We start from the raw sequence: 144179 nt of genomic DNA, 5'->3' as shown, positions 1-144179 counted from the left end.
TGGGAAGCCACCTTCTTGAGCCGTGAGTTCACTGAACAGCTGGGATTACAAGGAGAAAAGAGCTTTTGAGTCATTGAGGAACTTATTAAGATGCTCACAACTGTTCTCTGGATAAGCCCTGAATTGTCTCTTGGGGAAGAGAGAGGGACACTGGTCTCAGTCCTCCCTTGTTACTTTGTCTGTGTCAAGATAACAGCAAATCCTCAGCTAACACAATACCCTTGATTGCCTATGCAATTGCCTTGATTGGTAGTACACAGGTTGTTCAACAATGACAGAAACAGTCTCGTCTTTACTCCTGTCCTACTCTCAATAATATATTTCTGATTAAAACTCATGAGGCAAAGTAACAAAGCAAATAATCCTGGGCAAATCTCACATCCAGAAAGTTCCAAGCCCTGTTGCTGGAAGCTGACAGGCTTGTTTGTTCATCCTTGGAGCAGATGTAACACATTCAATGAAATTGAGAGTGAGCAATGAAATCCTTACAGGAGACAGAGTGGGGCAGGAATTTCCTGACAGGTGTTGCAGGAGTGGGCTGGGAGGAGGATCATTTAAAAAGCACTGGGAAAGGTAGGTCCATGTTAATTAGCTGTAGCCAACAGGGCAGGGAAGATGATGTGGAGTCTGCACTGTGGGAATGGCTATGTAAGAGTTGGACTTTGGTGCTCAGACGTTGAAGTGATGGTGCAGGAGTTGAGATGAGAGAGCGGAACAAGAGAATTCATTAACGGTGCATTTCATTAACAGTGTGGATGGCAGCCAGGTCAGGGAGATGCTCCTCTGCCATACATGGATAGTCAGGGAAGCCCTGATGATCATCTGTGAGAAGCACATCGAGTTGCAACATCTTACAAGCTGTGTTCAGGAACCAGAGATGGAGATAGAGCTTCAGATCTGGGAGACTGAGGGGTGATAGACAGGAGTTACAGGGAAAAAAATCACACTCTAGGCGAGGGAGAGGGAAAGAGAACAGGAACTCAGTGTGGGGGGGGGGGGCCCTCTGACTCTTCCCCTCAGTAACATTTCAACCATTTTGGATACTGTTAAAGGGGATGGGACAAGCCACAGCGATCAGGTCTCTGACATGGAATCTGGCCTTGTGGCCAGGAAGTGACAGAAGGAGCCAAAGTGAGCTGCAGTGGTAGGCGATTTAATGTTTAGGGTAACAGATAAAAGGTCCCGTGGAAGAGATTGAAAATCCTGGATGGTATGTTGCGTCCGAGGTGCCAGGGTCTGAGATATTTCTGATTAAATTCATGACATTCTCAACAGGGAAGGTGAGCAGCCAGATGTCATGGTTCATGTAGGAGACCAATGACATAGGTAAGCAGGGTGAGGAGATCCTGCAAAGGATATTCAGGGAGTCAGGACCACCAAGGCTGTGATCTCAGGATTGCATCCAGTGCCATGTGCTAGTGAGGTTAGAAATAATATATGGCCAGAGATAGTGCAAGAGGGAGGGCTTCAGTTTTCTGTATCATTGAGCTCTCTTTCAGGGAAGATGGAACTTGTACTGGGGGATACTTTCCATCTGAACTGGGTGAGGGGCTAATAGCTTTGTGGGAAGGTTTGCTCGTGCTGCTCTGGGGTGGTGGGGGGGAGGTGGTTAAGCTAGATTTGTAGGGGTACAAGAAACAAAGGGCCAAAGCAGTTAGTGGAGTGGAGGTGGGAAAAGATTGTGTTGAGACTGCAACTCTTAACCCGTTGTGCATGGTGGAAATAATGTTCTGGATGTGTCTATTTCAATTCAAGGAATACTGTAGGAAAGACAGATGAGCTGAGAGCTTGGATTGGCATGTGGAGCTATGGGATTGTGGCCGTGAATGAAACTTGGTTGCAGGAGGGGCAGGACTGGCAGTCAATGCACAGACATCTGTTGTTTCAGATGCGATAGAATGGGTGAGGAGTGAATGGGGGAGGAGTGGCATTGCTCATCAAGGAACATCTCATGGAGTGCTCAGACAGGATAGGCGAGGGGGCTTGACTACTGAAGTTGGATGGGTGTAGTTGAAGATTGGAAATGGGGTTATATTCCAGAACACCCAATAGACAGTGAGAAATGGAGCAGCAAATCGGCAGAGGGAGGGCAGGCAGCTACAGGAAACAGCTGTGATAGTAAATGCTTTAAACTTGTCTGGGAGTCCCATACTTTTAAAGGGTTGAGCGGGTTAAGAGTTGTCAAATGTGTTCAGGAAGGTTCTCTAACTTCTCAACCAGACAGAGTGTGCAATACTTGATCTCCTCTTCGGGAGCTAGACAATAAGGACACAGACGTATTGGAGGAGCTCAGCAGTGCCCACAGCACCATGTAAGGAAAAGATGTCCAACAACTGTTTCAGACCTGAGGCCTTCTTCAAGGTATGAGCAAGCAGGGGATGATTCAGGGAGTTGACGGAAATGTGTCAAATGATCATAATGCCATTAGTTTCTAGGATGTGCTTGGTTAGTGGAAGTTTTTCAAAGGTGATATTTTGAGAACCGAGACTACATATTGCATCAGAATTAAGAACAAAGTTAAATAGCGTAGGGAACCTTGGTTTTCGAGGAATATTGGGGATCAGGTTAAGAAGGAGAGGGTACAGGCAACAAAAAGGAGTACAAAAATGCAAGAAAAAAAGTAAGAAGTTAGGAGGGATGAAGAAGACATGAAGATGTTTTGGCCAGCAAGGTGAGGGGAAATCCTAAGGGCTTCTACAGGTGTGTTACGAGTCAAAGGACAGTAAAGAACAAAATCCTCCCTCTTGAAGATGATAGTGGTTGGCTATTATGGAGTCAAAAAAGATGGGGGAGATCTTAAATGGGTTTTTGCATCTGTATGCCTTATTTTGAACAATAAATAAATTATACAAAAAAAAAGAAAACCGCAGGGAGAGAGGAGATCAGAGATGTCACCGCGAGGAGTGGGGGTATCAGAGATGTCACCACGGGGAGAGGGGAGAGCGAAGATGTCACCGCTGGGAGAGGGGAGATCGGAGATGTCACTGCTTGGAGAGATATCAGAGATGAAACCATGGGGAGAGGGAAGATCGGAGATATCACCACATGGAGAGATATTGGAGATGTCACTGTGGGGAGAGGGGAGATCAGAGATATCACCACATGGAGAGATATCAGAGATGTCACTGTGGGGAGAGGGGAGATCAGAAATGTCACCGCAAGGAGAGGGGAGAACGGAGATATCACCATGGGGATAGGGGAGACCAGATATGTCACCGCAGGGAGAGGGGAGATCGGAGATGCCACCACAGGGAGAGGGGAGATTGGAGATGCCACCACAGGGAGAGGGGAGATTGGAGATGCCACCACAGGGAGAGGGGAGATCGGAGATGCCACCACAGGGAGAGGGGAGACCAGATATGTCACCACAGGGAGAGGGGAGATCGGAGATGCCACCACAGGGAGAGGGGAGACCAGAGATATCACCACAGGGAGAGGGGAGATCGGAGATGCCACCACAGGGAGAGGGGAGACCAGAGATATCACCATGGGGAGAGGAGAGATTGGAGATGCCACCACAGGGATAGGGGAGACCAGATATGTCACCGCAGGGAGAGGGGAGATCGGAGATGCCACCACAGGGAGAGGGGAGACCAGAGATGTCACCACAGGGAGAGGGGAGACCAGAGATGTCACCATAGGGAGAGGGGAGACCAGAGATGTCACCACAGGGAGAGGGGAGACCAGAGATGTCACCACAGGGAGAGGGGAGACCAGAGATGTCACCACAGGGAGAGGGGAGACCAGAGATATCACCACAGGGAGAGGGGAGACCAGAGATATCACCACAGGGAGAGGGGCGATCGGAGATGCCACCACAGGGAGAGGGGAGACCAGAGATATCACCATGGGGAGAGGAGAGATTGGAGATGCCACCACAGGGATAGGGGAGACCAGATATGTCACCGCAGGGAGAGGGGAGATCGGAGATGCCACCACAGGGAGAGGGGAGACCAGAGATGTCACCACAGGGAGAGGGGAGACCAGAGATATCACCACAGGGAGAGGGGAGATCAGAGATATCACCATGGGGAGAGGAGAGATTGGAAATATCATCGCATATTAGTTATATTTACTATTCATTATTATTTATATTTGTTATATTTAATTAAAATTATAATATTTATATTCCATGAGGGATATGGTCTGGTTGCAGGTCAGTGGGAATATGCAGAATAATAGTTTGGTACAGACTAAAAGGGTCGAAGGGCCTGTTTATTTGCTGTAGTGTTTTATGGTTCTAGGTGTTGTTGATGTAACTATGGGAGGTGGGGAATTTATGGCAGATGTCTCTCGTAAATTGTCTCCTGAGATGGAGACAGGGCCATCAAGGAAGAGGTGAGAGTTGCCAGGGATGAACCAAGTGAGGCAAAAACACACAAGGTTGGTGGAACACTCAGCAGGTCAAGCAGTGTCCTTTATACCATAAAGCTGAAAATATAGGACTGACGTTTCAGGCTGGAGCCCACCCTCAAGGTGTGGAAAAATGCCGGCAGGTGTTGAAATGAAAGAGTTGGGGGGAGGGGTGGTCATAAAGGCAGGGAGGGGACAGCAGCGAGCGGGGAAGGAGGGCTGGCTGGGTGAATAGAGAGGGAAGGGGGTGGAGAGCTGACAGGAGGAAGGAAAGGTGGGGGGGGGGGGGGTGGGGGGCGTAAGGAGAGCAGGTTAGAATAAATAAATAAAGTTGATGTCAATGTCATCTGGTTGGAACGTGATGCCTGCCGACAATTTCCATACCTTGAGATGGGCTCCAGCCTGTTTCTACCTGCTGAGTTTCTCCAGCATTGTGTTTTTACTTCAACCAAGGTGTCTGCAGACCTTTGCGTTTTACTTATTAACTAAGTGATTTGAGTTGAGGGAACAAGTTTGCAACAGAGTGGGGTAAAGTTGTTGAGCTCATTGGGGATGCAGGTCACGACTATATTAGTGTAGTTGTCAATGTAATCAAGGAAAAGTCACCTTAAGAAGGGCCCAGACCCAAAACGTTGGCTACCCAATGAACTCTGCATGAGTTTCTCTGGCATGTTGGTGTATTGTACAGCAAGCTAGTGCTTGCAAACAGACATCAAATCTCAGACACATGCACAATACGAATCCTAGACCCACACTGCACCTTAGGCAGACAGATATTGTCAGATTTTTTGCAAAGCTCCAACAATCCTTGGTATGGTTATGGAACAGATGAAAGCCATTCAGCCCATCCAGTCTGTGCCAGATCCTGGTAGATCAACTCTTTTGTACTTTGGGGTAAGCTCAAACCCAGAAACAAATTCTTGGAGAGATCAACAAGCAAGAAGGATGATCCAAGTCTTCCGACCCATGGTCCTCCCACCAGCAGTGGCACTTAGCTTGTGTCTAGGAATTGACCACCTTCCATCCATCACCTCTCGGGCAAAGAGAAAATTGTGGCCAATGCACTCACCAGGCCAGCTGTTCATGCCCTGGCACAAAACCAGCAAGTTTACGCAAAAACCCACAGCTACAGGACAACGATCAAGAGTCTGCAGCTCCAGGACGTCCCACTGGACACTAATGGCGCAACCTTGCTCTGCAATGTCTCCACCGGTCAACCCCAACCAATTGTCCCTGTCCAATGGAGATGAATGGTTTTTGACACGCTGCGGCTTTCCCATCCCTCCATCCAAACCACGGTATGAATTATATTCTCCCAGTTCGTCTGGCATGGGCTGCACAATCAGGTTGGTGAATGGGCAAAAACCTGTGCGCTCTGCCAAACTGTGAAGGTTCAGCGGCGCACCAAGCCCAACGCACCAACTCGCAGGTCCCAGCATGTCCACCTCGACATAGTGGAGCCCTTGCCAGTCTCCCATGGGTTGCGGTACCTGCTCACGATGGTGGACAGATTTACCAGGTGGTCAGAGGCCATCCCAATCCTGGACATGCACCCAGGCTTTCCTCTCTGCCTGGGTCTCCTGATTTTGAGTCCCAGCACACATAACAACTGATCGGGGGGCCCAATTCATGTCCGTCCTTTGGAACAAACTCTCCAAACTCCTGGACACCTAGCTACACCACACCACATGCCTACAATCTCCAGTCCAACAGATTAGTTGAGCTCTTTCAACCCCACCTTTAGTTGGCAATGATGGCACAGCTAGAGAGGCCAAACTGGGTGGACGAACTGCCATGGGTCCTCCTTGGAATCCGCACAGCAACAAAGGACGACCTGCAAGTCTCCTCAGCGGAGTTGGAGTACGGTGAACTGGTAGCAGACCCAGGCCAACTCCTGCCCTCACTGCCAGGACAGGTCAGCACCCACTGGAAAGACAAACTGAGAGACAAATTGGGATCACTCACACCACCACCACCATCATGACACTGCCAACCCCTCCCCCCCTCAGTTTACCCCACTGGCCTAGACCCTGGAACTATGTGCTCGTGTACAGGGACGGACACAGCCACCCCTCCAGCATCCCTACAAGTACCTCATAGGAATGCCTCCACTTTCATGCTTGACATCGGGGGCAAAGAAGAACTGTTCACCCTGGACTGCCTCAGACCGGAACACTTGGACTTGTCACAGTCGGTGGCAGTGGGTCGGCCACCATAGGAGGAGACCTAACCCGCGAAGCGCAGTGAGACCACTGTGCCATTTCTGGGAGAGGAGGGGGTTGTGTGGCTGCGCACGTATTTGTAGCGGCGAGCAGGCTCCACTTGTTACGTATGGTCAGTGGAGCAGCCGCGGCAAAGATGGTGTCATGGGTCCTTCTCTCTGGTACAGACCAGAAGTACACGTACACGCTTATGTTAGCGTGTTGAGACTTCTGGGGTGTAAATAATGGGCACCAGAGGGCCTTAAAGGCTGGAGCCCGAAATTCGAATTAAACTAGCTGTGCTAATGAGCTTACAGCCTGCTGGCTCAGTTCCCCTCACTGTGCTCGCGCACACACCACCACAATATGGTTGGATGCGAGAGCAACAATGAGGGGGAGGGGGATGGCAGGGCTGCATGGGTGAACGAACATGGTATGAACATCCACTACTGCTTTCCACTAAACCTGCTCGTCTTTTCTTTCCCCTTCCCCTTTCCTGCCTTTCCAGTTTTCCAACACCCAGCCATCTCTCCTCCCCCTCATTACTGCTGTCTCCTCTCTCCATCTATCATCTCCTGACTTGGACACCCCCCCATCTCTTTTGGTCGGACGCCTGCCGGCATTCCCCCACACCTTGATGAAGGGGTCAAGCCCGAAATGTCAGTTCTGTATCTTTGCCTTTGCTACATTAAGGACACTGCTTGACCTGCTGAGCTCTTCCAGCATTTTGTATTTTTTTCCCAACCACAGATGTCCGGTTAACCGGTCTACAATTTTATTTCTGCTGCTTCCCTCCATTCTTGAATATTAGAGTGAATTTCCAGTCCTCCGGGATCATACCAGAATCTATTGATTCCTGAAAGGTCATTAAAGGCGTTTTCCACTACTACTTTGTTCAGGACCTGAATGCAATCCATCTGGTCTGGGAGACTTATCCACCCTTAGACCAATTATCTCTCTGAGCACCTTCTCCCTTCAAATAGTAACTGCACCCACTTCTCTTCCCTGATACCCTTTGACATCTGGCACATGGCTAGTGTTTTCCATACTGAAGACTGATGCAAGATATTCATTTGGTTCCTCTGATGTCTCCTTGTCTCCCGTTATTATTTCTACGGCATCATTTTCTAGTGGTTCTATATCTACTCCCTCCTCTACATACTTGAAGAAGCTTTTTGTAGCCTCTTTGAAATTATTTGCTAGCTTACTTTTATACACCTACTTTTCCCCTCTGTGTAAGTTACCTTCTGTAAGTTTTTAAAATCTTCCCAGTCCTCTATTTACCTCCTAATTTTTGCTTCTTTACTGTGACATTTTTCGATTTGAATATTTCCTCTGTTTTGGAATGTATTTATCCTGCACTTTCCCCATTTCTGGCGGAAACTCCATCCACTGCTGCTCTGCCGTCTTCCCACCTGGTACCTCCTTCCAATCTACTTTGACCAGTTCCCTCCTCATGCCACTGTAATTCCTTTTACTCCATTGGCAAGCACAGAGAAGCATTCTAAACCGGCCTCTATATTCTTCATGGTCTCTTTTCTTCTCTCTCCATCCAATACTCAATCCATTCTTGTCCATCTCCTCCAATGCCAGATGTTGGTTTCTGTTCCTCTCCTTTAACTTTTCCAGCTGCTTTTACTGAACCTCCTTGTACTGCTAAATGGCTCCACTTTGAGCAGAAGCCTCCTGCCAAATGCCTAGAAAGAGAACCACACAACATCAACCTGAAACTTTAACTGTCTCTCTTGTTTGGATGATGTCTGACTTCCAGATCTGCATAGATCAGTTTTCCAGCTTCTTCTTTGGAGACTTTCCTGCTTGTGTTAAAATTCCACCAGCACCTTATGTTGACTGCAGCCAAGATCCTACTCACTGGCAAATCAGGTATGAAGGGCTGAATGGCCTATTGTTTATATTTCTGATCTTCTGGCCTTCCCTTCCTTTCTAATATTAGAAAGTAAATATCATACCATTTGTCCCTTCCCCTATCACCTCTCACATCTGTTCTCCTCTTCCCCTCCTACCCTCCTTAGACTGTACCTCTCCCCTCCCCTTCCCCTCCCCTCACGAGACCTGTTGTCCCCTTCCTAGACTGTATCCCTCCCTTCGCGTGACCTGTCCCATTCCTAGCCTGTACCGCTCCCCTCCCCTTCCCCTCCCTTTGCGTGACCTGTTGTCCCCTTGCTAGCTTGTACCCCTCCCCTCGTGTGAACTGTTGTCGCCTTCCTTGACTGTACCCCTCCCCTCTCCCTCCCCTTGCATGACCTGTTGTTCTCTTCCTAGCCTGTACCACTCCCCTCCCATTCCCCTTCCCTCGCGTGACCTGTTGTCCCCTTCCTAGCCTGTACCCCTTCCCCTCCCTTCGCGTGACCTGTTGTCCCCTTCCTAGCCTGTACCTCTCCCCTACCCTTCACCTCCCCTCATGTGACCTGTTGTCCCCTCCCTTCCCCTCGCGTGACCTGTTGTCCCCTTCCCCTCCCCTCGCGTGACCTGTTGTCCTATTCCTAGCCTGTACCCCTTCCCTCCCCTTCCCCTCCCCTCGCGTAACCTGTTGTCCCTTTCCCAGCCTGTACCGCTCCCCTCCCCTTCCCCTCTCCTCGCGTGACCTGTTGTCCCCTGCCTAGCCTGTACCCCTCCCCTCGCATGACATGTTGACCCCTTCCTAGCCTGTACCCCTCCCCTTCCCTTCCCCTCGTGTGACCTGTTGTCCCCTTCCTAGCCTGTACCCCTCCCCTCCCCTCCCCTCGCGTGACCTGTTGTCCCTTTCCTAGCCTGTACCGCTCCCCTCCCCTTCCCCTCCCCTCGTGTGGCCTGTTGTCCCCTTCCTAGCCTGTACCCCTCCCCTCGCATGACCTGCTGTCCTCTTCCTAACTTGTACCCCTCCCCTTCCCCTCCCCTCGCGTGACCTGTTGTCCCCTTCCTAGTCTGTACCCCTACCCCTCGCTGGACCTGTTGAGATCCTCCAGCATGCCTGTGTACTGCATTAAACCCCTGCTCGTGCAGACTCCTTGTTTACCTTTCGATTGCCTTGCTAACATTGGGTTGTTGTCCTCTTGGAATGTTTCTAGAACATGCAGGTGATTTCATTCATGTCACCTGTCTCAGATTTGTGTGTGAACCTTAATGGAAGATTTTGATTGACATCATTGTGGCTGAATACGATCCAGCTTTTATCACACACAGAAGTTCAGTGATTTCTTGGGGCTGGGAAAGCCCGATTAGCTGATTCAGCCCAGCCCATGAGATCAGTTATGTCCTTAAGCAGACAAGTGTGCATGTGCATGCACGCTCATACACATATACACACTCATCCACAGAGGCATGAAAAATGAGTACTCTTTCATTTTCATCTGATTTTATTAAAAGATATTCTTTTTATTAAAGTTCAACCATGTTCTCCTGAATATTTTTAGGGTACATCATTTTGCAAATAATTGTTTCAATGTGGAAGGCAAACTGCCTATAATTACTTATCCCATTTGTTAACTCACTTAAACTACAGAGTAGTTTTGCATCTTTGAATTAAACTCCCATTTAATCTTTGCTGGTCATTTATAATATGGATTATATAAAGCACAGTAACTGTCAAATTTCCAGGACTGTTGATTTTTACTCAAAGTTTGGATTTGATCATAATCTTTCATCTTTTAACCAAAGGCAGTAAAAGGAATTGACAGCCAACAATGGCCAAGTGCTCCAGTCACTATCTTTTTTATTTTTTTTTTTTAATTTTTTATTTTTCACACCATAAACCACATTAACCATGATACATACTTTTTCCTTTTCAAATATATACGGTGCCATTTTCTCCCCCCCACTCATTATCTGAAGAGGTCCTCTCGCTGTAAAAGACTCACAATGCAGATGGATTGTCTCAGTAAAGAAGTCGCTACACAGCATTCATTAAAGAACTTCACTGATGAGACATTTCAAAGCAACTCGGTTATATTTTTTAAATTTAAAAATGTAGGCATACAGCACATTAACAAACCCTTCCAGCCCATGAGTCCACGCCACCCAAATACCCTGATTAACCTACAACCCGTATATGTTTTGAAGAGTGGGAGGAAAGTGGAGCACCCGGAGGAAACTCATGCAGACACCGCAGACCGCATCGGATTTGAACGTAAGTCACCAGCGTTGTAATACCATGGCGCTAACCATTATGCTAATGGATCTGTCCAAAATATCCCGCTAGCAGTGGTGGGATATTGCTCATTTTGTTGAAGGTGTTGTTCCATAGTGGGGGATTGGGGCAAGTGTTCCAAGTCTCTCCTAGAGTTTAGTTAAGTAGTTAAGCATAAATTCATCAGGAACTGTGAACGGGGCACAGTAAACCAGTTCGGCCGATGATACAGTCAGGTTTTCCTTTGGTGCTGTATGGATGCCAAGCAGGGGAGTTTATCCACCCAGTCTGGCCCTCAGAAGCATGCAATCAAGACTGACTTCAAGGGGGACTGCAGGTGGTAAGCAGTCGTTCAGTGGAACAGGGTTCCAAGGAGTTGTGCCAGTGCAGACGACAAAGCTGAGGTGAACTGTGCACCCCTGTCCAAAGAGACATGGGCTGGGAGCCCGAACCATGCCACCTGGAGCTCTGGTCATGTCTCCATGGCCATGTCAGTGATTGGGACAGCTTCCAGGCACCTCGTCAACCTGTATCTTGCAGGTATTTTGCAGAGGGCCGACGAAATCCACGTGGACATGTTCAAACCTCCTATGTGTCGGCTGGAAGGGTTGAAGTGGGGCCTTCACATGCCACTGGATTTTGGAGGTTTGACTGTGCATAGATGTCCTAGTCTAGTGCCCCACCTGCTCGTGTAGGCTGTGCCACATGAACCTATCTGCAATCAGCCAGATGGTCACCCAGATGGAAGGCTGGGTAAGGCGTCGAACACTTGGTGCCTCCAATCGGTCAGGACAATGGGCCGAAGCTGCCCAGTGGACACCTCACAAAGGAGCTTGTTACCTTCGGGCTCAATAGGTACATCTTCGAGGCGGAGTCCTGAGACTGCAGTTCATTACAATGGCATCTCGCTGTCCAGTCATTGCACCTCACCTAATGCTGCATAATCCAGCCTTGAATTTGCTTGTGCGTTCTTGGCTTGTTCAAAAGCCGCCTCCTCTATCCAGGTGACCTCTTTGACCTTGCTGGACATCAAGCCAAAAGGGGCTGCGTGATCTGGGCTGCATTCTGCAGTCAGGAACTGGTGGTAAAAGGTAACCATCCCAACAAATTCCTGCAGGCCTTTAACAGTCCTGGGCCTGGTGAATGGACAGATGGCTTCAACTTTTGCCAGCAGAGGAACAGCTCTGTGGCAGTGTCCTAAGAAGTCGATGGCGGGTAGGCCAAACTGGCACTTGGCCGGGTTGATAGACAGGCTGTAGCCGCTTAGGCAGTGGCGGCAGAGCTGGCATAGATGTGCTAGATGTCATCCAGGTAGATGAACAGAAAGTCCAGATCTTGCCCTACTGCATCCATCAGACGCTGAAAGTTCTGCATCGTGTTTTTCAGCCTGAACGGCATCCTGAGGAAATTGAGCAGGTCAAAGGGGTAGAGGGGGTCATCTTTGGTACATCATCCGGGTGGACTAGGATCTGATGATACCCTTGGACCAGGTCAATCTTCTAAAAGATGTGCGCCCCGTACAGGTTGGCCGTAAAGTCCTGGATATGTGGCATGGCGTTTAGCCTCCTTTAGTCACTGCATAGTCTCCACTCTCTCCCCCAATGATCTGGGCAGCAAATGGACTGGGGAGGCCCACAGGTTGTCAAAACACTGCACAATCCCCATCACCTCCACTTTCTTGCATTTCTCTTTCGCATGGCAGAGTTTGTTGGGCCCGGGCATGAAAGGGAAGTCCCAATGTGGGGACGTGGTGCACCATGCCGTGCTTGGGGTCTGTTGAGGAAAACTGTGGCAGTAACCTAGCCTCACTGAGGGAGAAAGCCTGGAACGTCTTCGCATTGACCGATCATTGACCCTTCAGATCCACAAGCAGGGATTGTACGCAGAGGAAGGCCACACCCAGTGATGGCTGTGATCCTGTGACCAGCATAAATGTCCACGTAAAGCAGCTGGAACCGAACTGCAAGGGGATGGTTCTTGTGCCATACGTGTGGATGCTGCTGCTGTTGGTTCTCTTCTTCTAGTTCGGGTATCATGGCTTGAGGGGTGTAAGACATTGATTTCTGCTTCCATATCCACCAGGAATCTACACTCGGAGTGTTTGTCCCAAACGAAGAGCAGGCCATCAGCAGTGGCTGGTCCTGGCGTTTCTCTGGAATGAGCATGGTGGTTGGCAGTGGGAGGCCTCTGGACACCACCTTTGATGATAAAAACACCAAGACTCAGAGTGGTGTCATCCCATGGTTGTGGTGTTATGCGCTTCGCTGCTGGGGTGTGGGACGGCTGGCTTTCGGCCGTGATGCAGCACTAATTTTGATGGTTCCGTCATTTTCTTTGAGGTGCCACAATACGTCCACGTGGGCAGCCACCCTGCGCGGGTGAAGTCTTCATCTGCTATCAGGAGGCGGATGTCTTCTGGCATTTTCTCCAAGAAGATCTGTTCAAAAAGGAAGCACGGCTTTTGGCCGTCTGCCAGTGCTGGCATGTCACTCGTCTGGGCTAATGCCAAAGGGTTGCCCAGGCCATCCATATGCAGTAACCATGCAGCCAGTTCACAGCAGGAGAACCCAAATGTACAGATAGACAAGGCCTTGAGTGCCTCGTGTCTGTCTGTTGCAGAAAGTCGATTAACAGGCCCACTGTCTCCTGGTCAAGGGTGCCCTTCGCGTAGTAATTTCTGGTGGCATCCGAGACAATTTGCCTGACCTGGAATTGGGCCTCTGCTTGCTTGAACCAGACTAGGAGTTGTGTGGTCCAGAAGGTTGGCAGTTTAAGGGAAAATGCATTCTGCAGAGCCCAATCGTTCATGCAGGCTCCAAATTCCAGTTGGCCTTCGGGGTCACCAATGGGGTCGGGCTGATCGCAGCAAGTGAAAGCAACTCACTGAGTTGAGCAGGGTCCAGTTGGACTGTTTACTGGTTGAATATGCACGCGGTTAAGAACCTGCTCCCAGCAATCTCCATGCTTTGCGGGGCAGAAGTGACATCGGCTTCTGGTCTGAGGTCTGTCACGCACTCAGAACCCACCTGGTTGCTGTTGGCTGCGGTCTCGCCCGTGACTGCTGGATCCGTTTCGCTTGTTGCGTGGACGAGCCGCCAAAGATGCTTCAGTTATATCCCTGTAGGTTTTAACATAGAGAGTTGAAAACAATTACTCCCAGGCACAGGATTGAAGTCGCACCTTTCAGTGTTGAGGGAGCCACTGCCGTGGGGATTTCAGATACAGATTGCCATTTTACAATTGCAGTTCACATTGTGCAAATTACTTATTAGAATTGGTAATTCTGCTTTGTTGACAAAAAGACCAGAAATTGAGAGAAAAGAGATTTCGAGGCTTCATTCCTTCCCAAACTGGGACATATCTAGCCAGGATTCACCCTAGAGTTAGTTCAGGTACTGCAGGTTTCCACCTGAGAGCAACTTGAATCTGGATTCATGACTGGCTCATTAAGACATCTCTCATTCAGTTTGGAACCCTAGATTATATGGTGTCTACAACAAAATGTGCATGGAGGTCATGTCCAGTGAAGGCTGAGATCCAGCAAGGGGCAGAGTGCAGCAAGGGCTAGTGTCCAGTGAGTGCAGATGTCTTGCTGGGGCCAACAAGGGTGAGCATCTGGTGAGGGCCAGCATCCAGTGAGGCCTGGTATCCAGCAAGGGCTGATGTCTAGTGTGCTGGTCCCTAGTGAGGGGCAATGTCCAGCAAGGTCCATCATACATCAAGGGCTGGTGCCAGTGACAGCTGATGTCCAGTGTGGGCTGGTGTCACCAAGGTCTAGCATCCAGTGGGACCCAGTGTTTAGTGATGGCTGATGTCTGTTGAGAGTCAGTGTCCAGCAACAGCTGATAATGATGTCCAGTGAGGACAGACATCCGGTAAGGGCCGATGTCCAGTGAGGGCCAGTATCCAGCGATGGCTGATGTCCAATGAGGGGCAGCATCCAGTGAGGGTTAAGGCCCAGTGAGTGCTGGCATCAGGTGAGGGCCAGTGTCCAGTGATAGCTGTGGTAGGACACCCTAATCAGAGTGATGCACATTTGCCAGGAGTGGGTGTTACCACTGGAGCCATCAATCAATTGAATGGATCACGAGACTGTTTTGTGCCTTGAAGTCAAGCTTGTTTACATTTCTATAAATAGCAAGAGAGTTTGGGTGTGGTTTGGTGAAACTGTGTCTGTGGTTAATTCTCTGAGTAAACTCAAAATGGGTGTTGGATTCCTTAGCTACGAGCCCAAACATTTTGGGCAGTTACAACATATTTTGGTGATGAGGCTGAAGCAAAATGTCAGTAACAATGGAACAGCTCAAGGCTGTCCTCAAACCACAGCAAGAGAGCTTGGAACTGATTAAAGCAAAGCTAATGGACCAGCTGGCAGCAAAAATGTCCGTTGGAGCTTCAATCAAGGTTAAAACAAATTCTGCATATGTATTAATGAGCTCTATCACTGAGTTTAATTATGGCTCAGAGTCATGCACTTTTGGAACTTGGTACAAAAAGTATGAAGACTTGTTTTCAGTCAACGTTTCCAAGTTCAGTGAAGCGTGGAAGATTAGGCTGTTGTTCTGGAAATTCGGTACTCAAGAACGCGAGCGCGACACAAACTTCATTCTGCCAAAACGACCCCGGGAGCTCATTTTTAGGGAAACACGATGTAATGGCAGAAATATTCAGTGAGCAAACATCACTGTTCAACATTCGGTATCAATGTTTCAAAATGACCAAGAGAGATAGCGGAGATTTTGTGACATATGCGGGGATGGTAAATCAACAGTGCGAGTGTTTTAAACTCCCTATGCTGACTGAAGACTAGTTCAAGTGTCTAGTCTTTGTAATCACACCAAGAGGCCGACCTCGGAACACGGTTACTAGTGAAGATTGAGGAGCCAGATATGACTCTTCAAACACAACCACAAAATGGTGGAAGCAGAAACATCCATCTTCAAGCGGTTGTGTCCAGTCAAGTCAGCAGATCCCACTGAACAAAACAAAAGTGTGACCCTCCCAGAAAAACCACCCAGCGCCTGTTGGAACTGCAATGAGTGGCACTACACTCGTGACTGCCCGTGCAGTCATCAACGCTGCAGTAAATGCAAGCGCCTGGGGCATAAAGCAGGATACTGTAGAGTTGGAAGACAGAAAACACCTGATAAGTTCACTTCACCCTCAAAAGTGAAACCTATCACAACGACGTTCAAGGTGGCTAACGCCAAATGCAGGAAATATGTGAAAGTGCACTTTAACGGCATCCTAAAGAGATTTCAAATTGAGACAGGGTCTGACGTTACCCTAATATCAAAGAAAATGTAGAAACTGATTGGTTAGCCAGAGGTGACTCCAACCAAAAGCACGGCACAAAACACTTCCGGGGGGGGGGGGGATCCTGGAGTTGTTAGGTTCAGTTGACTGTTCCATCAGCTTAAACAGAAGTAAATGGAACGTGTTATCAAGAAAAGTTCTTTGCTTCACAATCCAATCTCACTGGTTGCAGGCAATTCTTGTACTGTGCACATTAATAAAGTTCACCAGGCTTTGGTGCTTTAAAGGTAAATGGTTACCACTCAGAAAGGTTCTTGTTGGTTTTCAGAGAAAGAGTTTTTCTTGTTCCAGGACATTCACAACTTATTCCTTTTTAATCGGCCACTCCAGTGTCTTGCTGATGAAACTTGCCCCATTCAAGGTTCTCCAGATGATAACCTCTTTCTTTCAGGTCACCACAGATTTCCTTTTGGTTTCTCCTATTCAAAGGGAAACACCAGACGTTCAGTCCTCTCCTTTGACTAGGCCGAATTCCAAAGCATGCCAGCTTGTCCCTCTGGAACCGAAGTCTGTGTCTCACCTCATACTTCTCAGCATTAAACTCCATCTTTCAACCCACTCTTCTAACTGTCCTATATCCCAGAGCAAGCTTTGAAAACCTTCCTCACTGTCCACACCACCACCAATCCTAATATCATATGGATATTTCCTAACCCAATTTACCACCCTATCATCCAGGTCATTAATATATATGACAAACAACAATGGATCCAGTTTGCGTCTGCCACTGGCCTCCAATCTTCTCCCACAGTCTGAAATGGTTCGGCACCTATTGCATCTTTTGAAGCGTCTATGGATATTTTCATCTTTCTTGTTGCATCAAAGATCATCAAAAGTACTGCTTCTGCAGTTAAAATGGTCTTCAGTCGTCCCCATTCTTCCTCATGGTTGGTGGTCCACTTGAATTCACATTTGTCCTATAACAACTTCCTTAGGCGCATTGTTTTAGAAGACAGGTTTAGTATGAATTTCGCAATGAAATTGATCATTCCCAGTACTCTCTACATGCCATTTTTTGTCACTGGATATGGGCACCTCTAAAATTGCTTTCACCTTGCTCCTGTCTGGCTCCACACCTGCCTCTGACAGTTTATCTCTGAGAAAAGTGATTTCTTTCACAGCAAACTGACATTTTTCTCTGTTTAACTTTAATCCCTACTTCTCGATGTGTTATAGCACTTTGATGAGCCTCTCATTAAGTTGTTCCTGTGTGGATCTCCAAAGCATCATGTCATCCATGCACATACGTACCCCATTTATGTCTTCTATGATGTGCTTTATGATTCTGTGGAATACTTCTGGAGCTGAGGAAATTCCAAAAGGCATCCTCTGACAGAAGTATCGGCCAAACGGTGTATTAAATGTACAAGATTTTATGCTATCAGCATGCAGTTTTATTTGCCAGAAACCCTGGGATGCATCCAATTTAGTGAAAAACTTTGTACCGGCCATCTCACTTGCAATTTCATCTTTGGTTGGAATCTGATAAATTTCCCTCTTTATACTGGTATTCAAGTCTTTTGGGTCCATGCACATGTGTAGGTAACCATTCTTCTTTTTGATACACACCACTGAATTCACCCATTAAAAGGGCTCCTCCACTTCCTTTATAACCCCTCATTCGGTCAAGTTCCTGCTTGAGCTTTTCTTTTGGGGCATGAACTACTTGCCTTGGGGTGTGTCCTCTTTAACTGTACCTTAAAGGTGAATGGTAGAACTCCAAAGAACTTGAAGATGTTGGGGAATTGATCCAGTATTTCCTCTACGCTGTTCTGTGCATGGTGTGATACACTCTCTTGACTAGGTTTAAGTTTTCACATGCTTTGTCACTCAGCAGTGATTCATGTCCACCTGGGACTACTGTGAATCTGAGGTGGTGCTGTTTATCTTTAACTTTCACCTTGAGTTTACATGTACCTTTCGTGTCAATGCTCTGTCCTTCGAGCTGTACGGGATTTGCATGGATGTATGACTTTATCTTCATTGCCCTGATGTTGCGCTCACAGATCAAATTGACCTTTGCCCGTGTCTAACCTGAAAGGAATATTTGTGTCATTTTTATGCAATGACAAGTCCATTTATCCTGCTCAACAATGTTCACCTCCTGAATCACCATGCCCACGAAAAGTGTATCACTGAGAGCAGATTCTTTGAAAGAGTATAAAGTATCTTCTATAGTGTGTACACTTACTTCTGTTTAGTTATCCTTTGGAAAAACATTGCTTTGCATCGTGACTTTGCCCTTCGTACTTGTTACACACTTTCCCATAAGCTGGGCTTTTCTTTGGTGCATGTTTAGTGCCGTATCGTTTACAATTGAAGTCTCCCAATTTTTTTGCTGTGTGTGTGTGTGTGTGTGTGTGTGTGTGTGTGTGTGTGTGTGTGTGTGTGTGTGTGTGTGTGTGTGTAGACACTGTGGCTGTAACTATGCCTTCTTTTTCACTGGCACTGAACTATAACCAAACTTTTTTGAGTGCTGCAGAGCTAATTCATTGGCTTGGCATATCTTCACAGCTCCAGGTAAGGTAAGCACTGTCTCTTCCAGAAAATTTTCTCTCATTTTGCATAATATCATCACAGATCATTGAACCTTGCAGTGATCCAAAATTACATGTTTTTGCTTTTAATTTTAAGTCCATTAAAAAATTATCGAGGCTCTCTCCCTGCAGCTGCATGCATGAGCAATACATGTATCTCTTGAAGGTTTCATTTTCCTTTGGTGAACAGTGTTCATCAAACATCTCGATAACCTCGTTGAATTTGCTCTGCCCAAAAACAAATGTGTTGAAAACCTTTGGAGCTTGAGGTCTCACCATGGTAGATAGCAGTGCAATCTTCCATGTATCCAGTTGGCTATCGATTCCAATCATTTGCAGATAAAGCTTTAACCTTTGTGTAAACAGTCTCCACTCGTGGTCAATATTTCCAGTCTATTTTACAGCATTAGGAATCTTTAAACTCTCCATATTTTCACTGCTGATTTTGATTATTACTCATAATGCACACCGTGGGGTTTTTTTTCTTTCACTCCTGTGCGCAGCAGAACTTGCCTATTTTTTCCACTCCTGGTACCATGTGATGTTTCTTTTATTACAATAAAGAAACTTGGGTTCTTTTTAAAACACCTAGATTTATTAACTAAGCAACCAGCATTAAAAACAGAAGGTACATTTGCAGACCTCATGGGAAGGTATTCATCTTAAATCTACCGCATTTCCTAGATGAAACATTCCCCAGATGCTATACACTCCGACTCCTCCTGCTGGTAGCACTCTATCACTAAACTGCCATTTTTCCATACCGTGATGAAAGGCTCAAGGCTGAAACGTTGGTTCGGTATCTTTATCTTTGCTGTATAAAGGACACTGTTTGACCTGCTGAGTTTCTCCATCATGTTTTTACTTTAACCACTGTCTGCAGACTTTCGTGTTTTACTTCAGAGGATGGATATGCTGTTGAGAGTGGCTCAGCACCTAACACACCTCCCCTCATGGTATTTCCTTTACATTCAAGCCACAAGACAGGAAGGAACACTTCCCATTTGTCTGGAATCTAATGTGGGATAATGTGAGGTGATTGACTTTGGAAGGAGGAACTGTCATTTGTCCAACTGTTCCAACACTCTGTCCTGGTCCGACCATGTTGTAGAAAGCCTACCAATCCACCTATCTTATTAGAAGCCTGAGGAAATTTGCCATGTCCCAAATGCCCCTTTCTATTTTTTATCGAAGCACCATGGGACGTGTCCTGTCAGGTGTATCGCAGCTTGGAACGGAATCTGCTCTGCCCAAGTCCACAAGAAATAGCAGAGAATTGTGAATGTAGCTCAGGACATCACACAAGCAAAACCTTCCCTCCATCAACCCCAACTACACTTACTGATGCCTCGGGAAAGCAGCCAACATATTGAAAGGCACATCCCTCCACTTCTCCCCACTCCCTTCAAGTGAAAGACATATGTTTGAAATAACACCCTGCCAGATTCAAGGACAATTTCTTCTCTGCTGTTATCAATCTCCGGAATAGATCTTGAATGGACTTTTGAATTGGTAAAATGTTTTCTCTCTTCCTGGTCCTTCCTCTCAGACCCACAACACATTGTATCATCTTCTCCACCTGCTGTCCTGTTCCATTTCTCACCCTCTCCCCTTGTCATGGTTCAACTTTACCTTTTCCTCTCTCTCTGTAACACCATACTCTGCACCTTTTGTTTTGTACAGAGCAACTTAACTGGACAGCACAAAGCTTTTTCCTGTTGCTCAGTGCACGTTACATTAAATAATTCAATTCAATTCAGTTCAATTCCGCGATAGCTTTCTTGAGCAGCATGTTAAGGAACCCACAAGAGAAAATGCTCTCCTGGATCTAGTGTTGTGCCATGAGATAGGTAGAGTAAATGATGTAATAGTCAAAGACCATCTGGGAAATAGCGATCATAGTATGATTGAATTTCTCATTCAAATGGAAGGGGAAATAGTTAGATCTAAAACTAATATATTATGCTTAAACAGGGGTGACTACCATAGGATGAGGGAGGAATTGGGCAGAGTGGACTGGGAGCACAAGCTAATTGATGAAACATGTTGAGGAACAGTGGAAGATTTTCAAAGAAATATTTTGTAATGCTCAACAAAAATATATTCCGGTCAGGAAAAAGGGCAGCAAGAGAGGGAAAAATCAACCGTGGTTAACAAAGGAGAGTATAAAATTGAAGGTGCAGGTGTACAAAGCTGCAAAGAGCAGTGGGAAACTGGAAGATTGGGAAAACTTTAAGAGACAACAAGGGGTTACAAAGCGGGTAATAAGAAATGGGAAAAAGGATTATGAAAGAAAATTGGCACGAAATATAAAAACAGAAAGCAAAAAAATTTATAAATATATAAAACAGAAGAGGGTGGCCAGAGTTAACATAGGACCCTTGGAGGATGAGAAAGGAAAACTGGTAGTAAAAAAATGAGGAAATGGCCGAGGCATTAAACAAATATTTTGTGTCAGTCTTCACGGTGGAAGACACGTCCAGCATGCCCAGGTGCGGAGTTAAGGATGCGAATGTTGGGGAGGGCCTTGATAAAATAGTTGTTACAAAGGAAGTAGTGATGGAGAAACTAATGGGACTAAAGCCAGACAAATCACCTGGTCCTGATGATATGCATCCAAGGATTCTGAAGGAAATGGCAGAAGTTATAGTTGATGCATTGGTGGTCATATACCAAAATTCCATGGATTCTGGGCAGGTCCCGGCAGACTGGAAGACAGCAAATGTCACGCCACTTTTTAAGAAGGGATGTAGGCAGAAGACTGGAAATTATCAGCCAATTAGCTTGACGTCTGTAGTTGGAAAAATGCTTGAAGCCATCATTAAAGATGAAATAGTAAATCTTTTGGAACGTAAGGGTTCAATCAGGCAGACGCAGCATGGTTTTAGAAAGGGAAGATCTTGTTTGACAAATTTGTTAGGATTCTTTGAGGATATAATGGGTGCGGCGGATAGAGGGGAACAGGTTGATGTTGTATATTTGGATTTCCAGAAAGCGTTTGATAAGGTGCCGCACAAGAGACTTATCAGTAAGTTATAGGAAAGTGGAGTCCGGGGAAGTATATTGGCCTTGATTGAAAACTGGTTGTCTGACAGGAAGCAGAGAGTCGGGATAAGTGGGAGTTTTTCAGGTTGGCAGAGAGTGGTAAGTGGGGTGCCGCAGGGGTCAGTGTTAGGCCCACAACTGTTCATCATTTACATTGATGACTTGGAGGAGGGGACAAAATGTGGTGTAGCCAAGTTTGCGAATGGCACCAAATTGTGTGGAAGAGCAAATTGTAATGAGGATGTGGAGAGTCTGCAGAGGGATATAGTTAAGCTGGATGAGTGGGCAAAGGTCTGGCAGATGGAGTACAATGTTAATAAGTGTGAGGTTATCCACTTTGGCAAGAAAAATAAAAGAGCTGAATATTATTTAAAGGGTGAAAAACTACAGCATGCTGTAGTGCAGAGGGACTTGGGAGTGCTTGTGCATGAATCGCAAAAAGTTAGGTTGCAGGTGCAGCAGGTTATTAAGAAGGCCTTCATCGCTAGAGGAATTGAATTCAGGAGTAGGGAGGTAATGTTGCAACTGTATAAGGTACTGGTGAGACTGCACCTGGAGTACTGTGTCCAGTTCTGTCACCATATTTGAGGAAGGAGACGGTCCAGAGGAGGTTTACTAGGTTGATCCCTGGGATGAAGGGGTTGACTTATGATGAAAGATTAAATCGTCTAGGATTGTATTCGCTCGAGTTCAGAAGAATGAGAGGAGATCTTATAGAAACATATAGGATTATGAAGGGTATGGATAGGATAGATGTAGGAAGGTTTTTTGAGCTGGCCAGGGAAACTAAAATGAGAGGACACAGTCTCAAGATTCGGGGGAGTAGATTTAGGACAGAGATGAGGAAAAATAGTTTTTCCCAGAGAGTAGTGAATGTTTGGAATTCTCTAACCAGGGAAGTGGTTGAGGCTGCCTCATTAAACATATTTAAAATTTGGTTAGATAAATTTTTACATGATAGAGGAATTAGGGGATATGGGGAGAAGGCAGGTAGGTGGAGTTAGGTCATAAATTAGATCAGCCATGATCGTATTGAATGGCGGAGCAGGCTCGATGGGTCATTTTTGGCCTACTCCTGTTCCTACTTCCTATGTTCCTATGTTCCTATGTTCCAATTCAGACACTAACCAGTGCTCCAAAAAGTAAGCCGTGGGGGGAGGGAGCAAGGCAGGGATTTTAGAGTAGTGACAAGTATGTCGGGGGACGGAGGGGAAGGGACACATATGACTGATGGGTAGGGGTCCTGGTCGATAGAAGTTGTGGTTAGATGGGTATTGAAGTATACAGTAAGGAGCAGCACATGAATCGAATGGTGTAGGTAATGGGAGTTGGTGAAGAACTTTCAATTTTTAAAAGAATCTAAATTAGACATGCAACACGGTAACAGGGCATTTCCGCCACGAGTCCATGCCACCCAATTCACACCCAATTAATCTACACCCGAGGTACGTTTTGAACTGGAAGGAAACTGGAGCCCCCAGGGAAAACCCACGCAGACACAGAGAGAACGTACAAACTCCTTATAGACAACGCAGGATTCAAACCCCGGTCCCGATTGCTGAAGCTGTAAAGGCGTTGTGTTAACTGCTACACCAACCGTGGCCCCCCATTGTGAAGATAACAACTCCTATCAACCTTGACGCCAGATGCTGTTTACAAAAGAAAAATAAATCTGCACAAACTTATTAGAGTTCTTTGAGAATGTCAGAACAGAAAGGTATAATTAACTTGGATCTTCAAAAGATATTCTGCAGAAAAACCATATAAAATATCATTGCAGGAAGTACCTGTTTAAGCCAACAAAGAGTTTAATAGGACAGATAAAGGAATAACATTTCTTCTGGTTTAGATTTGTGGATCATTGGGATCTCTTCTGGGGAAGGTGTGACCTGCACAAAAAGGACGGGCTGCATCTGAACTGGAGGGGGACCAATATCCTAGTGGGCAGGTTTGCTAGAGCTGATGGGGAGGATTTAAATAAGTTTGGCAGGGGAGTGGGAACCAGAATCTGACAGCAGAGATTAGGGCAAAAGGTGGAAAGGATGATGCAATATCTTTTGAGTTTGTGAGGAAGGACTGGCAGGGGAGGAAGGGGTCTATTTCAATGTCTATTTCAATGCAAGGACCATTAGGAATAAAGGAGATGAACTTAGAGCATGGATCAGTATGTGGAACTACGATGTTGAGGCTGTTACAGAGACTTGGCTAATGGAAGGACAGAATTGGCTGATGCAGGTACCGGAGTTTAGAGATTTTAAAAGGGATGGGATGGGAGTTTAAAAAGGTGGGGGAGGGGTACCATTACTGGTCAAGGATAGTATCACAGCTGCAAAAAAAGGGAGGACGCTGTGGGGGGAATGTCTACTGAGTCAGTGTGGGTGGAAGTCAGAAATAGGAAGGGAGCTATCACTCTGTTGGGAGTGGTCTATAGGCACTGAAGAACAGAGATGATGGAAGATTTTGGAATAGTTCAGGAATTGCTAGGCTTTTGTTACAGGAAACTTTAACTTCCCAAAAATTGACTGGCGCTTCCTGACTGCAAGAGGGCGATAGATATGGCAGAATTTGTCAGATATGTCAAAGAAGGATTTCTGATGCAGTATGTAGACCGGTCAACAAGAGGAGAGGCTGTACCAGATCTAGTACTGGGTAATGAACCTGGTCAGGTGATACATCTCTCGGTGGGGAAACATTTCAGTGAAATCAACCACGTTTTAACATCGCGATGGAAAAGGATAAAAGCGGACAACGTGGAAAAGTGTTTAATTACAATGGGTCAAGGTGGGAACTAGGGAGAACCAAACAGGCCATTCAGCCCTTCTAGTCTGTGCCAGCAATTATTCTGCTAGTCCCACTGACCTGCTCCCATTCTATAACCTTCCAGACCTCTCCCATCCATGTATCCATCCAATTTATTCCTAAAATTTAATAACAAGCCTGCATTTACCACATCAGCTGGCAGCTCGTTCCACACTCCCAACACCCTCTGAGTGAGGAACTTAAACCTCTCGTATTTATCTCCCCCAATCTAAGTGGAAAAAGCCTCCTCACATCCACTCTGTCTATACCTCTCATAATCTTATAAACCTCTGTTGAATCTCCCCTCATTCTTCTATGTTCCAAGGAATAAAGTCCTAACCTGTTTAATCTTTCCCTGTCATTCAACTCCTGAAAATCCAGCAACGTCCTTGTAAATTTTCTCTCCACTCTTTCAATTTTATTGATATCCTTCCTGTAGTTTGGCACCCAGAACTGCACACTATATTCCAAATTTGGCCTTAAACGACTTCAACGTAACATCCCAACTCCTAGACTCATTTCTTTCATTTATAAAGGCTAAGATGCCAAAAGTTTTCTTTACAGCCCTGTCCATCTGTGACACCACCTTCAGGGTACAATATACTTGTATCCCCAGATCTCTCTGCTCCTCCGCACTCCTCAGTGCCCGACCATTTACTGTGTATGTCCTACCTTGGTTTTCCCTTCCAGAATGCATCACTTCACATTTGTCTGCATTAAATTCCATCTGCAAAAAAATTGTTAACAGATTTTCTTGGGAAAAAGCAGAGAAGTAATATGGAGGATCTTTAGTGACCACTTGTGTGAGTTTCTGGATGGTTTGTCCCACTGAGACAAGGAAAAGATGGTAGGAAAAGGGAACTACGGTTGACAAAACAGGAGAGGCAGTGTTCTGTGTGGAGGAAGTGAGGCTTCCCTGCCTGTCGGGAATGTATTTATTGTGGGTCCTCCCCATCTGAAGCTTATTCAGAAGTCGCGTCACCCATCAGTCAAGGTTGGACTCCAGCCACTAATTAATGCACACCTTGCCGTTGGCTAGTTTAAATCAGCTAGGGTCATCATGATTAACACTGTATTTAGCACCAGCGAAGAGTACATTCATTCTCTCTGCCTCGTGGTCCAAGCCCCAGACACCACTCCACACCAGGTCACTACTGTGGATGGGTGAGGTGTGCACTACACTGAAGCTGAGCTGTGGTATTGCGATAGTAGAGCCACAGCCCCCGTTGATCAGGGAACTGGGAGCACGTGTAAGAGTCCTTGTTTATAGTGTGTGAGTGGGGTCGAATATAGGTTTACCGTTGTCAGAGTCCGACTGATGTCTGAAGTGAATGCCTGTATCATCATCTACGTAAATTAGTAATTGTGTACCGTTTAATGTTCTCCCGTTTGTTTCCTGTGTGTTAATAAAAGTCACATGTAATTGTAATGCTTGCATCCAGACTTGTCTCTCTGTGAACCCATTGAACCTGATACTCTTCTCAACACAACAATTGGTGGTGCAAGCAGGGTTCAAAGAACTTCAGCTGGACACCCGTGGACTCTTAACCACAGTGGAAGATCATGTTAACAATGTGGGAAATTATTTTAATAAATGTGTATGTGGGTGTCCTGTCGGGTGTATGTGTGACCGTCTACCTCCTTACCAATGGGGGCAGCAGGAGACAACCCACATAAGGAAGGGATTCTGGGGTCAGATTATAAAATCCCCAGATGGACTGATGACTGTCAGACCATCAACCCATTTGGCAGCATGCGTGCAGATTGGGTCAACCCCACGGAAAGGAGATAGGGCACCACATGGTCTCTCACCTGGAGTTGTTGGAGAGGCCTTTGGTTACTGATATCCCTCCTTAGGCGCCAGAGGGGTATCACGTCCGAGTTAAGTGATCAGGGCACCCAGAAAGATAAGGAGATAGAATCCCTGCAGCATGAGTGTTGTGAACTCTGAGGCAGGGTGGAGGCAGCTGCTAAGCAGATTGAAACATACCAGCTGCCAGCAGCTCATTGGTCTGACTCGCAGTTTAACCCAGGGAAAGGCTGAACCATTGTTCAGCAGGGGGAGGGGATCGACACATGTGGAAGATGGGTATGTATGGATGGATGGTGATAACCATGAGGAAACTGAATCCTACTGTACACTTCCCGCTTCCTACATCCTTGAGCCTTTGCAAGATTAACAGGTCTGCACAAGGGTACCCCATCGACTCTCTAAAACAGGAGGTAGCTGAAAACAGGGGGACCTCAAGTGGGCACATAGGAAGTCACAGTGAGATAATGGAGTCCCGGTACTTCTCTGCTAAGGGACTAACCGGGCTAGGGGACTGATACCACCAGTGGTCATGATGCTGCTTCAGGTGGGAGACAAGGGGGCTCCCAATTGCCTTCTCTCTCATCAGGAAGCAAGTGCCCTAGGCAACCCGTCTGACCAGCAGATGATTGTCAACACCTTGCAGGGACCGCCAGAATGGGTCAGTGATGGCACCACCCTATGGGAACGGGTGGTAACTGCCATCCGGGCATGGTTCCTGCCCTCCTTGAATGGGGCCTACACAACTGGTCGCAGTGGTACACCATCAATACGGGGACACTGATCATGGGTACCTACGACCTTGGGCATCCAAGAACCAGGGAAGTGACAGGTGCCTTGGTGGGGTATTTAGTCACTGCCACACATCCTGACCATAGAGGAGTGGTTTTGCCCCTCATGGGTCTAGCAACCGGGATGGTAGTCCAGGAAGCCATTACCCTCCTGAAGGGATCAGAGTACATGGAGCAGAGAGCTCCTGCTCACATTTTCAGGGCTGAGGCGAAGTTCTGTGATGTCATGCTGTGTGCTCTCTGGACAGAGCATTGCGGCGAGGGAGTCCTGCAGAGGTGGAGCTGAACCAGCCTCCCCTCTGGTGGTCCCTCACCAGAGGTGGCCCCTGACTAATCTATCTTTTAAGCTCTCCCAAACCCATCTCCCAGAGAAGATCACCCTTCAAGCTGTTCCTCTTCTTGATGTGGGACTCTATGAATGTCTCATCCAAACAGTTTGCTGCAATCTTATTGCTGCTCCCAGCCATCAGCTCGTTTTACCTACAGGAGCTCTTGTCAATGAGTACGAAGAATTTCCTCAGCATGACATGTTTCCTCAACAGCGGTTGCCATGGAAACCTAAACCTCAGCATTGGACATTTGATTGTGCCTTTTGTGATATATTATGGGCGCAGACTTTGGTCTTCTCTCTTTTTCAATCACCCTGAGCTGCAGTAACGATGTCTTATAAGTTAGCGTCAGGGAATTGAAATTACAAAGTTACAGTTTATAAGTTGCGTGTCATTGATGAAACAATAGTAAGAAATGTACATATTCTGATTCACTTGACAATGACAGCGTTCCTCCAGCCTGCCAATTAACTGAAAAGTGCTTCATGGGGTGGGGGCTATCGGTTCAGGGATCCAACTCAGGCGAGTTAAAGGAATGCAAGCAGGAAAGGCATCCTGTTCCCATCGGGTGGTGCCATAGTCGACCCCTTCTGGCGGTGCCCACAAGGCGTTGGCAATCATCTGTTGGTCAGACAGGTCGTCCAGAGCTCTTGCGTCCCAATGAGAGAGAAGGGAATTGGGAGCCCCCTTGTCTCCCACCTGAAGCAGCAGCATTGCTAAATGTTAGCCAGAAACATTGGACGCTCCTAGTAGACCCTGCATGCGCAGCTGCCAGCCTGCCCCACTGCATCACCAAGGGAAAGCACGGCAACAGGCATCTGAGCGCTGTGCGTAGGAAGTGCCCAAGCGTGAGGCCAAGCCAAGAGTCGGCTCTGACACCTGATGGATGACCCTGCACTGCCTTCTCACAGACGTTAGTGGGAAGGGTGCTCACATATGCCAGTCAAGCCGGAGAAACGAGACCTATATGTCAGGGACAAAACAAGTTCCTTTTCCTAACCTCCCTTCTCATACAGGGGAGAAAAAAAAATGTAAAAATGTTTTAAAATAAAGAAAAAATACAGTAAATATAAAAATTACGCTTGGTCATACGTCCACCAGTAATAACGACTGCATGTGTACAATGTTGACCATTACATAATATCCCGCCATAGTGTATGTAACAGCATCTCTTATTTCTAGGATAAAAGAATGTTATTGGGAGAGTCCAAGGCAGTGGGATAAGTGTGGGGACTGATACTGGGCAGTAAGGAGAATGCGGGGCAGTTGGATCAGTGTGGGGACCAATAGTGGGCTTTAAGGAGAATGCGGGTTAGTATCAGTGTGGGGTCTGATAGTCGGCTGTTGGGAGCATGTGGGGCCGTGGGATCAGGGAGGGGACTGATAGTGGGATGTTGCAAGAACCTTATCAGTGTGGGGAAAGATAGTAGCTGTTGTGAGAGTGTGGGGCAGTGGGATCAGCGTGAGGACCGATAGTGGGCTGTTGGATGAGCGTGGGGCAGTGTGATCAGTGTGAGGATTGATAGTCGGAGAACGTGCGGCTGTGGGATCAGGGTGGGGACTGATAATGGGGTGTTGGGAAAATGTTGAGCAGTGGGATCAGTGTGGGGAAAGATAGTAGGCTGTTGTGAGAGTGTGGGGGAGTGGAATCAATGTGTGGACTGATATTGCATTAGGGAGAATGTGGGTCAGTGGGATCAGTGTGGGGACTGATAGTGTGCTGCTGGGAGAGTGTGGGGCAGTGGGATCAGAGCGGGGACTGATAGTGGGCTGTATGAAGAAAGTGGGACAGTGGGTTCAGTGTGGGGACCGATAGTAGGCTGTTGGGAGAGCGTGGGGCAGTGGAATCAATGTGCGTACTGATATTGCACTGAGGAGAATGCGGGGCAGTGGGATCAATGTGGGGTCTGATAATGGTCTGTAAGGAGAGTGTGGGGCAGTGGGATCAGGGCATGGACTAATAGTGGGCTGTAAGGAGAATACGGGGCAGATATATCAGTGTGGGGATTGATAGTGGGAAGTTGGGAGAGCGTTGGGCACTGGGATCTGTGTGAGGATTGATATTGGGATGTTGGGAGAATACAAGGCAGTGAGATCAGTGTGGGGACTGACAGTGGCCTGTTGTGTGTGTGTGGGGCAGTGGGTTCAGTTTAGGAATCGTTAGTGGGCTGTTAGGAGAACATGGGGCAGTGGGATCAGTGTGGCTACTGATAGTTTGCTTTTGGGAGACGGTGGGACAGTGGGATCAGCGTGACGACCAATAGTGGGCTGTTGGGAGAACGTGGGGCTGTGGGATCAGTGTGGGGACTGATAGTGGGCTGTATGAAGAAAGTGGGACAGTGGGTTCAGTGTGGGGACCGATAGTAGGCTGTTGGGAGAGCGTGGGGCAGTGGAATCAATGTGCGTACTGATATTGCACTGAGGAGAATGCGGGGCAGTGGGATCAATGTAGGGTCTGATAATGGTCTGTAAGGAGAGTGTGGGGCAGTGGGATCAGGGCATGGACTGACAGTGGGCTGCAAGGAGAATGCGGGGCAGATATATCAGTGTGGGGATTGATAGAGGGAGGTTGGGAGAATACAAGGCAGTGAGATCAGTGTGGAGACTAACAATGGCCTGTTGTGTGTGTGTGGGGCAGTGGGATCAGTTTAGGAATCGTTAGTGGGCTGTTAGGAGAACATGGGGCAGTGGGATCAGTGTGGCTACTGATAGTTTGCTTTTGGGAGAGCGTGGGGCAGTGGAATGCATGTGGGTACTGATATTGTGTTGAGGAGAATGTGGGGCAGTGGGATCAGTGTGGGTACAGATAGTTGGCTTTTTGGAGAACGTGGGGCAGTGGGATCAGCGTGAGGACCGATAGTGGGCTGTTGGATGAGTGTGGGGCAGTGGTATCAGTGTGGGGACTGATTGTGGGCTGGAAGGAGAGCGTGGGGCAGTGGGATCAGTGTGGGGACAATAGTGGGCTGTGAGGAGAATGCAGGGCAGTGAGATCAGTGAGGGGACTGACACAGGGCTGTTGGTTGAATGTGGGGCAGTGGGATCAGTGTGGGGATTGAGAGTGTGCTGTTGGGGGAGCGTGGGGAAGTGGGATCAGTATGGGGACTGATAGTGGGCTTTTAGAAGTATGTGGGGCAGTGGGATCAGTGCAGGGAATGATGTGGGCTGTAAAAGAAGGCGGGTCAGTAGGATCAGTGTGGAGACTGATAGTGGATTGTTGGTAGAGTCTGGGGCAGTGGGAACAGTGTGGGATCCATTAGTGGGCTGTTGGGAGAACGTGCGGCAGGGGGATCAGTGTGAGGATTGATATTGGGTTGTTGGGAGAATACAAGGCAGTGAGATCAGTGTGGGGACTGACGGCCTGTTGTGTGTGTGTGGGGCAGTGGGTTCAGTGTGGGGAGCGTTAGAGGGCTGTTGGGAGAATGTGGGACAGTGGGATCAGCATGAGGACTGATAGTGGGATCTTAGATCAGTGTGGGGCATGGGATCAGTATTGGGTCCAATAGTGAGCTTTAAGTAGAATGCAGGGTAATTTTATCAGTGTGGTGTCTGATAGCGGGCTGTTGGGATTGTGTTGGGCAGTGGGATCAGAACGGGGACTGATAGTGGGCTGTTGTCAGTGTGTGGGGCAGTGCGATCAGGGTGTGGACTGATAGTGTGCTGTTGGGAGACCGTGGGGTAATGCAATCAATGTGGGTACTGATATTGCGTAGAGGAGAATGTGGGGCAGTGGGATCAGTGTGGTAACTGATAACGGGCAGTAAGGTAAGTGTGGGGCAATGGAATCAGGGCAGGGTCTGATAGTGGGCTGTTAGGAGAATGAGCGACAGTGAGATCAGTGTGTGGACTGAGAGTTTGTTGTAAAGAGAATGCAGGGCAGTGAAATTAGTGTGGGGACGGTTATTGCGTTGAGGAGAATGCGGGGCAGTGGGATCAGAACGGGGACTGATTGTGGGGTATAAGGAGAATGCGTGGCAGTGGGATCAGTGTTGAGACTGATAGTGGGTTGTAGGGAGAGCGTGTGTCAGTGAGAATATTGTGGGAATAGATAGTGGACTGTTGGGAGAGCATGGGGCACTGGGATCTGTGAGGAGACCGTTAGTGGGCTGTTGGGACAGTGGGATCAGTATGGGAACTGATAGTCAGCTGTAAGGAAAATGCGGGAAAGTGGGTTCAGTGTGGGGATTGAGTGTGTGCAGTTGAGGGAGCGTGGGGAGTGGGATCAGTGTGGGGATTGATAGTGGGCAGTGCAGAAAATGCAGGGCAGTGGAATCAGTATGGGGACTAATAGTGGGCTGTTAATAGTATGTGGGGCAGTGGGATCAATGTGGGGACTGATATTGCATTAAGAAGAATGTTGGGCAGTGGGATCAGTGTGGGGACCATTAGTGGGCTGTTGGGAGAATGTGCGGCAGTGGGATCAGTGTGGGTACTGATAGTTGGCTTTTGGGCTAGTGTGGCATGTGGGATTAGTGCAGTGAATGATGTGGGCTGTAAGAAGAAGGAGGGGCAGTGGGATCAAAGTGGGGACTGATAGGTGGCTATTGGGAACTTGTGGGGCAATAGGATAAGTTTGGAGACTGATAGTGGGCTGTGATAGAGCATGGGGCAGTGTGATCAGTGTGTGCACTGATATGGGCTGTAAGACGAATGTGTGGCAGTGCGAACAATGTGGGTCTGGTATTGGGCTGTTGGGAGATTAAGGGCAGTGGGATCAATGTGCGGACTGATAGTGGGCTTTATGGAGATTGCGGTGCAGTGGGATCAGTGTGGGGACTGACACGGGGTGTTGGGTGAATGTGGGGCCATGGGATCAGAGTGGGGACTGATAGTTGGCTATTGGGGAATTGCGGGGTAATAGGATCAGAGTGGAGAATGATAGTGGGCTGTTGGTAGAGCATGGGGCAGTGGGATCAATGTGGTGCCCATTAGTGGGCTGTTGGAAGAATGTGGGGCAGTGGGATCAGTGTGGGTACTGATAGTTGGCTTTTGGGAGAGCGTGGGGCATTGTGATCAGCGTGAGGACCGATAGTGGGCTGTTGGATGAGCGTGGGGCAGCGGGATCAGCGTGGGTCCAATAGTGGGCTTTAAGTAGAATCCAGTGTAATTATATCAGTGTGGTGTCAGATAGTGTGCTGTTGGGATAGGATTGGGCAATGGGATCTGAGCGGGGACTGATAGTGGGCTGTTGTCAGAGTGTGGGGCAGTTGGATCAGGCTGGGGACTGATATTGGGCTGTAAGGAGAATGCGAGGCAGTGGGATCAGTGTGGGCACTGATATGGATTGTAAGGGGAATGTGGGGCAGTGGGATCAGTGTTGGGACCAATAGTGCACTTTAAGGAGAACGTGGGGTAGTTATATCTGTGTGGCGTCTGATAGTGGGCTGTTGTCAGAGTGTGGGACAGTGGGATCAGGGTGGGTTGTTGGGAGTTTGTGGGGTAGTGGGATCTGTGTGGGGACCAATAGTGGCTTTCAGGAGAATCCGAGGTAATTCTATCAGTGTGGGATAGAATATTGTGGGAGCAGATAGTGAACTGTTGGGAGAGCAATGGGCAGTGGGATCAGTGTGGGGTCCAATAGTGGGGTTTAGTGAGAATGCAGGGTAATTATATCAGTGTGGGGAAGTGGGATCAGTGTGGGGACTGATAGGGGGCAGATAAGAAAATGCAGGGCAGTCGAATCAGTGTGGGGACTAATAGTGGGCTATTAGAAGTATGTGGGGCAGTGGGATCAGTGTGGGGAATAATGTGGGCTGTAAGAATAAGGTGGGGCAGTGGGATCAGTGTGGGGACTGATAGTGTGCTTTTGGGAGAATGTGGGGTTGTGGGATCAGTGTGGGGACCAATAGTGGGCTTTAAGGCGAATACGGGGTAGTTATATCAGTGAGAGGAATGACAGAGGGCTGTTGGGTGAATGTGGAGAAGTGGAATCAGTGTGGGAATTGAGAGTATGCTGCTGGGGGAGTGTGGGGCAGTGGGATCAGCATGGTGACCAATAGAGGGCTTTAAGTAGAATGCAGGGTAATTATATCAGAGTGGTGTCTGATAGTGTGCTGTTGGGAGAGCGTGGGTCAGTAGGATCAGTATGAGGACTGATATTGCGTGAAGGAGAATGTGGGACAGTGGGATCAGTGTGGGGTCTGATAATGGGCTGAAAGAAGAGTGTGGGGCAGTGGGATCAGGTCAGGGACTGATAATGGGCTGTAAGGAGAATGTGAGACAGTGAGATCAGTGTATGGACTGAGAGTGCACTGTAAGGAGAATGCAGGGCAGTGAAATTAGTGGGGGGACGGATAGTGGGCAGTCGGGAGAATGCGGGGAAATGGGATCAGTGTGGAGACAGATAGTTGACTGTAAGTTGAATGCAGGGCAATGGGATCATTGCGGGGACTGATAGTGTGCTGCTGGGAGAGCATGGGGCAGTGGGATCAGTGTGTGGACCAATAGTTGGCTTTAAGGAGAATGCAGGGTAATTATATCAGTGTGGGGTCTGATAGTGGGCTTTGGGATAGTGTTGGACAGTGGGATCAGAGCGGGGACTGATAGTGGACTGTATGAAGAATGCGGGACAGTGGGTTCAGTGTGGGGACCGATAGTAGGCTGTTGGGAGAGCGTGGGGCAGTGGAATCAATGTGCGTACTGATATTGCACTGAGGAGAATGCGGGGGAGTGGGATCAATGTGGTGTCTGATAATGGTCTGTAAGGAGAATGTGGGGCAGAATATCAGTGTGGGGATTGATAGTGGGAGGTTGGGAGAGTGTGGGGCACTGGGATCAGTGTGTGGACTGATATTGGGCTGTTGGGAGAATACAAGGCAGTGAGATCAGTGTGGAGACTAACAGTGGCCTGTTGTGTGTGTGTGTGTGGGGCAGTGGGATTAGTTTGGGGATTGTTAGTGGGCTGTTAGGAGAACATGGGGCAGTGGGATCAGTGTGGCTACTGATAGTTTGCTTTTGGGAGACGGTGGGACAGTGGGATCAGAGTGACGACCAATAGTGGGCTGTTGGGAGAACTTGGGGCTGTGGGATCAGCTTGAGGACTGATAGTGGGCTGTTGGAACAGTGTGGGGCAGTGGAATCAGTGTGGGTACAGATAGTTGACTTTTGGGAGAACGTGGGGCAGTGGGATCAGCGTGAGGACCGATGGTGGGCTGTTGGATGAGCGTGGGGCAGTGGTATCAATGTGGGGATTGATTGTGGGCTGGAAGGAGAACGTGGGGCATTGGGATCAGTGTGGGATCAATAGTGGGCTGTGAGGAGAATGCGGGGCAGTGAGATCAGTGAGGGGACTAACACAGGGCTGTTGGTTGAATGTGGGGCAGTGGTATCTGTGTGGGGATTGAGAGTGTGCTGTTGGGGGAGCGTGGGGAAGTGGGATCAGTGTTGGGACTGATAGTGGGCTTTTAGAAGTATGTGGGGCAGTGGGATCAGTGCAGGGAATGATGTGGCCTGTAAAAGAAGGCGGGTCAGTGGGATCAGTGTGGAGACTGATAGTGGGTTGTTGGTAGAGTCTGGGGTAGTGGGAACAGTGTGGGGTCCATTAGTGTGCTGTTGGGAGAAGGTGGGGCAGTGGGATCAGTGTGAGGATTGATATTGGGCTGTTGGGGGAATACAAGGCAGTGTGGGGATTGAGAGTGTGCTGTTGCGGAAGCGCGGGGAAGTGGGATCTGTGTGGGGACTGATATGTGATATTGAAAAACCTCACAAAGTTTAGCGTATACAGAGCCGTTGTCATACCCACACTCCTGTTCGGCTCCGAATCATGGGTCCTTTACCGGCATCACCTACGGCTCCTAGAACGCTTCCACCAGCATTGTCTCCGCTCCATCCTCAACATTTATTGGAGTGACTTCATCTCCGACATCGAAGAACTCGAGATGGCAGAGGCCGACAGCATCGAATTCACGCTGCTGAAGATCCAACTGCGCTGGGTAGGTCACGTCTCCAGAATGGAGTACCATCGCCTTCCCAAGATCGTGTTATATGGCGAGCTCTCCACTGGCCACCGAGACAGAGGTGCACCAAAGAAGAGGTACAAGGACTGCCTAAAGAAAGCTCTTGGTGCCTGCCACATTGACCATCGCCAGTGGGCTGATATCACCTCAAACCGTGCATCTTGGCACCTCACAGTTCGGCGGGCAGAAACCTCCTTTGAAGAAGACTGCAGAGCCCACGTCACTGTCAAAAGACAAAGGAGGAAAAACCCAACACCCAACCCCAACCAACCAATTTTCCCTTGCAACCGCTGCAACCGTGTCTGCTTGTCCCGCATCGGACTTGTCAGCCACAAACGAGCCTGCAGCTGACGTGGACATTACCCCTCCATAAATCTTCATCCGCGAAGCCAAGCCAAAGAAAGAAAGAGAAGTATGTGGGACAGTGGGATCAGTGCGGGGAATGATGTGGGGTGTAAGAAGAAGGCGGGGAATGATAGTAGGCTGTTGTGAGAGCGTAGGGCAGTGGAATCAATGTGGGGACTGATAGTGTGCTGTTGGGAGTGCGTGGGTCAGTGGGATCAGTATGAGGACTGTTATTGCGTGAAGGAGAATGTGGGGCAGTGGGACCAATAGTGGGCTTTAAGGAGAATGCAGAGTAATTATATCAGTGTGGGGTCTTATAGTGGGCTGTTGGGCAGTGGGATCAGAGCGGGGACTGATAGTGCTCTGTTGTCAGAGTGTGGGGCAGTGGGATCAGGGTGGGGACCTATAGTGGGCTTTAAGGCAAATGTGGGGTAGTTATATCAGTGAAAGGACCACAAAGGGCTGTTGGGTGAATGTGGGGTAGTGGGATCTGTGTGGGGATTGAGAGTGCACTGTTGCACGGGGGAGTAGGATCAGTGTAGGAGCTGATAGTGGACAGTTAAAAAAATGCGGGGCAGTTGAATCAGTATGGGTCAAATAGTGGGCTTTTAGAAGTATGTGGAACAGTGGGATCATTGCGGGGAATGATGTGGGGTGTAAGAAGAAGGCGGGGCAGTGGGATCAGTGTGGAGACTGATAGTGGGTTGTTAGAAGAATATGGGGCAGTGGGATCAGTGCGGGGAATGATAGTAGGCTGTTGTGAGAGCGTGGGGCAGTGGAATCAATGTGGGGACTGATATTTCGTGAAGGAGAATGTGGGGCAGTGGGATCAGTGTGGGGACCATTAGTGGGCTGATGGGACAGTGTGGGTAGTGGGATCAGTGTGGGGACTGATGGTGGGCTGTAAGAAGAATGTGGGGCAGTGGGATCAGTGTGGGCAGTGATATGGTCTGTAAGGGAATTGTGGGGCAGTGGGATCGGTTGGGGACTGATAGTGGGCTGTTGGAAGAGCGTGGGGCAGTGGGATCAGTTTGGGGTCTGATAATGGGCTGTTTGGAGAGCGTGTGGCAGTGGGATTGGTGTGGGTACTGATAGTTGTGTTTTGGAATAGCATCGGGCATTGGGATCAGTGCGGGGAATGAGCGTGAGCTGTTGGGGGAGCGTTGGGAAGTTGGATCAGTGTGGGGATTGATAGTTGGCTGTTGGTAGAGTGTAGGGCTGTGGGATCAGGGTGTCGACTGTTAGTGGGCTGTATGAAGAATGCGGGACAGTGGGTTCAGTTTGGGAACTGATAGTATGCTGTTGGGAGAGAGTTGGGCAGTGGGATCAGTTTGGGGTCTGATAATGGGCTGTTGGGAGAGCGTGTGGCAGTGGGATCAGTGTGGGGACCAATAGGCTTTAAGGTGAATTTATATCGTAATTTATAGCGCAGTTATATCAGTGAGGGGAGTGACATAGGGCTGTTGGGTGAATGTGGGGCAATGGGTTCAGTGTGGGGATTCACTGTGCGCTGTTGGGCCAGCGTGGGGAAGTGGCATCAGTGTGGGGACTAATAGTGGGCAGTTAATAAAATGCGAGGCAGTCGAATCAGTGTGTGGATTAATAGTGAACTGTTAGAAGTATGTGGGGCCTTAGGATCAGTGTGGGTACTGTTAGTTGGCTGTTGGTAGAGGGTGGGGCAGTGGGATCTGTGTGGGGACTGATAGTGGCGTAAGTCCGTGGGGCAGTGGGATCAGTGTGGGGACTCATAGTTGGCTCTTGTCAAAGCGTGAGGCAGTGGGATCAGCATGAGGACCGATAGTGGGATCTTGGATGAGCGTGGGGCAATCGGATCTGCATGGGGACCAATAGCAGACTTTAGTAGAATGCAGGGTAATTATATCAGTGTGGGGACTGATAGTCAGCTGTTGGAAGAATGCGGGGCAGTGACATCAGTGTGGGGACTGATTGTGGCCTCTTGTAAGTGCGTGGGGCAGTGGGATTAGTGTGGGTACTGATAGTAGGATGTTGTGAGAGCGTGGGGCAGTGGAATCAATGAGGGGACTGATATTGCGTGAACAGAATGTGGGGCAGTGGAATCAGTGTGGGATTGATGGTGGACTGTAAGGAGAATGTGGGGCAGTGAGATCAGTGTGGGGACAGATAGTTGTCTGTGAAGGGAATATGGGGCAGTGGGATCAGTGTGGGGACTGACACAGGGCTGTTGGGTGAATGTGGGTATGTGGGATAAGTGTGGGGACAGATAGTGGGCTGTAATAATTATGTGGGGCAATGGGATCAATGCGGGGAATCATGTGGGCTCTAAGAAGAAGGCAGGGCAGTGGGATCAGTGTGGGGACTGATCGTGAGCTGTTGGGAGAACCTGGGGTAGTGGGATCAGTGTGGGGACTAATAGTTGGCTGCTGGGAGAGCGTGGGGAAGTGGGATCAGTGTGGGGACCAATAGTGGGCTTTAAGGAGAATGCGGGGTAGTTATATCAGAGAGGGGACTGACACAGGGCTGTTAGGTGAATGTGGGGCAGTGGGATCAGTGTCGGGATTGAGAGTGCGCAGTTGAGTGAGCGTGGGGAAGTGGGGTCAGTGTGGGGATTGATAGTGGGCTGTTGGGAGAATGTGGGGCAATGAGATCATTGTGGGGACTGATAGTGGGATCTTGAATGAGCGTGGGGCATTGGGATCAGCATGGGGACCAATAGTGGGCTTTAAGTAGAATTCAAGGTTATTATATCAGTGTGGTGCCTTATATTAGGCTGTTTGGATAGTGTTGGGCAGTGGGATCAATGTGGGGACTGATAGTGGGCTATTGTTAGAGTGTGGGGCAGTGGGATCAGGGTGGTGACTGATAGTGGGCTGTATGAAGAATGCAGGACAGTGGGTTCAGTGTGGGGACTTATAGTGTGCTGTTGGGAGAGCGTTGGGCAGTGGGATCAGTGTGGCGATCAATAGTGGGCTTTAAGGTGAATGCAGGGTAGTTATATCAGTGAGGGGACTGGCACAGGGCTGTTGGGTGAATGTAGGGTAGTGGGATCATTGTGGGGATTGAGAGTGCGCTGTTGGGTAAGGGTGGGGAAGTGGGATCAGTGTGGCGACTGATAGTGGGCAGTTAAATAAATGCGGGGCAGTCGAATCAGTGTGGGGTCTAATATTGGAGTTTTTGAAGTATGTGGGGCAGTGGAATCAGTGTGGGGAATGATGTGGGCGCTAAGAAGAAGGCGGGGCTGTGGGATCAGAGTGGGGTCTGATAGTTGGCAATTGGGAAATTGCGGGGCAATAGGATCATTGTGGAGACTGATGGTGGGCTGTTGGTAGAGCGTTGGGCAGTGTGATCACTGTGTGCACTGATGTGGGGTGTAAGACATATGTGGGGCTGTGTGAAGAATGTGGGGACTGATATTGGGCTGTTGGGAGAGTGAGGGCAGTGGGATCAATGTGGGGACTGATAGTGGCTTTTAAGGAGAATGCGGTGCCGTGGGATCAGTGTGGGATTGATAGTGGACTGTAAGGAGAATGCGGGACACTGAGATCAGTGTGGGGACAGATAGTTGTCTGTAAAGGGAATATGGGGCAGTGGGATCAGTGTGGGGTCTGACACAGGGCTCTTGGGTGAATGTGGGCATGTGGGTTAAGTGTGGGGACTGATAGTGGGCTGTAATAATTATGTGGGGAAGTGGGATCAATGCGAGGAATCATGTGGGCTCTAAGAAGAAGGCAGGACAGTGGGATTTGTGTGGGAACTGATGGTGAGCAGTTGGGAGAACCTGGGGTAGTGGTATTAGTGTGGGGACTGATAGTTGGCTGCTGGGAGAGTGTGGGGAAGTGGGATCAGTGTGGGGACCAATAGAGGGCTTTAAGGAGAATGCGGGTTAGTTATATCAGTGAGGGGACTGGCACAGTGCTGGTGGGTGAATGTGGGGCAGTGGGATCAGTGTCGGGATTGAGAGTGCGCTGTTGAGTGAGCGTGGGGAAGTGGGGTCAGTGTGGGGACCGATAGTGGGCAGTTAAAAAAAATGCGGGGCAGTTGAATCAGTGTGGGAACTCATAGTGGTGTGTTAGAAGTATGTGGGGCAGTGGGATCAGTGCGGGGAATGATGTAGGCTGTAAGATGAAGGCGGAGCAGTGAGATCAGTGTAGGGACTGATAGTTGGCTGTTGGTAGAGCGTGGGGCAGTGGCATCAGTGTGGGGACTGCTAGTGGGCTGTTGGGAGAATGTGGGGCAGTGAGATCAGTGTGGGGACTGATAGTGGCCTGTTGTGAGTGCGTGGGGCAGTGGCATCAGTGTTGGGACCATTAGTGTTCTTTTGGGAGAGCGTGGGGCAGTGGGATCTATGTGGGGTCCAATAGTGGGGTATAGGAAGAACGCAGGGTAATTATATCAGTGAGGGGACTGACACAGGGCTGTTGGGATAGCGTGGAGGTGGGATCAGTGTGGGGACTGATAATGTGCAGATAAGAAAATTCGGAGCAGTCAAATCAGTGTGGGGACTAGTAGTGTGCTATCAGAAGTATGTGGGGCAGTGGGATCAGTGTGGGGAATTAAGTGAGCTGTAAGAATAAGGCGGGACAATGGGTTCAGTGTGGGGCCTGATAGTTGGCTTTAAGGCGAATGTGGAGTAGTTTTATCAGTGAGGGGACTGACACAGGGCTGTTTGGTGAATATGGGGCAATGGAATCAGTGTGGGGATAGAGAGTGCGCTGATGGGGGAGCGTGGGGCAGTGGGATCAGCAAGAGGACCAATAGAGGGCTTTAAGTAGAATGCAGGGTAATTATATCAGTGTGGGGCAGTGGGATCAGTGTGGGGACTGATATTGGACTGTTGTGAGAGGATGGGGCACTGGGATCAGGGCGGGGATTGATGGTGGGCTGTTAGGAGAATGAGGGACAGTGAAATTAGTGTGGGGACTGATAATGGGCTGCAGGAAGAATGCGAGGCAGTGGAATCAGTATGGGTCTGATAGTGGGCTGTCAAGAGAATGTGGGGTAATTGTATTAGTGTGGAGTCTGATAGTGGGCTGTTGGGATAGTGTTGGGCAGTGGGATCAGAGTGGGGACTGATAGTGGGTTGTAGAGAGAGTGTGGGTCAGTGAGATAATTGTTTGGACAGATAGTGGGTTGTATGGAAAATGTAGGACAGTGGGATCAGTGTGGCAACTGATGTGGGCTGGAAAAAGAAAGCAGGGCAGATATATCAGTGTGGGTTTGATAGTGGGCTGTTGGGAGAGTGTGGGGCACTGGGAGCAGTGTGGGGACATAATGGACTGTTGGGAGGGCATGGGGCGCTGGGATCTGAGTGAGGACTGATAGTGGGCTGTTGGGAGAATGCAGGGCAGTGAGATCAGTGTGTGGACTTATAGTGGCCTGTTGTGAGAGTGTGGGGCAGTGGGATTGTGTGGGGACCATTAGTGGGCTGTTGGGAGTGTGTGGGACAGTGGGATCAGCATGGGAACTGATAGTAGTTTGTAAGGAGAATGCGGGGCAGTGGGTTCAGTGTGGGCACTGATGTGGGCTGTAAGAAGAATGTGGGGCAGTGGGATCAGTGTGGGGACAAATATTGCATTGAGGAGAATGTGGGGCAGTGGGATCAGGGCTTGGACTGATAGTGGACTGTAAGGAGAATGCGGGGCAGATATATCAGTGTGGGGATTGATAGTGGGAGGTTGGGTGAGTGTGGGGCACTGGGATCAGTGTGGGGACTGATAGTTGACTTTTGGGAGAGCGTGGGGCAGTGGGATCAGCGTGGGGAATGAAAGTGTGCTGTATGTAGAATGAGGGGCTGTTGGATCAGTATGGGAACCAATAGAGGGCTTAAGGAGAATGCGGGGTAGTTATATCAGTGTGGGGTCTGATAGTGAGCTGTTGGGAACGTGTGGGGCAGTGGGATCAGGGTGGGGAATGATAGTGCAATGTTGAGAGAAAGTTGAGCAGTGGGATCAGTGTGGGGACTGATTTTAGGCTGTTGTGAGATCGTGAGGCATTGGAATCAATGTGGGTCTGATAGTTGCCTGTAAGGTGAATGCAGGGCAGTGGGATCAGTGGGACTGATAGTGTGCTGTTTGGAGAACGTGGGGCAGTGGGATCAGTGTGGGAACTGATATTGCATTGAGGAGAATGCGGGGCAGTGCGACCAATGTGGGGACTGATAATGGGCTGCAAGAAGAATGCAGGTCAGTGGGATCAGTGTGGGGACTGATAGTGGGCTGTAAGAAGAATGCTGGGCAGTGGGATCAGTGTGGGGACTGATAATGGGCTGTTAGGAGAGTATGGGGTAGTGGGATCAGTGTGGGGACTGATAGTGGGCTCAAAGAAGAATGTGGGTCAGTGGGATCGGTGTCGGGACTGATAATGGGCTGTTGGGAGAGCCTGGCGCAGAGAGATCGGTATGGGGATTGATAGTGGGCAGTAAGGAAAATGCGGGGCAGTGATTCAGTTTGGGGACTGATGTGTGATGTAAGAATAATGAAAGGATGTTGGATCAGTGTAGGGGCTGATAGTGTGCAGTTGGGAGAGCGTGGGACAGTGGGATCAGCGTGGGGACTAATAGAGGGCTGTAAGGAGAATGCAGGTCAACGGGATCAGTGTGGGGACATAGTGGGCTAGAAGGAGAGTGTGGGGAGTGGGCTGGAAGGAGAGCGTGGGGCAGTGGGATCAGTGTGGGGACTGATAGTGGGCTGTAAGGAGAATGCGGGGCAGTGAGATCAGTTAGGGGACTGATAGTGGGCTGTAAGGAGAATGTGAAGCAATGAGATCAGTGAGGGGACTGATAGTAGGCTGTAAGGAGAATGTGGGGTAGTGGGTTTGGTGTGGGCACTGACAGGGCTGTTGGGTGAATGTGGGGCAGTGGGATCAGTGTGGTGACTGATATTGCGCAGTTAGGAAAATGCGCGGCAGTCGGAACAGTGTGCGGACTGATATTGGGCTGTAAGAAGTATGTAGGGCAGTTGGATAGTGCGGGGAATGATGTGGGCTGTAAGAAGAAGGCAGGGCAGTGGGATCAGTGTGGGGACTGATCTGGGCTGTGAGGAATGTGGGTCAGTGGGATCATTGTGTGGACTGCAAGTGGGCTGTTGGGAGTGCGTGGGGCATTATGATCAGTGTGAGGACAGATATTGGGTTGTTAGGTCAGCACTGGGCAGTGTGATCAGTGTGGGGCCTGTCAAAGTCGCTGCATTCCCCATCACCTGCGCCAGAGACTGTGTGGCATCGAAGGGCATCACATTTGATGGAACCAGAGGAATTGCATCAATATGAGCCAATCCCATCCTTTCAACTCATGAAGCAAATCTTGAACCATGTAGCCTCTTGATCTTTATCGTCCATCCCATCCTTCTCCCAATTTCTGCCTTGGACACACAGGTTACATGATCTTCAGCCAGAGTAGGCTGTCAGGAATTTGCGGGCTAGTGGGATTAGTGTGGGGACTGATAATGTGGGGACAACCTCCATGCTAACAGAACTTGCATCCATTTTGAGATCCGACCGGTCGGTCTGAATGGAACTTGGACACATGTCAGGGATGGTTGTATATTAATCCTTTTAATTTGTATCATCTCTTATTGGAACCTCAAATTTTTGTTCTTTTATGTCCCTTTCCTGTTTTTAGAGTCATAATATCTACATAGATTCATTGATTTGTCATCATAATGGTTACAGAGTGATGTGGCTTCCAAGGGACAGAATGTCATGTGTGGTCACTTGTTCTCAGCATCAGAAACTTATTCTGAAGTCACATCACCTGTCCGGCCACATATTAGTGCACACCTTGCCTTTGGCTAATTTAAATCACTTAGGGTCATCAATGATTTGCACTGTATTTCGCACCAGCACAGAACACCTTCACTCTCTCTGCCTCGTGGGCCAAATCCTGGACACCACCCCACGCCAGATCACTACTGTGGATGTTTCTGGAAGGGCCATGGGTAAGGTGTGCACAACACTGAATCTGAGCCATAGTACTGTGATAGATCAATACTTGCAGTAGTGCCACACCCCCATTGAATAGGGAACCAGGAGTGTGTGTAAGAGTCCCTGTTTATAGTGTGTGAGCAGGGTTGAATATAGGTTTACTATTGTCAGAGTCCAACTGATGTCTGAGGTGAATGTCTGTATCGTCATTTACGTGAATTAGTAATTGTTTGTTTCCCGAGTGTTAATAAAAGTTATGTGTGATTGTAATACTTGTGTCTAGACTTGTCTCTCTGTGAACCCACCAAACCTGATCCTTTTCCCAACACAACAGGCAGCTAGTTAAAAAGTTAGGAAGCATGAGAATTGTATGGAAGTAGGAAGGAACTCAAGAAGTTACTTGGAAGAACTGGAAGTGGGCATGAGAAGGTCTTGACAAGTAGGATTAAGGAAAATCCAAAGGCGTTCTATGCGTATGTGAGGAACAAAAGGATAATGAGAATGAGATAGGTCATGGATGTGGATGAGGTTAGGGAGGCCTTACTTCCTTCAGTATTCACCAGAGATTCCAAATCTGAAGTTATTGTCATGAACAAGTCACAAAATTTGTTGCTTTGTGGCAGCATCACAGAGCAAACATTCATATTAACCACATTACAGAAATAAATATTGTGCACGAAAAGTCAAAATCAGACAGGATCTTTGGTTCACTGATCATTCAGTAATCTGCTGGCATTGGGGAAGAAGCTGTCCTTGTGCCGCTGAGTGCTCGTCTTTAGGCTCCTGTACCTTTTTCCCAATGGTAGCAGAGTGAAGAGGGCATGGCCTGGGTGGTGGGGGTGTTTGAGGATAGAAGCCACTTTTTTAAGACACCGTCTCTTACCAAGGTCCTTGATGGAGTGGTCAGATTCCCAAGATGTTGCAGAATGAGTTAACAACCCTCTGGAGTTTTTTATTGTCCTGAGCATTGGCGCCTTCATACCAGACAGTGATGCAACCAGCCAGAATGTTCTTCACAGTACATCTGTAGAAGTTTTTGTGATTTTCAGTGACAAACTAAATCCCCTTAAACATCTCACAAAGTATAGCTGCTGGCGAGCCTTCTTCATGCTTGCATCAACATGGAGGCTTCAGGACAGATCCTTGAAGATGTTGACACCCAGGAATTTGAAGTCCTTGTCCATCTACACTAATGAACCCTCAATAAGGACTAGGTCGTGTTCCCCTGACTTCCTCCTGAAGTCCACAATCATCTCCTTGGTTTTGGTGACGTTGAGCACAAGGTTGTTGTTGTCGTTACACCACTCAAGGAGCTGATCTATCTCCCTCCTGTACACTTCCTCATTGGTGTTTGCGATTCTGCTGACAACTGTGGTGTCATCAGCAAATTTGAAGACGGCACTGGAATTGTGCCTGAACACACAGTCACAGTGAGTGGAGCAGTGGGCTAAGCACACATCCTTGAGGTGCGTCTGTGTTGATTGTCAGTCTGGAGGTGACTTTTTTTCCGATTCGTACTGACTATGAAAAGGACCTTTGTCGAGGTAAGGTCAGAACAGAACAGGCTTATGTGCTGGACCATAAGAAAGAGGAAGGGCTGGATATTCTTAAAAACATTAGGATTGATAAGTCCCCGGGACCTGATGAGATATACCACAGGTTGCTATGGGAAGGGAGAGAAGATATTGCTGTGGCAATGGTGACGATCACAGGGGAGGTGCTGGAGAATTGGAGAATGGTAAATGTGGTCCTCTTGTTTAAAAAAGGTAACAGGGAGAATCCTGGGAATTATAGATGAGTGAGTCTTACATCAATGGTGGGAAAACTATTGGAGAGGATTCTTAAGGACAGGAATTTTGAGATTTTAGAGAAATACAGTCTTCTCAGGGATAGTCAGCATGGCTTTGTGAGGGAAAGGCTGTGCCTTTTCAGACACTGAGCCTAATTCAGTTTCTTGAGGATGAAACAAAATAAATTGAGGAATGTAGGGTGGTAGATGTGGAGCATATGGATAGTAAGGTCCCCCATATGAGACACATTGAGGAAGTCATTAAGCATGGGATCCATGGCTGTGTGGATAAAAAATTGGTCTACCTGTAGAAAGCAGAGAGCAGTTCTGGACAGTAAGTTTTCTGCCTAGAGGACAGTGACTAGTGGAGAGCTGTAGGGATCTGTTCTGGGAGACATGTTCTTCGTGATTTTTATAAATGACCTGAACAAAGATGTAGAGGGATGTGTCAGTAAGTCTGTAGATGATACGAGGGCTTGAGGAATTGTGCATAGCGCCAACAGGATATAGACCAGATGCAGAGTTGGGCAGAAAGTGCCAAATAGAGCTCAATCTTGATAAGTGTGAGGTGATGCATTTTGGGAGGTCAAACTTGAAGGTGAGTACATGGTTAATCATAGGATAATTAAGTGTGGAAGAACAGTGGGACATTGGGGTCCAAATCCATAGATCTCTCAAGGTTGCTGTGCAGGTTGATAAGATGGTCAAGAAGGCCTATGGTATGCTGGGCTTCATTAATCAAGGGATTGAGTTCAGGAGTCACGAGGTAATGTTACAGCTCTTTTAATCTCTGGTGAGACCACACTTAGAATATTGTGTTCAGTTTTGGTCACCTCATTACAGGAAGGATGTGGAAGGTAATGGAGAGTTGCAAAGGAGATTTACCGGGATGTTGCCTGGATCTGAAAGTATGTCCACTATTATCAGAGGTTTGGATCTGGACCTTGGGTGGCCAATGTTTTGGGACAGGAGTCTATGCAGCCGCAAAGGCTGCAGGAGCCCTGGAGGTGAAGCCATGGATGCTCACTGTCTCTGAAGGGACCTTCTTTTGCTTTTCTATATCCTATTGTTAGGACCAATGCTGAAAGGTGTCTCTTTGCTTGGCTTATGGCAGACAAAAGTTGAAATATATCATGTATATTACATTTTTAATCTACTATTATATGACAATAAAAGGAACCTTTGAACCAATCTTGGGTCCAAGGTGAATGAGGAATTAATATCATGAAATACATGGGCCCAGCAATCGTCTAGAATTCCGTAGATTCCAGAATGATTCCTGCAGATTGGAAGGAAACATGTGACCCAACTATTTAATGTTTTTATTTAGACATACACAGACCCTTTCAGTCCACAAGCCCATGCCGCCCAATTGACCTACAACCCTGGTACATTTCAAAGTTTGGGAAGAAACTGGAGCTCCCAGCGGAAACAGGGAGAATGTACAAACACCTTAAAGACACCGTGGGATTTGAACCCTGGTCCTGATCACTGGCGCTGTAACAGCATTGCACTAACTGCTACACCAACTGTGCTGTCTTTAGGAAAGGAGGAAGAATGAAATCACTGCTTCATTAGCCTGACATTTATTATGTGGAAAAATTCTAGAATCTAAAGAGACGAGGCAATGACAGAACAGCTTGTTGTGGATTTTAGGAGGGGCCTGGCAGCTGAACGCATTGATGGTATGGAGATGGAGATGGAGACAGATAGTACCTTCAAGTTCCTTGGAGTCCACATATCATAGGACGTCTTCTGGAGCCACCACATCGAGGCACTCATGAAGATGGCAAATCACCTTCTGCAGGTGTTCAGTGACAACTTCCTGACTGCTTGCATCACTGCTCAATGTGGTCATTCGAGGGCCAAGGAAGAAGGGAAGAAACATAGCCAGGTTAATCACAGGCTCTGACCTCCCATCCATTGAAGACATCCTCAAGCAGGCAGTCCACATCAGCCCCATGCCCCATCACCCCCCAGTCACAACCTCTTCTCAAGCAGAAGGTTCAGAAGCCTGAAGACCAGTGCCTCTTGGTTTAAGAACAGTTCCTTTATAATAGCAATCAGGGGTTCTTGAACCTCTCCTGACTACCCCCAATCATAAACTACTCCAGCTCCACAAAAAGACATTTCTTCACTGTTTGAAAGCCACTTTGTTTAGCACTAACTGTCATGGTGAATAATTATTAACTATTTTTTATATTTATCATCTCTTTCTGTAATGGGTTAGTTTTATATTTGTTTTTAACCAAAGTACTTGTTTGGCTGTGTCAGTAAGAAGTTCAGTGCATATGTAGATTGAACTTCTGGTTAGGACAATAAACTCATTATGATAGGATGGAGCATATCACTGAAAGGGAAATCAAATTTAACACATCAAACAAGCTCTGAGGAAATGATGTGGAGGATAAAGCCAGAACTAGTGGTTGTACTAAAAAGAGATTTTTCAGAAGACTTATGATAAGATCACATGTCAGAGGTTGGTCAACAAGATTAGAGTACATGGAATCGGGAGTACTGACATGGATTAAGAATTGATGAATGGATAAAATCAAAGAGTGGGACTATTCAAATCTTCCATAAGCACTTAAACTGTGGCTGTGTTTGGCTCCCACCATTCACAATGCAGCAATGATTTGGCTGAATGAACCAAACATCATGTTTCCAAGATCATTAATGATACTTCTTGCGATGTAGAAAGGCCTGTGACTAGTAGTGTGACTCAGGGATCGGTGCTGAGACGATAATGTGGTAAATTGGATCAACAAGTTTGCTGATCACACAAAAAAAGATGTTCTGAACAGTGATGGTTTTCAAAGCTTCCAGAGTGATCTGAACCCACTGGAAGAATGGAACAGAAAATGGCAGATTGAATTTAATACCGACAAGTGTGAGGTGTTGCATTTTGGAAGGACAAATCAAGGTAGGACATACACAGTAAATGGTAAGGCACTGAGGAGGGTGGAGGAACAAAGGGATCAAGGAATAAAGATACATTATTCTCTGAAAGAGGAGTCACAGATAGGCAGAGTTGTGAAGAAAGCTTTTGGCATCTTGGTCTTCATAAATCAAAATATTGAGTGCAGGAGTTGGGATGTTATGGTGAGGTTGTATAAGATATTGGTAAGGCCAAATTTGGAGTAGTGTGGGTGGTTCTGATCACCAAATTACAGGAAGGCTATCAGTAAGATTGAAAGAGTGCAGAGAAGATTTACTATGTAGCAGCTGTTACTGCTGGAGAGATTACACTCAAAGAAAAGGCACACACTACAGGAGTGAATTCAACATTGGCTTATTGTGCTCGCAGCTCTGCTTCTAAAGGGCTCAGAAGTCCATCTCTTATGTCATCATGCCACTTAACTGGTGTCATTATGATTGATTTTTTTAGTGCTACCTGGGGAGCAGCCAATCAGTGAGCCCCTCTCATCCCCGAGTGTGGCTGTTTCCCTAGTTCTACCCAATTGGCTCCCGCTGGCCAACTTATCAGAGTGGGGTGCTGCAGCCATGTGCTGAGTTGAGCACTGACTTTGAAGCGCATAGCTCGTCTTTGCCGGCTGTGTAAGACGCAGACTCCCGGTGTCGGGTTGTCACTTCGGGCGTGGCGCGATCGGTGGCCCGCTACAACTAGGATGTTGCTGGGTCTTCAGGATTTGAGTCACAAACAGGTTAGGACTTTATTCCTTGGAGCATAGAAGAATGAGAGGAGATTTGATAGAGGTTATGAGTGGTATAGACAAAGTTAATGTGAGTAGGCTGTTTCCACTTTGATAAATACAAGAGGACATGAATTTAAGATGAAAGGGGAAAGGTTTAAGGGGAACTTCTTCATCCAGAGTGGTGGGGTATGCGAAACAAGCTGCTATTTGATGTGTCAGAAAGAAGGCTCACTCTTAATTTTTAAGAATAAATTGGATAGATACATGGAGGGGAGAGGTCTGGAGGGTTATGGAGTGGGTGCAGGTGAGTGGGACTAGTGGAATGATGTTTTGGCACAGACTAGAAGGGCTGAAGGGCCTGATTTCCATGCCATAGTTCTATGGTTCAATGGTTCTATGATATGCCGAAGCTGAGGAGAGGATGAAAATATGATACTTGGAAATTAATATGAAAATATGCACCTTGTTACACAAAACAAAAGCAGGCCAATTTTTAAATGGTTACAGATTGAGAAAAGCTGACTCAAAATGAATAAGTTGCCCTGGCACAGGAGTGCCAACAGTTAGGATAGCAGATGGATATTGTTATTTTATGTTGAAAATTTGAATACAGGCATAAAGAAGTCTTTCTGTAATTATAAAGGGAACCCTGATGTGATTTCGTATGGCCTATGAATATAGTTTTTGTCTCCAAAAGGATATGTTTATCATTGAGGAAAATTTAATGGACTGCTTCTTGAGATTCTAGAATAACAAATAAATTGAGAAGGCCCAGCCATGTTCTTTCAATGAGTATTCTCACATAGCTCAATGGGCTGAACACGGGAAAGAAAGAGCCCCTAAAAATAGGTATTTCCAGCTCAAAATAAGCCATTGGTCATTTTGGACTGAGTTGAGGAGAAATGTCTCCACTTGGATGTTTGGGAATTTTCCCCTAGAAGACTGAGCACCATGAACAAGAACATTCAAAGCAGAACTGGCTGAATTTCTGGATATTAAGGGGATCAAGGGATATTGGGAAAGGGAATTAAATTGGCCCTGATGGATGGTAGACCAGGTTTGAAGGGCTTGATAACCCACTCCGGCTCCTTAATATGGTTCTCAACAGAAAAAAAAAATGCCAGGAAGTCTCAAAATATTCATAGAAGATCCCTTGTCACACTTTCGTAATTGAACTGAAGTGTTGAAACAATCTAACAAACTCATCCAAGCTATCCCATACACCACACGCTTGCATCAAGGGCGAATGCCCCATGCACTGCTGTCCTGCTTCATGCACTCCCCATCTTATCAATACGTGAATTAACAATGGAATCTGCTCCTTGCTTCTGTCCAGCTGGTAATGAAGGAATATGTACTTTTCTCGTCTCACCTATTTTGTGAAAATGAATCTATTTGTAGAATATTTGGGAGCAAGCCTTGGCGAGGAATGGTTTATGTGAACCTATTCAGCAGTGGTGTGACAGTCCACAGTTCCACTTTATGGTGCGTGAAACATGCTGGCCAGATGTAATACAACACGAATGGTGACATTGACTCCGCCGGGTGCACGAAGCATTAAAACGGTGATGCGCTGTTTGCATCAGAAATAAAGGCAACAGATGACAGGCTGCAATTTCACCAGAGGTTCATTCATGATATCCGCCCGCTCTCTGGCATCTGCGCTCGTCCACAGTGGATGTGGCGGTGCAACTGAGCGATCTGGGACTTTCCCTGGGAACACCTTTCAGCCCCCGTTGCTGCCCGCATTTTGCACAGTCCGGGGGGCGATCACGGTTCCCGCGGCCATTCTTCTCTGGTCGTCGGCATGAAGTGGTTTCTTGCCTCATGCCGACCCTTTCCAGCATTTTCTGTGACTGCTTCCGATTTCCAGCATCCGCAGGATTTCGCTTTTGCGCGGCTCTTCTCTTCCAGTCAGCCCGTGTGCTAAAGGGCGGGGAGCGCTGACGGGCATCTGCAAATCGCCCCGGCCTCTCTCCGCCGATTGATGCATCTCAGCTGCACTCTGATTGGTGGGTGATTCCCCCCCCCCTTACAGTGGAATCTCTATTGTCGGGGACCGATTGTGATTGGTCAACCGGCCCGTCCGCTCGTCTCTGATTGGGCGTCGCTGCTCCATGGGCAGATCCGACTGTCCGCCGGCTACTCCGGGGCCCTTTAAATACCCCTCAACTGGCGACAAGACGCAAGTGTGAGCCGCGAGTTATATCGAGGGGAGGGAGACGGAATCTATCGAATGATTAGCGGTTGCGCGTGAGCGAAGTAGGGGGGGGGGCGAGAAAGCACCATCACACGGGGCAGACTAAAGGCAAGAAGAGAACAGGGTCCTCCCACACAAAGAAGAAAGTCAATGATACCCTTGGAAGCTGCAGCAGATTCCATCCTTGCCTTGCATCTGGGCTGCCCTGTCAGCAGACATCCCTCCAGGAAGGTGAGGCACCTCGCAACTTCGCCGTTGTAGATTAAAATGGTGTCAAAGTATAATCGTACAGGAATAGATCATATCAACAATGAGAAAGCATGTTTATATGTTAAGCTAATTTGCTCATGGAACAACAATGGTGCAAGGGTTCTCAACACATTAAAGTTAGCGATATTAAAATGCAAGCTCTGTAGATCATTGTATTTTACTCCCTATTGCAGTATATGTGTTTTTTACCTGCATATACAGTAAGGTCGCTGCAGCGTTGCTATGCATTATGTTTACCCATACCCACGCACACAAGTATTTGGGTTGGCTGATCTGCGAGGACAGGACGCACATATGACAGCGCATTGGGCTAGAATGCGAAATCCGAGGGTCCAAGCTCTCTGCAGGGCTGCTTCACTGGGGCGGAATGAAGACGGTGTCTGTTTCCCTCGTCGTGTCCCTGCGCCGCGCCGCCCCGACTGCTTCTTCTCGCAACGGTTCGCCTAAAGCAATTTTTGGGGGGTAAAGTTTCATTTTAAAAAACCCACTTCAACCTTGCTACGTTTTGGAGATTGTAAGCAAAGGAAACCAGGTTTTGCTTTTGCATTTGATCATGAAACGAACTTCGTCAATAAAGAGAAATTAATGATCTGGACCGATTCAAAGACCTTGTCATGGCTCTTGCAGGCAAAAAGATGCCGGGGGCTTAATTGTGGTATTAATAATAATCTACTTGGATGGAGAGGGTCGTGATGTGATTTGGATTTTAAAAAAGCCGGTGCCCAGAGATGCTAATGGAGATAGTTGACTTGGTGTGTGTTGACATGCTCGACTGGTGGAGCTTGTTTTAGCCATAGCCCAGTGCACACCTGATCGATGTGGAAGAGGACGGGACTGGTGCGCATCCTTCTCGGAACCGTGCCGGACACCGCTGCCTTGCCCAGTGAAACCCTGCTTCATTGACTGCGTCTCCTTCCCAAGTGTTTATTGTCGGACCCTGGATGTTGAACAAGCTGCATGTTAATAAACGATCGCCAATGACACGGTATTTTCCCGAATCCTTTTATGTTGAATATTTCGGTGAAGAGATCATTTATTTTAACGCAGAATTCTTATGTTCCGAATGCACCGCCAGAAACACTGCGGAAGAAAATCCAACAGTGACTTTTAAAAGTGAGGGGGCAAATGATTTCAATTCGAAGAACATGGAGCGAACTGGTTGGATTTTCAGAGAGCCAGCGCAGTGCAAGGGCCAAATGATCTCCTCTCGCGTTCTGCCCCTCATATATTGATTTTGCAGCCAAAATGCCGTGGACTAATGTATTTTACATACTCTAAGAGTTCCCCGTTTGCTTCATATTGCTCTTCACAATGAGGATATGGAAGGAATGATCTGTGGACAGTCCCTGGAATAGGGCCAACTCGCCCCGTTTGTGAGCCGCGCGATTGCCATCCCCGACAGCAGTTAGGAGTAACGTTGACGGTTGCATGGAAGGCGAGGCTGTGTTTAACAACAAGCACGGAGTCTGACAGTCGGGGCCGGCCACAACAGCAGGATGAGCGAGGAAAGCCGGCGACGCGAGGGAAGCAGGTGCCTGACGCGGAAGGAGGGACGAGGATTGATGCGAATTGCAGGCGAGGGAACGCGCACCAGGATCGTGCTGGGGTGGGGGGTGTAGACATGACCCTGGTTCACTCTTCCCATATCGGGGTCAAGGAGCTTGATATTCGCTGCCTTCGAGCTGGTCAAACGTTTTCAGCGAAGGATTCCAAAAGCAGCGCCCGCCGTCGGGTGAGTGAAGGTGGGAGCACCGTTTGCGTGGTCACCTGCTCCTCCTGATGCCTTGTGAACCAACATTCCCGAAAGGGACGGGGCAGCGTTGGGGTCTGCGGCCGAATCCACAGCTAGAAGGGGGTCGCGACTGCCGTCTGGACCCACTGTCACTCCAGCCTCTCGTCCACAGCTGGAAGGGAGGTCGTGGCTGCCGTCTGGCCCCGCTGTCTCTCCAGCCTCTCGTCTACAGAAGGAAGGGGCATCGCGGCTGCCATCTGACCCCGCTCTCTCCCTCGTCTGCAGTTGGAATGGATGTCGTGGCTGCCGTCTGGCCCCGCTGTCTCGCCAGCCTCTCGTCTACAGCTGGAAGGGGCATCGCGACTGCCGTCTGGTCCCGCTGTCTCTCATCTACAGTTGGAATGGATGTCGAGGCTGCTGTCTGGCCCCGCTGTCTCTCGTCCACAGCGAGAAGGGGCGTCGCGATTGCCATCTAGCCCCGCTGTCTCTCTCTCCAGCATCTCATCTACAAAAGGACGGGACGTCGCGACTGCCGTCTGGGCCCGCTGTCTCTCCAGCCTCTCGTTCACAGCTGAAGGGGCGTCATGGCTGCCTACTGTATCGCCAGCCTCTCGTCCACAGCTGGAAGGGACGTCCGACTGCTGTCTGGCCCCGCTGTTTCTCGTCCACAGCTGCTGGAAGGGGGTCACGACTGCCGTCTGGCCCCGCTGTCTCTCGTCCACAACTGGAAGGGGAGGTCGCGACTGCCGTCTGGCCCCGCTGTCTCTAATTCACAGCTTGAAGGGGCGTCGCGATTGCCGTCTGCCCCCGTTGTGTCTCGACTACTCGTCTACAGCTGGAAGGGGCCTCACGACTGCCGTCTGGCCCCGCTGTCTCTCCAGCCTCTCGCCGTTCGCTGCGCATTTCAACATCTTCCTGCAGTCCTTGTTTTTTGGTTTTCGGGCTCGTCGCAGGCACCGAAACCCGGTCTCTGGGATCTTATGCATGTGATGTGAATCTGGGGCTGCTGAATGAGTCAGGCTGAATCCGTGAAGCGAAGTGGATCAACTTGCGGGGAGGGAAGGGAAGATTGGTGATGTTTCGCTTCTCTGCAGCCCACCTCCGCAGTCCTGAAAAGCTTCAGGGAGTCTGGAACGGGGGCCCCTGCCCTCTCAGGGGGCAGCACAGCACATTTAGTAGAAGTCTTGTTTTCTCACCTGTTTATGAGTTGGCAGGATAGAAGTAGGAAAGAAACCAGAGCTTCTGCAGGGAAGGGGACCATAAAGCCTGAGCAGATCCCTAAGGGGGTCATGGCTGGTTTAAATTGTGTGGGCTCCAAGGCTTGAACATATTGTCCGGAAGGCAGAGACTCCACTGCAGCCTGAAGGCGACCCGGCTGGAATCTTTCACTGAAATGTTAAAACAAAGAGCTGGCATAATTCTCATTTACCATCCCATTCATGTATCCATCTACCTGTTCCTTAAATTGCTGCAATAGTACCTTCCTCAACTATCTCCTCCGGCACCTTGTTATACACCCACCACCCTCTGTCTGGAGAGGAAACCTGAAAGAACCTGACCTCTCCAAATGCCATCTCTCCAAGTTAATTGAAATATGTGTAGATGATCGAGTTGATTCTTTACCCATCCCATCCTTGGCAGGCTGGTCCTTGGGTGATCTTTTGTTCTATTCAATAGCTGCCTTGCAAAATTCAATCCAAATGGCCCTGAGAGATTAACTGGAGCTTCTAGATGCTACAGTTACTGGAGTCTATGGTCAGACGGCAAACTGCTGGAGAAACTCAGCGGGCCAGGCAGCATCTATGGAGGGAAAGAGGAGGCTTCCTGCTCTGTCCTGCGGCAGGGTTTTGACTTGAAGCATCACTCTGTATTTCCATCCGTGAATGCTGTTGTTTGTTCTTGAATATTAATTTCATGTCCCCACAGATTCCAGTCATAACTCCTTCAATCTGCATTTTTTTCCTTTAACAAAGGTGGTTTATTCAGTGATCCCCCCAGAAGTCTGGAAGGCTGGCGGCAAAACTCTGCATGCCAAACTGCATGAGTTTTTCAAGCTTTGTTGGGACCAAGGTAAACTGCCTCAGGATCTTCGTGATGCCACCATCATCACCCTGTACAAAAACAAAGGCGAGAAATCAGACTGCTCAAACTACAGGGGAATCACGTTGCTCTCCATTGCAGGCAAAATCTTCGCTAGGATTCTACTAAATAGAATAATACCTAGTGTCGCTGAGAATATTCTCCCAGAATCACAGTGCGGCTTTCGCGCAAACAGAGGAACCACTGACATGGTCTTTGCCCTCAGACAGCTCCAAGAAAAGTGCAGAGAACAAAACAAAGGACTCTACATCACCTTTGTTGACCTCACCAAAGCCTTCGACACCGTGAGCAGGAAAGGGCTTTGGCAAATACTAGAGCGCATCGGATGTCCCCCAAAGTTCCTCAACATGATTATCCAACTGCACGAAAACCAACAAGGTCGGGTCAGATACAGCAATGAGCTCTCTGAACCCTTCTCCATTAACAATGGCGTGAAGCAAGGCTGTGTTCTCGCACCAACCCTCTTTTCAATCTTCTTCAGCATGATGCTGAACCAAGCCATGAAAGACCCCAACAATGAAGACGCTGTTTACATCCGGTACCGCACGGATGGCAGTCTCTTCAATCTGAGGCGCCTGCAAGCTCACACCAAGACAAGAGAAACTTGTCCGTGAACTACTCTTTGCAGATGATGCCGCTTTAGTTGCCCATTCAGAGCCAGCTCTTCAGCGCTTGACGTCCTGCTTTGCGGAAACTGCCAAAATGTTTGGCGTGGAAGTCAGCCTGAAGAAAACTGAGGTCCTCCATCAGCCAGCTCCCCACCATGACTACCAGCCCCCCCACATCTCCATCGGGCACACAAAACTCAAAACGGTCAACCAGTTTACCTATCTCGGCTGCACCATTTCATCAGATGCAAGGATCGACAATGAGATAGACAACAGACTCGCCAAGGCAAATAGCGCCTTTGGAAGACTACACAAAAGAGTCTGGAAAAACAACCAACTGAAAAACCTCACAAAGATAAGCGTATACAGAGCCGTTGTCATACCCACACTCCTGTTCGGCTCCGAATCATGGGTCCTCTACCGGCACCACCTACGGCTCCTAGAACGCTTCCACCAGCGTTGTCTCCGCTCCATCCTCAACATCCATTGGAGCGCTCACACCCCTAACGTCGAGGTACTCGAGATGGCAGAGGTCGACAGCATCGAGTCCACGCTGCTGAAGATCCAGCTGCGCTGGATGGGTCACGTCTCCAGAATGGAGGACCATCGCCTTCCCAAGATCGTATTATATGGCGAGCTCTCCACTGGCCACCGTGACAGAGGTGCACCAAAGAAAAGGTACAAGGACTGCCTAAAGAAATCTCTTGGTGCCTGCCACATTGACCACCGCCAGTGGGCTGATAACGCCTCAAACCGTGCATCTTGGCGCCTCACAGTTTGGCGGGCAGCAGCCTCTTTTGAAGAAGACCGCAGAGCCCACCTCACTGACAAAAGGCAAAGGAGGAAAAACCCAACACCCAACCCCAACCAACCAATTTTCCCTTGCAACCGCTGCAGTCGTGTCTGCCTGTCCCGCATCGGACTGGTCAGCCACAAACGAGCCTGCAGCTGACGTGAACTTTTTACCCCCTCCATAAATCTTCGTCCGCGAAGCCAAGCCAAAGAAGAAAAAAAAAAACAAGAAATCACATTAATACAATATTATAATACTTCAGTTACATACAGTTTCAAATTATAATATGACCATCACCATCCAGAGCCCACTCAAACCTGTGTTGCATCCACTGGTCCCAGAAATACCCCATTGCACCCATGGATACTACATGGTCCTTTTACAGGGACACCTGGGCATGGTTGTAAACATGGACTGTCAGCCTGGGGTCGAACTCTTGACTGCCCACTGCCTGGACCTATGAATAGCTAATTTGGCCAGCTCCCTGTCCAAAGATCAGGATTGTGGAATTGAAATGTAGTCAGAACTTAAAGAGCAACATCCTCAGATATTCAAATAAAGGCTGCAACCTCTCACACTCTGTATATACATGGTACACCACGTCTTCCAGACTACAGAAATTACAAGCCATAAAGCAACTTTAAATCTATTGCACAGTACAACTTAGTGCAACACTTTTCACTCCAGGTCTCCAATGTAACAGGGGAAGATCAATCTGTGCATTGATATACGTTGGCACCCAGACTGCCAGTGTGATACTACTGCATATAGAGATGATTATACTGCCCATCTATATCTGCCTAGTGATCTATGATAATGTCCGCAGGTGTACTATCTGACACAAGCAGAGTTATCCATTCATTATCCTTGTGTGTGTGATGAATGGAATTTGAAGATGGTATGTCTCTGAACAAACAGTATTTCAGTTTCTGTCAGTTAAAAGTAGCCCTTGGCTATTTTGGCTTTCCCTTGGAGGGTATAAGGCCACACATGAATGAAGATTCTTTCACTTACTCCTGGTCAAATTACACTGTGAAGATTGGTGTCATCCATGGCACTCTCATCTTTCAGAGCTCCATGAATCCAAATTGCTCTCCATAGGCTTGACTAATACTTCAGTGCATTTTTAGAGAAGACTAAACCTTGGGAAACACTGTCTTAAATATAGACTCCTTCAGGTACCATTAAGAAAAAAGGGTCCTGGCCTGAAACATTGGACATTTCTCTCCCCAAACACCAGCTGACCTCAATCTTGCTCTCAAAATTCCAGCATCCGGAATTTTTGCCTTTCTCTTGGTTATTGAGACATACCATTTGAAATGTACTAGGGGTAGTAGATCAATTGAGCAGCACAGGCTCGTGCCCAATTTAAATTTCTTTCTTTCTTTGGCTTGGCTTCGCGGACGAAGGTTTATGGAGGGGGTAAAAGTCCACGTCAGCTGCAGGCTCGTTTGTGGCTGACAAGTCCGATGCGGGACAGGCAGACACAGTTGCAGCGGCTGCAGGGGAAAATTGGTTGGTTGGGGTTGGGTGTTGGGTTTTTCCTCCTTTGCCTTTTGTCAGTGAGGTGGGCTCTGCGGTCTTCTTCAAAGGAGGTTGCTGCCCGCCAAACTGTGAGGCGCCAAGATGCACGGTTTGAGGCGATATCAGCCCACTGGCGGTGGTCAATGTGGCAGGCACCAAGTGATTTCTTTAGGCAGTCCTTGTACCTTTTCTTTGGTGCACCTCTGTCACGGTGGCCAGTGGAGAGCTCGCCATATAACACGATCTTGGGAAGGCGATGGTCCTCCATTCTGGAGACGTGACCCATCCAGCGCAGCTGGATCTTCAGCAGCGTGGACTCGATGCTGTCGACCTCTGCCATCTCGAGTACTTCGACGTTAGGGATGAAAGCGCTCCAATGGATGTTGAGGATGGAGCGGAGACAATGCTGGTGGAAGCGTTCTAGGAGCCGTAGGTGATGCCGGTAGAGGACCCATGATTCGGAGCCGAACAGGAGTGTGGGTATGACAATGGCTCTGTATACGCTTATCTTTGTGAGGTTTTTCAGTTGGTTGTTTTTCCAGACTCTTTTGTGTAGTCTTCCAAAGGCACTATTTGCCTTGGCGAGTCTGTTGTCTATTTCATTGTCGATCCTTGCATCTGATGAAATGGTGCAGCCGAGATAGGTAAACTGGTTGACCGTTTTGAGTTTTGTGTGCCCGATGGAGATGTGGGGTGGCTGGTAGTCATGGTGGGGAGCTGAATGGCTTATAAATGATTTTATCTTCAGTTGTGTCTTCAATGTTGTATCAGAACTTGAACTTGTTATGATAGTTTCTCACCTTTCCTGTAGGGCGAAGGATCTGAGAGCAGTGCCAGTGCAGATATCATTGTCCTTCTGCGGCCATGAATTCTTCACTGATGTCCCGAGGAACAAGTGATGTCCTGGAGGAGCTCCAGTTACTCACAGCTCAGAACCTGGAGAGGCTGGAGGTGAATAAGTACTACGAGGTGATCAGAGAGCTGGGAAAGGGCACCTATGGCAAGGTGGACCTGGTTATTCACAAAGTCAGAGGTATGCAGGTACTCCTTCTTTCCTGTAAACGGAAGCTTGTTGCTGAACTGAGTTCTACCAGCAGTTTTTGGCTTCAGGTTCCAGGTTTATGTGTTTTCCATCACTGTGGTGCATGTCCCAGCAGGTTTGATCAACTATTATATCTGCCCATGAGTCCATCGCAGGGATTCCTGACCAACCTGTCTCCCTCCAAACACAGTGATATCTGTCCACTCTCTCTTCTGCACCAATCTCTGATCACAGTGATGTCTGTGGAATATCTGTTGGTGAAGCAGAGTGAGACTTATGTAGATCCTTTCTTGTTTTTTTTTGAAGTTCAAGATTCAGGATTCAAAATATAATAAAAACAGAGCAATGTTAAATGGAATTTGCTTTTGCCTGGTGTAAGGCAAACAGATTTGTCACCGGCATAAATTGCCTGAAGTGCCTCTCACAGTCAGAGAAAGAGAGGCAAAAGACAGTCTCCCCAAGTCAGCGAGAGTCTGCGGATTCACCTCCAGCATTCCCGCAGCTTCTACAACACACAGAATCCAACACGAGCTCCAGATCCAAACCTCTGACACAGACAGGAACCCTTCGGCACCCTTGCGTGTCCCAGTTCCGATACCTGGTATGCCTTCTGCCAGCAGTCTGCAGCCTGTGGCTTGCGTGCATTCCTCTCCTGGAGCTGCCAACAGCCCGTGGCCTGGGTTCCTCAGCCGCAGAGCCCCTCGCTGGTCCGCTGCTGTGGTCACTGCCCTGTGGATTGTCTCTTCTGTTTCTCCTTCTCTTTTTTTAAAAAAAAATTTTATTTTTCACACTATAAACCACATTGATCAAGATACATACATTTTCCTTTTCAAATATATAGTGTCGTTTTCTCCCCCCCCCTCCCTCTTCCCATCCCACCCTCCCTACCTCCCCTCCCATTCATTTAAAGTTCAGAATCTAAGATACATTAAACCCGTCAAACAATGTTGTCACTCAATAAAAATAAACAAGAAGTTCCACTGAGTCAATTCTTTTCATTTCCTTCTCCTTCTGTCATTTTAGGTGGTAGATGTCCCGGGTAGGTTTTCTCTATTGCGTTTCATGTATGGCTCCTATATTTGTTCAAATATTGTAATATTATTTCTTAAATTATATGTTATTTTTTCTAGTGGAATACATTTATTCATTTCTATATACCATTGTTGTATTCTCAAGTTATCTTCTAATTTCCAGGCTGACATAATACATTTTTTTGCTACAGCTAGGGCTATCCTAACAAATCTTTTTTGTGCACCATACAAATCAAGTCCAAATTCTTTGTTTTTTTATGTTACTTAGGAGGAAGATCTCTGGGTTTTTTTGTTATATTGCTTTTCGTGACTAATATCTGGTTTAGATCTTCCCAAAATTTTTTCACTTTCTCACATGTCCAAATTGCATGAATTGTTGTTCCCATTTCATTTTTACAGCGAAAACATCTGTCAGATACTGTTGGGTCCCATTTATTTAACTTTTGAGGTGTAATGTATAGCCTGTGTATCCAGTTATATTGTATCATACGTAACCTTGTGTTTATTGTATTTCTCATAGTTCCAGAGCATAACTTCTCCCATGCTTCCTTCTTTATCTTTATGTTTAAATCTTGTTCCCATTTTTGTTTAGTTTTACCAATTGCTTCCTCATTCTCCTTTTCTTGTAGTTTAATATACATGTTTGTTATAAATTTTTTGATTATTATTGTGTCTGTAATCACATATTCAAAATGACTTCCCTCTGGTAACCTCAGACTGCTTCCCAATTTGTCCTTCAAGTAGGATTTCAGTTGGTAGTATGCCAACACTGTATTTTGAGTTAGATGCAAGGATCGACAATGAGATAGACAACAGACTCGCCAAGGCAAATAGCGCCTTTGGAAGACTACACAAAAGAGTCTGGAAAAACAACCAACTGAAAAACCTCACAAAGATAAGCGTATACAGAGCCGTTGTCATACCCACACTCCTGTTCGGCTCCGAATCATGGGTCCTCTACCGGCACCACCTACGGCTCCTAGAACGCTTCCACCAGCGTTGTCTCCGCTCCATCCTCAACATCCATTGGAGCGCTCACACCCCTAACGTCGAGGTACTCGAGATGGCAGAGGTCGACAGCATCGAGTCCACGCTGCTGAAGATCCAGCTGCGCTGGATGGGTCACGTCTCCAGAATGGAGGACCATCGCCTTCCCAAGATCGTATTATATGGCGAGCTCTCCACTGGCCACCGTGACAGAGGTGCACCAAAGAAAAGGTACAAGGACTGCCTAAAGAAATCTCTTGGTGCCTGCCACATTGACCACCGCCAGTGGGCTGATAACGCCTCAAACCGTGCATCTTGGCGCCTCACAGTTTGGCGGGCAGCAGCCTCCTTTGAAGAAGACCGCAGAGCCCACCTCACTGACAAAATGCAAAGGAGGAAAAACCCAACACCCAACCCCAACCAACCAATTTTCCCTTGCAACCGCTGCAATCGTGTCTGCCTGTCCCGCATCGGACTGGTCAGCCACAAACGAGCCTGCAGCTGACGTGGACTTTTTACCCCCTCCATAAATCTTCGTCCGCGAAGCCAAGCCAAAGGAAAGGAATTTTGAGTTATATTATATTTATCCTTCATTTTTTCAAAGGATAGTAATTTATTTCCTGAAAAGCAATTTTCTATTCTTTTGAGCCTTTTTTTCTCCCATTCTCTAAAGGAAAGGTTATCTATTGTAAAAGGGATTAGCTGATTTTGCGTCAGTATTAGTTTTGGTAATTGGTAATTTGTTTTATTCCTTTCTACATGAATCTTCTTCCAAACATTGAGCAGATGATGTAATACTGGAGAATTCCTACGTTGTACCAATTTTTCATCCCATTTATATAATATATGTTCAGGTATCTTCTCCCCTATTTTATCTAGTTCTAATCTAGTCCAATCTGGCTTTTCCCTTGTTTGATAAAAATCTGATAGGTATCTTAATTGTGCAGCTCTATAATAATTTTTAAAGTTTGGCAGTTGTAAGCCTCCTTGTTTATACCATTCTGTTAATTTATCTAGTGCTATCCTCAGTTTCCCCCCTTTCCATAAAAATTTCCTTATTATTTTCTTTAACTCCTTGAAGAATTTCTCTGTCAAGTGTATTGGCAATGCCTGAAGTATTGGGAAAATGTTCATTTTAATACAGTTTATCCTTCCTATTAGTGTTAGTGGTAAGTCTTTCCAATGTTCTAAGTCGTCCTGTAATTTTTTCATTAGTGGATAATAATTGAGTTTATATAGATGGCCGAGGTTTTTATTTATTTGTATACCTAGGTATCGTATTGCATGCATTTGCCATCTGAATGGTGATTCTTTCTTAAATTTTGAGAAATCCGCATTATTCATTGGCATTGCTTCACTTTTATTTGCATTAATCTTGTAACCCGACACTTCTCCATATTCCTTCAATTTCTTATGTAATTCTTTTATTGATATTTCTGGTTCTGTTAAGTATACTATAACGTCATCTGCAAATAAACTGATTTTATATTCCTTGTCTTTTATTTTTATCCCTTTTATTTTATTTTCTGTTCTTATCAATTCTGCTAGTGGTTCTTTAGCTAATGCGAACAATAAGGGTGATAGTGGGCATCCCTGCCTTGTTGATCTGCTTAAGTTAAATTGCTTTGACATATATCCATTCACTGTCACTTTCACCAATGGCCCCTTATATAATGCTTTAATCCAATTAATATACTTCTCTGGTAAACTGAATTTTTGTAATACTTTAAATAAATAATTCCATTCTACTCTGTCAAAGGCTTTCTCTGCGTCTAAAGCAACTGCTACTGTTGGAGCTTTATTCCCTTCTACTGCATGAATTAAGTTAATAAATTTACAAATATTGTCTGTTGTTCGTCTTTTTTTAATAAATCCAGTTTGGTCTAGATTTACTATTTTTGGTACATAGTCGGCTAATCTGTTTGCTAATAGTTTAGCTATTATCTTATAATCTGTGTTAAGTAAAGATATTGGCCTATATGACGCTGGTGCGAGTGGATCTTTCCCTGTCTTTGGTATTACTGTAATTATTGTTGTTTTGCATGAATCTGGTAAGCTTTGTGCTTTATCAATCTGGTTGATTACTTCCAGGAGGGGAGGAATTAATAAATCTTTAAATGTTTTATAGAATTCTATTGGGAATCCATCCTCTCCTGGTCTTTTATTATTTGGTAGTTTTTTTATTATCTCTTGTATTTCTACTATTTCAAATGGTTCTGTTAATTTATTTTGTTCCTCTATTTGTAATTTTGGTAGTTCAATTTTAGTTAAAAATTCATCTATTTTGTCTTCTTTCCCTTCGTTTTCAGTTTGATATAATTGTTCATAGAATTCTCTGAAGTTTTCATTAATCTCCGTTGGATTATATGTGATTTGTTTGTCTTTTTTCCTTGATGCCAATACCATTCTCTTAGTTTGTTCTGTCTTAAGCTGCCATGCTAGAATTTTGTGCATTTTTCCCCTAGTTCATAATATTTCTGTTTTGTCTTCATTATGTTCTTCTCCACCTTATATGTTTGTAGTGTTTCATATTTTATTTTTTTATCTGCCAATTCTCTTCTTTTAGTTGTGTCTTCCTTCATTGCTAATTCTTTTTCTATATTTACTATTTCCCTTTCCAACTGCTCTGTTTCCTGATTGTAGACCTTCTTCATCTTAGTTACATAACTTATTATTTGCCCTCTGATGAACGCTTTCATTGCGTCCCATAGTATAAACTTATCTTTCACTGATTCTGTACATTTTAATTTGTCTTTCAATGAATTCTCTAAAATCCTGCCTTTTAAGTAGCATGGAGTTTAATCTCCATCTATACATTCTTGGAGGGATGTCCTCTAACTCTATTGTCAATATCAGGGGTGAGTGGTCCGATAATATTCTAGCTTTATATTCTGTTTTTCTTACTCTGTCTTGCATACGAGCTGATAACAGGAATAGGTCTATTCTTGAGTATGTTTTATGTCTACCCGAATAATATGAATATTCCTTTTCCTTTGGGTGTTGTTTCCTCCATATATCCAAAAGTTGCATTTCTTGCATCGATTTAATTATAAATTTGGTTACTTTGTTCTTTCTGTTAATTTATTTTTTTCCCAGTTTTATCCATGTTTGAATCCAAATTAAGGTTGAAATCCCCTCCTATTAGTACGTTCCCTTGCGTGTCTGCTATCTTCAAAAAAATATCTTGCATAAATTTTTGATCTTCTTCGTTAGGTGAATATACATTGAGTAGATTCCAAAACTCTGAATATATCTGACATTTTATCATTACATATCTCCCTGCTGGATCTATTATTTCCTCTTCTATTTTAATTGGTACATTTTTACTGATTAATATAGCTACTCCTCTAGCTTTTGAATTATATGACGCTGCTGTTACATGTCCTACCCAATCGCTCTTTAATTTCTTGTGCTCCATTTCAGTTAAATGTGTTTCTTGCACGAATGCTATATCAATTTTTTCTTTTTTCAGTAAATTTAGCAGTTTCTTCCTTTTGATTTGGTTATGTATTCCGTTAATATTTAAAGTCATATAGTTCAACGTAGCCATTTCATACTTTGTTTATCTTTCCTTTCCGTTTCCTCATCATCACCTTTCCTTCTTATCCATTTCTGCTTTCTTGTTTTGGACACTTTATAAGACAACATTTCTAAAACATCAAACATTTCCCTTATTCTCTTATCTAAAATTTCTTTAACCCCACTATCCCCTCCCCTTCCTGAGTTGCCCTTTATCCCTTATCAGGCAACCACATCTTCCCTCTCCATTTGGATTTGCGAATTCACTCGCAAGCGTCAACTGATTTCGCAGTGACCGTAACTCCACCCAGCCCCCCCCAGAAAAGATTTCAATTTTCATATATAACAAAGGTCACTCTCTTAATTCCCTCCTTACTTCCTCTCTTCCCTTTCTTTTCCTTATTAATTCTTATCTATACTCTATATATTTTCCTTTAAATACGGATACACTCATGTACACACATATATACATACACACACGCACACACATATATATATACCCATATACACACATACATATAGTTCGTGGTCATTTTTACTCTCGTTACATGTCTTCATTTCTCTGCCTGTTTTGTAGTTGTTCTGAAAATTTTCGTGCTTCCTCCGGATCCGAGAATAGTCTGTTTTGCTGCCCTGGAATAACTATTTTAAGTACCACTGGGTACTTTAGCATAAATTTATATCCTTTTTTCCATAGGATCGCTTTTGCTGTATTAAACTCCTTTCTCTTCTTCAGGAGTTCAAAACTTATGTCTGGATAGAAAAAAAATTTTTGACATTTGTATTCCAGTGGCTTTTTGTCTTCTCTTATTTTCTTCATTGCTTTCTCCAATATATTTTCTGTTGTTGTATATCTTAAGAATTTTACTAAAATGGATCTTTATTTTTGTTGTGGCTGTGGTTTCGGGGCTAATGTTCTATGTGCCCTTTCTATTTCCATTTCTTCCTGTAATTCTGGTCTTCCTAGGACCCTGGGGATCCAATCTTTTATAAATTCTCTCATATTCTTGCCTTCTTCATCTTCCTTAAGGCCCACTATCTTTATATTATTTCTTCTATTATCATTTTCCATTATATCTATCTTCTGAGCTAACAGCTCTTGTGTCTCTTTAACTTTTTTATTAGATTCTTCTAATTTCTTTTTTAAGTCCTCTACTTCCATTTCTACGGCTGTTTCTCGTTCTTCCACCTTGTCCACTCTTTTTCCTATATCTGACATGACCATCTCTAATCTATTCATTTTTTCTTCTGCACTTTTAATTCTTCTTTTTATTTCACTAAATTCTTGTAATTGCCATTCTTTTATTGATTCCATATATTCTTTAAAAAAAAATATATCCATTGTCTTGCCTTTCCCTTCTTCTTCCATTTCTCTATGTTCTTCTTCTTCTTCTTCCTCTGGGTTGGTCATCTGTTGTTTCCTTGTTTTCTTTTTACTCTCTTCTTTCTTGTTCTCCTTGTTTTCTATGTTCTCTTCTTGTTGTGTTGTAGCTGTCATTCTCAGCTGTGGAGATCGACTCCTCAGCTGGTCCCCCCTCCCGTCAGTGTTTTTTTTTCATGCGTGGTTGCGCACTTTTACTTGGCTCCGCGAGCCATTTTTGTAGTCCCGAGCTCGGGACTTCAACTGGCCTTAGGGAGCGGGCTTCTCTCTCCGCGGCGGGCCTCCTCGGACAGGTAAGGCCTTCACCTTCTTCTTCCGACGTTCTTTCTTCTTCTCTTCTTCTCTTCTTCCCGTTGCTTTCAACTTTTCTTTCTTTGCTGCCATTTTCTTCCCACCTTTACTTTCACTTTGTTTTAATTTTTATGTTTGTGCCTTTGTGTTTTGTGTGTTTTTTTAAAACTTTTCCGGAGAGGGCTGGAGTTCCATGACTGGCCACTATTCCATCACGTGACTCCTCCAACCTTTCTTGTTCTTTAATGCAGAATTGAAATATGGTGGCTCTTGAAGGAGCTTAAAGCCATTTATAGCAGAGGAAGCAGCCACAACCTTATAGAATGGTGGAGCAGGCTTGGCAGGCCAGATGGCCGACTCCTGCTCCTGTTCCAAGGGTTATTATCTTGGTAACCCAGCTACAAATATATGCAGTAAATTCCCACTAACAGGGTTGAGATAAACAGCAGATAATCTCTGTTAGAAATACTCAAATAAATTCTTCATTGTAAAGATTTGGGATATTGCTGCATTTACCTGCATAAAAGAAAATCCTCAGCTTGATGGTAAGCCCTGTAAAGCTCCTCGATACCAGTCCCTTTAAAAATTTTCCAGCAACTTTTGTTTTTGTGCTTGAGCTGTTTATTTTGAGGGGAGTTTATGCTGTCCTGCTCTTGGGTGCATTTACCTTCAGCTGGGATAACATCGGGTTCATCCCTCGCCGTCATGGCACAAATCTGTTGAAGATGTAGCCGCTGACATGTTTCCCACAGCTGACAGTTCCAGGGACCACACCTTGGGTGGAGAATGTGCCCAGCAGTTCTGAGCTCTTCACCAGGAATGTAACTGACAATGAGTTTTAATTCTGTGGGCCAGCCCAATTTACCTGTGCACTGTGCCACTTGTGTGCACATGGTGAGTGTTGTGAAATTGGAAGCTGGCTGCCTGTGACATTTAAAGCAGGCAAGAAACAGTCACAGGAAATAATCTGAGCCCGATTTGAAAAACACTGTGTGGCAGTTAGCATAATGCTGTTACCCTGATCGGGATCAGGGTTTGAATTCCATGCTGTTTGTAAAGAGTTCATGCATTCTTTCAGTGTCTGCGTGGGTTTTCCTCGGGGGCTCCAGTTTCTACCCACTGTTCAAAATGTATCAAGGGTTGTAGGTCAATTGGATGTAATTGGGTGGCATGGGCTCGTGGGCCGAAAGGGCCTGTTATCTTGCTGTGTGTTTAAATAAGTAAATTAGATTTTAACCTAAGTGGGAGGAAACCAAACCACTGAGGGAAACCCACACAGACACAGGAGGAACGTACAAACTCCTTACAGACAGCACGGGAGTCGAACCCCGGTCCTGATCGCTGGCGCTGTTACAGTTTTGCGCAAACTGTGCTGCCCCAAGATGAAAGAAAACTAATATAGCCTCTTATTTCACACTCATCCTCAAAGCAGTGGATGAAGTTCTTTTTGGACACTGTTCTTTAAGAAATTCAGCTGTAAAGCCTGCTGCCACATCCAGCAATTTGAATGGACCGGTGAGTTGAAGGAAGTATTAACCAATGCAGTGGGAAAGAACTGGGCCATGGGATGTTTTAGAGCCATAGAGTTACTAAATATATCACGGAAAAAGGTTCTTTGGCCTAACCCGTCCATGTGGACCAAGTTGCTGGCCTGAGCTGGTTGTGATTAGTAAGGGATTGCTAAATGGGGTATGAAAATCAAAAGAAAAAGTGTGTGAACCACTGCTTTAAACTTTTTCTATTCATGAACATATCTGAATGTTACAATTGTTCCCACCACTACCTCTTCCTCTGGCAGCTCGTTCCATGTATCTACCACCTCTGTGTGATAAAGATGCCTCTTGGGTACCTTGTAACTCTCTTCTCCCACCCCCACCTCCCCCACCAACCGACTTCTCATTTCAAATGTGTGCCTCCTTGTTTTAGACTCCCTACCCTGGAGAAAAAGCTCTGTGACTATTTCCATTATTAGTACCCCTTCCCATCATTCATGCCCCAGATGTATAACACCTTGAGATAATGACAGTGCTTCCTCCGGAATGCTGACTAGAACTTTGTGTTCTCTACATGTTCTAGGTGAGGGGTAAACAAGCTACTAGTTGTGTGAACATAAAGACTTATGTTCACTCTCGGGTGAACATAAAGACTTTTGCTCAGAGCAGAGGAAATCGGTGGGCAGAGGGCATAGGTTTAAGGTGAGGGGAAGATTGAACAAGTACCTAGGGTGACATGGTTAGTGTAGTGGTTAGCACAACACAACACCAGTGATCCAGACCGGACCGAGGTTTGAATCCCGAGCTGTCTGTAAGGAGTTTGTACTGTGACAAAATATAGATGTGTTTTTTGGGAGATAAATTGGGGCTTTTTTTTAAGTGTAGGTCACATACAAACACTTTAAAACAGATCTTATTTAAAATACTGGAGCTCTGCTCATGCTAGACATGTCGGCCCCAGAGCCTTTGCAAAAGCTTTGGAGAGTGCCCAAGTCTAATGGATTGTTGTTTACAAAAGGCAACAGATGAAAGAACTTGTCGGAGCCACCTTCTGTATGTAGTGGAACTTGCTGTTCTAGGAGGGTCATGTGGTTTTGCAAGCAGAGAGAGTCAAGAGAGAGAGAGAGAGATCAGTTCTGCAGTTTTAAACTGCAGCAACTGGGACTGGAACAGAACAAGCTGGCAACCTAGTGGAAAAACCCATTTGGAAGGTGGGTTGTGAGTGCTTGAAGTCTGGTCAAAGCCCTTGCGGTTCATGCAAGAGGAGAGGACTGGCTGTCTAATGTTTCACTTGAAATAAGAGAAACAAAAGGGAATTCTGTGGTGACCTGAAAAAAAGAGGTGATCATTTGGAGAACCCTGAGGGGGCAAGATTCTTTGGCAAGACACTGAAGTGACTGATTAAAAAAGGAATCAGTTGTGGATGTCCAGCGTACAACTAATCTCTCTCTGGAAACCGACAAGAACCTTCCTGATGAACTTTATAAATGTTAAATTCTGTGCACAGTATAAGAATTGCCTGCAACCAGTGAACTTGGAGGAATGAGAAGTGAGATTGGACTGTTAAAAGCAATTTTTGTTTAAGTAACCATTTGTCTTGGTGAATATCTATTGCTGCTGGGTTTTGGGGTCCTCTGGGCTCGTAACAGTATGTTCTTCCTATGTTTGTGTGGGTTTTCTCCAGGGGCTCCCACTATTTCAAACGTACCAGGGCTTTAGGTTAATAGGTGTGTAAGTTGAATGGCATGGAGTGAGGGCTGAAATGGCCTGTTACTGTGCTGTAGGTCTAAATTTCAAATTAAAAAAAACCCTGAGGGATACCTGAGTGTAGGAGGTGATTGAGGCAGGTACTATTGCCATGTTTAGAGGTGCATAGCAGGTGGGACATTTTAGTTGGGATAGGAAAGTTGGACTAAAGTCACCACACTGTGACTCTATGACTCGATTATTATTGCTAATACCTTTGAAGGCAGCCCCCTGGGATTGATAATTCATGGCTTTCTCTCTTCGATTTTTGAGTTCCATGGTTTCCGTGGTGAATTGGATCAGCAGGTTTGCTGATGACACAAAGATAGGAGGCGTCGTGGACAGTGAGGAAGATTTTCAAAGTTCCTGAGGGATCTGGACCAGTTTGGAAATTGGGCTAGTAAATGGCTGATGGAATTTAATGCAGTCAAGTGTGAGGTGTTGCACTTTGGAAGAATGAATCAGGGTAGGACATACAGAGTAAATGGTAGGATGTTGAGCAGTGCAGAGGAGCAGAGAGATCTGGGAATACATATACACATTATTCTCTGAAGATGGTGTCACCTGTGGACAGGGTTGTAAAGAAAGATTTTGGCATCTTAGTCTTTATAAATCAAAGTATTGAGTATAGAAGCTGCAATGTTATGTTGAAGTTATTCAAGTCATTGGTGAGGCCACACTTAGAACATTGTGTGCAGTTCTGGTCACCCAGCAACAGGAAAGATATCAATAAGATTGAAAGAGTGCAGAGAAGATTTACTAAGATGTGGCTGGGTCTTCAGGAGTTGAGTTATCAGGAAAGATTAAACAGGTTAGGTTGATACTCCTTGGAATGAAGAAGAATGAGGAGAGACTTGATAGAGGTTTATAAGATTATGAGGGGTATAGACGGAGTAGATGTGAGCAGGATGTTTCCACTTAGATTGGAGGAGATAAATACAAGAGGTTGTATCTTTAGGTTGAAAGGGGAGAGGGATAAGGGGAACATTAGGGGAAAGTTTCTCACTCACAGAGGGTAAGAGTGTGGAATGAGCTGCCATCTGATGTAGTGAATGCAAATTCAATCTTGAGTTTTAAAAATAAATTGGATAAATCCATGCATAGGAGGGATCTGGAGGGTTATGGAATGAGAGTAGGTCAGTGGGAATAGCTAGTTTCATATGTCAGCACAGACCAGAAGGGTTGAATGGCCTGTTTTTCTGTGCAGTAACGTTCTGTAGTTCTATTTATCTTCAAGGAAAGATAAAACATAAATTAATCTGAGACTCCTTAAACCCATACAACATTATTATTAATTTGACAGATTTAATACTTGCTGATAATCATTTTCTCTTGAGATTTCACAGCAGTACTGTACCAGCATTGAAGATGTCGATTCACTTGATGGTGTTTGAGTACCAGCTTTCCCTGGACCCACCTTGACTTTCATTAGAAACATCACATATGGACTCAAGCTATTGTTGGGATCCCATCAAAATATTCTAAGCAGAAGTGAATGGATTTCTCTGCCAGCACTGAGGCATGGTCTAGCAACTTTGTTATTGAGGAGAGGCATGGTTAGTGATTGGGACCAGGGTTCAAATCCCGTGCTGTCTGAAAGGAGTTTACACGTTCTCCCCGTGTCTGTGTGGGATTTCCTGGGGGCTCCAGTTTACTCTCACCCTTCAAAATGTCACGGGGGGTGTAGGTTAATTGGATGTAATTGGATCATGGGCCAAAAGGGCCTGTTACCTTGCTGTATGTCTAAATTTACATTTAAATGCCTTCACTGTTCCACTCTTCTTCTGCTTGAGTGTTGAACACCTGACATAATGACCTGGGTTGCAGTAGATTGGCCCAACATACATACGGGTTTTATGCACTAGTTGCCTGTATGGCTGTCCCTCAGCATTACGTTCATGTGATAACACATTAACGGAGAGGCTTCAGCTGGCCAGGCAAGGGTCATGGAGAAAATGATCAGTTGGCATTTTGTCTCAGGACCCTTTACCAATGTATGCAGGCAGACTATGGATTTTCATCCATTTTCAATCCATTGTAATCGGCAGCCTTGCCTGTTGCTTCTCACTGTTGCAAGTTGCTCCAATGTTTCTAGAATCTGGCAGGAGGACCATCTCAATTTCATTGGACTTCATGGTCATGTCATGTTACCTCTCCTATTTATATTGTGGCCTCTGTGGGTCATGGTCGACCATCACTGGTTTGTTGAGCACCATCCACTGTGGCTATTGAGATGGATCCTGGAGTTGCTGCATTATAAATCGAAGCTGGAGTGGCCTCTCCAGGGCACGCCAGGGCAGAGTCGATAGGGAGATCTGTCTGTCTGTTGCCCATGCAGTGGGACCCCTCTCTCATGCTTTCTTTTAAGTGCTTTATTTAAATTTTTTGGCCAAACATGCAGTCAATTACAAAATTAAAAATCACACATGTTGGTTGTGCCCCAACACCCCTCTCCCCCCTCCCCCACCCAAGAAAAAAGCACAAAGAAAAGAGTAGATATAAGAAAAATCAAGAAAAAGAAAAGAAGGAAAAGAAAGCAGAAGGGATTGTTGAAAAGAGCTGCAAGCTCCACGAATGTTCATTTAATTTTCTTTGGAGAAAATCAACACAGGTCTCAAGGGTTAGGCAGAATGCAACTAAAGATTTACATCTGAAAATTGTAAATATCTCCCTCACCTCATTGCTGCCACCAAGGAGTCCTTATCACCTGTTCCTTGGTGGCCAGGAGTTTGTGGGGTTCAGAATGATGGAGATTTCCATTCCTGGGCTTTGAAGAGAGCAATACCAATATCACCATGTGGGAGGGCTGAGTATCAGCAGCGAATAGGGATGGACCCCAAAGAATAAAATAACCCATTGGGACTTCTCTGATTGGGGACCCAATCCGGCATCCCACTGGGGTCTGAAACAAAACTAGAAACTGCTGGAAACATTCAGCAGTTCAGGCCGCATCTGTGTCATGAGAAACAAATGAGCATTTCAGGTAGGACATGTTCATCTGGCAGTGTTTCTGACCTGAGGCCTTAACTTTGTTCTCTTTCCACTTGTTCCTTGCTGTAACTGAGTTTGTTCCAGCATCTGATTTTCGTTGTACTGGGGATAACCCCAGAGGTTGCTCCAAGGACAAGAGGTCTCACAATGCTCACAACAGGAGGGTTACTTCCTTGGAGTACGGTGTCACCCATGCCCGTGACATGGAAATCACGTGCTCAAAGGTGATGCAGCCTGAAGGGCCTAGTCAGACTTCTGAGATGCTATGAGATGGCACAGAAGTAATCCATTTTCACACGAAATCCTGCTGGGGGGTGTGATTGAATTCCTGAGAAGATGCCTCCCATCTCCAACTACCCCAGCCAGTTAAGCAGGCTCCCATTCCAGCTTCATTGTTCCATCCTCTAATTTTGTTAATTATCGTTGAGAATGAGGAAATAAATATTTTTGAATTTTCTGTGACATTTTTTTTCTTCTGAGAAGAAGACCCAAGGGTTAAACATTTGACTGCTGGAGATTTGGGTTAAGAAATTAAATTGAAAAGCAGCAATGAAAACCACTGTGTGCATAAAGTTTTTGATAGGCACATGGATGTTTCTACATCCATGAGGCAGGGAGTGGATAGATAGTTGTGGAGTGGGTTTTCCATGTGGCCTGAAGGGTCTTTACTTCACTGTAATGTTGCATGATCCCTGTCCCCTTACTCTCCATACCCATATTAAATTCATTATTCCTGCTCTCACACAGCAGGCTTTGAAATGTATCTGCGCCTGGGCCCACCCAAGGCATTAGGACTTGTATACTTGAAAGATTGTTTCCTCCAGAGAGCTGTTTTTGACTCCCTCAAACCACAGTTCAACTTTATGCTTGTCCAATCGTCTGTGCTCAATGCCTGCTCTAGGTTTGGGGACTGCCCACCACCAAACAGACCTCCAGATCGGCAAGGTTCATTCTGACATTACTGTATCTGCATCAATTTTTCAATATGTGGTGCACTGTTAGCCAGAATCAGACACACACAAAGATAAAGACTGTACAACAGGCTTTAATCCACAAAGACTTCCACAGAGCCAGGCTGGCTGTGGCTGCAGCAACTCTGAGTGAGACCTCGGGAGGCCGGCACAAGCTTATATCCCAGAAGGTGATTGACACCCGACCAGGTGGGGTTTAATCCATTCAGGCCGACTGATTGACAGCTGGCCAGGTGTTGTCCTGTCCCCTTACACTCTTGCAGGTGCAGAGGTTACCCCCTACAGTAGGCTGGTGGTGTACCACCACACAATATCCTTCTTATCATTATAATGTCTACATCCCCCCCCCCCCCCAGTCCCTCTACTGCCTCCTCTATTTGGTCCAGCTCCATCTCAGATCTGTGTGTACCTGTTGTTCTGGTCTCTTCTATGCCCCAGTTCCACTACTGGCAAAGGATCCAGCCATGCAGAAGCTAAACTCTGGAATTACATTTCATCTCTGTTCTTCGTAAAACTAATCTTTTGCTCACTGTCTGCTCTGGTTTGAACAAACTCCTTCTTGTACTTAGAGGCCCTGTATAAATGAATGCTGTTGCTTTTAGGAATACCAATGCTAAGCCAACGGACTTATGGTTAACAGGTAATGAACGATTAAATGATGCACCAATCTCCATTGATCCTGAAACAATGAGCATTTGAACGATGCGGGGAAGAAATGGCCGATGTTTACATGACAAGGGTTCAGGCCTTTTATTTTCGATGGATGCTCTGTGACCTTCTGAACTTCTCCAGCATGTTTGCATCCTGCACTATGTTTACATCTGATATCTCAATTGAACATCAGATGCCTAGGCTTGGATCCTTTGTGGCAATGGGCAGTTAAATGAACTTAAAAAATTCAAAACAGGCATACCCGGAGGACTAGTGGTCCCAGAAAAGCTCATCAGCAAGGAGGACATTCACAGAAAGGCGGCTGTCTTTCGGATGAAGGCCTCATTTGGGTCAATCTCACTGAATTGCAATCTGGCTCGACAAATCCTGCCTGCCCACAAAACAATGTTGAGCTGCCACATGGAGCCAGAAAACATTCTCTGAGGGTGGTGGGAGGCCTTTGTCCAGTCTCGCACGCTAAGTACAGAATGAGGCTGCTGGGAAAGCCTCATTACATTCCTCAAGCATTTAGTTTGCTTTAAGGATTATGCGAGAGCTGCAGATTTGCTCTGAATAAGACCAGTTCCTGATTCCAGTTTGTGTGGTCGGAGTGGGCATGCCGTCTGTTCCAAGTAATGAACAGTGCCTTTCCTGTCGGAGAATGAACAATGAATTTCATTTTTCACACTGCAATACAGTTTTGTCTTTGTATTGTGGGAATGTTTGACAGCCCCACTGTATTGTAACAATAAAATATATCTCCATTGTCCTGGGGGAATGTGTTACCCCCTCATTATATTGGGAGTCATGAAGTATCCCTCCATTGTCTTGGGACAATGCATTACACCCCATTGCAATAACACTGTCTCCATTGAACACACAAGGACACAGCGTTGGCTGCTCAGCCATTCAGTGTGGTCATGGCTTCATGGCCCATCACCTTCCCTACCATTCAGTGTGGTCATGGCTTCAGCCCCTCCTCTCTGCCAGATGCTATGGCCCTCAATTCCTTGCACATTCAAATATTTATCTATCTCCACCCTAAACATATCCAGCATTCCGGCCTCCTCCACCTTCAGGGGCACAAAATTCCAGGAATTCACGAACCAGTGAGAGAAGCTTTAAATGATCGCTGCCTTCTCTTGTAATTGTGTCCTCTTGTTTCTGACACTCCCGTTAGTGGAAATGTCTCATCATCCATCCGGTTAAGTCCCCTTAGAGCTGTGATTCTTAGAATAAAATCATCCTAAACTCCAAGGAACACAAGCCCCACTTGATAGGTCAATCCCCTTGTTCCAGAAATTACCCAATGAATCTCCTTGGGACCCCTTCCACTGCTACAAGATCTTTTTTGCTGGAAAGGGGATGACAATTATGGACAGTATTCCAGAAGGCCCAATTGTGAAAGTCCAACCAGTTTGTTTTAAAGGCAACATGCCATTTGGCTTTTTTAACTCCTTGTTGAACCTACATTCTAGCGTTTTGTGATTTTGTGAGCACCTGGAATATTCAGAACTACACTCATTTGCAAACTCTCTCCATTTAGATAATGGTCCACGTTTGATCTCTTTTTACCTAAGTATGTGTCCTCACATTTCCCTACATTAAATGCCATTTGTCAGATGTTTCCCCAATCACTCTATCCATGTCTCTTTGCAGAATCACATGTCTCCATCACAAATATACTCCTTCATACATTTTTCATATAGTTGGCAAACGATAACTTTCATTCCCTCCGAGTATTCTGTTTTCTGATGTCCATGTGATCTGGTGGGGATAGATTCCATTGCCCCAATACAACAGAGAGTAATACATTTCCCCAATACAATGAAGATATACTGTATTACATTGCCCCATTATAATGGGATGTATTGATGGGCCATTACTGCATATTATAACCCAATTGAGGGTGAAGACCCAATCTCTTTGCTAGTCCATGAGTTACATGCCTCCAGCCTGGAAAAACTCACTTATTCCAACACCTGCATGGCACGGATAGCGTAGTTGTTCACAGATTACAGCACCAGCGATTGGGTTGTAATTGTTAATGTAGGGATCATGTAATGGCTCACACAGTGCTTCTACAGCACCAGCGATCAGGTTGTAATGGTTTATGTAGGGATCATGTAGTGATTCACACAGTATTTATACAGCCCCAGTGACCGGGTTGTAATGGTTCACATAGGGATCATATAATGGTTCGCACAGTGCTTCTACCGCCCTAGCGATCGGGTTGTAAAGTTTTGCATAGCGATTACGTAGTGGTTCTCACAGTGCTTCTACAGCACCAGCAATCTGGTTGTAGTGGTTCGCATAGGGATAGCGTAGTAGTTCACACAGCACTACTACAGCACCAGCGATCAGGTTGTAATAGTTTGCATAGGGATCATGTAATGGTTTGCACAGTGCTCTTACAGCCCTAGCGATTGGGTTGAATGGTTCATGTAGGGATCACGTGTGGTTTGTGCAGCACTATTACAGCCCCAGCGATCAGGTTGTAATCGTTCATGTAGGGATCATGTGGTGGTTCAAACAGTGCTTCTACTGCACCAGTGATCGGATTGTAATGGTTCATGTAGGGATCATGTTGTGGTTCGCACAGTGCTATTACAGCACCAGCAATCTGGTTGTAGTGGTTCACATAGGGATAGCATAGTAGTTTGCACAGCGCTATTATAGCACCAGCGATCAGGTTGTAATGGTTTGCATAGGGATCATGTAATGGTTTGCATAGTGCTGTTACAGCCCTAGTGATTGGGTTGAATGGTTCACATAGGGATCACGTGTGGTTTATGCATCACTATTACAGCCCCAGCGATCAAGTTGTAATCGTTCATGTAGGGATCATGTGGTGGTTCACACAGTGCTATTACAGTACCAACAATCAGGTTGTAATGGTTCACATAGGGGTCATGTAGCGGTTTGTGCAGAACTATTACAGCCCCAGCGATCGGGTTGTAATGGTTCACGTAGGGATCATGTAGCAGTTCGTGCAGTACTATTACAGCCCCAGCGATCGGGTTGTAATCGTTCACATAGGGATCACGTAGCGGTTTGTGCAGCACTATTATAGCTCCAGCAATCAGGTTGTAATGGTGCACGTAGGGACCACGTAGCGGTTCGTGCAGCACTATTACAGCCCCAGTGATCAGGTTGTAATGGTTCACGTAGGGATCACGTAGCAATTCCTGCAGCACTATTACAGCCCCAGTGATCGGATTTGAATCCAGCCCTGTCTGTAAAGAGTTTTCCCATGAATTTCTCCGGATGCTCCAGTTTCCTGCCACTCTTCAAATATTCCAGGGTTACAGGTTTATTGGGGTAATTGAGCATCATGGGGCTGTGGGCCAGAAGGTCGTGTTACTGTGTTGCATGTAGAAACATGGAACCACAGATCATTACAGCACAGAAAACAGGCCCTTTGGCCCTTCCCACTGACCTGCACCAGTCCTTAGCCCTCCATACCCATCCCAACCATGTACCAGTCCAATTTTTAAAATTTTCATTTAAGCGCACCTTCACCTCTTCAGTTGGCAGCTCGCTCCACACTCCCTCCACTCTCTGTGTGAAGAAGTTCCCCCTTATGTCCCCACTAAAATTTTTCCCTTTCATCCTTAACCAATGTCCTCTGGTTTGTATCTCACTGACCCTCAGTGGAAAATGCCCATCTACATTCACTCTGTCTAATCCCCCTCATAATTTTAAATACCTCGATCAAATCTCCCCTCCTTCTTCTACGCTCCATGGAATAAAGTCCAAACATGTTTGATCTTCCCCTGTAATTTAGTTCCTGAAGTCCTGGTAACATCCCAGTAAATCTTCTCTGCACTCTTTCTTTTTTTTGGAAGACTTTATTTAAAATTCTATAACATGAATACAATAGAGAATTACATTTAAAGAAAAATAGAAAAAAAAATTAAAAAAGGTATGATTACAATATTACATCAGAAAACTACACAAAATAACCCCCCCCCCATTAATTGTAACACAATATTAATAGTCTAACTTAAAATTAGTCCAACCCTCCCCCCCCCCAAAATAAAGAGTGAAGAGTTAATAAAATTGACAATATTATATATGGAAAAAAATACCCACTTACAAAAAAAAAGAGATAAAACTTAACCTAAAAAAAATTCTAACAACAAAAAAAAATGTCAATACTAAAATATCACGCTTAAACATATATTTAAATCAAACTTAAATGCATATAATTAGCAAACGGAGTCCACTTTAACTTATAAAAAGACATCTTATCCTGAATTGAAAAAGATATCCTTTCCATAGTCAAACAAAATTTCATTTCCAAATACCACTTATCTAAAGTTAGTATATTTCTATCTTTCCAAGTAAGTGCTATACATTTCTTAGCCACAACTAAAGCTAAATAGATAAATGAAATCTGATAATCCTCTAAACCTAAATCAATTAATGATTGCATGTTCCCTAATAAAAATATATCGGGATCTAATACAAGATGGATATTATATAAACTGTTAAAAACAGATTGAATACCTTTCCAAAACTGTTGCAATCGATCACAAAACCAAACAGTATGCAAAAAAGTATTGGCCGTCTGATCACATCAAAAACAAGAATCCAACTTACTAAGATCAAATTTTTTAAATTTTTCCGGCGTTAAATATAGCTGATGAATAAAATTATAATTAATCATCGCTAGTCTAGCATTAATTAATTTCCGAATACTATTCTGACAAATTTCCATCCAAGCTTCTTCAGCTATTTTATGTCCTAAATCTTTTTCCCATTTCAACTTATCTTTATCCCAGTTTTTTTTACTATCAATTTCTTGTAAAATACAATACAAATCAGATATATATCCCTTTTTTGGTATTGAAAGTATATATTCTTCAAAACTAGATTCAGGCAATAAAATCATATGTCAACCACATAACTGTTTTACAAAAGATCTTAATTTATAATATACAAATATAGAATTTGCACTAATACCATATTTCTTTTGTAATTCGTCAAAGGAACAAAAACAACCCTCAGAAAAACAATCAGATAAATTTTTTATTCCCTTCTTTTCCCATTGTTTCAAAGTGGCATTGGAGACCGTAAAAGGAACAAGTTGATTATTATACAATGGCAATCTTCCAGAATATATATTTTTAAGTCCCAATTTTTTAAGTTTACTTGTCCATAAATTCAATAAATGTTTCAATATTGGCACATCATAAGTTCGTAATAAATTTTTATTCCATCGAAACAAAAACTCATGAGGAAATTTTTCTAAAATAACCGCCATTTCTATCTTTACCCAACTAGGTGGGTCATCCATATTCATTAATGCACTAAGAAATTTGAATTGAGCTGCTTCATAATAATTCTGAAAATTCGGTAATCTTAAATTGAAAATCCTACATCAATTTTCTCATTGCTACTCTCGGAAATTTTCCCTTCCATAAGAATTCTCTAATCGCTTTATATAAGTCCTTAAAAAAACTTTTTTTAAAAAAAATAAGGAATTGATTGGAACAAATATTGTATTCTAGGAAAAATATTCATTTTTATATTATTAATCCTCCCTAGTAAACCCAAAGGTAGATCCCTCCACCTAATCAAATCTAATTTAATCCTTTTTATTAAAGGAAAATAATTAATTGAATATAATTCTTGAAATTCCATATTAACATTAATTCCTAAATATTTAATTTGTGTAGTCCACTTCAAATTTCTAATATTTTTATATACTGAATAATCACCTTTACAAATTGGTAAAATTTCACTTTTAGCCCAATTTACTTTGTAACCAGATAATTGGCCATAAATTTCTAAACATTCTCGAATTGCAGGTAAAGAAATATCCGGATCCACCAAATATAATAAAACATCATCAGCAAAAAAATTAATCTTGTATTTCTCATTCAGAACTCTCATACCTTTAACATTTTCATTTTGACGTATTAATTGTGCTAAAGGTTCAATAACTATAGCAAATAAAGCAGGTGACAATGGACATCCTTGTCTAGTAGATCTTGTCAAACTAAAAGATTCTGAAATTTGGCCATTAACAGCAATTCTAGCCTTCGGGCTATTATATAAAGCCTTTATCAACCCAATAAATGAAGAACCAAAACAAAATTTCTCAAGTACTTTGAACAGAAACTTCCATTCCACTCTGTCAAAAGCCTTTTCTGCATTCAATGAAACCACTATTGGATAATTCAACTGAAATTTAGATTTATTTATCAAGGTTATTAACCGTAAAATATTATCTGACGCATACCTGTTTTTTATAAATCCTGTTTGATCACCATTTATAATTTTAGGCAGATATTGAGCTAATCTATTAGCCATAATTTTATCTACAATTTTATAATCTACATTTAACAATGAAATTGGCCTATAAGAAGAAACCTGTAAAGGGTCTTTATCTTTTTTTGGTATAACCATAATTATTGCGTTAGAACAAGACTCAGGTAATTAAAAAGTATCGTAAGTTTGTTGTAATACATCCTTATAAATAGAAGATACATCAGCATAAAAAACTTTATAAAACTCTATAGAAAACCCATCTTCACCAGGTGCCTTTCCGTTCGGCATGTCTCTTATTGCCCTTTCTATTTCATCTTCTGTAAAAGGTTTATCTAACTCTTGTCTGTCTTCTTGATTCAATTGTGGCAAGTTAATATTTTCGAAGAAAGAATCTATTGCGTCTCCAGTTACATCTTTACATTCTGAAGTATACAATTGTTTATAGAAATTACAAAATTCCTCATTAATCTCCTTTTGATTAAAAGTAATACCTGATTTCTTTCTAATCGCTGGTATAATCCTTGATAATTGTTCCTTTTTTAATTGCCATGACAAAACTTTATGAGCTTTCTCACCCCATTCATAAAACTTATGCTTAGTTCGATTCATTAAACATTCAAACCAATATGTTTGTAATTCATTATATTTAAATTTTAAATTAGTTAACTGATTCTTTTGCGTTTCAGTAGCATGTTTTTGAAATTCATTTTCAGTAGCAGTTATCTTTTCCTCTAAGTCTTCAATCTCTTTAATTCTCTCCTTCTTTACTTTAGAGGCATAACTGATAATTCGGCCTCGCAAAAAAAGCTTTCATTGCATCCCATAAAACAAAATGACTAGAAACAGAATTTTTAATACCAATAAAAATTTCAATTTGCTATTTTAAAAAACTAATAAATTCTGGTTTTTGCAATAGTATAGTATTAAATCTCCATCTTGAAGCTTTCTGAACATCTTGTGAACTCAAATATTCTAATAATAATAGTGAATGATCCGAAACCAATCTAGCCTTATACTCCACAGATGTAACCCTATCCTGCAAATGTGCTGATATTAAAAAATAATCAATTCTAGATAAAGAATTATGTCGCGAGGAATAAAAAGAAAAATCTTTCTCTGTAGGATTAACTCTTCGCCAAATATCAATTAAATTCAAATCTGCTATCATATTAGTTACTTGAACTGCCATCTTAGACTTCTTAATTACTCTTGGATACTTGTCCAATAAAGGCTCCAACACCACATTCAAATCTCCCCCAATCATCACATTAGAGTTCGATTGTCCAAGTAATAAAGACATATCCACAACAAAAGCTGCATCCTCAACATTAGGAGCATAAACATCAAGCAAAGTCCATGCCTCATTAAAGATTGTACAATTTAATTTTAATAATCTTCCACCATTTTTCTCTTCGTTCTGTAACTGGAATGGTAGATTCTTATGTACCAAAATTGCTACACCTTTTCCTTAGAATTAAACGAAGAATAAAAAACTTGCCCAACCCATTCACGTTTGAGTTTCAAATGTTCCTTATCTGTTAAATGAGTTTCCTTTAAAAAAGCAACATCAACTTTTAATTTTTTTAAATAAGCAAGTACTTTCTTACGCTTAATATGATCATTTAAACCCTGAACATTAAGAGAAGCAAACTTCAATTTAGACATTTCTTACACTCAATAAAACACAACAACAAAAAACAAACAAAAAAAAGGAAAAAAAGAAAAAAAAAGAAACCCCCCCAAAAAAAAGAAAAGAAGAAAGAAAAAAACCCTTAATTCCCCTTTTAAATTACAACCAAAAAATAAAAAAAAAGTTTTATATAAAAAATTTTTAAAATTATTTAAAAATGATAATAAAAAAAAGCTTCACTCCCTAACCCAAAAATTAAAAAGAAAAAAAAAAACAGGTCGGTGGTCACAATTACCTCCTCCTGTTTAAACCGCCTAATGTGGTAACTCCCCCAAAATATTGGGTGTGAGATAACTCACACACAGCTGATGACTTCTGGAAATTGGTGCCCACCCAGTTCCTTCTCCCAACTCCCATCACTATTTGAAATCTTCTCAACAAAAAATAATTTTTTATTTTAATCAACTTTGCCATTGCGACCACCGTTTCTTCCATTTCTTCCAGAAATCAGATTCCCTTCTTGCAGCTCTGCCCTCTTTGGAGACCGTGGAGGACTACGTCGTTCCTGGAATTGCGTAATTGATAAAGACTGAGCAAAATCCATAGCTTCTTTAGGATTATCAAAGAACTTTGGTTGATATCCATCCTGAAAAATCTTCAGTACCGCAGGGTATCTAAATGTTGCCTTATATCCTTTTTTCCACAATAATTCTTTCACAGAATTAAATTCATGTCATTGAAACATAATTTCCTGTCTCAAATCCGGATAGAAAAAAACATGATTACTCTGAACCATCAAAGGAGATCTGTTTTGCTGTGCATTTCTAATAGCCATACGTAAAATAGTCTCTCTATCACAGTAATTTAAACAGCGAACCAGAACACGTCTTGGATTCTGTCCTGAAAAAGGTCTCCTTCTCAAGCTCTATGAACCCGTTCCAATATTAAACCTTCAGGAAACTTATCTTGTCCCAACACTTGTGGAATCCATTCAGTGAAAAATTTTCTTGGATCTGGCCCTTCTATGCCTTCTGGCAAGCCGACAATTTTCACATTATTCCGTCTGGATTGGTTCTCCAAATAATCAACCTTTTTTGCTAAATTTTTATTCTGAATCTGTAGCATTTCAATTGTTTTATTCACATCTTGCAATTGATCTTGTACATCAGATAATCCTTGATCACACATCTCAAGTCTTTAAATAGTTTCGACTTTATAAGTTCCATAATCAGCCATCTGTTGAGTATTGACATCCACCAATGCATTAATCTTAGAAGTAAGATTATTCATAGAATCACCTAAATGCATCATTGAAGAAAATATCTTATGTTCAAGACTCTTGAAAAGTATATCAACATAAGTAGATCCAGACATGGTGGGATCCTGCTGTTCTTGTGGAATCAGAGGACCTTCTATCCCTTCTTTTAATTTAGTAGCTTTTCTTGCAGTTTGACTCCATGTAAGAGCCCCTGCCACAGACCCCCCAGAAGTATCAGGAGGCTGATGATCAGGGTTATCTTTGATCCAAACCTCCTTTAAAAGCTTCGTTACGTCAGTATCTGGAAGAGCTGTTGTAACTGGTGGTGTAGCAGTCAAATGTCTACTCTTTAACTCTCCAACTGGTGGCGCCCCAGCTAATTCAGCAGTCAAAGTCTCAGTAACAGCACTCACAGTAGACGTTGTTTGAAATACTGGCACCCGGCCAGCCCTTTGTTCTAAAGGCTGCTGAGAATGACCTTCAGAAAGACTCACAGATACAGAGCGGAGTTCCAATGCCAAATTCTTCGCTTCTTTTCCTGGATCCATTTCACACTGAGTTGTGACTTTTTGTAAACAAGCAGGCTCAGATAATTTCGGAAAATATAATTTTTTAACAATCTGTTGATGTTTCCTTTTACTTTTTTTTAACAAATGTACCATTAGGTATTAATTCAACACCTCATACTATTTATAAACTTTTTTAAGAGTTTTAACGGGCACTTAAAGACAAAACAATAAGTTAGAGTCAGGAGAGGACTGGAAGCCACGTCTGTTCCTTACGCCATCTTGCCATGCTCCCCTCTCTCTGCACTCTTTCTATCTTATTAATACCTTTCCTATAGTTCGGAGACTGTACGCAATACTCTAAATTTGGCCTCACCAATGACTTATACAACTTTACCACAACATTCCAACTCCTGTACTCAATAATTAGATTTATTAAGGCCAATGTGCCAAAATCTCTCTTTACCATATAACCATATAACCATATACAGCACAGAACAGGCCAGTTTGGCCCTACTAGTCCATGCCGGAACAAATCCCCAACTTCTAGTGCCACTGACCAGCACCTGGTCCATACCCCTCCAATCCTCTCCCCTCCATGTAATTATCCAGTCTTTCCTTAAATGTAAATAACGTCCTTGCTTCAACCACCTCTGCTGGAAGCTTATTCCACATCCCAACCACCCTTTGCATGAAAGAATTTCCCCTCATGTTCCCCTTATAATTTTCCCCCCGCAATCTCAAACCATGGCCTCTGGTTTGAATATCCCCCACTCTTAATTGAAAAAGCCTATCCACGTTGACTCTCTCTGTCCCTTTTAAAATCTTGAACACCTCCATCAAAACCCCCCTCAATCTTCTACGCTCCAGAGAAAAAAGCCCCAGGCTGCTCAACCTTTCTCTGCAACTCAAACCCTGACATTCTGTCAACATTCTCCTGAACCTTCTCTGGACTCTCTCTATTTTGTTTATATCCTTCCTATAATTTGGTGACCAAAACTGTACACAGTACTCCAAACTTGGCCTCACCAATGTTTTGTACAATTTCATCATAACATCCCAACTCTTGAATTCAAGTGCAACTGAGGACAAAAATGGAAGGTTAAGACAAATGAATGTGTGGCTGAGGGGCTGGTGTAAAAGACAGGATTTTGGCTCCTTGGACCATTGGGATCTCTTTTGGGGAAGACATGACCTTTACAAGAAGGATGGGTTACACCTAAACCCAAAAGGGGTCAATATATTGGCAGCTAGGTTTGGTACAGCCGTTGGATGCGGTTTAAACTAATTTAGCAGGGGGATGGGAACCTGTATGATAGGGCAAAGGACAGGAAAGATAAAATAGGAAAAGTTAGGTTAGGCAGTGAAAGTAAAAAATCAGAAAAAGCAAATCTGAAGGCTTTATATCTGTGATAGTACAGATCTATCACCAATGTACATAGTGTATATAGTTACTGTATCTAGACTGTGCTTACAGCGATTGGCTGAGAGCTAAGCCACACCTATTGTTTGGGCCTTAAAGGGTTGTGTCCCTAGCCAGGTCCGATCATTCCGGACTGGTCGGCCACCTGTGAAGAGCTCCGGTCTTGTTGGATCAACAAGTCTTTGGTTCTTTCGACGAGCTCTACAATTTTATTAGCAAAAAGAATTTTTTTTGAAAGGGATGGAGCGTTTAACTCGGCCAGAAAAACTTGATATCGACCCACAGTCAGCTACAGCCTTCAAAGCCTTTAACTTCTGGCTGCTGAACTTTGAAAACTTCCTGAGATTCATTCAGGTAGAGGAGGATAACCAGCGTCTAACAGCATTGCTGTCTATGGTGTCCTTGAGAGTCTACGAGAACATCCAGGATGAGACCACTTACACCGCAGCTATAAAGGTACTGAAAGGACTGTATGATCAACCGGTGAACAGAGTTCATGCCCGGCTCGTGCTTGCGTCGAGGAAGCAACAGCCCGGTGAGTCCAGCAGGGCATATTTACAAGTATTAAAGGCATTGGGCAAGGACTGTAACTGTGTGGACAAAACTGCTGCCGAGATCACAAATGATCTCGTCCGGGATGCCTATGTGGCTGGGCTCAGATCGAATGAAGTGAGGCTGCGCTTGCTCGAACAAGGGGTAGAAAAACTAGAGGACGTGGCCCGGATTGCAATCACAATGGAGGACGCAGCCTTAAAGTCCACCGAGCTCTCTAGGGACTGGACCCCTCGTTCTGATGTGAGTAGAGTGCCCTTCTACCCTACCCTTGACGGCCTGTCGGCTGCTGCTACCCTGCCCCCTGCGAACCCAAAATGTTATTTCTGCGGGAGGGACAAGCACAGCAGATCCCAGTGCCCAGCAAGAAAAGCCAGGTGCCAGAAGTGCCTTAAAAACGGCCACTTTGCTGTAGTCTGTAGGTCTAAAATGGCCGCCAGCAAGCACAGTGCCTCGTGTGAAGCCCAATCGCCACTATCCCATTCAAACTCTTCTTCCCCAGAGCTCTGGTCCAATGAGAGCGAGGGCTCCCTTGCACGGCAACGCCTGACGTCACGGAGACGCCGAACCCGGAAGGGGCAACCCACCCTCGCAACCATGGTGATGGCCCGCCTCTCGCCCCCGTGCGGAACACTCGACGCTACCACCGCTGCTACCGCCGCCACAGCCACCCCCGGGGCCGACGCTACCGCCGCCGCTGCTGCCGCCGCCACGGACACCCCCGGGGCCGACGCTACCGCCGCCGCTGCTGCCGCCGCCACGGACACCCCCGGGGCCGACGCTACCGCCGCTGCTGCCGCCGCCACGGACACCCCCGGGGCCGACGCTACCGCCGCTGCTGCCGCCGCCACGGACATCCCCGGGGCCGACGCTACCGCCGCTGCTGCCGCCGCCACGGACACCCCCGGGGCCGACGCTACCGCCGCCGCAGCCACCCCCGCGGCCAACCAGGTGCTCACCCTAGCGTCCATCGCTGACGACCGCCAGGGCCTAACCGCCAATCGCGAGCAACTACAAACCCCACTACTTACCATTCACCCGCCACAACAGCACTTCCGGGAGGTTCTCCAACCTGCTCCTCGAGCGTTGACTACGTCATCCCGTTGCGTGACGTCATCCCGCTGCGTGACGTCATCGCGCAAAACTCCCCTGTCAACTGCTTCAATAACATTAAACCAGCAATGCTCTCATCCCCTCACCAGAGCAATGGAACTGATTAAAGTGCATGGACACTACACCAATTGCTTATTTGACTCTGGGTCAACTGAGAGTTTTATCCAGCCAGATCTGGCCCTCCGTTGGGGACTTGACATTATCCCCACTACCTAGAGGATCTCATTAGCGACGAGGTCGCACTCGACTTGGATAAAGGGGTATTGCATCGCCACGCTGGAAGTACAGGGCGTGACGGTCACCCACTTTAAATTATTCGTCCTTCCCCAATTGTGCGCCCCAGTGTTGCTGGGATTAGACTTCCAGTGTCAGTTCCAAACGGTGTCCCTACACTTTGGGGGACCCCACGCCCCCCTCTCGGTCTGCCATCGCCCCACTCCCGAAGCATCCGAGCAACCCGCCCCCGTGCCCCGGGGCCAATCCTGCAGCCTTTCCACACTCCGGATTGCCCCGCCAGCACTCTTCGCAAACCTCACCCCTGGCTGGAAGCCTGTGGCCACCAAAAGTCGGCAATATAGTTACGAAAAAAGGCAATTCATTAGGAGTGAGGTGCGTAGATTGCTGGATGAGGGCATCATCGAACCCAGTTCAAGCCCCTGGAGAGCCCAGGTGGTGGTTGTCAAGAATGGGGAAAAACTACGGATGGTGGTCGACTATAGCCAGACCATTAACCGCTTCACACTCCTGGATGCGTACCCCCTGCCACGCATCACGGATGTGGTGAACCAGATCGCCCAGTACCGCATTTTCTCCACTATTGACCTACGTTCGGCCTACCACCAGCTCCCGATCCGCTGCGAGGACCGACCATTCACGGCCTTTGAAGCGAATGGGCGGCTATATCAATTTCTCAGGGTACCATTCAGGGTCACGAATGGTGTCGCGGTCTTCCAGCGGGAAATGGACAGGATGGTGGACCAGAACGGGACCGCTACCTTCCCGTATCTGGACAATATCACCATCTGCGGCCACGACGTGCAGGACCACGACGCCAACTTAGACAAATTTCTTCAAACTGCCCGTCAGCTAAACCTGACTTACAATTTGGACAAGTGTGTGTTCTGGACTACACGACTCGCTATTCTAGGTTGTGTGGTGGAGAACGGGATAGTCATGCCAGATCCTGACCGCATGCGTCCCTTAATGGACTTACCCCCCCCACATACCCAGAAAGCTCTCAAACGCTGCCTTGGCCTTTTCTCGTATTACGCCCAATGGGTTCCAAACTACGCCGACAAGGCACGTCCTCTTATCAAGACCACCTCTTTTCCCCTCTTGACCGAAGCCACAGCGGCTTTCGATCGAATCAAATCTGACATCGCTGCTGCGACGCTGCACGCGATCGATGAGTCTGTCCCGTTTCAAGTCGAGAGCGATGCATCCGACTTCGCCCTGGCAGCCACCTTGAACCAGGCCGGTCGGCCTGTAGCCTTCTTCTCCAGAACCCTCCAGGGTCCGGAGAGTAGACACTCCTCGATCGAGAAGGAGGCCCAGGCCATAGTTGAAGCGGTGCGTCGTTGGAGACATTACCTCGCTGGGAGGCGCTTTACACTGTTGACTGATCAACGCGCGGTCTCCTTCATGTTCAGCAACACCCAGCGTGGTAAGATAAAAAACGACAAAATTGCCAGATGGAGAATCGAACTCTCCACCTTTAACTATGACATCCTGTACCGGCCTGGTAAGCTCAACGACCCGCCTGACGCGCTCTCCAGGGGGACGTGCGCCAGCATACAGATGGACAGACTACGGAAACTCCATGAGGCGCTCTGTCATCCAGGGGTCACTACGTTTGCTCACTTTGTCAAGGCGCGCAACTTACCCTACACAGTCGAGGAGATCCGCTCCATGACCTGATCCTGTTCGGTGTGCGCCGAATGTAAGCCCCACTACTTCCGTCCGGATAACTCCCACGTTATCAAAGCCACCCGCCCTTTCGAGCGTCTTAGCGTAGACTTTAAGGGACCCCTACCGTCGACCAACCGTAATACCTACATCCTTACGGCCATCGACGAGTACTCCCGCTTCCCATTCGCTGTGGCCTGCCCAGACACCACTGCCACCTCAGTGATACAGGCCCTTCACAGTATTTTCACCATCTTCGGGTACCCCAATTCCATCCACAGTGATAGGGGGTCCTCATTCATGAGTGCAGAGCTGCAACAGTACCTCCTGGAGTGTGGTATTGCTTCAAGCAGGATCACGAGCTATAACCCACGCGGTAATGGCTTGGTCGAGAGGGAGAATGCCACCATATGGAGAGCGGTTACACTGGCTCTCCGGTCTAAAGGTCTCCCCACCTCTCACTGGCAGGAGGTTCTCACTAGTGCCTTACACTCCATCCGCTCCCTCCTATGTACTGCAACAAATGCCACCCCCCACGAAAGGATGTTCCTTTTCCCGAGGAAATCCGAATCGGGAACCACTGTACCGGCATGGCTCACCGTCCCTGGCCCCGTCCTTTTGCGACGCCACGTCCGGCACTCAAAGAACGACCACTCCACGCGAACCCACATTACGCATACGTGGAGTTCCCAGACGGGCGGGAGGACACTGTTTCGGTGCGGGACCTAGCTCAGGACGCGGTAGACCCAGCAAACCCCCCAACTCCTTATGCTCCAGGCCCCGTGCCGGAACAGAAGGACCAACAGCACCCCAATGACCCGGGCCACCCTGCCGACAAAACGACTGGGGAATTGAGCGACGGAGCAGTCGCACCCGACGAGCCCGCTGGCGACACCACTCCAGCGACCCCAATCCCGGCACCACGGCGGTCACGCCGGATGGTCAGACCCCCTGACCGCTACAGTCCTTGACCTACCCCTTCCTTTTCATTCTCTCCCTCGTTTTTGTTTTTTTTCCCAGGGTCAATTCTCCAAGAAGGGGTGAATGTGATAGTACAGATCTATCACCAATGTACATAGTGTATATAGTTACTGTATCTAGACTGTGCTTACAGCGATTGGCTGAGAGCTAAGCCACACCTATTGTGTCCCTAGCCAGGTCGGATCAATCCGGACTGGTCGGCCACCTGTGAAGAGCTCCGGTCTTTTGCTAATAAAAGCCTTGGTTTGGATCAACAAGTCTTTGGTTCTTTCGACGAGTTCTACAATATCTTAATGCAAGAAGCATTCGGAACAAGGTAGATGAATTGGCTGTGGAAATTGAGACAAGCAAATACGATTTGATTGGGATTACAGAAACATGACTGCAAGGTGGGCAAGCCTGGGAACTTAACATCCCAGGGTATACAATATTTATGAGGGATCGGCAAGAAAGAAAAGGGGGTGGGGTAGCTTTGATGGTGAGAGAAGGGATTGACAGGAAGGATATTAACTCGGAAGATGCGAAATCTATATGGATAGAACTGAGGAATAGCAAGGGGTGGAAAACGTTAGTGGGGGTGGTATATAAGCCTCCAAATAGTAATGTAGAGGTGAGGGAAGACATAAAAAGAGAAATTAGAAAAGCGTGCAATAAAGGAACAGCTGTCATCATGGGAGACTTTAATTTACATATAGATTGGACTAGCCAAATTAGTAAAAATACTGAGGAGGAGGAATTCCTTGAATATTTACGGGACAGTTATCTAGACCAATATGTCGGGGAACCAACTCGGGAGCAGGCCATTTTAGACTGGGTATTATGTAATGAAAAGAGGCTAATCAGCAATCTTGTTGTACGAGGCCCTTTGGGTAGGAGCGATTACAATATGATCGAATTCTCACTCGACATGGAGAGTGAAGAAATTAAAACCGAGACTAAGGTCCTGAATTTAAATAAAGGGAATTATGATAGTATGAGATGGGAGTTGAGTAAGCTTGATTAGGTGGTGTTTATGGGGGGGGGGTTTACAGTGGATAGACAATGGAAGAATTGCAGAAATCATTTATACCGGTTTGGCATAAAAATAAACCAAAAAAGGTGACTCAACCGTGGATAACAAGGGAAATTAGAGACAGCATTAAGTCTAAAGGGAGAGCATATCAATTGGCCAAAAAAAGTACCAAATCCAGACTGGGAACAGTTCAAGATGCAGCAAAGGAGGACGAAGGGATTAATCAAGAGGGCAAAAATAAATTACGAAAGTAAGCTTGCGGCAAATATAAAAACCGACTGCAAAAGCTTTTATAGATATGTCAAGAGGAAAAGATTGGTGAAATCCAGAGTAGGTCCCTTGCAGTCAGAATCAGGGGAATATATAATGGGGAATAAGGAAATGGCAGACCAATTAAGTTCTTACTTTAGTTCTCTTTTCACAAGAGAGGATACAAATAACCTCCCAAGGATGTTGGGAAACATAGAGACTAATGCAAGGGAGGAGCTGAAAGAAATCAGTATCTCTAAGGACATGGTCTTGGGGAAGTTGAAGGGATTGAAGGCCGATAAATCCCAAGGGCCTGATAATCTACATCCTAGGGTACTTAAAGAAGTGGACATTCAGATAGCAGATGCTTTAAGAATTATTTTCCAGAACTCGATAGACTCAGGATCAATACCCATAGATTGGAGGGTAGCTAATGTTACCCCACTATTTAAAAAGGGGGGGTAGAGAAAAAGTGGGGAATTATAGGCCAGTGAGCCTTACATCAGTAGTGGGAAAAATGATGGAATCCATTATTAAGGATGTAATAGCGGAGCATATGACTAGCAGAGAAGGGATCAGACAGAGTCAACATGGATTCATAAAAGGTAAATCATGCTTGACAAATCTATTGGAATTCTTTGAGACGGTGACAGGTAAAATAGATGGGGGAGAGCCAGAGGATGTGGTGTACCTGGATTTTGAAAAGGCCTTCGACAAAGTCCCACATAAACGACTGGCTTCCAAAATCAAGGCTCATGGGATTGATGTGGATTGAGAACTGGCTGGCAGATAGAAAACAGAGAGTTGGGATAAATGGCTCATTTTCTGAGAGGCAGGCGGTGACCAGTGGGGTGCCATAGGGATCTGTACTGGGACCCCAGCTGTTCACAATTTACATTAATGATCTAGATGAGGGGATTGGATGTAATATCTCCAAATTTGCAGATGACACTAAGCTAGGAGGGGTTGTGTGCACTGAAGAGGGGGTCAGGAAGCTCCAGTGTGATTTGGATAAATTGGGGAACTGGGCAGATACATGGCAAATGCACTACAATGTGGAAAATGTGAGGTTATCCACTTTGGTAATACAAACCGGAGGGCAGATTACTATTTGAATGGCAGTAGATTGGGAGATGGGGAAGTGCAGAGAGACCTAGGGGTTCTTGTGCACCAGTCACTGAAGGCAAGTATGCAGGTACAGCAGCCGGTTAAAAAGGCAAATAGTATGTTGGCCTTCATATCAAGAGGGTTTGAGTATAGGAATAAGGATACCTTACTGCAGCTGTACAGGGCCTTGGTGAGACCACACCTGGAGTATGGTGTGCAGTTTTGGTCACCTTATCTGAGGAAGGATGTTCTTGCAATGGAGGGAGTGCAAAGGCGATTCACCAGGCTGATACCTGGAATGGCAGGAATAACATGAGGAAAGATTGCGCAATTTGGTATTGTACTTGCTGGAGTTTAGAAGATTGAGAGGGGATCTAAAATTCTGGCAGGACTGGACAGAATGGATGCGGAAGGGATGTTTCCAATGGTGGGGGAGTCCAGAACCCGGTGCTATGGTTCGAGGATAATGAACAAATGATTTAGAACCGAGATGAGGAGGAATTTCTTTACCTAGAGGGTGGTGAATCTGTGGAATTCATTGCCACAGAGAGCAGTAGAGGCAGATTCACTGAATATATTTAAGAGGGAATTAGATATATTTCTTCAGTATAAGGGAATTAGGGGTTACGGAGAGAAGGTGGGGATGGGGTACTGAACTTTAAGATCAGCCATGATCTCATTGAATGGTGGAGCAGGCTCGAAGGGCCGAATGACCTATTCCTGCTCCTATCTTCTATGTTTCTTCTATGTTTAATCCTCCGATTTATAAAGGCCAACATTCCAAATGCCTTCTTCACCACTCTATCTACCCGAGTATCAACTTTGAGGGTACTATTTACCATAACTCCTAAATCCCTTTGTTGCTTTGCACTCCTCAATTGTCTACTATTCAATGTATATGACCTATTTAGATTTGCCTTTCCAAAATGCAACACTTCACACATATCCGTATTAAATTCCATCAGCCATTTCTCAGCCCACGCCTCTAGCTTTCCTATATCTCTTTTTAAGCTACGGTAATCTTCCTCACTGTCCACAATACCACCAATTTTTGTATCATCTGCAAACTTACTTATCCAATTCACTACCCCTTCTTCCAGATCATTAATATATATAACAAACAATAGTGGACCCAGGACTGATCCCTAAGGAATTCCACTAGTCACCGGCCTCAAATTTAACAAACAATTTTCTACCAGTACTCTCTGACACCTCCCGTCCAATCATTGCTGAATCCACTTCTCTACCTTCTTATTTATACCTAATGCCTCCAACTTTTTTCCTAACCTCCTGTGGGGAACTTTGTCAAAAGCTTTACTAAAGTCTAAATAGACAACATCCACAGCCTTCCCTTCATCAATCTTTTTTGTAACCCCTCGAAAAACTCTATAAGGTTTGTTAAGCATGATCTACCCCTGACCAAACCATGCTGACCACTACCTATCAATCCCATTTCTTCCAAATATTTGTAAATGCCATCCCTCAGAACACTTTCCATCAACTTACCCACCATAAACGTCAGACTCACAGGTCTATCATTGCCAGGATTACATTTGGATCCTTTCTTAAACAGCGGAACAACATGAGCCACCCTCCAATCCTCTGGCACTACCCTCATGACCAGTGACATCCTAAATATCTCTGTTAATGGCCCCACTATCTGTACACTAGTCTCCCTGAGTGTCCTTGGGAATACATTGTCTGGACCCAGAGATTTGTCCATCTTTATCTTTTTTTAACACTGTCATCACTGCCTCCTCGGTTATCCTTATATGATTCATGACCTCCCCACTATTTTTCTTTACTTCAACTGGTACAATATTTTTTTCCCTAGTGAGTACCAAGGAAAAGAAATCATTTAAAATTTCCCCCATCTCCTCTGACTTTTCACATAGCCTACCCTCCCTATCTACAAGGGGTCCAATTCTATCCCTCACTAATCTTTTACTTTTAATGTACCTATAGAAACCCTTTGGATTTATTCTTACTCTGCCTGCCAAAGCCTCTTTGTGCCTCTCTTTGGCCTTTCTAATCTCTTTCAAGATTTTTCTCTACACTCCTTGTAGTCCTCTTTCAATTTCTCAGCACCCTGCTGTTTATACCTCTTGTACACCTCCCTCTTTCTCCTAACCAAATTTCTAATATTCCTCGAAAACCAGCGCTCCCTATGACTTCCAGCCTTTCCTTTGATCCTCACTGGAACATATCTACTCTGTACTCTCAAAATTTCTTCTTTGAATATTCTCCATTTTTCATTTACATCCTTTCCTGAAAAAATCATGTCCCACTCAATACTCCCCAAATCCATTCTTATTCCTTCGAAATTTGCTTTTCTCCAATCCAGAACCTCAACTTTAGGCCCTTCTTTGCTCTTCCTTAAAATTAATAGAGTTGTGATCACTAGATCACAATTTGTTCTCCAATGGCCCCACTATCAGACACCTGACCTATCTCGTTTCCGAACAGGAGATCCAGTATTACACCATCCCGAGTTGGTTCCTCTACGTATTAATTAAGAAAACTATCTTGCACACATTTGACAAACTCTAGCCAACCAGCCCTCTTACTGTATGGATATCCCAATCAATGTGAGGTAAGTTAAAATCTCCTATGATCACTACCTTATGTTTATTACACATATATGCTATCTCCTTACAAATTTGTTCTTCCAATTTTCTTGGCCCATTTGGTGGTCTATAATACACTCCTATTAGTGCCCTCATGCCTCCTCCACCCCTCAGTTCCAGCCAAACAGCCTCACTGTATGATCCCTCCAAACCATCCTGCCACCTCACGGCAGTAATGTCCTCCTTAACGAGCAGAGCAACTCCTTCCCCTTTTTTTTTTACCCCCTGTTCTATCACATCTAAATATTCTGGAATATTTAGTTGCCAGTCCTGACCCTCCTGTAATCAGGTCTCACTAATTGCCACAACATCATGATTCCAAGTGCCAATCCATGCTCTAAGCTCATCTACCTTGGTCACTATGCTTCTTGTATTAAAGTACATGCATTTCAGAGAATGACCCTCACATATATTCCCTATTCTACCTTTTACCTTAACTTCCATCCTTCCTTTGTTATCTTTATCATTCTTAACTAGGTGGCCATTCACCCTAGACACTGCTCGCAAACTCTGCTCCCCACCACCTGCCAAACTAGTTTAAACCCTCCCCCACAGCTCTAGCAAATCTGCTTGCCAGGATATTGGTCCCCCTCCAGCTCAAGTGGAGTCCGTCCCTTTTGTACAGGTCCGACTTTCCCCAGAAGAGCCTTGCACCAGCTCTAGTCACATATTCATTCTCCACATCCTCCTATTACTACCATCTCTAGCGCGTGGCACCGGCAGCAATCCAGAGATTACTACCTTAGAGGTCCTGTTTTTTAACTTCCTGTCTAATTCTATGTATTCCTGTTTCAGGACCTCATCCCCACTTCTAACTAAGTCATTGGTCCCCTCATGGACCACGACTTCTGGCTGCTCACCTTCCCCTTGCAGAATTCTGTGAACTCGATCAGAGACATCCCTGACCCTAGCACCAGGAAGGCAACAGAGCAACCTGGATCCCCGATCTCGTCCAACAAACCTCCTATCTGTCCCTCTGACAAGTGAGTTCCCAACCACAATTACCCTGTTCTTATCCCTCCTTCCCTTCTGAGCCTCAGGGGCAGCCCCTGTGCCAGAGACCTGACCCCCACGACTCGTCCCTGATAGGCTGTTCTCCCCAGCAGTATCCAATGCCGAATACATGTTGCTGAGGGGCACTTTCACAGGGGTACTCTGCACTGGCACTCTCCCTCCTTTCCTTACAGTCACCCAATTCCCTGACTCCTGCCTTCTAGGGGGTGACTGTCTCCCTGTAACTCCTCTCTATCACTCGGTCTGCTTCCCTTATGATCCTCAGTTTATCCAATTACAACTCAAGCTCCCTAACACGGTCGCTCATGAGTTGCAATTGGAAGCACCTTTTGCAGGTGTAGTCGTCAGGAACAGCTGTGTTGTTCTACCTACAATGCCACTTTCAAGGAATTATGTATCCCAGATCCCTCTGTTCTATTGCACCCCTCAGTGCCCTACCATTTACCATGAATGTCCTTTTTTTGTTTGACCTTCTAAAACACACCTTGCATTTGGCTGCAACAAATCCATCTACCATTTTTAAGCCCATTTTTCCAGTTGATCCAGATCCCTTTGCAAGCTTTGAAATCCTTCCTCACTGTCCACAACGTCTCCAATCTTGGTGTCATATGCAACCTTGCTGATCCAATTTACCACATTATCATCCAGATAATTGATATATATGATATACAACAATGGTCCCAGCACCGAACCCTGAGGCACACCCCTAGTCACAGGCCTCCAGTCTGATTTCTTCCATATGACTAATGTCAAATCCAGTTTACTATCTCACAATGAATACCGAGTATCTGAACCTTCTTGACTAACCTCCCTAGTTTGACCTTAACAAAGGCCTCGTCCATGCAGACAACGTCCACAGCCTTTCCTTCATCAACTTTCTTGATAACCTCCTCAAAAAAAAACTTTAATATTGATTATATACGACTACCATATACAAAGCCACATTGTCTATTCTTAATGAGTCCTTGGCTATCCAAATAATTGTATATATTAAGACTCTTAGAACATCTTCCAATAACTTACCTACTACTGATGCCAGACTCACTGGCCTATAATTTTCAGGTTACTTTTGGAGTCTTTTTTAAACAACAGAACAACATGAGCTACCCTCCAATCCTCGGCACCTCACCCATGGGGAAGGATATTATTTATTTCTGCAATGACCCCTGCCATTTCTACACTAGCCTCCTTCAAGGTCCGAGGGAATATCTTATCAGGCCCTGGGAATTTATCCACCCTTATTTGCTTTAAGACAGCAATCACCACCTCCTTTTATGTCCATAATCTCACTGCTTGTTTTCCTTACTTCCCACAACTCTGTGCAAATTTCTGAGTAAATACTGATGCAAAAAAAAACATTTAAGACCTGTCTCATTTCTTTTGACTCCATATATAGCTGACCACTCTGATCTTCAAGAGGACCAATTTTGTCCCTTACTATCCTTTTGCTCAATATACCTGTAGAAACCCTTAGGATTTTTATTCACATTGTCTGCCAAGTCTTCTTTTAGCCTTATTTCTTCTGGTTTTCCATCATCTTTTATACCTTATTTGCTCCATGTTGCCTTTACCTGTTATACACCTCCCCTTCTGAACTAGTTCCACAATATCCCTCAATAACCAACGTTCCCAATGCCTGCTCACTTTGCCTTTAATCCTGACAGGAAACATACAAACACTGTACTTTCAAAATTTCACCTTTGAAGATCTTCCACTTCCCTCGGCCTTCCTTGTCTGAAAACAATCCATGCATTCTAGATCCTTTCTCATTTACTCAAAGTTGGCCTTTCTCCAATTTAGAATCTCAACCCGAGGCCCAGGCCCATCCTTAGGACTGAGATGAGGAAGAATTTTTTCACTCAGAAGGTGGTGAATTTATGGAATTCTCTGCCACAGGAAGTGATTGAGGCCGGTTCCATAGCTATATTTGAGAGTTGGATTTAGTACTTGTGACTCGGGGGATCAGGGGGTATGGAGAGAGAGCTGGAACATGGTACTGAGTAGATGATCAGCCATGATCAAAATGGCTTGAAGGGCCAAATGGCCTTCTCTTACACCTATTTTCTATATACATATTAAAATATAATCAATATAAATTGAAATGTAAATATTCTGAGTATAACAGCCACTTATTAATTAAAAAATTATAATTATCATGTGAAACATATGTAATTTTTTCCATTATTAAACAATATTTCATCTCATTATGCCATCTATTAATATCAATCATAACATTTTCTATGTTTCTATGTTTCTCCATAATTAACTTGAAACTAATGAGATTATGATCACTAGACCCAAAATGTTCCCACTTCTGTCACCTGTCCTGTCTCATTCCCTAATAGGAGATCATTCTCTTTGATTGGAACCTCTATCCTGAGATCATACTAACTAGGAGGTCCTGTTCTTCAACTTAATGCCTAACTTGCTGAACTCTCCTTGCAGGACCTCCTCACCCATGTCATTGGTCCCTACATGGACCACATCATCCAGCTATGCTCCCTCCCTCCTGTGAAAACCGTAAATTCAATCTAAGATATCTCGGACCCACAAACCACCTGGGATACTCGATCTCTTCCACAGAACCTCTTATATGTTCCCATAACTGTGGAGTCTCCCATCATTACACCTCACCTTTTCTCCTCCCTTCTTAGCCAGAGGACCAGATTCTATACCAGTGACATCACCGTGGCTTGTTCCTGGTGGGTCGCATTCACCAACAGGATTCAAAATGGTCTACTTGTTATTGAGGGTAACGGTTACATAGGTGCCCAACACTACCTGCCTGTTCCCTTTCCCTCTTCTGACTGTCACCCATTTACCCTCCTCCTGCCTCTTAGGTGTGAGAGTTGTCACTGTAACTCCTATCCATCACCCCCTCAGCCTCCTGAATGATTGGGAGTTCATTCAACCCCAGCTCCAATTCCTTAACTCGGCTTGTCAGGAGCTGAAGTTGGATGCACTTCTTGCAGATGACGTCATCAGGGATACTGCAGGCTTGCCTGATGACTCAAGTTCTGCAAGAGGAGAATTCCCCTGCCTTGGCTGCCATTCCCACTAAGAATGAACTTGGGAAAAATATAAGGTAACCCCTTATCTGTGCCCTCCTGAATCCTTTTTGTTCCTGGTTAGGCTTTACCTCATTTAAGCTCCTGCACCACTACCTTGGCCTCTTCTCACCAAAGCCTCTTCTCACCAAAGCCTTAATTCCCCACTCGAACTCTGGCCACTCCCACAATGGCTGCTCTGCTTCTACCACTCACCTATTTAGAGACTCGCATTCTCAAGCTCCAACTCCCATTCACACCTATTTAAAGCAACTGACTCCCACATTCTCTCAATCCAAGTCCTGTTTACATAAAAAATAAAAAATAATTCATTAAAACCATATTTTTTAAATTTTTCAGGTGTCAAATATAATTAATGCAAAAAATTATAATTAATCATTGCATAACGTGCATTGATCGATCTAGTTACACTATCATAACAGATATCTAACCAATCCTCTTCAGAAAAAGTAAAACCAATATCCACTTTATTTAATTTTAGATCTATCCCAACCCTTTTTATCCATATCCTCCTGTAATATTTGATACATAAATGAAATATAACCCTTCTCTGGTACCTTCATAAGAAAAGTCTCAAATTTAGTCATTTCAGGTAAAATCATATCTCTACCAAACATACATTTTACCAAAGATTGAATTTGATAATAAAGAAATAAAGAGTTCTTATCAATACCAAAATCTTCTCTCATCTGATTAAAAGATAAAAACACCCTCTTTAAAACAATCTCGCAAATTTTTCACATCTATAAATTTCCAATGCAATAAACTTTGATTATTATACAACGGAGTCAAAGCCAATAATTTACCCCTAGAGCCTATCATTTTATTTTTCTTTATCCATAACTTCATTAAATGTTTTAGTATAGGCACATTATATTGTTGTAACAAATTTATATTCCATCTAAACAAAAATTGATGTATTTCAAATTCAGAAATACTTGCCATGTCAATTTTAGCCCAACTAGTAGGCTGTACCAAATCCATCAATGAACTAATAAATTTAAGTTGGGCTGCCTCATAATAATTTTGAAAATGTGGTAAATGTAATCCCCCTAACTCATATTTCCAAGTTAATTTATTCAAAGCTACTCTCGAAAATTTACCCCTCCATAAAAACTCCCTAACCATTTTATTCAAATCTCGAAAAAAAATGTTATCAAGTAAATACGGAATAGATTGAAACAAATATTGTATATGTATATGCGGAAAGATATTCATCTTAATTGTATTTATCCTTCCCATTAAATTAATAGGTAAATCTTTCCATTTAATCAAATCAGGTTTGTGTTTTAGATGTGGTGATACGGTTGGAACTTTTTTTCATGCTGTTTGGAAGAAAATTCAATAATTTTTAGAATATCTGTATAAGATTAAAATAGTTTTAGATCCAACAGTATTTTTATTTGATAGTTTGCAACCTCTGAAAAGCTTGGGATTAGATAAGTTTCAGCTTGCTTTTGTATATTTAGCTTTATCTGTAGCAAAAAAATATATTGCTGGTACGTGGAAAGATACAATTATGATTGATATTAATAGATGGCATAATGAGATGAAATATTGTTTAATAATGGAAAAATTACATATGTTTCACATGATAATTATAATTTTTTAATTAATAAGTGGCTGTTATACTCAGAATATTTACATTTCAATTTATATTGATTATATTTTAATATGTATATTTAACTTTTTTTAATATTCTTTCTTTTTTCTTTTTTTATGGCTCTCCTTAGGAGAGTTGGCTGAAGGGGGGGGGGGAAATCTTTTTTTTTTCTTTCTTTTCTCTTTTTTTATATATATATAAAAGAATGTTCATGTTTAATTGCTGTATATGTCATATATCATTTGTTTTTTGAATGAATAAATAAAGTTTTAAAAAATCCAAAAAATAAAACCTTGCCTTCTCAGATGGACAGTTTTCAATCCAAGCTAACATACTTCTTCTAATACCAAGGCTCATAATTTATGCATCATCCCCTTGTCAAATGCCTTTTGGAATCTAAATACATTATATCTGCATGTTCCCCTCTACCACACGGAACATAGAATTTAGAAATCTACCACATAGTGCAGAAGTAAAACAGAAAGGTCTGCAGACGCCGTGGTTGAAGTAAAAACAAAATGCTGGAGAAACTCAGCAGGGCAAACAATGCAGCAAAGATAAGGATACAGATTCGACGTTTCGGGCATGAGCCGTTCATCAATTGGCGCTTCAGACCATTCTTCTTTGGCTTGGCTTCGCGGACGAAGATTTATGGAGGGGGTAAATGTCCACGTCAGCTGCAGGCTCGTTTGTGGCTGACAAGTCCGATGCGGGACAGGCAGACACGGTTGCAGCGGCTGCAGGGGAAAATTGGTTGGTTGGGGTTGGGTGTTGGGTTTTTCCTTCTTTGTCTTTTGTCAGTGAGTTGTGCTGATCTCACAACTCATCCTAACAGCTGCTCAAATTTGCCCATCAGCATAGCCCTCCATTTTTCTCCGTTCCATGTACCTATCTAATCGTCTCTTGCCTCTGCCTCCACCACTGTTGCCAGCAACACATTCCATGCCCCCACCACTCTCTGTGTGGAAAAACTTTCCTCTTGCATCCACCCTGTACTTACTCCAAAGCACTTTAAAGAAATCCCCATTCATGTTAGCTATTTCAGCCTTGGAAACAAGCTTCACACCTCCAAATCCTCAAAAAATTCAGTCAAATTTATCAAACATGATTTGCCTTTCAATACATAGAGCAATATTGATTAGATTTGATCATATTCGGCTTTCCTAAATCATTCGTTATTTCCTGTTTAGTTATCGACTCAAACAATAAAAGGATAATCTTCTGTCTTCCTTTCTGTTCGAACATGGGTGTCACATTGCCTGTGTTCTAGTCTCCTGGTGCCCTTGCTGACATCAGTGAGTTTTGAAAAAATTGAACTATCTGAAGGGCTCAAGCCCCAAACATTGATTCTGTATCCTTCTCTTTGTTACACTGTCTGACCTGCTGAGTTTCTCCAGCAATGCATTTTGGTTCACATTCTTAAAACTATTGGATGCAGGTCATCAGATATTATTCAAAGGCATTGCAATATAGTCAAAAGACCATAAGACACAGGAGCAGAAATAGGCTACTCAGCCTATCGAGTCTGCCCCACCATTTAATCATAGACCTATCCATTTCCCCACTCAGCCCCACTGCCGGCCTTCTCCCCATAGTCTTTGATGCCCTGGTTAATCAAAAATCAATCAATTTCTGCCTTCAATACACCCAATGACCTGGCCTCCACAACTGCCTGTGGCAACAAATTCCACAGATTTACCACCCTCCCTGAAGAAATTCTCTACATCTCCGTTCTAATTGGACCCTCTTCAATTCTGAAGTTGTGCCCTCTTGTCCTCGACTCTCCCACAATGGAAAACAAGATTTCTACATCTATTCTTTCACACCTTTCAACATTCAGCACCCTAACCTAACCCCCCCCCCATTCACCTAAATTCCAATGAGTACAGGCCGAGAGCTATGAAAAGCTCCTCATATGGTAACCCTTTCATTCCCAGAATAATTCTTGTGAACCTCCTCTGAATCCTCTCCAACATCAGGACATCTTTTTATTTAAATTAAATTAGACATACAGTACTGCAACAGGAAAATTTGGCCCTACAAGTCTATGCTACCTAAATTACACCCCATTAACCTACACCCCAGTTAGCTTTTGAACGGTGGAAGGAAACTGGAGCCCCCAAAGAAAAGCAATGCAGACGTGGGGAGGAAGTACAAACTCCGTAAAGACAGCATGGGATTCGAACTGGTCCCGAACGCTGGTGCTGTAAAGGTGCTGTGCTAACCACCATGCCAACCTTTCTTAAAAGAGGAGCCCAAAACTGCTCACAAAACTCAATGAGGACTCGTCAGTGCCTTTTATAAACCCTCAGCATCACATTCCTGCTCCTACATTCTATTCCACTTGAAATGGATGCCAGTATTGCAATTATCTTCTTCACCACCGACTTAACCTGCAAGTTTACCTTCAGGCTATCCTGCACAAGGTCCCTTTGCAACTGGGGATTTTCAGTTTTATACCCACATAAAATAATCGGCCCATTTATTTTTTCCACCAAAGCGCATAACCATACACATTCCAACATTACATTTAATTTGACACTTTCTCTGCCCATTCTCTTAATCTGTCTGAGTGCTTCTGCAGCCTCCCTGTTGCCTCCAAATTACCCGCTCCTCCACCTACCTTCGTATTATCTGCAAACTTGGCCACAAACCCATTTGTTCCATAATATACACATAAGAAGTGGCCCCAACACTGACCCCTGTGGACACCACCAGCAATGGCAGCCAATCAGAATATGATCTTTATTTCCCAACTCTCTTCTTCCCACCAATCAGCCAAAGCTCTACCCACGATAGTATGTTTCCTATTATATGACGAGCTCGTGTTAAGTGGTCTCATGTGTGGCAATTTGTCAAAGGCCTTCTCAAAATGCAAATACACATTTACTGCATCTCCCATATCCAGCCTGCTTCTCACTTCCTCAAAGAATTCCAACAGGTTTCTCAAGCAGCATTTTCCCTTCAGGACACCATGCTGGGTTTTGTCTATCCTGTCATGTGGCTCCAAGTACTCTGCAACCTCGTCCTTGACAATCATCTCCAACATCTTTTCAACCACTGATGTCAGGCTAACTGGTCTATAATTTCCTTTCTGCTGCCTCCTGCCTTCTTGGAGGATGAGGTACCATTTGTGATTTTTTCATCTTTTATGATCAGGCCAGAATCTGAAAGCTCATCACCAAAGCCTCCACAATCTCTTTCAGAACCCGAGGGTACAATCCATCTGGTCTGAGAGACTTATCCACTCTTAGAGCATTCCACATCCACCTTCTCCCATGAAATAGTAACTGCACTTACTTCCCTTCCCTGATACCTTTAAACATATTGCACTCTGCAAGTGTCTTCCACGATAAAGTCTTGAAAAACACTCATTTATTTCCTTTGTTAGAATCAGAATCAGAATTTATTGTCATCAACATGTCATGAAACGTGGCAGCACCAGAGATACAAACTTGCTATAAATTATATATTTAAAAAATAAATAAATTAGTACAATAGAAGGGAAAGTGAGGTGGTGTCTGGGTTTAATTGTCCATCCAGAAATCTGAGGGCGGGGGTGGGGGGGGGGGGAAGAATCTGTTTTTGTACCATTTGGTGCTTGTCTTCAGGCTCCTGTACCTTCTTCCTGACGGAAGCAGTGAGAAGAGGGCACGGCCTGGGAGATGGGGGTCCTTGAGGATAGAGGCTGCTTTGTTGTGACACTGCCTCTTGTCGAGGTCCTTGATGGAATGAAGGCTGGTGCCTGTGATAGCTGAGTTCACAATTCATTGTACAGTAGTTTTTTTCCTGACCTGTGCCTGGCTACCTCCAGACCAGACAGTGATGCCACCAGTCAGAATGCTCTCCACTGTACACCCATAGACATTTGCAAGAGTCTTTGCTTACTTACTCAATCTTCTTGTCTCCCATTATTAATTCTCCATTGTCATTTTCTCGTGGTCCTATCTCTACTCTCACCTCTCTTTTACTCTTTACATACCTGAAAAAGCTTTTTGTATCCTGTGATACTATTTTCTAGCCTATTTTCATACTTCATCTTTTCCCTTGTGAGTTTTTAGATACCTCTGCAAGTTTTTTAAAACTTCTCAATCCTCTACCTTCCCACTAATTTTTGCTCCCTTGAATGCTCTCTTTTTGTCCTTCTACGTTGGCTTTGATTTCCCTTGTCAGCCATATTTGTGACATTTTTCCGTGAGAATATTTCCTCTTTTTTCGATCTGTATTTAACCTACACCTTCTCCATTTCTTGTAGGAACTCCACTCGTCGCTACTCTGCCGTCTTCCCTACCAGTGCCCCCTTCCAATCTACTTTGGCCAGTTCCCCTCTCATGCCCCTGTAATTCCTTTACTCCACTGAAACACTGATACACCTGACTTTCAGTTCTTCTTGTTAAATCCCAATTGATCACTGCCCCCTAATGGTTCCATTACCCCAAGCTCTTTGATCACCTCTGGTACATTACACTACATGCAACTCATGGGCTCATCAACAAGCTGCTCTAAAATGCCATCTCGTTGGCTTTCTACAAATTCTCTCTCTTGAGATCCAGTCCCAACCTGGTTTGCCCAATTTACTTGGATGTTAAAATCCCCCATGACCTGCTCTTCTGAAATGTCTTTTCTATCCTGCTGCTGTAATTTGTTGGCTGCATCCAGGCTACTGTTTGGAGGTCTGTATATAACTGCCAACAGAGTCACTACTTAACCCGCAATGTTTACCTGCCTGTCCTTTCCATAAACTGTGCATCCTTGGACATTCAGCTCCCAATGACATCCATCCTTTAGCCACAACTCCGTGATGGCCGCAACGTCATACCAGCCAACCTGTAGCTTTACTACAAGGTTTATCCACTTTATTTCTATGCTGTGTGCATTTAAATACAAAACCTTTAGCCCTGAATTTGTTTTTTTTTTGACTCTGTGTCCGTGTTGCATCCCAGGGCCTGCAATTTTGCCTGAACTCCCTGAGGACATTGACAAGAGGCAGTGTCTTAAAAAAGCAGCCTCTATCCTCAAAGACTCCCACCACCCAGGCCATGCCCTCTTCACTATGGTACCATTGGGAAAAAGGTACAGGAGCCCAAAGATGAGCACTCAGTGGCACGAGGGCAGCTTCTTCCCCGCTGCCATCATACCACATAAACCCCCTACCAGCTGTCCCTACTTGGGCACCAGCTGCCTCTTCACTTTGGTTCCCACCCTGCTGTGAATCTTGGTTAAACACCACCCCCTCCTCCCCCAAAAGCATTGGCAAACCTCCCTGCCAGAATATTGGTTCCCCTCCAGTTCAGGTGCAACATGTCCCACTTGTAAAGATCACCCCTTCCCAGAAAAGGTTCAATGATCCAAAACCTTGCTATGCTACCCACCTCACCATCTCATCTGCCACTTATTTGCACAATCTTCCTGTCAGTATCAGAATTTTTTGCCATGAAATTCGTTGTTTTGCGGCAGCATCACAGAGCAAACATTCATATAAACCACCTTACAACAATAAATTTTAAAAAATAATAATAGTGCATAAAAAGTGAGGCAGTGTCTGAGGTTCATTGATTTTTCAGGATGGCAGCAGGGAAGAAGCTGTCCTCGTGCCACTGAGTGCTGATCTTTGGGCTCCTGTACCTTTTTCCCGATGGTACCATAGTGAAGACCAAAGAAGAGGTACAAGGACTGCCTAAAGAAATCTCTTGGTGCCTGCCACATTGACCACCGCCAGTGGGCTGATCTCGCCTCAAACCGTGCATCTTGGTGCCTCGCAGTTCGGCGGGCAGCAACCTCCTTTGAAGAAGACCGCAGAGCCCACCTCACTGACAAAAGACAAAGGAGGAAAAACCCAACACCCAACCCCAACCAACCAATTTTCCCCTGCAACCGCTGCAACCGTGTCTGCCTGTCCCACATCAGACTTGTCAGCCACAAACTGACGTGGACATTTACCCCTCCATAAATCTTCGTCCGCGAAGCCAAGCCAAAGAAAGAAAGAAAAAACCATAGTGAAGAGGGCATGGCCTGGGTGGTGGGAGTCTTTGAGGATAGAGGCTGCTTTCTTAAGACACCACCTCTTGTCAATGTCCTCAATGGAGTGAAGTCTGGCACCTGTGATGTCGTAGGCTGAGTTAACAACCCCCTGGAGTTTACTCTTGTCCTGAAAATGAGTGCCTCCCTACCCAGGCAGCGATGCAACCAGTCAGAATGCTCTCCATGGTACACCTGTGGAAGTTTACGAGAGTCTTGGGTGAAAAAAACAAAGGATCTCGAACCTCCCTTACCACGCGGCACCGGGAAGAATCTAGAGATTATCACTTACTTCCTAAACTTTGCAGAACCTCTACCTGACACCTGCTGGTATGTACCATGACCTCTGGCTGCTCGGAGACACCCTGGATCTGAGCACCCAGGAGGCAGCTCATTATCCTGGAGTTTCTTTTGTGGCTGTAGAATCTCCTGTCTGTTCCCTGATTATCAAGCCCCCTGTGACTATCACTCTATCTGACTTCAGCTAATCCTTCTGAAGCCCTATTTTATTGGAACAGTGAACTTAGAACAGTGCAACACAGTACAGGGCTGACTGTACACCCGCAACATTCTAAACCTTCCCTACCTCACACCATAACTTTCTTACTTCCATGTGCCTATCCCTATTGTACCAGCCTCCACCACGTCCCCTACATTCTAGGCACCCATTCTCTGAGTAAAAAATCCACCTCTAACATCTCCTCTAAAATTCCCCAGTTTAAACAGGTGTCCTCTAGTATTGGCCATTGCTGACCCAGGATAAGTGTATTGTAAAATTTGCAGTAGTGCCTCAGAAAGCATTGTCCATTAGGGATAGCAGGGATTTTGGTGGCTCTCCAGTACTCCAGGGCCCTCAGAACCTACTCAGCACCTTGCAGGGGACTGAAAATCTGTGCAAACCAAATAGCCAGAGTGTTCACAGCCATGTTCAACCATTCTTTGCTTCAGTTGGAGGTTCCCACCTGCGTCAAAAGGGCAACAATCACCCCAGTGCCCAAGAAGAGTAGGGTGGGTGGCCTGTCTCAATGACTATCACCCAGTACACTCACATCTAGTGATGAAGTGCTTTGAGAGATTAATCATGGCCAGAATTAACATGTATCTAAGTAAAAATCTATACTCACTGCAATTTGCCTACCATAAGAATTGCTCCACAGCATATGGAATATCGCTGGCTCTCCACTCAGCTCTGGAATCTCTAGAAAACAGCAACTCCTACATACGGCTGCTCTTCATCGACTACAGCTCAGCCTACAACACCATTATTCCCTCAGTGCTGGTCAACAAGCTGCAAACCCTGGGCCTTTGTACCCCCCCTCTGCAACTGGAAGATCACAGTCAGTATGATTTGGCAACATCTCCCCCTCACTGATTATCAGCACAGGCGCACCCCAGGGATGCGTACGCAGCCCATTGCTCTACTCACTATGCACCCAGACTGTGTGGCCAGGCACAATTCCAATGCTACTTACAAATTTGTCGTTGACACCACAGTTGTCAGCAGAATCACAGACGTAAATGAGGAAGCGTACATGAGGGAGGTAGATCAGCTCGTTGAGTGGTGTAACAACAACAACTTTGTACGCAATGTCAGCAAAACCGAGGAGATGATTGTGAACTTCAAGAAGACTAAGAGTTTGAGGAAATTCAGTATGTCACCAAACACTCTTGCAAATTTCTACAGGTGGAGAACATTCTGACTGCCAATACACAGGACAAGAAAAACTGCAAAGGGTAGTGAACTCGACCACCACCATCATGGGCACCAGTCTCCACTCCATTGAGAGGTGGTTTCTTATCAAAGCAGCCTCTATCCTCAAGGATGCTCACCACCCAGGCCATACCCTCTTCACTCTGCTACCATCGGGAAGGAAATGCAGGAGCCTGAAGATGAACACTTAGCGGCACAAGAACAGCCTCTTCCCCTCCGCCATCAGATTCCTGGATGGACAATGAACCTCACTTTCTCTTATTTTTTCACTAATTTATTTATTTAATATTTTCACTGTGATGCTACCACAAAACAATGAATTTTGTGGCATGTTCATGACAATAAATTCTGACTCTAAGATATATTCCCTCTACCACCGATGAGACAAAACATATTGTACAGAGTTATTTATAATCAGGGCCATTTGCTCCAAGCCACACACCAGCATGTGAATAAAGAGTAATGCTATTATTTTTTTGATTTCAGGTACAAAAATGGCTTTGAAGTTCCTGAGGAAGAAGACGACCAAACTGAAGAGTTTCCTCAGAGAGTACAGCATTTCCCTTTATCTGTCAGCTTCCCCTTTCATCATTGATATGTTTGGCATTGCCTTTCAAACCGATGAGTATTATGTGTTTGCCCAGGAGTACGCAACTGCAGGGGATCTATTTGACATCATTCCACCCCAGGTACTCATCTCCGTTTGTGTGCCTTCTGCTTTCCCTTCTTTGGTCATTTGCCATTGTGACATGGCCAATCACAGGTCCAGGCAGCAGGTCATTGCTGGGGAGGATGGAGAGTTCATCCGTCCCATAATCCAAGGTTAGGTTGATACCTGGGTATCTCAGATCTTCTGTGACGGGTGGTGGTCTGCACAGCAGCCTTACTGCATCCTGGATGCTGAAGACAATAATTTAAGACATGTTCCGATGTTCCATGTTACTTTTGAATACAGTTACATTGAAACTAAACCCAAAACATGACTTAGAAGTAATTAAATGTTATTTTTTTTTATTTAAAATTTAAATTTAAAATGTAGACATGTAGCACAGTAACAGGCCCTTCTGGCCCACGAGCCCATGCCACCCAATTTGCACTCAATTAACCTACATCCCCGGTACAATTTGAATGTTGGGAGGAAACCTCCAGGGAAAGCCCACGCACACATGGGGAAATGTCCCTATAGACAGCGCGGGAATCGAACCCCGGTCTCAATTGCTGGCGCTGTAACAGCGTTATACTAACCACGAAGTGAATGTGGATTTTCATTAAATTACAAGAAAGAAATTTGGGCTGCTCAGTTGGTGTAGAGGTCAGTGCAATGCTGTTACAGTGCCAGCGATCGAGACCAGGGTTCGAATCCCACGCTATCTGTAAGGAGCTTGTACATTCTCCCCATGTCTGCATGGGTTTTCCTCGGGATCTGCAGTGTCCTCTCACCCTCCAAAATATTCGGGGCTGGTAGGTTAATTAGGTGTAAATTGAGCGGCAAATTGGTCACAATGGCCTTCCCCCATTACGATTAAATTACATTTAAAAATTAAATAATACCAATTTCTCATTGTCTTCATTGTGGAATATTCCAACTAAATACATTTTGTTTTTTTAATCCAAATGACTGGCCCAAGTTGGGAGAGATCTCACCTGTCCCTCCCCCACACCCCACCTTACTTGAGTGGCCATTGCACCATGCCCAGCATGGAAACACTTTATTCATTTTGCTCCATGATCCCTTCATTTCATGAGCCTCGCAAATTCAGGGTCTGCGGTCATTCTTCAGGGAGGTATGGGGACACAGCTGAGCGAGCCACTTCCTGCCAGTACCAGAGACCCTGCGTTAAACCTTGACCTTGGGCACTGTCAATGTGGACTTTGCATTCCCTTTCCCACCGATCCCCACTCCATTTCCTCTTGGTACTCAGGTTTCCTCCACGTTGTTAGTAAGTTGTCCATAACGTGAGGGGAATTTTAGAATTATGGGGTTCGAGGAGGGAGGAAGCTGAGGAGAATTTGGGAAATGAAAATTGGGATTAATTAGAGTGATAGAGTTCGGAGTTCGGAAACACTCATCCCTTCTACCTGCATTTGGCCAATATCTCTCTGAACTTATCCTATCCATGGATCCATGGATCCATCCAGTTGTTTTACTTAAGGATTGCAATAGAACCTGCCTCAACCACCTCCTCCTGCAGCCCATTCCATGCACCTACTACCCTCTGTGTAAAAAAGGCACCCCTCAGGTTTCTGTTAAACCTCCCTCCTTTCACCTTCAACCCCTGTCCTCTGGAGTCTGGGCAAAAGACTCTGTGTGTTCACCTAAGATCTATCTCACTCATAATTTTGGATATTCTCCTGAGCACAAGGAATAAAGCCCCAACCTGCTCAACCTCTCCCTAGAGCTCAGGGCCCCCAAGTCATGGCAACGTCCTCATGATCCTTCTCTGCACCCTCTGCAGCTCGACGACATTCTTCTGGCAGCTCGTGACAAAACCGAACACAATCCTCCACATGGGGCCTCACAAAGTCAGTTTAGACAAGTGGTTCTCAACCTTTTTCTTTCCTCTCACATCCCACTTTAAGTAATCCCTATGGCATTGGTGCTCTGTGATTAGTAAGGGATTGCTTAAGGTGGGATGTGAGTGGGAAGTAAAACCACCTAATTGACTTGTTATGTGCATGGTTTCAGTACTCCGAAGGAAATGGGCCAATGACAATTTTTCTCAAGCAAAATATTTCAGTAACTATTGGATAAGGGCAGTGGTTCTCAACATTCCATTCCCACTCACTAATCACAGAGCATCTATGGCGTAGGGATTACTTAAGGTGGTATGTGAGTGGGAAGAAACAGTTTGAGAACCACTGGTTTAGACTCATTAGGCCAAAGGCCCTGTTTCCATGCTGTATTTGTCTAACCATGTACCTCGGGTCCTTTGTTTTGTTTGTTCATTTCGGGTTTGGATCTTTCATCAGACCAGTTTTAATTTTGTGTTCCTTCAACCTGTGATCCTGTGCCTAAAATCAGACGTGAAAGAGTAATGACTCAGTGCCAGGAAGGGCCAAGTTCTAACATGTGATTTTATTCTCTTGAAGGTGGGTCTTCCTGAACAGATTGCTAAGCGCTGTGTGCACCAAGTGGCCTTAGCTCTAGACTATCTTCACAGCAGGAAGCTGGTCCACCGTGACATCAAGCCAGAGAACATCCTCATCTTTGACAAGGAGTGCCGTAAGGTTAAACTGTCAGACTTTGGAATGACCCGTCGGGCTGGCACTCCAGTCAAACGGGTGAGTGGTACCATCCCTTACACCGCCCCGGAGCTCTGTGATGCCTCCAAACATGAGGGCTTCTCTGTGGAATACAGTATTGATGTCTGGGCTTTTGGAGTGCTCCTGTTCTGTATGCTTACAGGAAACTTCCCCTGGGAGAAAGCTCTCCTCTCAGACTCTTTCTATGATGAGTTTGTGAGATGGCAAAAGCGTCGAGGGTCCAATGTGCCATCGCAATGGAGGAGGTTCACCGACGATGCTCTCCGCATGTTCAGGAAACTTCTGCCCATCGAGCCGGAGAGAAGATGCTCAGTCAAGGAGATATTCAGATACTTGAGTTATCGGTGGATGCTGGACACGGATTGTAGCAATAGCATTGCAGATGTGAGCTCTTCCTCCGAAGAAGACCTGGTGGCCAGGATGAAGCAACAGAGCCTGTCCCCTGTGTGCAGTGTGCCGAAGAATGCTATCTCCATGGAAACTCCATCATCCCGCTTTACGGCCATGACAATGTCCAGCTCCCTTTCGTCCAACAGCAGCTATGAGAGAGCATCAAGGGAGAGCAGCAGCACTCGGATTCTGGTCACCACGCCCATTGAGATCTGCGTCTAGTTCACACTGACAGGGCCAGAATTGTGGGTGCTGTGTGGATTAACAAACTTGTTCTTACTGAAGGGAATGATTGTTGCTTTGAGAGTGAACGTGAACCATCGACTGGGGCTCAGACTCCCATGTTTTGTGATTGTTCTTCTAAGCCTTCATCCCAAGCTGCATCTCACCAGTTGTGACTCAGTTACTTTGTGTCTTTGGGGTCAGGCAGGATAAGAGAAGAGAAACAGCAGACACAAAGTAGCACGTGGATGCAAATTAACAGGCCACCGCTGTTGCAAGGCTATCAGTCGATTGGAACCAGTTCCTGTGGAAGGATCCTCTTTTTCAATTATATATCCTGAGCAAGTGTCGATGGCTTTGCCCAGAGACCAAACTGTGACGGCTGCTACCTAAGGGCTTGGAAGTGTTCACCAGAAGAAGTGAACACTCTGCACAAGTCATCTTTACAAACACTCACCTTTCACTAATGTGACTGTAACGTCCTATATCCAAACTCACTAATTTATTGGTTCTGAGTTTAACCTTGTTTGTACCAGGAACTTTGAACCGTTCCAGGCACTTAGCATGTTGAGCCAGTAACTGACATCTTTCTGAGGTAACATGTAGTGGACTAACTTTACAACACAATTAAGTTATCATTCACTGAACAAAATCAAGCAACATTAACATCATTACTAGAATTAACTCAAGCATTTTAAGTTAATTTGATGTAATCACCTCAGCGCGAAGATCTCCTCTGGTATAAAAATGAGCGCACCAGCATCCAAAGCACCCCCACCCCCCACATGCTTTTCATCTCCACCTCTCAATAATCTTTCCTCTTGATGTGGACCAGTGGGGCGGCACGGTTGGCCTTGTGGTTAGCGCAACGCTGTTACAGCGTCAGCGATCAAGACCTGGGTTCAAATCCGACATTCTCCGTAAGGAGTTTGTCTGTGTGGGCTCCTCCCACTGTTCAAAACACACCGGGGTTGTAGGTCAATTGGGAGTAATTGGGCGGCACAACCTCGTGTGCCAGAAGGGCCTGTTATCGTGCTGTATGTCTAAATTAAATTAAATTAATTTAACAAGGCCAAGTGGCCTGTTTGTTGCTGCATGTTCTGTGCCTCAGTGTGAGAAGATTGGTGACTATGTCTTTTTGGCTTCTATGCCACACTTTGCCTGTCACCATGAGGTCCAAATGGAAGTGAAACTGGTTGGTGCTGATTTCTTCTTCACTACATCTCGTTTGGGTAGTGCCACAACTCCAGAGTTGTGCCAGCTTCTCCACAGGATGGTGAGGACATTGGGGAGAAGTTTGGGGGCAGTGAACAATCCCTTTCTGACTACCTCCCGATGTCTACTGCTGGGGTCATCTATTGCAACCACTCGATAAGATGGTTGATCAACCAGCCAATTAACTATTTTTGGAGATAGCAGATTGATGCCATCTTGAAGGCCGCACGCTGAGGGACTGTGAGAGGAGCTGGCACCTCACAGCTTCAGCAACATGGGTTCAATCCTGACTGACGACCAATGCAGCCCAAGGATGGCGTTTGTATGTTCTCTCTGTGACCCAGCTTCCTCCTACATCTTAAATATGCACAGACTGTTAGCCTCATTGACCACTGTGGAGTGTGTGTGTGTGTGTGTGTGTGTGTGTGTGTGTGTGTGTGTGTGTGTGTGTGTGTGTGTGTGTGTGTGTGTGTGTGTGTGTGTGTGTGTGTGTGTGTGTGTATGTGGGGAAAACTTGGAGGGGGAAAGGGTGTTGGTTTGGGGAGAATAGTGTGAACAGTTATAGTTGCACACCAGGGCTGAAGGATGTTTTACAGAGCTCTGTCTCTCCATAGTTATTAGGCTATATTTGTGAATCTTTTGTCGGAGGTCCTATTGTCCATCAACTTATAGCTTGAGCTCCCACTCCCCCATCCTTCGCCCATCCATTGTACAGTGCCAGCACCTTGAGTTCAAATCCACCACTGTCTGTAAGGAACTTATATGTTCTCCCCAAGCCCACATGTTTCCTCCCACATTCCAAAAATTGAGTTGGTAGGTTAATTGGATGCAATTGGGTAGCATGGCTTTTATGGGCCTGAAAGGCCTTCTACCATGCTATAATGTTAACATGAAATAAAAATATACAAAAGGAAACTTTAGGTAAGTGTGATGTGCAGATTACAATCTTGATTTCAATTCGCTGTGCTTACCAGAAAACACAACCAACTTCAGACATTGTCTGAAGAGTGAGACCTCCCTGGTGGGGCATCTGATCCCCAGCAGCATTGGGAAGTGCAGAGCTCAGATCGTTATGCGTTTGACCAGGGCCTCTGCAGCTGGGAAAATCTCTCTCACTCTACTTACTTTGAAGGTGTTGGAGGGGTGACTTCAAACTTGATGTCTGCCCAGCGCTTGTGGGCGAGAGTGGAATTAGATGTCCGGTGAAGGGGCTGGATTTAACATAACCCTCAACAAGGCCATAGGTTGAGGGTATTCTCAACCTGACGTGCCCAGTCATAAACAGTTACAGGCAAATAAGTTGCAGCAGGAATGTAAAATGGAAGATTGATCTAATCCACTGCTCGGTAATATTAACATGTGGCTACTCGATCCCTCACCTTGAGGCAGTTGCCAAAGTACCTCTGGGACTAGTTGGCATTTGTCAATCAGTATCTTTCATTCTCAAAGTCCTTTCACCAAGCCAAGCAGTGGCATTGTGCATTTTCATAACCTAAATCAGCTGGATTGCTTGAAATTAATTTATTTTCTCTCTGTTGAGAATGAATCTAGTTTAAAAAAAGAAACATTAGGATAAATACGGGACCTTTGGGGCATGTTCGCCATCCGGCAAGAGGCAAAAAGTTAGCAACGTGAACCACTTAGAGGGCAGTTCATCAATTGCCCTTCCTGGGGATTTACAGTATGTTTCCAAATTAAGGTTCCAGTTGTGCTTTTAATCTTCAGGTCAGTGATCAACCCCTCAAATCCATTACCCAGCCAAAATGCAAAAAATGAACAGATCATTAGAATTAGGGTATCTTACAGATTACAATCCTTGTATATCTTCACTGTGCTTACAAATGTTAAAGTGTGTGCAATATGTTCTATTTATCACCACATATTTAACATAAAATTTTACAATTAATTGACAGTTTTTTTATTGATTCAAAAACTGAAAACATAAGGCTAGGAATATGGCATCTTGGAGCTGGGGTTACATGACATTTTCTGCATCTGTGTCCCACAAAGACTCCACAGAGTTGCTCGCAAGGAGAGGGAGCTGGAACTTGGAGCAGTCCAGTGAGGTTTGGTGAAGGTGACCCTGTGGATAGGGGCAAGGAAGAGAGGGATTGGAGAAGTGGATGTGGGGGGGGAGGGTGGGGGGTGACAGGACTGCAATCCACTCTCCTCTCCTTCAACATTGCTCTCATCCAATTTGAGCCCAGCCATTGTGGAAAGGGCAATGGGTCAGTGGGTACCAGGTCCAAAGGATGTGGTACAATATTTAATGAGAAACTTTAATGGAATAACCTTCCAGTGAAGACTAGAGGGGAAAAATAAATCAACCAGTACCTCTTTGCAAAGACTATGTTTGAACTGGGAATCTTGATCAACTGATGTCTGCTTCTTGCAAAAGATGGAAGTCAACCAAGACAGTCATTGTCCATCATGCCATGTTAGAAATGCACTCCATTTCTTCTTGTAGACAGTGCAACGCTCCCATATATAGTATCGAGGATCTCCCTCTAGAGATCTGGTCTCCCAGATGTAGTGTGGACTACTGAGCTGCCAAACCTTGTGTTTGAATTTTAGTGCAATGGGTGTATTTCTCTTCAGAATTCTTCAGTGTTTTGTTCCTCAGTGAATGGTGTGTCGTTTTACTGTTTGTGGTTTGTGACAGCAATGGATTCATTTAGTATCTAGAGTTTTAGCTCTTAGCTAAAATGTTTCCTGGGCTCTTCTCTGAGCTTCAGATCGATTCAATGGTTGCAATGCAATTTGTCTTCCTGTAAGACTTACTTTATAATTTGATTAAAATTACTTAAAAATAACCACCTGATCAAGTCCCTTTGATTCTGCAGCAGATCCAAGAGTGCACAATATGTGAGTAGAATGAGTGAATTATATACGAAGAGCAAAAACTAGAAATACATGAGAAATCCCTTTCGCTGAAGGTACTGAATGCCAAACATTAAGCAGAGAGCAGCATATACACAACCTGGGGTGGGGTAATTACCTGGAGACAGGGTGACGGAGGGCACTGTCAGACATTACTTTTAATTATTTGTTCATGGGACGTGGACATCATCGGAAATGCCTGCATTTATTATCCTTCTGTCATCATCCCTGCATTGAGGAAGTAGTTAAGATTGGAAGCGCCGGGATCACTTTAAGGAAGATCAAGGGCAGATGATGCATTTCATTGTGAAAGGCATGACACAACCAGAGGGAGCAAAGAAGATTGGATAACAAGCAGAAGGGAGAAGCATGACAGAAATGGGGAGAGATTAGATGTTGTGGCAGGAATATAGCTTGTGTAAAATATCGACAGCTCACTGATCCACCATCACTAACTCCAAAAGACTGAAAGTTATGTAAAGCTGATAGGCTTTTATTGGCAATATAATGGAGGCACATTCATGCTGGGCGACTGTCCGGAGCTGGGGGGGAGGGTGTGGGATGGTTACCTTTATTCAGGAGTCCATACGAGGAGCCGCAGGTCCAGTCAGCTAAAGGGTATGTCCAGACAACTAAATATAGATGCAGTGGTTTACCATGTTCATTCCTTGTTTTGGAGTGTCCGGTGAGCTGAAGTGCAAGAAAAGTTATTACTTTCAGGTCTTTCGGGTGGTCTGGCCTGCCATTGTGACTGTTATAGTGCAGGCTGTGGCACAGCTGTTGAGTCCTGGACAGTGTGAAACGCCTATATGTAGTCGTTGGCTCAGTGAATGTGTGGCGAGGGGTCTGGCTCCCATCCGCTGGGGCTGGGGTAACATGCCACAGCCCTACTGCATCATAGGTAATGATAGGTGAAGGGATGTGGAGTGATCAGTAATGGTCTCAGGAACCCCTGAGGGCACCAGGTCCCTAACAAAGACTGTGTCCTTGTGCCCATCAGGGTACACTACATAGGCATATTGGGGGTTGACGTGAGGGAGGTGGATCCTTTCGATCAGTGGGTCAGATGTATGGCTCCTCACACTTCTGGAGTAGGACTGGCCCTGAGGATGTCAGCCAGGCTGGCAATGTGGTCCCTGAAGAGGACTTCCTAAGGAAGGAAAACCTTCTATCGTGTGGAGTGGGATTGGTGGTTGTAAAAGAGCAATCTGGAGCCTGTAGACTGCAGGGCTAGTAGGGTGGCTTTCCAGGCGGTAGCTTTCTCCCTTTCCACCTGCCCGTTTCCTCAGGGGTTGTAACTGACGGTCCTGCTCATGGCGATGCCTCTGGCCAGCACGTACTGATGCAGCTCGTCACTCAGAAAAAAGGACCCCGGGTCGCTATGAATATAGCATGGATACCCCAACAGGGTGAAGGCACTGCATGGTGCCTTGATGACTGGCAATGGTCATGGCTGAGGAGGGAATGGCGAACGGGAAACATGAGTACTCATCAATGATGTCGAGGAAGCACATGTTATAGTCAGAGGAAGGGAAGGGCCCTTTGAAACCGATGCTCAGGCGTTCAAAGAGATGGGTGGCCTTTATCAGATGCATTCTGTCTGGTCAATAGAAGCGTGGTTTGCACTCCGCACAGACCTGGCAGTTTCTGGTCATGGTCTTGATCTCCTCGATGGAGTAAGGTAGGTTATGGGTTTTGATAAAGTGGAAGAACCTGGTGACCCCGGAGTGGCAGAGATCATTGTGGAGAGCATCTAACCATCTATGTGTGTGCTGGCACATGTTCCGAGGAATAGGGTGACTGGAAGATCATTGAGTTTCCCGGTCGGTAAAAGATATCATCATTGTAGGTGGAAAGTTCAATTCTCCACCTCAATATCTTGTCGTTTTTGATTTTACCTCACTACCAGTTGTTGAACATGAAGGCAACTGCACATTGGTCAGTCAATCGTTTGCCAGCAAGGTAGTGTCTCCAGTGTCCTATCACCTTGACAATGCTTTGGGCTTCCTTTTCAATGGAGAAATGTCAAGTTTCGGGGCCCTGGAGAATGCAGGAAAAGAAGGCTATGAGTCTGCCCGCCTGGTTAAGGGTGGTGGCAAAAGTGAAGTTGGATGCATCGCCTTCCACCTGGAATGGGATGGATTCATCCACAGCATGCTTTGTGACCTTGGTGATGTCTGCCTTGATGCAACTGAAAACTGCATGGGCCTCAGACGTCAGGGGAAAGGAGGTGGATTTAATGAGGGGGTGGGCCTTGTCCGCAAAATTGGGGACCCACTTGGCATATTAGGAGAAGAAGCCCAGGCACCTTTTCAGGGTCTTGAGGCTGTGGGGGAGGGGGAGTTCCAAAAGCAGGTACATGAGACCAATGACTCCATTCTCCACAACAGTCAAGGATAGCAAGGCAGGTCGTGCAAAACTCGCACTTAGCCTTATTGTATATAAGGTTAAAGAGTCTGGCGGACAGGAAGAATTTTTTGAAGTTGGCATTATAATCCTGAAAGTCATGGCCACAAATAGTGACATTGTCCAGATATGGGAATGTGGGCTGCAGCTCATACTGGTCTACCATTCAGTCCATCTCCAGCTGGAAAACAGAGACCATGTTGGTGAAACCAATGGGAACCCTCAGGAAATGGTAGAGGTGGCCATCTGCCTCGAAACCAGTGTATTGGCAGTCCACTGGGCAGATGGGGAGCTGGTGGTATGCAAACTTTAGATCACTAGTGGAGAATACCTGATATTGGGCCATTTGGTTTACCATATCGGATATGTGGGGGAGAGGGTACAAGTCCAGCTGTGTGTATCTGTTAATGGTTTGAATGTAGTCAATGACCATTCTGTGTTTCTCCCCATTCTTCATCACCACCACTTGGGCTCTCCAGGGGCTGGTTCTGGCTTCAATGATCCCCTCATTGAGTAGTTGCTGCACCTCCGATCTAATGAAGGCCCTGTCCCCAGCACCATCCCACCTTCTTTTGGTGGCAACGAGTTTACGATCAGGGGTGAGGTTCATGAACAGCGGTGGAGGAGTAATCTTGAGAGTTGGGAGTCCATAGGTCATGCACCATGGGTAATCTTCATGAAACGGTGGGGGAAGAGGTGGGGGTTTTTGCTGGTGGAGAGCAGTGGGGGAAGAGGCCCAGTTTGGGGTGGGGGGATGTTTGCTGGTGGAGCACAGTGGGCAACCTAAAAACTGCTAGTTACAGAAGTGATGGGGGGAGATGGGGTCCATCATTACACTATTAAGGTGGCATTGAAAGTCCATCCTGAGTAGCACGGCAGCACAAAGCTGTGACGTTACCAGGAGTTTAAAATCTTTGTTGTCTTTGCCCCGCATGGTCAGAGTACCTATCAGCCATATGGGACTTAGAGGCCAAAGAAAATTTGTGGCTCACTGGCCGTACTGTGAGGGAGTAACACCGCAACGTGTCAGGGTGGATGAAGCTCTCCATGCTCCCGCTGTCAAACAGGCTGCTTATCACATGGTCATTTACCTGGATGCACATCATCAATCAAGTGAGTTGGTGAGGGCTACCTTGGTCCAGCGTGATAGAGGGCACTGAACATACTGTCTGTATGTTCAGTGGAGCGTTTGTGTGTTTGGTCCCAAGATGACGGTGTTCAAGATGGTGCCTCTCATTGGCTCGCATGTGGCACTGTTGGATTTCAAAGATGGGAGCATCCAAGATGGCTTCCCCCTTGGCCTGTATGCAGTGCTGCTGACTTGGGGGACTTGGACTTGCACACTTTTGCATAATATCCATTCATCCCACAATTAGAGCAAACCGCGTCTTTCACCAGGCAGTATTTCCTCAAGTGCTTGTTCAGTCCACAGAAGTAGCACTTTGGGTGCTCGCAGAGTACAGCGGCCTGGTTGGATCACTGGCAGGATATGGCAGTTATGGTGTCAGGTGCTTGTAGAGTACAGTGGCCGTGGTCAGGATGCTAGCAGGTCATGGTGGTAACGGTGTTAGGTGCTTGTGGAGTACAGCAGCCGTGATCGGGTCGCTGGCGGAACATGGCGGTAATGGTGTTAGGTACTTTCAGAGTACAGCGGCCATGGTCAGATCGCTGACATGATGTGGTGGTGGCAGCTTTCTGCAGGGTTGAGGCCCTCCCACATCCCAAGAAGGCAGTGCCTAGGACAACCACAAGGTGGCCATGTTGTCAGCCAAGTAGGCTTCCATATTCGGGAGGCCCATCTCTAGCGTGCCTGTCAAATTGAGCTCACCTTGTTCCAACAATCTCTGCTGGATGTAGTTGGACCTGATGCCCACGACATAAGTATCTCTGATCAGATCCTCCATGTTCACCATGGCTCTCATGGCCTTGCAGTTGCAGGCCAGTCTGAGAGCTCGCAGGGCCCAGAGGTACTCGGTGCTTGATTCCCCAGGTTGCTGTTTTCAGGTAGCCAAGATGTGTCTCACGTAGACTTAGTTTACCTTCCTCAGGTACTGGCCCTTCTGGATGTCCATCGCCTCTGGGTATGATTCGGTGTCCCTGATCATTGAATATACTAGGGGCCCGATCCAGGACTGTAGTCCATGCAGCTTGTCGTTCTCTAATCGAGTGATGATGCCTGCAGGAACACTTCAAAGCAACGCAGTCAGAGATCAAAGTTGATGGAAGCTTCAGGTGATTTTGTGGGTCAATTTCCAACTTCTCTGGTTTTAGGATCTGCTCCATTATCAAAATTTATTGCTAATAAAATTGATGCATGATCAACAAAAAACTAGAAGTCATGTAAAATTGATAGGCTTTTATTAGCAATAGAATGAAGGCACGTTCATGCTGGACGGCTGTCTTGAACTGGGGAAGGGGGTGTGGGACGGTCACCTTTGTTCAGGTGTCTGTGGGGGGGAGCCACGGTTCCAGTCAGCCAAGGGGCGTGTCCAGACGGCTAACATACATACAGTGGTTTACCTCACTCACAGAGGTTGGCATGGTTAATGTTGCAGCTAGGGTTAATGTTTGCAACTTCAGGAAGGGGAAGCCAGGAGAACATAAACCAGTCTCATCGAGGGGTCAGCAGTGGGAGAGGGTAAAAAACTTTGCATTCTTGGGTGTAAACATCTCTGACCATCATGTCCCTGCAACTATAAAACTATAAAACACCAGCAGCTATATTTTATTAGGAGTTTGAAGAGATCTGTGTGTTGCCAAAGACTTATAAATTTCCACAGGTAAACTGTGGAGAGCATTCTGACTGGTTTCCCTTTCTCCTTCCTTGGTTTTGCCAACATTGAGCGCAAGATAGTTACTGTGGCACCACTCAACAAGCTGATCTCTCCTATACATTTCCTCATTACCGTCTTTGATTCTGCCGACGGCTGTGGTTTTATAGGCATATTCATGGACTGCATTTGCATAGTGCCTAGCCACACAGTCATGGGTGTATAATGGGTAGAGCAGTGGGCCATGCACACATCCTTGAGGTGCGCCTGTGTTGATCGTCGATGAGGAGGAGAGGTTGTTTCCAATTCGTACTGATTGTGGTCCTCTGATGAGGGAGTCAAGGATCTCATGGCAGAGTTGGGTGCACAGGCCCAGGATCTGGAGCCTGTTGACCAACACTGAGCATATGATGGTGTTGAAAGCTGAATTGTCGTCAATAAAGAGTGGCGAAAGTCTAGGTCATCCAGAGCTGAGTGGTGTTGCATTTACTGTGGAGTGATTGTGATGATAGGTCAACATCAGTGGGCCCAGATCTTTACTTGGGTGCGAGTTAATTCAGCCCAAACCAACCTCTCAAAGCATCTCATCACAATAGATGTGAGTACTAAGGACAAGAGTCATTGAGGCAGCTCACTCCACTCTTCTTGGGCCCCAGGATGATTGATGGCCTTCTGTAGCAGATAAGAACGTTGGATTGCAGCAACAAGGGTGTTTTGGCTCATATTAAAAAATTGAAGGTTGATTTTTTCTTGCAAGAGACACATTTGACTGAAGAAGAGCATCAGAAATTAAAAAGAGATTGAGTGGGACAAGTTATAGTGTCTTCTTTTAATTCTAAAGCAAGAGGAGTCACTATTTTGATTAATAAAAAGTTATCTTTTAAATTGGGTTCAGTTTCTAAGTCAGGTGGTAGACTTTAGACTGTTAATTGTAAAATCTTTTCTGAATCTAGGACTTTAATGAATATAGATGATGAGCAGTTTATGATGAACTCCTTTTTTAATTTAAGACAAGCATATGATAAAATTATCACAGGGAGCAATTTTAATTGTTGCTGAGATCCATTATTAGATAAATCTCCAAAATTAATAATTAGAACTAAAATGGCTAAACAATTAATGGTGTTAATGAAAGATATGAATTTGGTAGATATATGGAGAAAGCTAAATCCTAAGGAGAATGATTTTTCATTTTGTTCATTCCATCTATTCCAAATGAATAGATTCATTTTTAGTATCAGAACATTACAAGGCCAGGTTTTGAAGGTTGAATATAACAGCAGGATTTTGACTGATCATTCTTTGTTATTAACTATGTGTACAGGTTCGGAGAGAGTGGAGAATATTTAGCGTTGGAGATTTGTTGAAAAATCCTGACTTTAGTAAATTTATAAGGGATGCTTCTTTTAACCATATAACCATTTACGGAGCAAAAAATAAATATTGGCTCAATTGATAGTAAATTTGTTCTGTGGGATACTTTGAAAGCTTATTTACGGGAACAAATTATTAGTTATACTGCTAAAATTAAGAAACAACATGTGGCTGAGGTTAGTAAACTGGTGAAGTAGATAGAGATTTTGGAAAAGGATTTACAACAAAATTCTACGGAAGTTAAGAAAACTCACTTAGTTAATATGAAATTACGGTATAATTCGTTACAAACATAAATTTGAGAAATTACTACAGAGAACTAAACACCGATATTATGAGTTGGGTGAGAGACCTCATAAAGTTTTAGCTTGGCAATTAAAAACGGAGCAAGCTTTTGGAAGAATAAATGCTACTAGACATGATTCAATAATTATGTAGAAACCTCAGGAAATTAAGGATGAGTTTCACCACCAGATTTCTGAACATAAGGTCACTTTTATCTTTGATGACACTAGTTATTTATTCTTTAAATCTTGTATTTACAAAATTGTGATTTATGGTCGTTTTACACTTTGTTCTTTACAATACTTCTGCTGCAAAACAACACTTTTCATGACACTTGTTCATGATAATAGACCTGGTTCTGATCGAGCAACACTATTATCAACCAGCGACCTTTGTTCGAATCCACCACTGTCCATAAGGAGTTATACCTTCTCCCCATGACCCCAGGTGGCCTGGTTTCCTCCCACATTCCAAAGACACATGGGGTTAGTGGGTTAATGGGTCACAGGTCTGTATTATGACAGTGTAAGATCATGGGCCAGAAATATTTATTACTGCGCTGTATTTCTAAATTTAAAAAAACACATGAATATACAGAGAACTAACAGCATTGGCAGAGGTTTGGAAAGAGAAACGTGTTGGTTAATGATTGTGCCTGGACAAACACTCTCCCTTTTCTTGATATCTCCATCTTTAAGACAAACTGTCCACAGACATTTTCAGCAAGCCCATGAACTCTCACCATTCCCTCGACTACCCCTCTTCACACCCTGTCCCTGTCAAGATTCTTTTGCTTTCTCACAATTCCTCTGTCTCCATCACATCTGCTCCCAGGAAGAGACCTTCCATGCAAGATCATCCTCTTCTTCAAACAACATGGCTTCCCCTCCACCACCATCAACTTGGCCCTCACCAACATATTCCCCATTTGTTGCACATCTACCCTATACCCCTCCACCCCCAGATGCAATGGATAGGATTGCCCTAACACCACCCCTAAACCCACCAGCTTCTGCACCCATAAGACCATAATATATAGGAGCTGAAGTAGGATACTCGGCCCATTGAGTCCACTCCACCATTCCATCATAAGCTGATCTATTCTCCCACTCAGCCTCACTCCTCCAACATTCTCCCTATAACCTTTGATACCCTGACAATTCAGATACCTACCAAACTCTGCCTTAATTACACCCAATGACTTGGGCCTTCACCTCCGCCTGTGGTAGTAAATTCCAGAGGATCGCCAGGCTCTAGGTAAAGAAATCCCTCCGTATCTGTTTTAATTGAGGTCTCTTCAATCCTAAAGTTAGTCCCCCTTATCCGAGATTCTCCTACTATATCATCTTCTGAAATTTCCACCACCTAGCGTATGAACCCACCACCAGACACATTGTCCCCTCTCCACCTAGTCTCCCTGGTTGAAGCATCAGACTCCTTTAATTACTCCTTTAATATCAAATTTATCCAACGTCCAAAATAGCATTAAAGTTACAAGAAGTCACTCTTTTGAGTGTGCGATTGGATATGTCAAAATAATGCTCAATGCTTTGAAAGGATGATTCTCCACGAAGACTAATCCTAGAGAATGAGTGATAATGGGCTTGATACCATGAAGGAATTTTCAAATACTAAGAACAGGAGGAACTGGTCTGCTATTAAGACCATAAGGTACAGGAGCAGAAATAGGCTATTCCACCCATCAAGGCTGCCCCACCATTTAATCATGAGCTGATCCATTTCCCCACAGTCCCACTGCCCGGCCTTCTCCCCATAACCTTTGATGCCCTGGCTAATCAAGAACGCATAAGTCTTTGCCTTAAATACATCCAATGTCCCGGCCTCTACAACCACCTGTGGCTACAAATTCCACAGATTCGTCACCCTCTGGCTGAAGAAATTTCTCCGCATCCCTGTTCTAAGCGGACACCCTTCAATCCTGAAATTGTGTGCCCTCTTGTCCTGGACTCTCCCACCATGGGAAATAACTTACTCCGTCTGTGTCTTTCAACATTTGAAATGTTGCAGTGATTCAGTTTTCTGAATCTGATCAGGCCAGATTTTTGTTCCCATCTCAGACTGACCTTGAGAACGTGGTGCTGAACTGCTGCAGGACTTACTGGGTGGTGGTATACATGGTTTGGACCCAAAGATTATAAAGAAAAAGTAATTTCCTTTCTTTTTCAATATTTTTATTGAAATTGAAATTTCATGTGGACTATCTCTCATCAGTCCTTGGGTATCAAAATAATTGTATATCCAATCTTTTTGAACACCTTCCAATGATTTAGCCACTACGGGCATTAGGCTCACAGGCCTATAATTTCCAGAGTTACTTTTGGAGCCTTTTTTAAACAGCGAAGCAATGTGAGCTACCCTCCAATCCTCTGGCACCACACCTGTGGCTATGGATATTTTAAATATTTCTGCCAGAGCCCCTGCCATTTCTACACTAGCCTCCCTCAAGCTCTGAGGGAATACCTTGTAAGGCCCTGGGGATTTATCCACCCTTATTTGCTTTAATACAGCAAGCACCTTCTCCTCTATAATCTGTATAGGTCCCATGACTTTACTGCTTGTTTTCCTTACTTCCCACGACTCTGTTCCCACTTCAAAACATTTAGGATCTCCCCTATTTCTTCTGGCTCCATACAAAGCTGACCACTCTGATGTTCAAGGGGACCAATTTAGTCCCTTTTGATCTTAATATACCTGTAGAAAGCCTTAAGATTTTCCATAATATTTTCTGCAATGCAATCTCGTGTCTTCTTTGACCCTTCCTGATTTCCTTCTTAGATTTTCTCTTGCATCTTTTACACAAAGTACTTAATTTGCTCCATGTTGCCTATACCTGTTATACACCTCTATCTTCTTCCAAACCAGATCCCCAATATCCCTCGAAAAACCAAGGTTCTCCATATCTGAAAACCTTGCCTTTGTTCCTGACAGAAACGTACAAACTCTGTACTCTCAAAATTTCAGCTTTGAAGGTCTTTCGTTTACCTCCCACACCCTTACCCTAAAACAACTTATTCTGATCCACGCATTCTGGATCCTTTCTCATTTCCTCAAAATTGGCCTTTCTCCCATTTAGAATCTCGATCCGAGGCCCAGACTTAACTTTCTCTATAATTAACTTGAAACTAATGGCATTATGATCACTGGATCCAAAACGTTCCCCTACACATACTTCTGTCTTCTGTCCTGTCTTGTTCCTGTAGGAGATCCAGTATTGCACTCTTTCCAGTTGGGACCTCAAAATATTGATTTAGAAAACTTTCCTGAACACATTTGACAAACTCCAAGCCATCCAGGCCTTTTACATTATGGGAGTCCCAGTCAATATGTGGAAAGTTAAAAATCCCCTACTATCACAACCTTATGTTCCCTGCAGCTGTCTGCTACCTCTCTACAGATTTGGTCCTCCAATTCTTGTTGACTATTGGGTGGTCTATAATACAACCCCATGAGTGTGGTCATACCTTTCCCGTTCCTCAGCTCCACCTATATAGCTTCAGTAGATGAATTCTCTGGTCTGTCCTGCCCGAGCACAACTGTGACATTTTCCCTAATGAGCAATGCCAGTCCTCCCCCTTTCATCTACCCCCCCCCCCCATTTCTATCACATCTAATGCAACAGAAGCCATTTGGTTGCCAATCCTGTCCCTCCTCCAACCAAGTTTCACTAATGGCCACAATGTCATAATTCCACATGCCAATCCATGCTCTACAATATGCTTTGCATTGAAATCAATTACATATCCACCCTGTACAACCCGTTGACTTCTAACGGTGCATGTAATTTTCACATCATCTTTTCCCTCCTCCACTCCTCTATCAGCCTGGTTCCCCTCCCCCTGCAAATCTAGTTTAAACCCACTAGAGCAGCACAAGCAAACCTTCCCACAAGGATATTGGTCCCCCTCCAGTTCAGATGCAAGCAGTCCCCTGTAAATCACAAGATTTTCCACCTCTTCTCTGTAGTGCTACTCATCGTTGTTGCTGATGAACCCGACGACTGTTGTGTTACCTGCAAACCTGTTGACACTGTTCGAGCTGGCTCTGGTGATACAGTGGGGAGTCAGTATCATAATCAGGAATGGACTGAGCACACAGCCATGAGGTGCACCAGTGCCCAGCATGACAGTGCTTGACATTCTGCTACCGACCCGGATAGACTGTCCATTAGGAAGTCCAGGATTCAATTACAGAGAGGGGTGTTGAGGACAGCTTCTCCACCAGCCTCTGGAGAATGTTTGCATTAAACACCTAGATAAAGTGAATGAACATATGAGGCATCATTCTCCAGGTGGGCCAGGATGGAGTGAAGAGACAAGGCTATGGCATCGTTTCTTCTAGATGCAAATTGAAATGGATCCAGTGTCTAACCAGACACTTAAAGCATTTCATAATGGTGGAGGTCAGTGCCACAGAGGCCTGTTATGTCACCCTCTTGGGTACCAAGATGATGGTGGCTATCTTAAGGTGTCATGAAGACCTCCATCAATTGGTCTGTGGAGTCCTTTATTACCCGACCAGGTATATTGTCTGGTCCCACCACCTTATGTGGCACCATCTTGGATAGGGTTCTCCTCAACTTGGCCAAAGAACTCAGAGCTTTCTTTGGTGTCATCAAGCTGTGCATAGAATGTGTTCCGTGTGTCCAGAAGGGAGGCTTCATTGTCCTTAATTTGCAAGGTTGACTTGTGATCTGTGCGCCTTGTGTTGCCAGTGATGCACAGCTGTCTGTGGATCCCCACTTTGCCTTCCCGATTGCACTGGAGAGTTCAGCCCTGTGGCTGATCTTAGTGTCATCTTATCCCCTGACCTGAGCTCTGAGAAGGGCCTGGACCTCTGCATCCACTCATGGTTTCTGGTTAGCCCTAGTTGTGAAGCATTTAATCTTGGTGCATCCTCAATGCACTTGCTGATGCAGCCAGTCACTAAGCTCGTGTACTCCTCAAGGTTTACGTAACCTCTCACCTGTCACCTACCTCCCTGGTTACCCCCTGTCCTTTTCCCTGCAACCACAGAAAGTGCAACACTTTCTCTCACACCTTCTCCCTCACCACCCAGACCATCCTTAGTGAGTCGGCATCACTGAACTCTACGGCCAATATCACCCTTGATGCTCCATCAATTAACCAGGACTCATTGAACCCACTCTAATCGAAGCTTGATGTCAAGGCAGGGAGTCTCACTTCATGCCTTATGTACATATTGATATTTTAAGACATTGAAAGGGTTCATTCAGCCAGCCTATTCTGTATTTCCATGTAACCCATTCTCTCAGATGTCCATCAACTTCTGTAAGTCTTTCGATAAGGTTCTACATGGAAGGTTGGTAAGGAAGGTTCAGGCACTTGGAATTAATGTTGAGATAGTCAGATGGGTTCAATGGTAGCTAGAAGGTAGATGCCAGAGAGTCATGGTGGATGACTGTCTGTCAGGATGGAGGCCGGTGACTCAGGGATCGGTGTTGGATCCCTTGTTGTTTGTCATTTACATTAATGATTTGGATGATGGAGTGGTAACTTGGGTTAGTAAATATGCAGAAGATACAAAAATAGGGGGAGTTGTGGATAGTGAGGATGGTTTTTGGGGACTGCAAAAAGGATTCAAACTGCTTAGAAGAGTGGGCTGAAAGGTGACAGATGGAGTTTAATGTAGATAAGTTTGAAGTGTTTCATTTTGGGAAGAACATCCAAAATAGGATGTATGCAGTGAAGGGGTGGGGGGGGGGGGGCATTGAGGAATGCAGAGGAACAGAGAGATCTTGGAATAACGGTTCATCATTCTTTGAATGTGGATTCTCATGTAGATAGGGTGGTGAAGTAAGCTATTGGTATGCTGGCCTTTATAAACTAAAGCATAGAATATAGGAGCTGGGAGGTGATGTTGATATTGTTTCTGGCATTGGTGAGTCCAAGTTTGGAATATTGTGTGAAGTTCTGGACCCCAAATTATAGAAAGGATATCAATAAGGTGCAGAGAAGATTTACTAAAATGTTGCCTGGATTGCAGTATCTAGAATACAAAGAAAGATTGAGTAGACTGGGTCTTTATTCATTGGAGTGTGGAGTGTTGATGGGGGATTTGATAGAGGTATATAAAATTATGAAGGGGATAGATAGAGTAGATGTGAATAGGCTCTTCCCCTTGAGGGTTGGAGAGATTGGGACAAGGGGTCATGAGTTAAGGGTTAGGGGATTGGTGTGAGGGGATTGGAGGGTATGGACAGGGAGCTGGTTGGTGGGACTAGTGGAGTTCACTTAAATTGGATGAAAGGGGCTGTTTCCATACTGTAATTGTTATATGGTTAAACTTCATCTTGGTTCTCTCACCACCCACCTACATTAGTAATTTATTTTACATACAGTGCAGTCATAGGCCATTTAGGCCCATGAGCCTGTGCCGCCCAATTAACCTACTTGATGTCACGTTTCGAATGGTGGGAGGAAACCGGAGCCCCTGGGTAAAACCCACATGGATGTGGGAGAAAGTGCAAACTCCTTACAGACAGCGCGGGATTCAAACCCCAGTCCCAATCGCTGGCATTGCAACAGCAGTGTGCTAACTGCTATGGCAACTATGCTACCCGTACAGGAGCTGAGTGACCAGCTACATCATCAAATGAGTAATGATTGAGTAATGATTTAGAGCAGTCAATCAACCCACCAACCGTTACAATGTGGAGGAAACCAAGGAACCAGGACAAAGCTCATGGACTCACAGGGAGAAAATGAACCCACACAGACACCACTGGATGCAGGCTTGAACCTGACCCACAAGGATGGGAAGGATGAGCACTTCCTATTTGCCTCTGTGCTGGGCCCTCATTTTACCAAGGCTATGATAAGGCTAGAGCAAGCCATTCTCAACCTTAATTTGGATATCGCCCTCTTGGAACTCTGCTCAAAGTTTCTGAGACCACTTCCCCATGAAGCAGTCAAATTTAATTGGCTTCTTTCTTACTTCTCTCCTACCAACTACATAAAAACTTTTTTAAAATTTTATATTTCAGGGCCTGACTCCCCACACCCCCCCCCACCCCGGCTCCAAAATGTGCTGTGGCACCCCCCCCCCCCACCCCCGCGGGCAGTATGGCACCCATTGAGAATGGCTAGTCTGGAGTCAAGCTGGTCTGGTGAAACTCAAACTAGGCACAAGTCAGCAGGTTCCTGGTGTGTAGGTGCCACTGAATTGCACTATCATCATTCATCGAGTTCTACTCTCCTACTCTATGCTGACCAGGTTATCTACACAAACTAGCCCCATTTTTCAAATTTAGATATACAGCATGGTAACAGACCCTTTTTGTTCACAAGACCCAATTGTTCTATAACCTCCCCCCGGCACACTTTTGAAGGGTGGGAGGAAACCGGAGACTCCGGTGAAAATGCACGCAGACACAGATAGAACGTACAAACTCCTTACAGACAGCACAGGATTTGAAACCCGGTCCCAATCGCTGGTGCTGCAACAGCATTATTCTAACCGCTGCACCAACCGTACCACCCTATTGTGTTGGGGTTATCAGAGAGAGACGAGTCTGGACACAAGCGTCACAATCATACGTAACGTTAATTAATACACAAGAGGCAAACAGGTAGAGAACATCAAACAATACTCAATGACTATATTACTAAACTATATTGACATTCACTTTCGACCCTAGTTGGACTTGATACCAGTGGCCATTTACCTTCTATGCCCTCCTGCACATGTACATTCTTCACAAACAGGGGCTTCCAAACACACTCCCAGTTCCCTTTGCTAACAGGGGTGCGGCTCTTTGCAAGCACTGATATATCGCAACACTAGGTATAGTCCACACCTTACCCGCGACACTTCTAGCAATATCTACGGTAGCACAATGCCCGGGGCTTGGACCACAAGACAGAGAGAGAGAGAGAGAGAGAGAGAGAGAGAGAGAGAGAGAGAGAGAGAGAGAATGTGCTATGCAGTGATTTTTTTAATACACTTCTGACCTGGGCATCTCGCCAATGATATTATCCTAAGTAATTTAAATGAGCCAACGGTAAACTATGCATTAATGGATGGCTAGTGTCCAACCTTGATTGGCAGATGATGTGAATTCTGAAAATGTTTCAGACAGGGAGGTACAGAACTGCAATAGGCCCTGCCACCCTTCTGAGTTACTTGTTTAACCTGAATATTAACACTGAGTGATTCATATACAAGGTTATGCAGGACCCACTGCATGTCAACACCCATCAGTCTCTTACAAAAATAGTTTGCCTCTCTAAATTTTATAAATTTCAGGGGAATGAGACCTCCCAACTCAGATTCTGGCAAAGAGAAGGGGAGCGGTGTGAGTTTTTGAGTTAACACCGATTGGTCCACTGACATTGGGGTCATGTCGACTTCCTGTTCAACTGCTTTAGAGAAAATCTCAATGAAATGCAGACCCTTTTATCTGAGAGTATGTGTCATCCTGATGCTGATTGCAAACAGGCACGTGGATCTTCATGATGTGGTGAGTGACCAAGAGACCAAGAGACGGCCCAGCCCGACGCACTACAAACCACAGTCGATGCCTTGCATCAAGCCTGTATCAAGAAAACCATGCCCAATTGCCACCAGAACGTAACCTGCTCTTTCAGGGGTGCCAACACACTTGATCACGGCGACACGGAGATAAGGAAGGACTACTATTCTATCCTGAGACTGCACTATGGCAAGCTGTGCTCCTTCTACCTTCTAACAAAGGAGGCTCCAGAGATCAGGACAGTCAGAAGGTGATCACAGGAGGCTGAAGGATGGTTACAGGACTGTGGATTGGGTGGTGATCAAGAACTCAGTGGATAATATGAATGATTACATCACAGTCACAGTTATCAAAACAGCTGTGGCTGAGCGTGTTCTCATCAAATCATTCAGAGTTTTCCCCAACCCAAAGCCCTGGATGAAATCTGGAACCTGTTTAGAGCATCTAAGTCCGGTGATCCAGATGATAGAGAAGGAGCAGGAATTACCTGCAGAAGGTTATCTCCCAGGTGATGTACTACCAATAACTCCAAGTTACCTGACTGAGAGGCTTTTATTACCAAAAACCCGAGACCCGAGACCCGAGCTGGTTCTGGGGGAGGGGTTATGGTGTTGCCACCTTTATTAGGGGAATCAAGGGGGAGGAGTCACAGGTACAACAGCAAGGGGTGGACCAGCCATGCACGTAAAAACAGAATTAACAGTGGTTACTCCACATTGGGTAAAGTGAAGATTCTGGATGAGAATGTAAAGAACCAAGGATACCCAACAGCTGTGGCAGGGCCTAACTGACAAAACCAAATCCGGCGCAGCAGGACACAGCAAAGCTTCACTCCCAGATCAACCCAATCCCTTCCACATCCGATCTGACCACCAAAATAAGTACAAAGCACTGCACACTCCCATGTCCCCTGATGGTCCTCTCCTGTTGGTATCCGAGAATGACGTGTGGGCTGCCTTCAGGAGAGTGAATCCATAGAAGGCATCCAGTGCGGATAGAGTATTTGGAGAGTACTGAAATCCTGTACTGGCCAACTTACAAATGAAGCATATATTCAACATATACCAGGGGGTGGTACCCACCTGTTTCAACAACGCCATAATAGTATTATAATAGTACCCGAAATGACTACCGAGCAGTGGCACTCACATCCTCACTGACAAAGTTTGTTGAGAGACTGGTGTTGAACCACATCAGCTCCTGTCTGAGCGGTGACATGGATCTGTTCCAATTCGCCCATTGCAGCAACAGGTCTATGGCGGATGCCATTTCACTGGCTCTACACAAAGCCCTGGAACACCTGGAGAGCAGAGATGCAGACATAAAGATGCTCTTTATTGACTACAGTCCAGCATTTAACACCATCATCCATCCCCTCAGAACTGATCAGCAAACTCCAAGACCTGGGACTCAACACCACAAGTGGATCCTGGATTTCCTCACCTCTAGATCACAGTCAGTAAGAACATCTTCTCCACAATCTGCATCAGTACCAGAGAACTACAAGGTTGTGTTCTTAGCCCCCTGCTGTACTCACTTTACACCTATGACTGTACAACAATAGCACCATCTACAAATTTTGCCAACGATACCACAGTAGTGGGTTGTATAAAGGAAGGGAATGAGTCAGCAAACAGGAGGGAGATTGAATACTTGGCTGAATGGTGCACCAACAACAACCACGCACTCAATGTCACCAAAACTAAGGAGTTGATTGTTGATTTTAGTAAGGGCAAGCCGGAGGTTTACAATCCAGCGATCCCTGGGGAATCAGAGGTGGAGAGGGTAAGCAAATTTAAATTACTGGGAGTCACTATCTCAGACGATGTTTTCTGGACCTAAACATACAAATGTCACCGTGAAGAAAGCACTCCACTCCCTCTACTCTCTCAGGAGTTTGCGGAGGTTCAGTACGACATTGAAAACCCTGGCAAATTTCCACACAGGTGTGGTGGAAAGTGTGCTGACCGGCTGCATCACGGTCTGGCATGGGGACACCAATACACCTGAGTGGAAAGCCCTGCAAATGGTAGTGGGTACAGCCCAGGACATCACAGGCAAAACCCTCCCCACCATCGAGATCATCTACAGGGAGCGCTGCTATCGGAGAGCAGCATCGATCATCAAGGATACACACTGTTCTCATTGCTGCTATCAGGAAAGAAGTGTCAGTGCCATATGACTCGCACCCCCAGGTTTAGGAACAGCTGCCTCCCCTCCACCATCAGACCCCTCAACAAAAAATTCCATCAGGGAATCAGTTAAGGACTCGCACTTTGCACATGATCTATTATTGAATAGTTATTTTCTCTATTGCACCTTCAGTTTGTTTGCATTTCTTTCTTTGTTTATGTTTCTCTCCTTTGCATATGTTTCTTTTCTTGAGTAGTTTTTTTCCAGCCCAAACTGGATGACCTCATCTTTTTCCACATCATACCCATAGAACCATAGAACAGTAGACTGCTCCTGCACAGAAAACAGACCATTCGGCCCTTATAGTCCATGCTGACCTTTGTTCAATGGTCCCATCGACCTGCTCCCAATCCATAACCCTCCAGACCTCTCCCATCCACATATCTATCCAATTTATTCTTAAAACTCAAAATCAAGCCCACATTCACCACATCAGATGGCAGCTCATTCTACACTCCCACCGCTCTCTGAGTGAAGTTCCCCCTAATGTTCCCCTAAACCTTTCCCCTTTCAGCTAAAAATTTCAATCTCTCATATTTATCTCCCCCAATCTAAGTGGAAAAACTCTACTCCCATCCACTCTGCCTACACCTCTCATAATTTTGTAAATTAAATCAAATCAAATCTCCCCTCATTCTTCTTTGCTTCAAGGAATAAAGTCCTAACCTGTTTAATCTTTCCCTTTAACTCAAATTCTATAGAACATAGAACAATACAGCACAGTACAGGCCAGATCACTGATATAGACAACAAGCAACAGTGGTCCCAACACAGATCCCTGAGACACACCACTAGTCACAGGCCTCCAGTCTGGGAAGTAACTATCCCCTACAACCCTCTGTCTTCTCCCACAGTCAATTTTGAATCCACTTTACAAGCTTTCCATGGATACCTAGTGTCACAACCTTCTGAACTAACCTCCCATGTGGGACCTTGTCAAAGGCTTTACTAAAGTCCATGTAGACAACATCCATAGCCTTTCCTACATCAAACTTCTTGGTAACCTCCTCGAAAACGCTACAAGGTTCGTTAAACACGACCTACCACTGACTCTCCTTAATCAGCCCATGGCTGTCCAAATACATATATATCCTATCTCTCAGAACTCCTTCCAATAATTTACCTACTACTGACATCAGGCTCATTGGCCTATAAGTACCCGGTATATTTTTGGAGCCTTAGGACATCATGAGCTACCCTCCAATCCTCTAGTACTTTACCTGTGGTGAAGGACATTTTGAATAAATCTGCCAGGGCCCCTACAATTTCTACATTCGTCTCCCTCAAGGCCCAAGGGAATATTGTATCCAGCCTGAGGGATTTGTCTACCTTTATTCGCTGTAAGGCAGCATCACCTCCTCCTCCTTAATTTCCATCTGTTCCATGATTCTTCTGTTTGTTTCCCTTCCTTCCTTAACAGTTCTGCCAATTTCCTGAGTAAATATTGATGCAAAAAATCTGTTTATGATCTCCCTGTTACAAGAGGCTTCTCACATACTTGACTACTCTGATCTTTTCACTCTTAATATACCTGTAGAAACCCTTTGGGTTTACCTTCACATTATCTGCCAGAGCAACCTCATGTCTTCTTTTTGCCTTCCTGATTTCCTTCTTGAGTATTTTCTTGCATTTTCTTTGCTCTTCAAATACCTTATTAGCTCCTTGTTGCCCATACCTGCTGTCCACCTCCCCCTTCTTCTTAATCAGATCGCCAATATCCCCTGAAAACCAAGGTTCCTCTGCCTGGTAACTTTGCCTTTAATCCTAACAGGAACATGCGAACTCTACACGCTCAAAACGTTGCCCTTGAAGGCCACCACTTAATCAACATATCCTTGCCAGAAAACAAAATATCCCATCCACTCTTCCTAGATCCTTTCTAACTTCCACAAAATTTGTTTTCCTCTAATTTAGAATCCAAACATAAGGGCCAGACTTATCCTTTACCATAAATCACTAGAACCAAAATGTTCACCTACACAGACTCTGTCACGTGACCTGTCTGGTTCCAGTATTGCATCCTCTCTCGTTGGTACCTCTATATACTGATTTATAAAACTTTCCTGTACACATTTCACAATCCCCAAGCCACCCAGCCCTTTTAGTCTCAGTCAATATGTGGAAAGTTAAAATCCCCCACAATCACAACTTTCTGCGTCTTACATCAGTCTGCGATCTCTCAACAGATTTGCTCCTCCAGTTCTATCTGACTATTGGACGCAGGGCTAGATTCACATAGCAGTGAAAGTAGCGCATGTTACAGCCCCTGGATTTTCAAGGCCCCTGCAATTATGTACCGTGAATTATAAGAAGCATTTCATTTTCATTTTCATTTCTGTGGAGCAGCTAGCAGATTCCACACTGATGTTAATAATCCTGATTAAAGGTGATAATAGGCTAACCTTAAAGGGGGGGTGCCACTGTCCTTGCCTCGTCCGACCGCTTCAGTCTTAGCTCCAGCCAGCTGTTACCCCACATTTAACAGCAGAGATGCAATGATGCTGGAGTTGACCCAGACATCCGATTGAGCCGCTTCTCGGCTGCCCCGGCAGCTTGCAGCGACGGCTCAATGTGGGCACCAGGGAAATGCAAGCGTTTCTAACTGCATGGGGGATTATGGGTGATGAAGAGAGCCATTGATCCCACATTGAGCCGGCTGCCGGCAGCCTCCACCAGAGTAAGAAGGTTTTCTTTTAACGAAATGTGTTTAGCAAGGGAGGGGAGGGAAGGGGAGGGGAGCGGAGGGGAGGGGAAAGGGGTGGGGTGGGGAGGAGATGAGGGGGAGGGGAGGAGAGAGGGGAGGGGAGGGGAGCAGAAGGGAGGGGGAGGGGTGTGAACAATTCCAGTGTGTGTAAAATGTGAGTAAGTTAGTTTTAAGGGACAGGGGCACAATTTCAGGTCTTGCCCCAGATACACCACTGGCGATCACAGAATATATTGTGATCTGCGAAAACTAGCATCGTTAAGAATAATTAAGACTATTTCAAACTTACCAGACAGACAGATAGGATCAGTTCCAACGTGTAATGCTCAGGAAGGAGTTGGATTTCTGGGAGCCGCTACGCACTTCCTGGTCATTGCCAATGTGATCATCACAAATTGAATATGGAATTTGGATGGATTCATCATAAGTCTCATGACCATTATATTTCCCAACAGGAACAACTCAGGATCCTGTGGGAATTCTCCACCCTAAAGGGCCTCACCTTGGTCCATGTCCAGGTGCGGGCTCAAAGGTTCCTGTCTCGACGTTGCATCTAAAACATTGATCTGATAATTCTGATTTAGATCTGTTCAATTTTTGCAGTGTCATATATAGCTGGTGCAGAAAATTGAACTGCACCAGCCTGTACCACGTGTTGATGGTTGTAGTCATGCTGGTCTGACATAGGTTGGACCAGCACCCCTTATCAATCACTGTTTCTAAGTCTGACTCCCACCTCTGTTTTGATTTGTGAAGGTCTGGTTTGGGTCCTTCTGCTTGGAGCAAGAAATACATTACCGAGATGAACTTCCGTATGCTCCCTCTTCGAATCAGGGTCTCTATTCATTGCATTTTGGCAGGGCCATGGTTGGACCTAATTTGTCCTGTAGAAAAGATCTTATCTAAAGATAACAGTGGAACATCTTGTTTGATAAACCATATTATGTGTGAGTTGTTCGAATGGCATGTTGCCCCTCCTCTATGTACCTGATGCCATTCCGACACCAGGTGTCCGGGATCTTGTTACCTACCATTAATGGTATTAATCTATTTGGAGTCAGGGGATTTTTGGGGACAACCCCACTTTGATACTTAAATATTGGTAAATTTTATTCCAAATAATGAAGATTTGTTTTAATATGGGGCTGTCTGGTTTTCCAGCAAACAATTTAGCATCCCATTTTTAAACCAAGTCCTCTGCCGCCTTCTCACACACCATGTACAGGCCAGTTTGTGCCCTGGATGGTACATCTCCCCCTTAAAAAAGTAGGTGATGTATCTCGACTGGGCTGCCCAATAGTATATTTTGAAGTCTGGCATTTGTACACCCACCCAGACTGTAATCCCAGGTCAATTTTTCCATAGAGACCCTGGCCACCTTTCCATTCCATAGAAATCTTCTTACCCATAAGAGCAGAGTTTGGAAGAATCCCCAGGGTAATGTCACGGGCGGTGTCTGGAAGAGGTACTGAAACCTCGGCAACACATTTGTTTTAATACAGTTGACCCTGACAACCAAGGTTATGTGAAGGGACATCCACCTATTTTAGACCTCCTCAATCCTTTCCAGCAAGTTCAACCCATATAAATTATTCAAGTTGTTATCTGTTCTAACTCCTAGATATTTTATCCTGTTTTGTGGCCACTTTAAATAGCTGTTCTGCTGACATTGACTGTAGTCCCCCTTAGTGAGTGGCATAATTTCACTCTTATTCCAATTAATCTTGTAGCCAGAGATCTCCCCATAGTCCTCCAGTGTAGAGCACAGCCTGGACAATGAGTTCACTGGGTCTGTCAGATATATCAGTACATCAGCTGTGAATAAATTGATTTTATGTTCTTCCTGCCCTGCCTCTAAACCTTTAATGTCTGGATCCCATCTAATGGCTTCAGCTAATGGCTCCATGGCCAATATGAACAGGACTGGAGACAGCAGGCAACCTTGTCTACTTGATCATAGAGACATATAAAATTCTGGCAGGACTGGACAGAGTGGATGCAGATGGGATGTTTCCAATGATGGGAAAATCCAGAACCCGGGGCCATGGTTTGAGGATAATAGGCAAACCATTTAGGACTGAGATGAGGAGGAATTTCTTTACCCAGAGGGGGGTGAATCTGTGGAATTCATTGCCACAGAGGGCAGTGGAGGCAGGTTCATTAAATATATTTAAGAGGGAATTAGATATATTTCTTCAGTATAAGGGTATTAAAGGTTATGGAGAGAAGGCGGGGATGGGGTACTGAACTTTAAGATCAGCCATGATCTCGTTGAATGGCGGAGCAGGCTCGAAGGGTCGAATGACCTACTCCTGCTCCTATCTTCTATGTTTCTATGTTTCTATCTTGTCAGTGGGAAAGCTGGAGAAATTTGTCCATAGGTTACAACTTTAGCATTGGGCACATGATACAATGCCCTTACCAATTTGTAAAAGTTGGCCCTATCCCCAATTTTTCCAGCACTTTGAATAGAAAATCCCATTCTCACCTGTCAAATGCCTTCACTGCATCCAGATCCCTCTTGTTCCTGGTTTGTGCCAGATGCATTATACTAAACAGTCGGCCAATATTGTCCACTGTCTGTCTCTTTTGCACAAAGCCCGCCTGATCTTTGTTTATCAGTTTTGGCAAATAGTTCACCAATCTATTCACCAGGGCTTTGGCAAGTATCTTATAATCTGTAGTTAACAGTGAGATAGGTCTACAGGACGGCAATAATGAATATTTGTCTTTTTAATGATTGTTTTTGAGAAAGGTTCTGGGAGGGCATGGGTCTCCATTGCCTGGTTGACCACCTCCATACAGAGGGGTATCAGTAAATCTTTAAATTCTTTATAGAACTCAGGTGGAAACCCATCCTCCCCTGGAGACTTGTTGGTCTGCAGTGAGTTCAATACAGTCAAGCATAATCTGGTTTCTCTTCAGATCATATAAATCTTTCCCTTTAATCACATTCCCTTGACTAATTTAGACATACCTATATACATACATACAGACATACACCACTGTAACAGACCCTTTCAGCCCATGAACACTGGCACCCAATTAACAGCCAATGAACCTTCAACCCCTGGTACATTTTTGAAGGGTGGAAAGAAAATGAATCTCCCTGGGAAAATCCACACTGACACAGAAAGAATGTACAAACTCCTTCCAGACAGCACAGGATTCGAACCCTGGCTCTGATCATTGGTGCTGTAATGCTAAAACTGTGATTCTCTGACCATCCCTGAATTAATCTCGGCTGCACCTGTTGTTTGATCAAAGCTTGTCAGATGCTGGTTAGCCCCTTCAAACCGACTTAAAACTGGAGGTAAAATGATTGTAAGCTGCTGCTGCCCTATTCTCTCAGAAACCACTGAAGCTAGGGTGATGGTGTAAAACACAGGATTCTGTGGACACTGGTGGTTAAGTGAAGAAACACACAAATACTGGAGAAACTCAGCAGGTTAAACAGTGTCTTTATGTAGCAAAGGAAAAGATACATCAATGTTTTGGGGTGCAGTCCTTCATCAAGGTGTGGGGGAACATGAGAGATGCCCAAACAAAGAGGGGAAATGTGGGGGGATGGTGAGGGTGGGAGATGATAGGTGGAGGGGGAGGGACACCACCATGGGGCGGAAAATAGTCTAGGCTAGGTGGAGAGAGAAAGGAAGTAGGAACTGGAATATCTAGTGGGGGGAATGGGGGGGGGAGGCAAGCTGATTAGTGTAATGCAGTGAACTCTATGTCCATGCCCTGGAGTTGAAGGGGGCCCAGACAAAAAATGAGGTGGTGTTCCTCCAATCTGCGTGTGGTCAGGGTGGGGTAGTGTGAAAGGTCATGGACAGACATGTGAACTTGAGAGTATGACTCAGTATTGAAATGGTTGGCTAAGGGTAGGTCGCTTTTGTTGCCGATGGAGAGGAGGTGCTGGGCAAAGCGATCTCCTAATCTGTGACTGGTCTCTCCAGTAGAGAGAAGGCCACAGAGGGGCACTTGATACAGTAAATGAGTTCTTTGAAGGTACAAGTGAGGTGTTGCTTCACCTGAAAGGTCTGTTTGGGACCTCAGACCGTGGTGAGGGAGGAGGCGTGGGTGTAGGTATTACAACTCCTACAACCACATTGCCAGGGGGGCAATGGATGGGGAGGGAAGAGTGCACAAGGGAGTCATGGAGAGAGCGGTCCCTACAGAAGGCTGAGAGGCGAGAAGAAGGAAAAATGTGTCTGGTGGTGGGGTCCTGTAGTAGGTTCCGAAAATTCCGGCGGATAATATGTCGGATGTGGAGGCTGGTGGGGTAGTAGGTGAGGACAAGGGGGATTCTGTGTTTATTGTTTATAGGGGCAGGGGGGGCTAGGGCAGATGAGCGGGGAATGGAGGAGATGTGGGTGAGGGCCAAGTTAATAGTGGTCAAGGGGAAGTCACGTTTGTGGAAGAAGGCAGACATTTCAGAGGCTCTGGACTGGAAGACCTCATCTTGGGAGCAGATGCGGCAGAGACGGGAAATTGAGAGAAGACGATGGAGTCCTTGCAGGGGACAGGTTGTGAGGATGTGTACTGCAGGTAGTTGTGGGAGTTAGAGGGTTTGTAATGAATGTCAGTGGTGATAGAGTGGCTTCAGATTAACTGCCACACTGAACAGTCCTAAAGTAATCCTGTGGTCTCTGAAACACTCTTTTAAAGGTCTACTATTTGCAGATCTGTCTTTCAGAAAATGTTGCTGTGTTTTCACAGACAAATTTGCATAGTACTTCACCCAGTCAAGATCATTTGTTTCAACCACTTGAACTGAACTGGTTGCCAGCCTAATTTTGACCTGGTGAGATCAAAGCAAAGGGAGTGAATCTGTTGAGAGGGATTTTAATTCACTGGGCATGATGAAAGGATGTTGTCATATCAATGAGTCCAATTTAGAGATGCATTGAAATTCCTGCTTGGGGCAGCTGTACAGGGTTTGTAAAAGACACTAACAAACAGTAAGTATAAATTAAATTAATACACATGAGAAACAAAGATAATAAATATAATAATATTTAGATATAAAAATATAAATAAATATAAGGATGCAGCACGGTACCAGGCCCTTCTGGCCCACATGTCTGTGTAGCTCAAATACACCAATTCAAGATGTAATTTATTGTTATAATAATAAAACAGTGTTGTATTACATGAAATTTATTTTTGCCTGCTGCAAGGCAGACAGATTCGCCACTGGTAGAAATTGCCTAAGCGCCTCTTACAGTCAGAAAGAAACAAAAGAAAGCCTCCCCCACAGCTTCTGCAGCCTCACAGAGTCCAGTCCAAACCATTGGTGGTCCGAGCTCCAGATCCGACACAGTCAGAGACCCTTCAGTGCCCTCGGCACCTCCTCATATCCCAGTTCTGAAACCTGGTACCCCTCCAGCCAATTCGAGCCTCTTTCCAGCAGTCCGCAGCCCGGCACGAGTCTCCCGACCGCAGTCTCCAGCAGCCTCCAGCTTCCACGGGTTCTTCACCTCGAGACGCCAGCAGCCCGGCTGTTTGGACAGGTCCCAATTAACCTACAAACCTCATATGTTTTCAGGGGTGCGGGGGGAGGAAACTGGAGCCTCCAGAGGAAACCCACGCACATCACATGGAGAACATTCAAACTCCTTACAAACAGTGTTGGATTCTAACTCGGGTCTTTGGCATTGAAAAACATTGCATTAACCAATACACTAACCATACCACCTCAAATTACTGTAAAAAGAATGCAATGCTACAAAAGTGCAGACAGGCCTTTGATAATCCTGGACTCTGAATCCTTCCCCTTCATAGTTTACAGCAATCCAATGTATGTTTGTATGATCCACAGTTTCCCTCTGTTCCTACACATGCCGATCCAATTGTCTGAACACAACTTCTATGTCCTCATTCTTCAGGATCATTTCTCCTCTGCTCTTTGTTCCGGTCTCTCCTTGCCATTGGTAAGCAGATTAGCCCTGATGCTCAGTGTGGGTTCAGTCCAAATCCCCGCACGTTGACAGCCAGTGCCATTAATGCAGAGCCTGACCTTTGTACGTGGACAAGATATTAAGGCATCCTGCAAAATGGTGCTCAGCTCGTGGAGATGAGTCCTGATGTGGATCAATGATCACAAACAAGACTGTAGATGCTGGAAAATTGAGGCAAACCTTTTGCTTTCCCTGAGCTTTGTGGCCCCATTCCTCCTTTCCTTCTTGTTCCCTTCTCCCACCCTCCCAAACTGCCTGTCACCCACACCTTCCTTCTTCTCACAATCCTCCCCTATCAGAGTGCATCTTCCTCAGCCCTCTGCCTCTTCTCCTATTGCTTCCCATTCTGCTCCCTCCCCACCTACCTTCTTCCGTCCCGCCAGTGGGCAGCACGGTTGGCGTAGGGGTTAGTGGAACACTCTTTCAGGACTTCAGTTCAAATCCCGCGCTCTCCGTAAAGAATTTGTACGCTTTCCATGTGTCTTTGTGGGCTTTCTCCGGGGCTCTGGATTCCTCCCACCCTTCAAAATGTACAGGGGTTGTAGACTAATTGGGTATAAATGGGCGACATGGACTCGTGGGCTGAAATTGCCTGTAAAATGTAGCTGCCTGTCTACATTTAAATGTGTATAAATGTGTATTCAGCTATTACCTGCCAGGTCATGCTCCTCCCCTCACCTCCCACCCCCCCCCCCCAACCATTTTATTCTGTTTTCTCCCCACTTTCTTTCCAGTCCTGAAATGGTTTTGGCCAGAAACAATGACTCTCTTGTCACTTTCCATGGATGCTGCCTGACCTATTGACTTCTATAGCTTGTAGCTGGCATGTGAGCATCTCCCCTCCCCTCCCGAAGCGCGTCCTGATCATATCGGAGGTTTAAAACCAGGATCATTGCTGGAATGGACAGGAAGAGAGGGAGGTGAATCCAAGAATACCCAGTGTCTCAATCAAGTCAAGTTCATATTCATTGTCATCTGACAACAAAGATACAGCAAAACGAAACATGGTTCCTCTGGGCCACATATCTTCACAACTCGGATCACATGGAACAAAGTGTCACCACAATGTTAAAGTGTACTGATAATGAAGGTCTCCTGCTGTTGAACAAGAAAGAATCTCAGCACAACGTGGTGAAACCACTTGTGTACGTAAATACCCTGACCTTCTATGTTCGACCCGTCTCCCACTCCTCCCCTTTAAAGGCTGTCATGCCACAACCCTGCCCCCAGTTCGTCCAGGTCAGTGTGAGCCACCAACAACAACAACTCCTTCCCCTCCTCTCCCTCCTCCACTCCCCCTCCTCCTCCCCCTCCCCTCTCCCCCTCCTCCTCCTCCTCCTCCCCTCCTCCTCTTTTCCTCTCCTCCCTCTCCCCCTCCCCCTCATCCTTTCTCCTCCTCCTCCCCTCCCCTCTCCCCTTCCTCCTCCTCCCCTCCTCCACTTTTCCTCTCCTCCCTCTCCCCCTCCCCCTCCTCCTTCCCCCTCCTCCTAACCCCTCCCCTCTCCCCCTCCTCCTCCTCCCCCTCTTTTCCTCTCCTCCCTCTCCCCTTCCCCCACACACACTATGGCAACCACCAACCATAATGACGTCACTTCTGTCCTCCCCCATCCCTTCTGGCAATGACACTACCTCCGCTTTCTCTTTCTTCTCGGGGCCGCAATTGAGCCACAGG

At 45.4% G+C, this 144179-nt stretch overlaps 1 protein-coding gene across 1 annotated transcript; it reads left to right on the top strand.

The window, feature by feature from the left end:
• Window positions 1-51122: 51122 nt before the first annotated feature.
• On the top strand, window positions 51123-113282 carry LOC138756557 (serine/threonine-protein kinase SBK1-like). The gene is made up of 4 exons (XM_069922998.1): window positions 51123-51379; window positions 58987-59208; window positions 108821-109023; window positions 111425-113282. The coding sequence occupies exons 2-4, from the start codon at window positions 59040-59042 to the stop codon at window positions 112208-112210; spliced, it is 1158 nt and encodes a 385-aa protein (XP_069779099.1). The 5' UTR covers window positions 51123-51379; window positions 58987-59039; the 3' UTR covers window positions 112211-113282.
• The last annotated feature ends 30897 nt before the right edge of the window (window positions 113283-144179 follow it).

Source organism: Narcine bancroftii, chromosome 3 (assembly GCF_036971445.1).
Source record: "Narcine bancroftii isolate sNarBan1 chromosome 3, sNarBan1.hap1, whole genome shotgun sequence".
Classification (NCBI taxonomy): domain Eukaryota; kingdom Metazoa; phylum Chordata; class Chondrichthyes; order Torpediniformes; family Narcinidae; genus Narcine; species Narcine bancroftii.
The sequence above is the reverse complement of the archived record's forward strand: the minus strand, read 5'-3'. Positions and strand labels throughout refer to the sequence as shown.

Excerpts from the sequence above, each read along its gene's own strand:
- LOC138756557 (XM_069922998.1), top strand. The coding sequence starts at position 59,040 with ATGAATTCTTCACTGATGTCCCGAGGAACAAGTGATGTCCTGGAGGAG. Across the intron at positions 59,209-108,820 it reads GGTTATTCACAAAGTCAGAG|GTACAAAAATGGCTTTGAAG; the intron begins GTATGCAGGTAC and ends TTTTGATTTCAG. Across the intron at positions 109,024-111,424 it reads TTGACATCATTCCACCCCAG|GTGGGTCTTCCTGAACAGAT; the intron begins GTACTCATCTCC and ends ATTCTCTTGAAG.